The 112,291-nt window shown below is 33.6% G+C and overlaps 11 protein-coding genes, 3 long non-coding RNA genes, 1 other non-coding gene and 1 pseudogene across 20 annotated transcripts; 7 read left to right on the forward strand and 9 right to left on the reverse strand.

The window, feature by feature from the left end:
* The first annotated feature begins 670 nt into the window (after positions 1–670).
* LOC112031711 (uncharacterized) lies at positions 671–1,567 on the forward strand. Its single transcript, XR_010631990.1, has 2 exons — positions 671–1,162; positions 1,268–1,567. It is a non-coding gene; the product is annotated as an uncharacterized LOC112031711 (long non-coding RNA).
* A 1,524-nt stretch (positions 1,568–3,091) lies between these two features.
* Positions 3,092–3,911, forward strand: LOC112031717 (small ribosomal subunit protein bTHXc). The gene is made up of 3 exons (XM_024064425.2): positions 3,092–3,321; positions 3,404–3,468; positions 3,584–3,911. The coding sequence occupies exons 1-3, from the start codon at positions 3,147–3,149 to the stop codon at positions 3,716–3,718; spliced, it is 375 nt and encodes a 124-aa protein (XP_023920193.1). The 5' UTR covers positions 3,092–3,146; the 3' UTR covers positions 3,719–3,911.
* A 2,835-nt stretch (positions 3,912–6,746) lies between these two features.
* Positions 6,747–8,103, reverse strand: LOC112031696 (uncharacterized). The gene has a single exon (XM_024064407.2). It carries the CDS (start codon positions 8,101–8,103, stop codon positions 6,826–6,828), a length of 1,278 nt encoding a protein of 425 aa, XP_023920175.2. The 3' UTR covers positions 6,747–6,825.
* A 13,637-nt stretch (positions 8,104–21,740) lies between these two features.
* LOC112006852 (glucan endo-1,3-beta-glucosidase, basic isoform) lies at positions 21,741–23,702 on the forward strand. Its single transcript, XM_024039157.2, has 2 exons — positions 21,741–21,989; positions 22,582–23,702. Exons 1-2 carry the CDS (start codon positions 21,884–21,886, stop codon positions 23,529–23,531), a joined length of 1,056 nt encoding a protein of 351 aa, XP_023894925.1. The 5' UTR covers positions 21,741–21,883; the 3' UTR covers positions 23,532–23,702.
* Positions 23,703–25,780: 2,078 nt separating this feature from the next.
* LOC112006835 (glucan endo-1,3-beta-glucosidase, basic isoform-like) lies at positions 25,781–28,737 on the forward strand (annotated as a pseudogene).
* A 496-nt stretch (positions 28,738–29,233) lies between these two features.
* On the reverse strand, positions 29,234–32,587 carry LOC112006850 (protein IQ-DOMAIN 12). Its single transcript, XM_065781147.1, has 5 exons — positions 32,476–32,587; positions 32,082–32,366; positions 30,970–31,194; positions 30,400–30,531; positions 29,234–30,236 (listed from the first exon to the last, which is right to left on the reverse strand). The coding sequence occupies exons 1-5, from the start codon at positions 32,530–32,532 to the stop codon at positions 29,718–29,720; spliced, it is 1,218 nt and encodes a 405-aa protein (XP_065637219.1). The 5' UTR covers positions 32,533–32,587; the 3' UTR covers positions 29,234–29,717.
* A 6,259-nt stretch (positions 32,588–38,846) lies between these two features.
* On the reverse strand, positions 38,847–44,586 carry LOC112006851 (probable inactive purple acid phosphatase 16). The gene is made up of 5 exons (XM_024039156.2): positions 44,202–44,586; positions 42,016–42,240; positions 40,850–41,126; positions 40,316–40,484; positions 38,847–39,272 (listed from the first exon to the last, which is right to left on the reverse strand). Exons 1-5 carry the CDS (start codon positions 44,503–44,505, stop codon positions 39,039–39,041), a joined length of 1,209 nt encoding a protein of 402 aa, XP_023894924.2. The 5' UTR covers positions 44,506–44,586; the 3' UTR covers positions 38,847–39,038.
* Positions 44,587–51,901: 7,315 nt separating this feature from the next.
* LOC112011739 (SNF2 domain-containing protein CLASSY 4) lies at positions 51,902–58,866 on the forward strand. Its single transcript, XM_065781194.1, has 3 exons — positions 51,902–53,467; positions 56,664–56,822; positions 56,995–58,866. Exons 1-3 carry the CDS (start codon positions 51,902–51,904, stop codon positions 58,864–58,866), a joined length of 3,597 nt encoding a protein of 1,198 aa, XP_065637266.1.
* Positions 58,867–61,424: 2,558 nt separating this feature from the next.
* Positions 61,425–61,497, reverse strand: TRNAE-CUC (transfer RNA glutamic acid (anticodon CUC)). Its single transcript has one exon. It is a non-coding gene; the product is annotated as a tRNA-Glu (tRNA).
* Positions 61,498–61,567: 70 nt separating this feature from the next.
* On the forward strand, positions 61,568–63,963 carry LOC112003626 (large ribosomal subunit protein eL43z). The gene is made up of 5 exons (XM_024035835.2): positions 61,568–61,691; positions 62,604–62,643; positions 63,321–63,409; positions 63,509–63,591; positions 63,684–63,963. Exons 1-5 carry the CDS (start codon positions 61,689–61,691, stop codon positions 63,745–63,747), a joined length of 279 nt encoding a protein of 92 aa, XP_023891603.1. The 5' UTR covers positions 61,568–61,688; the 3' UTR covers positions 63,748–63,963.
* A 3,696-nt stretch (positions 63,964–67,659) lies between these two features.
* LOC112003625 (uncharacterized) lies at positions 67,660–73,786 on the reverse strand. The gene is made up of 3 exons (XM_024035834.2): positions 72,407–73,786; positions 69,652–69,910; positions 67,660–68,360 (listed from the first exon to the last, which is right to left on the reverse strand). The coding sequence occupies exons 1-3, from the start codon at positions 73,528–73,530 to the stop codon at positions 68,181–68,183; spliced, it is 1,563 nt and encodes a 520-aa protein (XP_023891602.2). The 5' UTR covers positions 73,531–73,786; the 3' UTR covers positions 67,660–68,180.
* A 10,130-nt stretch (positions 73,787–83,916) lies between these two features.
* LOC136070760 (uncharacterized) lies at positions 83,917–84,965 on the reverse strand. Its single transcript, XR_010631991.1, has 2 exons — positions 84,838–84,965; positions 83,917–84,475 (listed from the first exon to the last, which is right to left on the reverse strand). It is a non-coding gene; the product is annotated as an uncharacterized LOC136070760 (long non-coding RNA).
* A 2,067-nt stretch (positions 84,966–87,032) lies between these two features.
* On the reverse strand, positions 87,033–91,895 carry LOC112000671 (casein kinase II subunit beta-1). 3 transcript variants are annotated; one of them, XM_024032829.2, is made up of 5 exons: positions 91,340–91,895; positions 88,495–88,713; positions 88,086–88,180; positions 87,824–87,989; positions 87,033–87,461 (listed from the first exon to the last, which is right to left on the reverse strand). In XM_024032829.2, exons 1-5 carry the CDS (start codon positions 91,581–91,583, stop codon positions 87,331–87,333), a joined length of 855 nt encoding a protein of 284 aa, XP_023888597.1. In that variant the 5' UTR covers positions 91,584–91,895; the 3' UTR covers positions 87,033–87,330. The 3 variants fall into 3 exon arrangements, with proteins under 3 accessions (XP_023888597.1, XP_023888596.1, XP_023888595.1); XM_024032828.2 differs by having other exon boundaries at positions 87,827–87,989; positions 88,086–88,195; positions 91,340–91,893; XM_024032827.2 differs by having other exon boundaries at positions 88,086–88,195; positions 91,340–91,893.
* Positions 91,896–94,488: 2,593 nt separating this feature from the next.
* On the reverse strand, positions 94,489–98,582 carry LOC112022361 (uncharacterized). The gene is made up of 3 exons (XM_024054939.2): positions 98,331–98,582; positions 96,642–97,168; positions 94,489–95,098 (listed from the first exon to the last, which is right to left on the reverse strand). Exons 1-3 carry the CDS (start codon positions 98,578–98,580, stop codon positions 94,838–94,840), a joined length of 1,038 nt encoding a protein of 345 aa, XP_023910707.2. The 5' UTR covers positions 98,581–98,582; the 3' UTR covers positions 94,489–94,837.
* A 3,412-nt stretch (positions 98,583–101,994) lies between these two features.
* LOC112022365 (MLO-like protein 13) lies at positions 101,995–107,946 on the forward strand. Of its 3 annotated transcripts, XM_024054951.2 has the most exons (14): positions 101,998–102,311; positions 103,154–103,211; positions 103,401–103,615; positions 104,052–104,168; positions 104,395–104,449; positions 104,545–104,642; positions 106,095–106,169; positions 106,254–106,342; positions 106,430–106,479; positions 106,561–106,601; positions 106,696–106,983; positions 107,125–107,192; positions 107,288–107,348; positions 107,475–107,946. In XM_024054951.2, exons 1-14 carry the CDS (start codon positions 102,192–102,194, stop codon positions 107,712–107,714), a joined length of 1,575 nt encoding a protein of 524 aa, XP_023910719.2. In that variant the 5' UTR covers positions 101,998–102,191; the 3' UTR covers positions 107,715–107,946. The 3 variants fall into 3 exon arrangements, with proteins under 3 accessions (XP_065637221.1, XP_065637220.1, XP_023910719.2); XM_065781149.1 differs by lacking the exon at positions 107,125–107,192 and having other exon boundaries at positions 101,995–102,311; positions 107,475–107,563; XM_065781148.1 differs by lacking the exon at positions 106,254–106,342 and having other exon boundaries at positions 101,997–102,311; positions 106,410–106,479.
* On the reverse strand, positions 104,652–109,225 carry LOC112022366 (uncharacterized). 2 transcript variants are annotated; one of them, XR_010631992.1, is made up of 3 exons: positions 109,026–109,225; positions 106,865–107,018; positions 104,652–105,084 (listed from the first exon to the last, which is right to left on the reverse strand). It is a non-coding gene; the product is annotated as an uncharacterized LOC112022366 (long non-coding RNA). The 2 variants fall into 2 exon arrangements; XR_002883878.2 differs by lacking the exons at positions 104,652–105,084; positions 106,865–107,018 and adding an exon at positions 108,639–108,843.
* Between the last annotated feature and the right edge of the window lie 3,066 nt (positions 109,226–112,291).

The following is a 112,291-nucleotide window of genomic DNA, read 5'->3' on the forward strand; positions in this document are numbered from 1 at the left end:
TGGCGCGCGAGGATCGACGGCGTGAATCTGGCGGCGAGGTTCGACAGTGGCGTGGGTCGGCAGCGTGGGCTTGGGCTGGCAGCGGTGAGAGAGTTGAGAGAGAGAGGGAGAGAGAGCTGAGAATGAGATGATCAGAGCTGAGAGAGAGAGGGTTAATATTTTAATCAGGTAAGGATTAAAATATATATATATATATATATATATTTTTTTTTTTTAGCTCTCATGAACAGTGCACATCTATTTATAGATGTGCACTGTAGCAAGGAGTAAAATTTTTAGATTTAACTCCACTACTGCAGCAAGACTTTTGTATTTATGGAGCTAAATTTTAGCATTATAACATTATATCTTCACTGCTGTAAATGCTCTTACTTGACGAGTATCAGATGCTGATGGCAAACCAACGAACCCTGTAACTTTTGTTGGCTGTGCTACTGATATGATATATGGCTTGTCCACGGGCTAGGCTAGCTGTTTGAGCCTATGTTGGCCCTTGGACCCTATTATACATGTATCACAAAAAAAAGGAGGAAAAATCTCTAGTGGCAAAGTGATGGCATAGAGGCCCAAAGGTCTTAAGACATTTTGTAAAGGGCCCTATAGGCCAGAAAATTGTAGATTTAGACCGTCACTTGGAGTGGGCCCGAAATTTTTTTTTTTTGGAACAGAATATATAGACGTATATTGAATATCGAAAAAACAAAGAAACAAAACCCTAAAAATATAAAAACCCTTTCCTATTTCCCTCGTCCTCTCAGTCACACACAACACACACAAATTCCAAAACCCTAAAAACCATATCAACTTCATCTCGCCGTTTCTATCGGAAAAAAAAAAAATGAGTCAACCAGCCCCACCCCACAGGCCTGTCAGCGGGAGTCCATATCATATCTATCATCGCTCACAAGGATGTCAAAAGATAATTGTGTATCCACAGGGCTCTAATTTGCGTGACGTCAGGGTCTCCGTGAATTGGAACACAGGAATCGTTACTGTGAATGGTAACATTGATTCGGCGATTTCGCACTTCCCTATGGAAATATCTCTTCCGGCAGGCTGTTATGACCAAAGTTCCCTCGGATTCAATGTTTTTGGCAGTGAACAAATTGTGATTGACTTTCCCTTTGTTGGAGGCGGTTCGTGGGTGACTCTTAGGCCACTGGTATATTTTTTTTATATTTCCTTCTTTATCTATCTATCTATATCCATTTTTTTGTAATATTTTAGTTGATTACTAATCACTATTATATTATAATTTAATTCTCAGGAGCAATCTTCTCAGGAGCAATCTTCTCAGGCGCAATCTTAGTAGAGAATACCGCTGCCGTTTTGGGTCATGACATCATGGAGCAGAAACAAAAAGAAACAACTAATCTATATATTTTTGTCCTTTTCTTTTTAGGTAAAAAAAAAAAATATTAAGAACACTTAGATTTTATTTTTTCTTGTTTCTTAATGTAACGTAGTGGTGCTTTGACGGCGGTTTTAAAATGTCTGCTTGTGTCATGAATTAAGAATGCTGAATGAATGAATCTTGATTATCAGAAGAAGAATGCTATTCCATTCATTTTGTTCTCCCCATGCGATTAGGCTTGGACCAAAAAAGTCTCTAATTTGATTTTGTTCAATCAAATTTATTAAGAGTGTGCGTGATTTTACTTTTGTTTTTATTATGTGAGAAATGAAAATGTGCTAGTAAGGAAATTCTGAGATTTTTTTTTTCTAGGAATTGAGACATAATTTCAATATACTTTTTTGCTCTCCAATGACAAGAATGTATGGCACTTAAACAATATAATAAATAAATGTTTGAATGAATTTTTTTATGATTGATAACACGTCAATTTGTAAAATTTGTAGTATTCATAGCATTGCTCCGCAAGAAAAGTGTTGTGAATAGTAAATTGAAAATAATGATTGAAAAAAAAGGAACAATGAAATGGGTGAAGATGTAAGTGGTGAGATAAAACTAATAAGAATGGTAAATTTGGTGAAAAGGTGATATGATTTGATATGTGGAGAAGATTTATTTTCCTACTTTCTTTATGTTAAGGGTCTGTACAGTGGGAGTCTTTTTTTTGTTAGGGTAAAGTGCCAAAGAATAGTTCATAATATACCAACTTCAAGGATCTTTTTCAAGGAGCCAAGGGGAGGCACCCCTCGACCCCCTGCTCCACCCCTGAGTCCAACAACAGTAGATCAAGAGGGAGAGACTCCAGTTTCGCTTTTGTTTGTAAAATTCTGTTAAGAGAAAAGACAATATGATTTGTGGATGTTGAGTACTTTTAATGTGGTTGTTCAACAATTAAAATGTTTTTGCTAATGTGTTAAAGGTCCTTTCTACACATATCTCGCTTTGCTTATCGAACTATTGCTACTTGTTGTGGCCAATAAGGCAGTTGCTTTGAACCAGCTATGTTGAATATGCTTAACAAGCTCCGGTTTCAGAATTTTAACTGAAATCATGTTTTAAAAACATAATTTAAAAAATGAGTGTGTATAGAGTGTGGAATAATGAGTGCACAATAAGATTTTCCGTTATATATACATTCCTAAACAAAGGAGTCGGCTTGAAGAAAGTTGGAAGTGGGTTTGTTGTAACATGACAAGAACATTAAGTTTCTCTGCATGGCAAAGCAAAGAATGTTGTTAGCAAGAGCAAGCTAGTCAAGAAGGTTGATTTGCTGAGGGTAGAGTGAGTTTCTAACTTTCTTGGAACTTAAGTATTATCACTGTCTTCTTAGTCTTAAAGTAGAGTAAGTTTCTAACTTTATTGGAACTAATGTTATCCACTTTGCTTATAGCATGGCTGACATAAACAACCTCAAGGAGATGATAGTTTTGGCAATTCACACTGGAAAAATCTACTTTGTTGTTGAAATGTTTAGGCCGAAAGAAAATGGATTTGACAACAGTAGTGCAAAATCTAAGACTCTAGACATTAATTCTAGAAGCCCACACGATAAAACCAGACATATGTCCAACTTTTTTTGAAGTCTTACCGTAAACCATATCATATGCCATTGAATCAGCCCAAATATAATGGGCCCAGACAAGTCCAAAGACCACAATATCCTCGTTGATTAAAACCTTATCCAACCATTTCTCACTCTCTCTCTCTCTCTCAAAAACTCAAGCTCAAAACCATGGCGTCTATGGTACTCATAGCTCCTTCTCCACCTACTACCTCTTCCCAATCACTCACTCTCTCTTCTCGCTTTTCCTTCTCCAAGTCCCAAACCTTAGCCAACTCTCTCTCCTCCTCCGCCTCCACTATTTCTCTCTCACTCTCTGCAGTTACTTCACCCACAGTTCCTTCAGGTAACCCATTTACCAATCTTTACGTGTTTGTGTTTGTGTTTGTGGGTTTTTCTCTAATGTTTTGATTTTTCTACTTTTTCAGTGTACTGTGGCAGAGGCGATAGGAAAACCGCTAGAGGAAAACGTTTCAACCACTCCTTTGGCAATGTAAGGCTAATAATTCTTTAATTATTATCTTTTTTTTTTTTTTTTAAGTAAGAAAATAGTTATTTTTTAATTTTGTTTTGTTTTTTGTTTTTGTTTTGGTGGAAATATAAAATAGGCTCGGCCAAGGGACAAGAACAAAGGGAGAGGGCCACCGAAGGTACCGGTTACTCCGGCTCCGCCTAGGAAAGATAAGTTCGAGGATGATACAATTGTCAAGATTGAAATTGATGAATCTCTGTCTTCTAACTAATAGTGCAAAGTATTTTTAATTTTTAATTTTTTTCCTATTTTTTTAATGTTAATTTTGAACCTCGGAAAGCTTTATTTTGTTGTTGTGATTATTTCACCGTTGTGGCTGTATGATTTTTACAATTTGCTTTCTACTTATGGCAGTGCTCATATATAACATTAGAGGGCCACGTATTGAGTTTCTTTCTTTTTAATTTTTTTTTTATTGTTTGTGTATCTTATAAAAACTATGCTCATAATCTTCTGTGACTCAATTTGCTGTGTTTTGGGACTTTGAAGCAACAAGACTCATGAATATTTTACAATGATGATGTTGTAGATCATATTAATGCCTTCTTTGTGGGATGCCCAGATGGGCCAGGTCTAGTTTACTAATCAAGGCTTCAAGAATTGTTAATACGTGCAAGCAAGTTTTGTCGGCTTCCTTGCTTCCAATAGTTAGGACCCCAAGGCCCAATCATGTTACGTCTTCCCCAATTTCATTATGTTCTGATGGAATTGTTCAATTCTACGAAGAGGTTTATGTAAAAGCACAAAAACAAAAGAGAACTGCCTTAAATACTCGTGATCAAGGCAGTGCTCACATGTAACTTAAAGTGCTCCTATATATGCTAATTATTTTAGTTACTAGTTGGTATTTTTGGCAATTACAATGCTGGAAATTTCTGCATTACCCTTGAAAAAAAAATGCTCTCTTTACTTCTAAAACGGAGACAATTCACTCCCGAGTGTGTATTTAACCTACCAACCCACAAAACTAACCTGTTTTCCTTGGTAGGTGGGATGGGTTGGGTTGTAATTTTATTTTTAGTCTCGGGTTGGATATGGGTTGATTTCTACACATGTGATGAGTTGGTTGGGTTGAAAAAACCCTCAAACCCAACCCAACCCGACTTATGCACACTCCTACCTCTAAATAAAGATATAATATTATATAAGATCTTTAAGGTAAATATGGTGGATGACATAAAATTATATATATATCTTTGGATGCATGAAAAATTCAATCTTTAGCACCAAATAGATTATCTCTATTTTTTTTTGAAATAGAAAAGTAAAACTAAATCTTCATTATAAAAGAAACTCTCTTCATTTGCTTTGAAATGACTCCTGACTCCCCTCTTTCTTATACGTTTCTTTTAAAAATACCCCATTTTCTTATATATTTCTTGAAAAATGATAGCTAATGAAAGAAGTCTAGCGTTTCTAGAAAAATATAATATTTGTGCCTTTTTTGTAGATCAGCAAATCGTGGTTAGTAAGCCTGAGAACCCTCATACGTCAAAGAAGTTATTAAGAAAAGAAAAATAAAAAGAGTAACTTGTAAATTTCGTGTGCAACAAAAGTGTACTCAACCTGAAGTTATATTTACAAAGAGAAAAGATTAAAAGGCCCCCATAGTCCGATATTCCATATATTATTATTGCCTGAATCCTTCAGATATAAATGTTCCATATATGTTTGAATCGAGGAATAAAAAGCCTTACATGCCTTCATCTCAGCTTGAATGCTGGTGAAGACTGTGTGTGTGGTGCTGCTCTGGTTCTATGGTTTATGCATAGGAATCAACTCTATTTGGAATGAAACGTGTATTCCTCGCCTGATATAAATACAACTTGGTTTGGTTTGCTTGTGAAGTTAGCTTCAATTATATAACATTGTATTCTCGGTTCTCTCTGGAGTTTTGGATATATTTATCTAGAATAGTTCATACATTTGATTGGCTAGAATGTTTAGTCTGGTATTTCCAACTATCTTGAAAACGAAATGTAGTAAAGGAAATGTTTCTCATCACCGGCTTTCACAATTTTTTATGGGGAGTTTTAGCTGTTTTAATTCCATCTTCTAGTTTTTCCTTTGTTCTTCTACTGCTTATCGGCAGCACCGGTACCAATCCATATATGCTTAATGCTTTAGACCTTGATTCTCCTCTCTTTATTTGTGGCTTCTTCTTAACAAAGAGCTTCCTAATCTTCTTACTTGTCGGAAAGGGGAAAAAAGTTAGGCAATTGAGGACTAGGGGCTTATAGGGGGCACCTCTTCTTGTTGGATGTTACCGATGAAAATGCCTTCCATGGCTGCATGCATTCATTGGTTCTTCATTTTCTTCTTGGTTAAGCCAAAAACGAGCAAATCCTATGAATTCCACTCTTATTGTTTCAATTCCATTGGTCTGTTTGCATTCTGATATTTGGGGACCATTTTGTGTTCCCATTTAAGTCAAATAAAAAACTACTACGAATTTCCTTTCCATATATTTCATACATATAGTAAAACATTTTACACTACGTCGATATCAGAGATAACAAAAGAGAAGGACGAAGAGGCCCCTCTCTTCACTGACTAAGAAAGGAAGACGCAGATTCTAGAGTACCATAAATCTTTGTATTTGTCTTCTTGCCTGTTTGTTTCAGCGTTTTCAACCCAAAAAGCTCGTTTTGAAGAAAGCTGAACCACAAAGCCCGTCCAAATGTGTTTTGGGTTTGTGAAGAGAATGCACAAAGTGAAAAAGGAGCTCATCATCTTCTCCCTTGTATATTTGGGAGGATCTCACCTAGGATAAAATCTATACCTTTGTGGGGGCAGTGATATAGATGATGAAATTCATGATCCATGGGCAGCCATTAAGCAGTTTGGACCCACCAGTGATTCTGGAACTGATGGTCAAACTAAGTTTACTACAGAAGGTAGTTTTATGGAAAGTGAGTTTGGCTTTGGGAATCGGAAGGTGAAAATTAGCAACCACAAGTTGACTAGGAAAAGCCTTACAGGAGATTGCCAGGATTTGGTTCAGGGAGATGCAGAGGTTTAGATTCAGATGGAAATTGAAAAGGCTTTAGAATTATGATTTGTGGAAGAAAGTTTTGACATTATTCTACATTAGCCATCAATATCACATAGTCAGAAGACTCGGAATAGGGAATGTTTATTTACCATTGTTATGCTGTATGATATTTACTGTCAAATAATTATTGAAAAAAAACCACGACCAAAAAAAAAAAAAGTTGAAAAAGAAAAAAAACAAACAAAGATACAAGGATATACCCATAACTCGTGTACCAGAGTTAATTCAAGCAATATCCAATCAACAAGATCTTCCTTGAAGAACTAATATATGTGTTGGCAAAGGATACAGTGCTCTAAGATTAGTCTTCCCATGACACTTCCTTCTTCAATTCTCAAATTGCTAGTTTGCTTGTTCCATAGGTGTATACCATAAGTCTCTCCACTGAGCTGAAGCAGCTTGTCTTGTACCCATATAGAATCACCTTGGTTTGCTGGCTTCTGAAAAAGTCTGTTTATCCTAATCCAATCAACAGGATAGAAGGCCATAGGTGGCAAGACTGTGAAGTTATAGCCAGGTTTCTTTCTTATTCTCTCAACCACTCTGGAAACCAGATAGGGACCATTGTGTCCCCACTTATTTCCATCAAAAGACGAGGCAAATTCCTCGATGAACTTGAGCAGAAGTGGATGATTCGCATCAAAGATTAAAACTGCATTGTTCAACCTGGTCCAGTTCTTAGATTTCATATCCATACTTTGTGCACCAATCAAGTTCTTCAACCCCCTAAAAGGCTTTAGAACAATAAAATCTGTATCCAAGTAAACCCCACCATACTTGTACAATACTGCAAGCCTCACCAAATTGGATAAATTCTGAGCTATTGGAATCTCACCAGGGTCCTTGTTCCCACTTTTCATCTCCTTAAACCAAGCCTCAGCTGGGGTATTCTTGAATAGAAACGCCAAGTCCGGTGTCACTGCGTTAACTTTGAACCCTCTGTCTACTAGAGGTTTCAGGATCCTGTACCCTCTTCTAGAATCCAAACTTCTTGATAAAATCATTAAACATCCAGTAGGGTGTGCCTTGAAAAGGCTCTCCAAGGAGAAGAATCCTCTTCTTCCAAAAGACCTTGCTGGTGCAATCCAAGTCATGAAGAAATGTTCCTCACAGCCACTTTTAAAGAATTCTCTAACCCGACTATGAAATTGGTGTGTCAAGTTGTTTGTCATGAAAACCTTAGACTTCGGCATCTTTTCCTGGAACCAGGCAATTCTTTGTTCTACTTTGACATTAAAAGGAGGAACTAGAGATTTCCAATTTTCATCTTCAACTTCATCAATCTCTTCTTGCATGGAACGCAATTGCAGTTGCATGTTACCAACGCTTGATCTTAGTTGTCCTTGAGCTCTCTCATGTGCCTCCAAGAACTTAGGAATTTCATTGTTACCAGACTCAAAAGAATCATATATGATATTGTCTGTATAGATGATATAGATCATGGCAACGCCAAATAGTGTGAGGGTAAAAAGGAGAGGAAATCTAGCACGGCTAAGTACCTGGTAATGAAACATCTTAACCTTGATGAATTTTCTCACCATCATCAGAGTTTCAAGCTAAAACAAATAATGGACAAAAGCTTGGCTTATGAGGAAATTTATTGACATTTTTTTTTATAAAAAAGAAAAAAAAGAAAACATATACAACATCTCATAGGAGACTTCTAAGATAACTTTTATTTTATTTTATTTGGAAGGTGACTTTTAAGGTACTTAGTTTTCTAATTCAAATCTCTAGAATCACTCTTCCTCCACTTCCAGTTCTCCACTGCGTATGGAGAACTTGGCACTATTTGATTCTCATCAGGTTGTTTCAGTATGTCTGATAAAACAACAACAAATGCAATTATTTAATGGCTTATATTTATTCATAAATGTAAGAGCAATACTAAAGACAAAACAGCGGAACCTTAATATAATCTTAATGGTGAAATTGATTTTATTTCTAGTGAAGTTGAGAGGATCCTGTTCTGCCGATCAAGGTGTGCTTACAGTAACTGGAACTTGGATTATGATGTTTTCGGTTGTATTCCCAGGGCCTAGCCTCCTCGTTTTGTGGCTTGTGTTGAGGAAAGACTCTTGTATCTTTGAGTCTTTGTTTGTGTGTTTATAACATGTCTTATTTTCCGGGGAAAAGTGAAAGTAAGGTCAGTCAACTTGGCATTCAAATCAGCTTGTGCAAAAAATTCTGTTTATTTTAGCATAAGAACCTATTTTTCTATTTTATATACTTGCATTTCAAAATATCACATTAGATTATCTATAATTAAACTACATTAAATTAAAATATCAATTTTTCTTGATTTTTTTATAATTGTTTTTCTTTCTTCGCATACAACAACCATCCACCCTCTTCCTTCATCCTCGGGATACATAGAGGAAAAAAAATTAAATGCAAAGTGAAAAATGTTAGTGTAAATTTACATAGTTACTATAGCAACTTTATATATTTACATAGTTTTAGCTTAACTGATGTGGATGATTTTGAGCTTTAAATGTGTAAAATTGATACATTTTTCTATTTTGCATTTTCTAATGCATATACTCTTATAGCATATTTGGAAGTTTTGAGAGGGAGGAGAGTACAGAGTTGTTTAGGGATAACAATGGGGCGAAGTGAGGTTAGATCATGGGTACCCTATTCCCTTTTTAGGGTAGGCAAAACATGTGTGGGGAAGGGGCGTGATAGGTTGGGTATGATGTATTTTGTCATCTCTAATAAGGTGACTTCAACATTAATGAGTTAGAGATGAAACAAAGATAGGTGGGGCAATCATGAATTATGATAAAATAGTGCCAAGTTCTCCAAATTTGCATTATGGAGCACTTATCACCCAAATAAATAAATAAAAATAGTATATATGTTACTAAATAAGTTAATAAAATAAAAATTAAATTAATAAAAATCACATTCCAAAAATTCTTATTTGTAAGTAATTTTAGTTTTCACGTTTTATATTTCAAATAATTGCAGACCCATGTGATGCGTGGGAATATATAATTATTTGTAATATAATATAATCCATAATTTATTTCTCTAAAATTTATTAATTATAATTTTCTCCTAAAAACTTGAACTATTTCTAAAATTATTTTCCAACTCTCTATCTCTACAAATATATCATTCTATTATTTTAGATTTTTTTAAAATTATTATTATTATTATTATTTTTTAGATATGATATTTGTAACTCAATAATCGAGGGACATGCCAGCACAACATTAGATTTCCTAGTTTTCTTCCCATGATGAGATTGTATCATATTTTAATTCTTCTAAATTTCCAGGTGCAATCTTTGTACAAGATGCTAAATCCTTAATTCCTAAAAGTGATGTCTAGTTAGTTGCCAACAGAAAAGAGTAAGACCACAAAAAAAAAAAAAAAAAAAAAAAAAAGGTAAAGTGAAGTTTTGCAGGTTAGAATCATCATGTGCAAAAACATATTTACAATAAGGCAAATAAATAAAATACATTTTAAACAAACCCTACTTCAGCAAAATGATCAAATTTATTAGACCCCCACTTATATCAATTTCCATCAAAGACCAAATTGTCACATAGTAATATGCCATTGACTCCACCCATGTCCACTACAAAAATTTATCAATGTGTCCATATACAATCACCCACTTGCTATTACATTTATTTTTATCAATGTTTTGAATTCCCACAAAAAATCAAAATAGTGCGTATACGAATTATAAGTAAGTGAGTCACCTATATTGCCATGACGTGGTCAAACTCTATCGGAGAATATGGCTATTAGCATTCCAGGTTATGAACTTTAAATGGCTATGGGAAATGATCAGATTGTATCAGTTGCTATGCCTCAAAAATAGCAGTTGCTTTGCCTTCACTGGAACACATCATATTGTGTTTAATAATGAAAGAAATAGTAAAATCCAAAAGAAATAGTATTGTTAAGTTTTGTCTAAAACTCATGTACATAGTATTCTAGATATTCAAGAGGAGAAAATTCTAAAAAGAAAATTAGGGTGTTGAAAAATGGCATAATTCAAAATTAAATCTAAAACTAAAACCCAATTGATGAAGCTGAGAAATTCACCGTGAGTCACACGATGCCTTCGCGCTCGAACGTAAACCTACACAATAGAAAGAAGAAAACCTATCAAAGGGCACCGGTGTGGTGCTGGCCAAATACCCTTCGAAGGTTAAGTCAGAAAGTATTCTCACAACTCTAGAGTGCTAGAGAGGGTAGATAATGCGTACCTTTATTGGTGAGAGTATTGGGGCTTTTATAGTAGTCGAAAGTTTTTCCTCTTAGACTTGGCATCCAAGTTTTTTCCTTGTAGAAATCATCTTTTTTAGAGTCCGAAACGTGGTGGACAGATCTTCTCCTTATAGGGAAGATCTTCACCAATACATGAAAATTCTAGAATCCAAGTTGCGCAAGGACTCTGTTTAGGGTTTTACGAGAATGGGCCAAAGTGTTCCCACTAAGGGGTCCAACAGGCCCATGGTTAACCAGCCCATCTTCCTTCCCTCTGTCCACATCAGGTCCGTCCACGTAAGGCCTTGTGTAAATAACGGGCTCGTCTCTTCTTTAGTTCGCGGACTATAGCTAGCCCGTACATTCACTCTAGGCATCCTAGCGCGTATTTTCTCCCTTTCACCAACTATGGTTCATGTACCCATATTTAAAAATCAAGAACCAATTAGTTTTTCCATCCATGCAACAATTAACTTAAATCTAGATACTAATGGAATTTAAAAAGAATTCAGTTCTTTGAATTTCCTCACTCCTAAAATACCAAACAATTTCTCATAAGCTAAACAATCCCCAAAGTTATTCATCAACCAAACAGGCCAACTAATGTCCCAAACACAAAAATCCTAGCCACAAACACAACAGTTTTTTTTTTTTCTTTTTTTTTTTTTTGAGGAACACACAATAGTCTACTTAAGCTGATTTACTTTGAAGAATTAGAGCTTGCTTTAAAAAATTAAGATAAAAAAAAAATTTAAACTGTTACATCCCAAGTTTCATACAATTTTTATTTATTTATTTAAGATTCAAATTCTACTCTCTTTTTTCTTCTATTTTACTACAATTTTTGGGATACTAAACAGTAAATTAAAACAACAAATTATTAGTATAAGGAAATGAAAATCTAATGTAGCTGATGTGTATTGAACCATAAAAAGCAAATTATCAAGCACCACCTAAGAAAAGCAACAAATTTATTCCCTTTTCCTTGAAAAGGTTCTAAGAAAAGAATGGTTACCAATTTATTTGTATGACCTTCAATAGAATAAAAAGCTTCCAGTGATTGTGAGGCTTCATTGTTGACATCTGTTGGAGAATTGACAAACAAAACAGAGATAAAAATGAAATTTAGTTTGGCATATAAGATGATAGGAAAAAGAGAACAATAGCAATTTCTCTTTAATGAAAATGAATAACACTCTTATGTGGCTTTTGGTACAGGGTAATATTTTAAGATTTTCAGGATTGTTGAAAGATTCTCATATTTGGTTGCAAATCACATGAGAGAGCTAGATGCTAGGGGTATCTGGATTCCCCCTCAACACCCTTTTTGTAAGAATGTGGATTCCCTTTAGAACATGTAGGTATCCAAATTCCCAAACTTAAATGAAATTGTATTTTTTATAAATTGACAATTTTAACCATTTTTTCCTTATCATTTAAGCAATAGAGATAAAATATAATACAAATCATCAATATCTTTTCTTTTATCTTTATCTCTTCCCACCAAAACAACATAAATAAGATAGATAGCGATTTTTTTTTTTTTTTTGAAGGGAACCTTCCATTGTTGCTAGGTATTCCCTTTTATTGTTGTGTGTGTGTTGCTCAACAAATTATTAAGGGATCCATTTTCATGGAAATTTGTTAATGCATCTATTCGTATCTTAGATCTCGGTTTTGTTTAGTTGCTAGAAATATAGATCTGATTGGGGGCTTCATTTGGTTTTTTTTTTGTTTTTTATTTTTAGATTAATGGCTTTGTTTGGTTGAACTTCAGAATTTTTGAATTTGCTGTTGTCAAACGCAAGTAAGAACTTCAAAAAATGCTTCATTTAACATATGACAATTTAAAAAAAAAAAGTTTTTTAGATACAAGTTTCGCATGATTATGGTGATACAATACTCTAGATTTTTTTTTTGATGAGAATACTCTAGATACTTTGTTTGTCATTATTTATTTGGATGAAGATTTAAAATAAAAAGGACTTGATATTGGATTTACAAATCTAAGGATAGTATGGGAAAAATAAATAATTCATTTAAGATTCCTATGAATAAATTAAATATTATAATTTCACATTCCTAGAAATCCTATTAAATTCTCAATTACACCAAACATAGGAATAGTTACATTCCTAGGCATCCAGATTGCAATGCATCACATTTCCAGTAATCTGGATACTAAGAGTAATGTGGATTCTCCTGTACCAAACGTCACCTTACTATAAAACAAAGACCAAAACGAAAATATCACATTGAAGTTAATTATCAAACATTATAGCAAGCATATTGAGAGTAACATTCCTATAGTCTAGAGAAGGGGAACCATAAAGAAATTTATAACAAATATGATCAAATGCCTAACTCAAATCAAATTTGAAAAGAAAAAAAAATTTTAATAGTTATGAGACCATGAAAACTCAATCTCGTTCATCATGATATCCCAAAATTGAACTACATTTTTTTTTCTAGTAATGAGATGGAAATAAAAAAATAATAAGAATAATACAAATAACAAAACTCATTTTGAGTTTATACCCTTTGGACTTGGGCTACTAATGTTCTTCTCTCATCTGCTTCAGTTTCGTCTACAAGCTCTAGACGGACTTGAGCCATGACCAAAAGAACAAAAAAAAAAAAAAGACTCAAAGAAACAATTCCATTGAAGGCCATACCGATAAAATTGTGGAGAGAAAACAATTGAAAATTCATAGAAAAAGAAAAAGAAAAAAGAAAAAGAAAAAGAGAGAGGTGAGGAGGTTGCAATCTATCGGTGATTATTAGAATTCCATTTAATAAAGACATCTGAAGAGTTTAGGTTAAGAGAGAGACACACGATAGAGTTGAAGATAGAGTAATACCTGAATTTAAGAAAAGACTCAATAAATGTCAATTGATAAATCAAAAAATAAAAAAGAAAGAAAGAAAATAAATGATGACATGACGTTGATATAGCTTAATTGGAGCGTAAAAACAATAAATGTTATGTTTTATTTTTTTTGGTTGAGAAGAGTTAAGAAATTGTATTGATAAAGTGGAAATAGTAAATACAAGTAAAGGCCAAGTCACATCAACTCAGGCTGGGGGGACCAACAACAGCCCAGCTAGATTACTATGATGAACCTAAGAAAGAAAATGAAAGACATAGCAGATTAAAAATATAGAGGAGGCTAAAGGCTATTCCTGAAGGCAATTGTTGTGTCGCTATAACCCACCTTGCTCCTTCAGAGCATTGAGGGCAAAGGAGCTAAAAATTATAGCTTTTAGCAACTTAAAAAGTAACTTTATTCATTTTAACAACTCACTTTACAAAACACTCAACATCAAAATATCTATATTTTTAGCAACTCATTTAAAATAATATAAAACACATTAAAATAATGATAAACACCTACTGCAAAATCCAAACCAACAACAACAACCACTTCCACCGCCTCCACTGCCACCCCACCAACCACTGCCATAAACCTGCAACCCATTGCTAGCCATCACCATCACCACCATTGGGAAAAAAAAAAAAAATCACACCACAAAATCCATCACAACAACACTCATAACCGGCCACAAAACCCATTACCACCACACCCACAATCGGCACAAAACCCATCACCACCACAAAAGAGGAAAAAAAAAAACACCACCACCATAACCTGCAACCCACTACCAGCCACTACCATTACCACCACCCAAAAAAAAAAAAAAAAAAAAAAAAAAAAAAAAAAAAAAACCACACCTCACAATTGGCCGCAAAACCCACCACAACCAAAGCCAACAAAACCCATCGCCATCACACCCACAAGTGGCCACAATACCCATCACAACAACACCACAACTGGCCACAAAACCCATTATCACCCCACCCACAACCAGCACAAAACCTATCACCACCACAAAAGTGAGAACAAAAATTGAAAGAAAGGAAAAAAATAAAAGAAAAGAGAGACATATCTTCGGCCATACCTTAAGAAATTAAAAAAAAAAAAAATGCAGAGGAGGTTGGCTGAGATATGGAGAAGAAGAAAGAGAAGGTTGGAGAGGAAAAAGAGAGAGAGAGAGAGAGAGAGAAACGGGTTGGTCAGAGAAGAAAGAGAAAGAGAAAAAAAAAAAAAGAGAGAAAAAAAGTATTTTTTTTTAAAGAGGAGAGGAGGGAGAAAGATATTAAAGTTTTGAGCTACAGTGAGCTGTTATCTTTGACTGCACACTGTAACTGCGTTGGTATTTTTTTTAGATATAGTAACTTATGGCACCTTTGTTGTAGTTTGCATTTTGGTGTTTTAGTTGCTAAAATAGCATTATAGCCATTATACCTTCTTTACTGTGATTGCTCTCATGAATTACTCGTGGGTGGTGTAGACACTCGATTTTGTACCCATGATTTAATTAAGGAGAATGACTGGAATGACCATCCATGTACCCCAAAGACCATGATTGCATTACATGCGTTAATTTGTTCTTGCATTACATGCACCAATTTGTTTCTGCATTACATGCATCAATTCATTCATTGCATATTATAAAGACGATCTTGAGATTCTAATGGTCGCAACGGTGTTTCCAGTTTTCAAATCGGACCAAATGGTCGAAAGATATTGCATGATCAAGTTTGCACAGTCAGCATGCATAGTGTCTAGATAGAGTCGACCACACATGATTAATTTAAATTAAATTTGAGTGGTTAACAATTAAAATTAATTAAATAATTTTGTGATTGGTTGATAATTAGTGTTTAAAATAGGATTGCATGCATAGGAATAAAATGGATGATCGGATAACAATAAAATTGGGGATAATCTGAACTTTATCAAGATTTATATTAGGGTATTTATCTACAAGATAATTATTCCTGAAAAAGCCTAAATTATCCAGAAAAGATCAAAAAATCCTAAAAAGAGAGTCCGAAATGTACCCAAACATAGAAGAATGTTTGGCGTCCAAAGCACCATTTGGCACTTTTGGAGTGCCAACGGCACTTTAAAAGGGCCAAATGGCCTCTTTTGGGCTTTGGCCCAACTCCCTTTGAGTGATGATAAGGCACACATTTTCGACCTTTTCGCGGAAGGATGCATCCGGATTTGCATCTAATCATCCGTGCCTATTTTTTAGAGTCTTTTGGCCTCTATAAATAGAGATTGAATCTCATAATTCAGCATTTTTTTTTTTTACGCTTTGAGAGGCATACGTTTTGAGACTCTCAAATTGCTAATATTTGTTGATCCTCTTTGATATTTTCTATTGAAATTAGGGTTTTTAGGTTTCAAAGATAATTGAATAAGTTTCTTTGACCCTAAAACATCCTCTCAAGAACAAGGAGTGCTCATGCAAGAGGTTGTTTTCAATCACCCTATTCTTTTTTATGCTTCTTGTTTATGATGATGCACGTTTTTTTTTTTTTTTTATTTATTCATAACATGATTTATTAATTGTTGTTTTTTTCAAAGCATGAACTTGAATTTCTTATATACAATTGTTACAATCTTTTTCTTAATTTCAATTATTTGCATATAACCAATTCTTTTTCTTAAAATCAAAAACAGATCTGCATCTTTCTTAGATGTAGATCTGAATTTTTCTTAATCAAAAAACAAATCTGCATCTTTCTTAGATGTAGATCTAAATTCTTCTTAAAATAAAAACAGATCTGAATTTTTCTTAATAAAAAAAAAAACAGATCTGCATCTTTTTAGATGCAGATCTAATTTTTCTCTAATAAAAAAACTTATTTTTATTTTTTTTTAGATACAAATCTAATTTTTTAAAACATATGCAGATTTTGAAACAAAGAAAAAGATTATGCATGATTGTGTTTGTGGTTGTTTGTCTTGTTCATATAGCATAACTTTATGTCATGAGTGGACTTCTCTTCAAAAAATCTTTTCCATGTTTTTTTGAACATAAAAAAAGCAGATCTGATTTTTAACAAATCAAAAACCCTTTTTTTTTTTATCACAAAATAGATCTGATACTTTTTCAAATCAAAAGACTTTATTTTATGTCATGAAAACAAATATGATTTTTTTAACAAACCAAAATCAATTTTTTTAATCACTAAAAAAGATCTGACTTTTTTAAAACAAAGAAGAGGATTCATTCATAAATAAATTTACATGATTTAATTTTTTCACATATCCCGCANAAAGATCTAGTTAAAGGCAATTAAATCTTAATAAATAAAAGTATATGTAGTAAAAAAAAAAAAAAAAAATTTAATCATGTTGTCTTTATGTTTTTATACATATTATTCTTTCATTTCGATAGATGAAGTGTTCAATTTTAGACATAAAGTCTACTTTTTTCCAACATATTATTTTAAATATTAAATTTATAATATGGAATAATCTCTTAGAAATGCCTAAGAAATATACAGTTCCAATCTCATATATCTATATTAGTAAAAAAAATTCAATCAATTGTTCGAAGCTACTCCAACAATAAGAAAAATTATAAATATAATAATCTCTTTTTAAGAGAACGAAAATTTTGAATAATATATTTGAAACTCAAACGGTTTAGTTGTACAGGAAAAACAAATTAGGAAAATATAACACACAATAACATAATTTATCAAAATATAAACCGCCTAAAAAATGAATAATATCAATCAAATAAATCCAAGTAATAAAATGATGATATATTTTTTGAGATAAGTAAATGAAAAATAATTTTAGAAATTGTTTAAGTTTTTGGGAGAACAAATTATTTTCCACAAAATTTATAGAACAAATTATATATTATACCATAATTAAAATAAAATTATCTATTCTCACGCATCGCATGGGTTTGCGACTAGTTTGGTATAATACCACATTTATATTGTATTCAAAAAATTATACATGAATTAGAGTTCTGACACCATCATAGTTTTACATATTAAGACCAAGGCGTTTGTTTCATAATTTGTTTGAAAAATTCAGTGGCATCCTGCAGAGTCTATCAACTTAAGTCCATTGTAGCTTTCCCTCTCCCTTGTGTGTGTGTGTGTTTGTTTCTCAAAAAAAAAAAAAAAAAGTCCATTATAGAAAACTTTTCTTGTATTACAGCTTTATCCACTAGAAATCCTAAAAAAATACCCCGATAATAAAAATATAAAATAAAGGTTTGAAATATGTTTTTCCAACAAAACCAATTGCATATATACGAAATACTACTCACCATCAAGATTTAGTATAGGTGATAGGTACCCCACAACATCCGAGTATCAATTGCCAATCAAAAATCAATATCAATATTATATATATAAAAGCAGAGACCTCATGCGGGAGAACATGACTATGAGATTCTGCCATGTGGCACTCTATTAGAGTGATTTGCTTTTAACTTTTGTCTCTTTCTTTTACTCCTTTTTTTTTACCCCAAATTTGCTTTAATCAATTACAATTATTCAATATGTCCCTCTAATATTTCCAATAAACTCTCCTTCCTCATTTATTACTTCAACTCTCTATTAATTCTGTTCAAGTGTCCCACGTATTATATATTATCCATCCACTCACAAGACTTCTCATCTCCTTATTAAAACACAAAATGGTTAACAATTCTCCCTTTATTTACTTTCCCATTAAATCACATTAATTATTTTGGCCCTCCTTTAACTCTATTCTTTTGGGCTCTTCCTCTCCTTATCAAAACCTTCAATGCCTGCCCCTTTGGAATTAAAACCCATTCATTTTTTATTATTATTTATATATAGATTTCCAATTCTCTCTCCACCCCTAAAGAAGTCGCCAAAGTACAAGCAGAGTTGGAAAGTCCATTTGAGGTGAGTTTTACCTTTTCTGTTTTCCCCTCCATCTTCATTGGTTTGTTTGGTACAAATTACACTTTCTCCCATTATGCAGAAGATTAAATGTTTGATTTTAATGTTATAAAAAACTCTAATTGCTCGCTGCTGGACAAAGGAAAGTGTTGCGGTAATACAGAGGATGCAAGTGTAAAGCGTTTGTAGGTGGCTTTTTGTGTAATGGGTCTTTCAAAAATATATTATTATTGTTTGACAAGGGTCACAGCATGATATATAATTGTTCAATTCCTGATTCATTTGGAATATTAAAAAATGTGATAAAAATAACATAGATAGATAAAATAGGAAAGCAACTAGACCATGTTGATTTATTTTATAAAATGTCAATGTTTATGCATATTTCTTTTGTGCGTTTCTTTATATTCAATTATATAAACATTTTAAATGTTCTAAAAACTCTTTAAATTGATTAGAATGGAGAAGGTTAATATATGAAGCTCAAGAAGTATTGCCAAGATAATAGGGACGATCTTTAGCGTTAGGAAATCAGTCAATACTGCATTACTCTCGAGGTATGACTCAAAAAATGGTATATGCATATAACTCTTTTGGTGTTTTTTTTTTTTAATTTTTAATTTTATTTTTATTTTGTAGGAATTTTGATGTGAAGTAAGGAATAAGTTTTTCATGGCCATACTTCTTACTTGGATGTTTTCCAATGACTCTTTGTAATGTACACATTTTGATTACTTAAAATTTTTCTTACAAATGTTGAATTGGATTTGTAGTTAACTTTTTTGTTTAGGCTTGGTGCATCACAAAGAGGTTCCCTCTTCTCAACAATGTCCAACTCTCTATTCACAGTCATTGTAACCATTTTCCTTTTATGTAATAAAAGAAATGTTTGTCTTCAACTTGCTAAGTTGCTAGGTTCTTTTTCTATGATCACAGGTTTAAATGTTGTGCTTTGGGCGAAAGCCAAATACCTTGAAGAGGTAGGCAGTTCCAAAGCTACTAAATGAATCTTCAGAGAACAAGAGTAGTAAAGTTGATTTGGAAGAACCAAGATTTTCTTAAAATCAATCAATGTCCATGTAACTAAATTTCAATAAGCAATGAGTAAAAAGTATAAATTTTTTTGCTCAGAAGTGTTTCATTTTTTTTCCCTCTGACTTCTCCGTGAGATGGGAATTTGGCATATAGTTACAAATTTTCTAGGAAAATTAGCCCACTATGAGTTGCCATTTCCGTATTGCACATGTATGATATTCCAATTATGTGATTTTTTAGAAATTATGATGATATTCCAATCAGTACCTCAGCATAATAAAGCGATTCTTCATTATTCCTTGGAAACACAAAAAGAAATGTTGGTGTCAAACCAGATTTAGCATATGAGCATATGCATGATCTAGATATTTATATAATTTACATAACTTTTTTACAAAAGCATAGACTATATGATAAATTGCAAACTAAATCATGTTCAAATGTACACATCTAAATGTTGCTTTGACCATGGTGTCATTTCTCTTTCCTAGAACAATTCAAGTTAAAAAAAAATGGACATTTATAAACAGTTTTGTCTTGAATAAGTGTGCATTTTATAAAAGTAAAATGTTTATAAATGGAGTTTATAAAAGCAAACTGTTTATTATGCCGATTAACAATTATTAACCGCTTAGCTTACAAAATATATATTACATTATATCAATTATGAATAATGCTGGAAACATAAACTATTTTACAAAAAAATTACAAATTACTGATGTGATGAGTGATTATTGATAAAAGAAAAAATAATATTAGTGATGGGTCTAGATGAAAACCAATAAGAGATTAGCCACATCAACATTTTGTAAAAATGTTGTAAAATAGTTTGTGACTGTAGCATTACTCATTAATTATACTCCCTCCATCCCCTTTTTTTTTGTCCTCTATTCCATTTTGGGATGTCCCAAAATATTGTCCTGTTTCTAAAAATAAAATTCATTAATTTACTAATGTTCCTATTATAACCCTATTAATTTACTAATTCAATTTTTTAATAAATTTTTTTAAGGGTAGTTTTGGAAACTTATACATTTTTAAAAGATAGACAAGACAATAAATGATGTTCCCTTAAAAAGTTTGACTTTTCAAACAGGACAAAAAAATTGGGACGGAGGGAGTACTTCATTAGAAAAAAGACAAAACTTAGATACAATAATTTAGGTGTTGTTTCTTAAGTTCCCCTCTTAAGATTTAGTCATGTGGCTACTTAATTTAAAAATACGCTAGGTTTTCATGAGAAAAAATCCACATAGCAGAATCTTAAAAATGAAACCTAAGAAACAACACCTAAGTACTATGCCTAAGTTTTGCTCTTAAAAAATAATTATATAATTTTGAGTTTAAGATTAATACTTATAAGTTCCATGTACTTATTTCTTCTTTCACTTATCAATAAATAATAAATAAATAAAAACAAGATCAAAATTTTCCACGCATAGCACTGGTTTACAGCTAGTTGATTTTAAAAGTAAAAATCTCCCCATGTATATACGAAATACTTTCAAGAACGCACGTTTTATTCCACATCGCTAGCTTAATGGGAGTCCATCACAAAAGCAAACTGGCCCTCCCACGGAGTCTCTGCATTGACAACATACTCAAGCTAAGCATGTGAACTCTTGAAATCTTGACTGTTGAGCATTTGATTGTCAACTCAAGGTCAAACCACATGCATGGAAGTGAGAGAAAGACACCCCATGAAAATGGAATCAATCCGAGTATCAATTGTCGATCGGCACTTGATGACAGAAGTAAAGTGTCGATTACGAAGCTTTGACAACCGATTGACAGTTAGCTAGGCTTCTCTAAAATGACCGGGTTTCTACTATCGCAGGACACAACCAAATGTCGTTACTTAGGCCAACATGTGCACATGATGACCTCGTAGAAAGGCAACAGCTTAGGAATGAGATAGGTCATTTTAATAAATAAATAAAATACATTCTCACATTGCAATGTTGAGAAGCCTAACATTTTTCAGAGGGACAAAGTCCAACAAAAGAACAACCAGTTAGACTTGCTTTAAGTGACGCACTTGGTTGCCATAGATAATTTTTTTATAACTTGATTTCTATGGAGCGATTGACGGCTTAAATTGTGGTGGCATAACTACTAAAGCAATGGATTTCCATGGAGTGCTTGACCAGCTATAGTCACTCAAAAATCGCAATCTCAAGCACAAGCATCTCTGTCTCCATAAAAAGACCAGTTACAGTCACTCAAATAAAAAATCGCAATCTCAAGCACAAGCATCTGTCTCCATATATAAAAAGAGTGTTTGGTGGTATAGTTTCTCTTCTATGTGTTTTTTCTGGATGGCCAAGTCTTATTCAACCGGGAAAAGCCCTACAGCAATGTCCTTGATGCTATTGCTTGTGATGCTGATGGCTAGCCTAGACATAACAGGTCTCTCTCTCTCTCTCTCTGATGTTGTACATTATGCTCCAAAATCAAAACTAATCAAATAAAACCTCTATATGATCAATTTATAAGTTCTTATAAATAGTACATATTCCATATATCCTGAGAAGGATTTTGATTCTTCACATTCTACCATGTTTACACTCTTTTACAACATGCTCATATTCTTGCACACCAAATGTGAAACTACCAGTTACCACCGCACTTGTTGGGTGAGTTAGCACCTCTCGAAGCCCTAAGGCCAATTTGAATGGAGGGGGAGGGCTTGGGTTTGAGCTTTGGGCAGCAAGAGAAAAGTTATCTTAGGAGTTCGAGTACTTTTTTTGGGATGGCCTTAGGCCTTACAACTATAAGACCTTTATTTACTCTTCTTGGATACATCATGCATGCACAACCTCAAATCAATCATTTTTCAATTACCCTTCCATCCATATATATCGCATTTTCTTTATATAAATAAACTTAAAATTTCAAAACTATATGAATATCCAGGGAGTTCTTGAATGTAGATTTATTAAATATTTGGCAATCATATATGGTTAGTACATAATTTGACATGTTGTTCTATCTAAATCAGCTGGCAAGATAGGTGTTTGCTACGGAACAGTTGGCAACAACTTACCATCCCCAGGAGAAGTTATAGATATGTACAAACAATACAACATCGGAAGGATGCGACTCTATAACCAAAACCAACATGCTCTCCAAGCCCTTAGAGGCACCAAAATTGAGCTAATGCTTGGTGTCCCTAATGAAGAGCTTCAACGCATTGCTTCAAGTCAAGATTATGCAAACACATGGATCCAAAAAAATGTGCAAAACTATGGAGATGTCACATTCAGATACATTGCAGTTGGCAATGAAATAAAGCCTGACGGTCCTTATGCACAATTTCTTTTCCCTGCTATGCAAAACATTCGAACTGCAATATATAATGCTGGCCTTGGATATAAGAATATTAAAGTCTCCACTCCCATTTATCAACCTGCCCTTGCACGGTCCTACCCTCCATCAAAAGGCTCCTTCACGACTAAATACCGATCACTTCTTGATCCTATCATCGGCTTCTTAGTGAAGCATAAGTACCCACTACTCGTTAATATGTATCCATACTTCAGTTACATTGGCAACACTCAAAACATTCGTCCTGAGTATGCTCTTTTTACTTCTCCATCAGTCGTAGTGCAAGATGGCGAACATGGATATCAAAATATTTTTGATGCCATTTTGGATGCCTTTTACTCAGCATTAGAGAAGGCCAATGGAGGGTCTTTGAAGATCGTTGTGTCTGAGACTGGTTGGCCCACTAAAGGAGGACAGGCAACTAGTTTTGAATATGCAAAGACTTACAACTCAAATTTGATTAGGCATGTGAAGACAGGGACTCCAAAGAGGCCTAACGAGCCTATAGAAACTTACATTTTCGCCATGTTTAATGAGAATCAGAAGACTCCTCCTGGTATTGAGAACCACTGGGGGCTCTTTTATCCGGACAAACAGCCTAAATACCAAATTGAGTTTAATTAGAATGAGCAAGTCTAGCTGTTGCACTTATAAATAAGGAAAGATTTTATGTGTATTATTACTATAAATAAGACTTACTTGTAGTCCCTTTGCATGGCAGGGAACCAAGTTTATTGTATTTGTATCTATTCAAGATGTGAAAATAGTCTTAATAAAGTGCTGTTCTTGTCACAATATGATCATCTCTTTTGCATGTTTGCATATTTGGTACAATACCACATTCATTTTGCATTCAAAATTATAAATGAATGGGAGNTGTTTGGAATAGCTTTTTTTTGCCGGCTTATTTTATATTAGCTTATTTTTGTTATTATTTATGGATCCTCACTGTATTTTTGGTACTATTCATGAGTCTCACTGTACTATTTCAGCTAACTTTTACCTTTATCTACAGTGCTTTCAGCAAAAATTTTCAATTTCAGCAAAATGAGAGGATCAAATAGACCCGTAATATAATATAAAAATTGGTTAGAATTGTGAATTTTAGTGAATTGTTTCATCAATAGGGTATTAATTATGATATGTTTTAAAATATATTTTCTTATTTGTCAAGTTTTAGAGAGTTGTCAAATAAGTCTTCAAGTCTTTTTTTTTTTTTTTAAATATTCAGACTTAGTTTGATAAAAATTAAGAATTTTGTTTCTGTATTTTCTAGCGGATGATCCATACTCTTTCTTTGTGGATTTAAATATTCTTTTGAGATTTGAGGTTATTTTTTTCTTGAAGTAGACGTGTTTTGTTTTTTGTAGCTTCGCACTATGCACATAAATTTTTGAGAAATTTATTGTTGTAATCATAGATGCTTTTGTCAACCCTTCAAAATCTCTTATTGAAAACAAATTGCGACAGGCTTTCAGAATTTGCCACATCTCGTTTCTAGTTGAAGCCATTTAATCTTTGAGGTACATAAGTTGATAAATACCTTTTCCACCTTGTTATTGCTATATTCTTGGTGGTGTTTTTTAATTCTAAGCTTAGCAAGATTTCCTTGGTATACACTTGGAATGAATGGTAGCTTGTTTGGAAGACCTATTTTGAAATGTCTTTACATCTCCACTTATCCATCATTTTAAAGAAATATGTTCTTATGAACAAATCATGGGAAATTTCTCTCAAACATGATTTTCTACCATGGAATAGAAGCACCCTGATTCTCTATGGCATTTAAAAGTTTTCTGTAATGGATTTGGTTGATAGACTATGCATGACGCCATATAATTTTTCAAACAGAATAAGAAACAAAAGCCTTGGTCCTGATATGTAAAACTATGATGGTGTCAGAACTCCCGATTCATTTATAATTTTGAATGCATAAAAATACAAAAATTAATAAATTACAAAAATTTAATGATATATTATATTCAAAACTTTGCAAAGGCAACAGGATGGGATGATATAAAAGTTTTATTGTTATTCATATTGTCCTAACTCCTAATACCTTTATTGTTATTTGTTTAAGGATAAATTTTGGCTGCAAACTTGGTTGTAGTCAATAGTTACAACTAGCTTCTACTAAAAAAATTAACATGTTTACATATTTTAAAAATATAGTCGTTAGATTGCATGTTATTTATGCACACGCATCAAATTTTGTGTCAATCAATAATATTATACTACAAAAACTTAAAATTTAAATATTTGATTGATGATATAAGAAGAAAATATAATCTAATGATGAATTTGTAAAAATTCACATTTAATAAAAAGATATTAGGTGAAATTATAGTCTTTCACTACAACTAAATTTATAGCCAAATTTTATCATTTGTTTAAGAGTGTTACTGCACAACAAGTGAAAGTTTCTACTATTTGAAAAAATGGTATGAGAGTTTTTGCTATCGCACAAGCAGTATATATCAGAGCTACTATTATCGCATGACAAGACCAAATGTTGTTACCCAAGTCAACAAACATGTGCACATGATGACCTCTTAGATAGATCATTGTAATAAATAAATAAATAATTAACATTTTCTCAACGCAACGTAGAGAAGCCTAACATTCAAAAGAACAACCAATTAGACCAAGTGATGTACTTGGTTTAACTTAATTTTCATGGAGTGCTTGACGGGTTAAATTGTGGAGGCATAACCACCAAGCAATCAATTTCCATGGAGTGCTTGACTAGCTATAGTCACTGAAAAATCTCAATCTCAAGCACATGGCATCTCTCTCTATAAAATGAGTATTTGGCGGCATAATTTCTTTCATTCCAAGCTATTAGTCTTCGTTTCTCTTCTATGTTTTTCTCAATGGCCAAGACTTATTCAACTGGGAAAAGCCCTTCAGCAATTTCCTTAATGCTACTGTTTGTGATGCTGATGGCTAGCTAGACACAACAGGTCTCTCTCTCTCTCTCACTTCCTGAGTTCTAATACTTTGTACGTATTCCATGTAACCCGAGAATGCTTGAACAATTACAATAACTGTATATACATAATAAATTTCACAATTTTTGAAGTTAGTAGGTTGTGATTGATGTACAAGAAAATTAATGTCAATAATACTTCTATATGAAAGTGATATTGTACTAATCGTAACCAGGCACCTCAAATGTTGTGAAAGAAATTGTAAAATTCGTTATATAAGTAGCATTGTTGGAACAATTAACATGTGGGACGTAAGCTCACCTTAGGAAACCAAAAGACCAGTTATATGTACTCTTTATGCTTGTCTATTGTATGCCAAATATTGCCTTAGTAAAAATTATTTATTATCCAATTCTATAATCATGTTTTCAGTTTGTTTTAAAAGCATAATAAAACTATAATTTTGAGTATTTTACAAACTTAAAGAGAAAATATCTTTTAATCTTCTTAATATTTGTTTAGCATGATAATGACAGATATATAAATATATATATGGGTAATTTCATGTCTCTGCATTTATGAGTTTGGTAAAATTGATCAAATAAAAAGCTATAGGTATGAATGATAGTTTTACACTATGTTTGGAATGGAGGAAGACGGAGGGAGAGGAGATGAGAGTAGAGTAGAAAGTGTTTTTAATATACTATTTAATACATCCTAGTCATCTTCCATTCCCCTCTCCTCTACTCTCCCCTTCTCTCCATCTATCAAAACATAGGGTTAAACACTAAGAGTACCTGTAAATTTAAATTTGCGTATATGATGAAGTAAAATCTAACTAGCTTCACGACAGGTAACTTCTATTAGACTATGTATTTCTCTAAACCCATAATTGGACTTTAACGTGATGCTCTCTAAACAGTACACACCCACCTTTTTGTGTCAAATCTCAAATTTATCATTTGTCAATCACCATTCCATCCATATACATCAGATTTTCTTTGTATAAATAAACTTTAAATTTCAATACCATATGAATCAGACAAACTATAACTGTAGATTAAATACTTTGTGAGCATATGATGGGAATATGGATAAAATTTGACATGTTGTTCTATCAGAATCAGCTCCCAAGATAGGTGTTTACTATGGAATGCGTGGCAACAACTTAGCATCCCCAGGAGAAGTTATAAATATGTATAAACAATATAACATCGCAAGGATGAGACTCTATGATCCAAACCTAGATGCTCTCCAAGCCCTTACAGGCACCAATATTGAGCTCATGCTTGGTATCCCTGATAAAGAGCTTAAAAGAATTGCTTCAAGCCAGGACTACGCAAACACATGGATCTGAAACAATGTGCAAAACTATGGAGATGTCACATTCAGATATATTGCAGTTGGCAATGAAATAAAGCCTCACGGTCCATATGCACAATTTCCTTTCCCTGCCATGCAAAACATTCGAACTGCAGTTTATAATGCTAGCGTTGGAAAAAAGATTCAAGTCTCCGATCCCATTAATCAAGCTGCCTTTGCAGAGTCCTACCCTCGATCAAAAGGCTTCTTCACATCTGAATACCAATCACTTCTTGATCCTATCATTGGCTTCTTAGTGAAGTATAAGTACCCATTACTCGTTAACATGTATCCATATCTTAGTTACATTGGCAATACTCAATACGTTCATCTTGAGTATCCTCTTTTTACTTCTCCATCAGCTGAAGTGCATGATGGTGAACTTGGATACCAAAACATTTTTTATGCCATTTTGGATGCCTTTTACTCAGCATAAGAGAAGGCCAATGGGAGCTCTTTGAAGATCGTTGCGTCCGAGACTGGTTGGCCCTCTGAAGGAGGGCAGGCAACAACTTTTGAATATGCAGGCCTTTACAACAAAAATTTGATTAGGCATGTGAAGGGAGGGACTCCAAAGAGGCCTGATGGGCCTATAGAAACTTACATCGTTTCCACGTTTAATGAGAATAAGCGGACGACATGGCAAAACGGGCGGGTCGGGTCGGGTTCGGGTCTGGTCAATCGGGTCATTGGTCAAAACGGGTCATTTTAAGCAGGTCAAAACCGGGTTCGAGTCAATCGGGTTGCGGGCCGGGTCGGGTTGACCCGTATTTTTCACATGAATTTTTTTATTTTTTATTTTTATATAGAAAACAACGTGTATCTGTCATTTGAAAAGTTATACAACAAATTACTTAATGTAAAATGCATTATTTTGAATTCACCACATATATCAAGAATGAACTCAGTTAAACTTATTAATACTTATTCAACAATTTTAAAATTATACAAATCCTAACATTACAATCTAAAACAAAATAACACAAAGATAAGTAAAACAAATACACAAATTTTATTTCTATACAATATCAACATTCCAAATATAAAACAAAATTACAAATGACTTATTGGATAACTCATTTGATAAAGAATAAAAATATATAAGAAATTTACAATCTTGAAATTTAATTTTATAATCTATTATCAGTTGTGGTTGACACTCTATTTCAATTTGAGATATACTTTAAAATTTGATTGCTTACTTATTTATACGTGGTCTCTTTTATGAATATCATATTATTGTTAANGATGCCTTTAACTCAGCATAAGAGAAGGCCAATGGGAGCTCTTTGAAGATCGTTGTGTCCGAGACTGGTTGGCCCTCTGAAGGAGGGCAGGCAACAACTTTTGAATATGCAGGCCTTTACAACAAAAATTTGATTAGGCATGTGAAGGGAGGGACTCCAAAGAGGCCTGATGGGCCTATAGAAACTTACATCGCTTCCATGTTTAATGAGAATAAGCGGACTCCTGCTTACCAAAAAAATTGGGGGCTCTTTTATCTGAACAAAATGCCTAAATACCAATTTAAGTTTTAACAAGAATAGCAAATCTAGCTAGTGCACTTTGGAATAAGGACAGATTTTTATGTTTATTATCACTATAAGTAAGACTTACCTGAAGGCCCTTTACATGGCAGGGCATCAAATTTATGTATCTATCCAAGATGCTAAAATAGTCTTAATAAAGTATTGTTCTAATCACAATATGATAATCTCTTTTAGATGTTTGCATATTTGGTACAATAGCACATTCATTTTGTATTCAAAAGTATACATGAATCAGAGTTGACACCAACATAGTTTTACATATTAAGACCAAGGCCTTCGTTTCTCAATCTGTTTGAATAATTCTATGGCACGCTGCTTAGTCTGTCAACTCAAATTCATTGCAGTAAACTTTAAAATGGCCACAGAGAAATCAGGGTGCTTCTTGTCCATGGTAGAAAATCGTGTCTGGGAGAATTCCCATGATTTTTCATAAGAACACATGTCTTTAATGATAAATAAGTGGAGATGTAAAGACATTCCAAAATAAGTTCTTCAAAACAAGCAACCATTCATTGCAAATATATACCAAGGAACTCTCTACAAAACTTAAGAGTTAAAAAGAACACCACCAAGAAAATAGCAATAACAAGGGAAAACAATATGACAATAACAACAACAACAACAACATAAAAGAGAGAGAGATTAAATGGCTTCTACCAGAAACGACAAATTCTGAAAGCCTGTCAAAGTTCTTTCTTCAATAAGAGATTTGAAGGGTTGACAAAAGCGTAATTACAACAATAAATTTCTTCACAAGCTTCACATAATCTTAACTTGAAGTTTCTTTAGCGTCTTTTTAGAACCAGTGAATGAACCAGCAAAATTCCACCAAAAATAAGGACCTGCTATCACTGATTCAAACTTAGGCGTATTGTGTTATGTCCACTAAATTGAATATCTTCGGGAGCCCCCATTGACTGAATTTATTGCTTTATATTGAGGAGTAAAGCTGATGCATATTAAGGTCACTAATTGCTATTCATGCTTAAAGATATCTGCTGAGGAACACCTCTCTTTCTGATGGTACTAATGGGTTCACTATCAAAAGAAGACCAAAAGGATAGCCCATCCTTTTTTGCAAAAGTGTGATCAAAGCAACTGTCCAGGTATCCCATCCGTTGCTTTGGTGTGCTTAAAGACCTTGTTTTTGCCTTGACAGATTCTGTTGCACTCAGGTAAGTAGGAAAAATAGGAGAATTTGGCATCAAACTGTTATTACCAGCTGAATTCTGTTTTGCATGACAGAAAGATCTCCGTGGGAATGACCATTGTGAATCCAGTCCAAGAAAATCTGATTTTTGTTCATTTCTTGGTTTAAGTTGTGTTCTTCCATGCCTTTCACCCAGAATGAGGACTGTAGGTTTAAAAGTATCTAGTCCTTCCCTATTCCAAGCCTCCTTTTCCATCCATTGTTCTAGCCGGCAGCTATTTCTTCCAAATTCCTTGTTGTCATCTGATTCTTCCAGCATATGAGTATTTCTCCTCTCCTGAGAAACATAATTTGGTGCAAAACGTAGATATCAACAGAAGAAATTTAATGCCTCTTTCTTTTCTAGTTATCAGTGAAACAGGATAAAAGAAATGTGGAAGCAAGCAACATTTAGGAATGAAATGCTTCTCTCTTTTTCTAGTCATAACAGATTGAATTACCCTGTGTGAAAATGAATATTTCTTCATGCGCTCTCTTTTGATAATGGCCTCCTGCTTTCTTAACCATATGGCTTCCATGTCTTCCTTTGAAAGTATGCTGTGATCCCAGTTTCTTTCACTGCTGCCTTCAAGCTGTTGATAACAAAATCTTGAGTGAATCTAATAAGAAAACATCTACACATAGTTGATTTACAGCCTCATTAAATAATGACATGTTCACAGAAACTTCAAGATAAAGACATTCATACACGTTAATTCTTTAACAAGCAAACTGATTGGAGATCTTTGTCATAGTCATTTCTCTATACAGATGGTACCACCTACATCTAGGATTTTTTTTTTTTTTATAAAAAAAAATCTCTCTAAAGGTTGAAAGGCACTACGAACACAGGAAAAATATTGCTTTGAGATCCACTGAGTTCATTCATAAACAATAACATAAAAGGGCCACCAGCCTCTTGGTTTTTCAGAGCTCATTCTTCTTAAAAGGGGTTTTTGTTTTTTGACATTCTTAAAAGTTTCTTTGAGAACACTTTAAAGGCATTCATCAAAATTGAAATATCTCACTACCTTTAAGTCCTCTTCCAATTCCTTTTTTTCCCTGATAGAATGTTTCTTATCACAATCTTTACAGGTTTCATCTGGAGTAAGAATACTCCTTCCCTGGACCTCTGCCTGTCTTTTTGCATTGGGTGGCAAGCACTTTGATGTGACTGCTTGGCGTCTCACAGCACGTCCACGTGCTATGGCTTGAAGTCTTACTAATCCTTTCAATGCTCTGAATGCTTTCCTTGCCTGTTCCGCTCCCATTTGGAATTCAAATTAGGCACAAGAGGCAAACATTTTTATTTTTATTTTTTTTATGTACAAAGTCAACACATGTGAAATCCTGCTTTCAAGCTCAGCTATTACCTAGAAATTCAACTAATTGACATTAATACTAGGGGCCCATACTGTTTTGAACATTAACATCTATAGAGAAATTAGCCCGCCTTATCAGAATTTAGATAAAAATTTTGAAATTTCAGGAATATATAAGAATTTTGGATGCATAATTCTTTTTTTAAAATCAATTTGGCTAATATTTAGGATGACAAGAAAAACTAAAATGAGTGTCCTTTGTAATATGTGATGAAAAAAAAAAAACATTGTTTCTTACGGTTTGCTTGTTTGGTCTCTAATTTCGAACTCACATTTTTATATTTTAAATAACATACACTTTTTCACCCACACATATTTCAAAAAACTACAAAAATCTCATCTCAAACTACAAAAATCTCATCTCAAACTACTCTACCAAACACCCCCAAATCCTCAAATTGTTATTGCTGTTGAGATCCCAATGCATTGTAAAAGCCTCTCATTATCTTTAAGAAGCATGTGAACAGCTTGAAATATTTGGAGGTCTTTATAGCAGAGTGACTACCAATTGACACTAGATTTTCCCAAGCTATTTGCTCAAAATATCAGTTAAAATGATTCAAAGAAAAAGGCAGTTATCAACTGATTTGTAAAAAAAGTAAACAAGACCGATTTGAAGGAAAAAGAAATACACTAATAGACATTTAAGCTCTACTGAGATTGAAAACCTTTGCACTTGAGTACCAGAAACCATTCTAGAAGCCTAAACAAACAAAAATTACTTGTGGAGAAAGATAAAGCAAATGTTTAAAGGAGCTCACAAGATGTGCACGGTAAGCACTTTGAATTTTAATGGCAGCCAAGTTTCTATCTTGCTGTATGAAATGCTGGCAAGATTGAGATGCGCTTGTAAGTCGGACAACCTCAGCTGCAGCATGGGCAGCAGCCACTGCAGCCTCAGCTGCAGCTGCTGTTGCTATGGCAACAGTCAAAGCATGCTTTCTCTGCTCTTCCGTTGCTTCAATTAGTGTTCTCTGTGGTGCTGTGAGTGCAGGGTACTGCTTATATTTAACCTTTTCTAAAAGCCATCTCCGCTTCTTTGATTTCTGAAAATGTAAGGAATAGAAAAATTAGCAAAGAGGAGTACTAGAAATGACCATTTCATACAATGAAAGCAGAAGGATGTAAATCAACTTTTTCTAGTTTCATCTTCACCTCAGAAGTAAAGAGCCTCCTCACCCATCCAAACCAGCTCTTGTTCTTTTTAGCCATTGAAGATTTATATGATCATATTGACCAAATTCATCAACATCAGTCTATATTCTTCAAGTAGGAATTAATTCGTCATACAATTTCCCTAATTTTTTTTTGTTTTTTTTTTAAAATTTTATTTTATAAACATATAGGATAGTGGGAGTTAAAACCCGAATGTCTAGTTAAGAGGTGCGAACCAAATAAGCTAAAGCCTCTCATGGAAGTAATTTTCTTACTCTAAACTATGTTTTAAGGCCCTTATTTTTCTTTGTTTTTAGGATGAATTATAGTTAATACTCTTGAGGTTTGGACTAATGACAATCAAGTCTAAAACATTTTAAAATTGATCGATTTGGTCTCTAATCACTGTAACAAAGAGCAAAAAGATAATAACAATTTAAGGACTAAATTCATCAGTTTTGAAATGTCTTGACCTGGCTGGCCCAATCCTCGTAAAAATCCACTGTATTTTACATGCTCGTAAATATCCACGTATTTTACATGTTTTTTATTTTTATTTTTTATAATAAGGTGTTTTGTAAGATGGTTGGTGGGTGGGAAATACAGAGGTCAAAAAAGGTAAATTGACAAAAACAGACGTTTGAAGTGGTCAGGGGCAGTTGTGAAAGTGACAGTCGGTATAGCGCGAAAGGGAGGCAAAAGGGACCCTCATGAAATTGAAGACACTAACTCTTAAGTGACAAGCCTCATCAGTCATCTCAAAGTACCTACATTGCATAAACAAACCATAATAAGACCACCTAAGACCTCATACTTCACTTCAAACTCCATAGAGTAATAATGGGTTTCCCTTTTCCTACAATGTTCTTGCTTCCATTCTCACTCCCTCAACCATAGTATTACTTGAGTCACTTTGGTCTTGAAAAGCAACACTGACCAAAAGCTTGAGAAAATCCCACTTGGGATTTGTCATCAACAAGGTATAAAGTGAGTCAATTCTTGATTTTGAAGCTTTAGCATTTTTTCTTTCTTTCTTATCATTTGTGATCTTTTTCTGGTTGAATCAATGATTCTCTTTACTTGATAAAGCAAAAGGGAAGGTACTTGTATACTTTTTTAGATATGAGTAAGTGATTGTTTTAGATTTGCATTCATAATTATCAACTGAGAAATAAAAACATTTATGGTATTGAAATTGTTAAATGTTCGTACTTTCGAATTCATTCAGGCCAAAATGGTTTTGATGAACTGAAATTCTATCATAAACAGGGTCAATTATTTGTTTCCCAGTGTGTTTTCTCTAGAAAATTGATTAAACATCTTTATCATCTAGAAGTTTTTTTTTTCTTGGTTTGTTAAACTTATATTGAACTTAATGTGGTATGGTTGTTTTTGTTTTTCCTTCTCAGATATAGGGTCTACTTGAAGAATATAGACTGATGTTGNTAAAATGTAATTTGAAACCATAAATTCACCAAATCCAGACAAAAAAAAAAAAGGTAATCGTTCAGCAATTTCCCTAATTTTTTTGTTTTTTTTTTTTAAATTTTATTTTATAATTCAATAGTTGGAGTGGAGGAATTAAAACCCCGAATGTCTCAGTTAAGAGGTGCGAACCAAATAAGCTATAAGCCTCTCATGGAAGTAATTTTCTTACTCTAAACTATGTTTTAAGGCCCTTATTTTTCTTTGTTTTTAGGATGAATTATAGTTAATACTCTTGAGGTTTGGACTAATGACAATCAAGTCTAAAACATTTTAAAATTGATCGATTTGGTCTCTAATCACTGTAACAAAGAGCAAAAAGATAATAACAATTTAAGGACTAAATTCATCAGTTTTGAAATGTCTTGACCTGGCTGGCCCAATCCTCGTAAAAATCCACTGTATTTTACATGCTCGTAAATATCCACTGTATTTTACATGTTTTTTATTTTTATTTTTTATAATAAGGTGTTTTGTAAGATGGTTGGTGGGTGGGAAATACAGAGGTCAAAAAAGGTAAATTGACAAAAACAGACGTTTGAAGTGGTCAGGGGCAGTTGTGCTATATCAATTCACTATTAGGAATATATATATGTGTTGCATTTCCAAGTTTTGTTTAAAAGGTGAAAACATAGGATTTGATCGATTAATCTGAGCTTGAGAAATGATTTGGGTGAATTTTCATGAGTTCATACTACGTTTTGATAGGTCAAGTCATAATTAGAATTAGAAAATATGTTAAATTTTTAAGGTCGGTTTTTTATGAGTTTCTATGAAGAAACCAATACCAGAGAAAGAGGACAGGAATTTTAAAATTGTTGTTTAAAAGGTGAGAAAACATGGGATTTGATCCGTTAATACAAGTGATTGTTTGTGGGAATGAAAGGTTCCTCTATTATTTGACAGGAGACAATCTACCTGAAGTTTTTATGAATATCTTACCCAATAAATATATGGCTTCTTTCATGTGGAAAGTACAATTTCTTTGTGGACCAGTTTGTAGTGATTATTGATTAGCATAGCAATGGCCTGCTCAAGGCTTTATTTAAAGTTTATAACCTAAGAACATATTATGATACTGAGAAATGTACAAGTTATGGTTTTGCTCCTCTTTTCCTTGCTTTCCTTCCCTTTTTTTTTTCTTTTTTTTTTCTTTTTTTTTTTAAGTTTTGGCTAACCACTATGTTTAGAGTTTTTTGGGCACCTAGCTAATATGTAGTTTCATCATTCTACTCACACCAAGTAATTACAAGAACAAGTCCCTTGGGGATGGCCTCAAGAAGCTGGCTAAAGGTTTCAAACACATCCCTTCCTAATTTTAGTCCATTTCCATGTTAATTCAATAATCAAATTTAGGGTAAATTATATTTAAACTTTACACTTGTGGTTCAAATTAGTGGGAAAGGGGCATTCGATTTTATTTTTTCTCAAATTAAAAATCTTGTATTTTAAAATTGTATTAATTTAATCCTCTAATAAATCCTCCAAATCAAACCTTAAAACTTCAAAATATAAATGGATATGAACCATTTTTTTTTAGAAATAATTACAATATGCTGCTAACCCCGCAGCTCGAACCCTTTTTCCCCAATCTCCCAAACACTTTGTGCATGGAGAGGTGTCAATTCAGCTACAAAGTCTTTGCAAATTGATATGAACTTTGAAAGCTAAGGATTTGTTTTGAAACAAAAAAAACTATAAAGTTTAATTTTTAACAATTTCAAATTTAAACATTTAATTTAAAACTTTTGAAATTACTAAGTTTAATCAAAACGACCCCTAAGATATATATTTAAAATGTAATTTACCCAAAATTTTATTTTACAATAGGATTAGAAGCATATTAAGCTGATAATAAATAGCTCAGGCTCAACCTTAGTAAAACTTTGTTTATATTTGTCTAATGAAATCCAAATCAACCTTTTCTGTTCAGAAACAAACTTGTGAACATGAAACTTAGATTATTTTATAAGACGTAGATATACCATTAAAGATTTTTGTGTCTAAGTTTATAAATTAGATTAGAAGATATACAATATCTATAAATTTAACTTTTATATATATATATATATATATATATATATTAGATGAGTAATATAAAATTATAAATTATTTAGTTCATGGTTATATTTGTTAGTTGCTAAAATTGATTAATTTTATTTATAGGTTCATAAATGAAAAAACTAATTTAACATCTAAACTATAACTTAAATTAATATAGCTATGAAATTTTAATCATGATATTTTCTTTGTATGAAAAGAACATAAGTTTGTGTGTCGCCTTTGGATGATTTGAAATTGCCGAAATAAATTGTTCTTTCAGATAGGATGTGTTTTTTGGAAGTGGCATGGATCTTGGAGGATATTAAGCTGATTTGTGAACAATTTGTTAGTATATCCTTTGTTTTTTTTTTTTTAAGATGCACTTTACTTGTGTTGCTCTAGCTCTTGCTAGAGTTGCAAAAGAGAATGAGGAGACCATTTGGTTAGAAGAATGCTCATCTTTTCTCTTTCCCACTTTATAACATGATATTGAATGATAAAGTCTACTATCGTTTTCTCTAAAATAAAAAAATAAAAAAGAACATAAGTTTTAGGTTTTTTTTTTCTTGTGAGTAGAGAAGAACATAAGCAATTGTGAACAGGTTCAACTAAAATATAATTGTAGAAATTAATGTCATATTGTTGAAAACACTAAGAAGTGTTACCAATTGAAATACAGGGCCCTTGAATACATTCATATAAAATTAATGTCATGGAAATTCTTGCCCCTAATGTTGTGAACATTTTAGGAATTTGGCTTTAATTCCAGTGAGTTTGGGGGAATTTATTATAGTATTGCTCTTAGAAACTGTTTGTTGCATGACATTTCAAGGCACAAAGTTTCTTTAAAAATAGTCAAATTTAGCTATGGTTGTTAAATTTTTAGGTAGATTAGATTAAACATATGACATTATTCAAAGCCAGTGGCAAGATTGGTCCCCTTTTCTTTTATCATTAGCCATGTGAACTGCATTTGACTTGTCCAAGAGATTGGAACCTTAGCTCTTTGCCTTCACATTGTGGCCCAGCACAGTGAGACCCATATTGGCTTTTTGCTAGTTAATGTTTTGAGACGGAAAGTTATAAATGTTGAAATTCCTGTAATTAACATAACACTCTTTTTTTATGGATGGGCGTGGCTAGGAATTTGCTTAACAAATTTGGGCTGACATGAGTAGTCCCAACTGGAAGAGATAAAGTGCCTTTTGAGCTGTTTAATGGCCCAAGTAAATGACCTCTTCTTAATTTTTTTTTCTTTATTAATTCATTTTTATTGAAAGACAATAATGGTAGACTACACAATGGGGTAGCCTTCCAAGCCCTGCATTCTCATTAGTTTTTTTTTTTTTTTCCGGGCGTCCGATCTCTGAGGCTCTTAAACAACTGACTAATCTTTTAGTGAATATAGTCATCTTATCCCACACACATCGAATAATAACAAACAGAAATTACTTAAGTTAGCGTAAAATATTGGTTAAGAAACTTGAACTCAAGACCTTATTACCTTATTCGTCAAATAAGGGGTATGTTTTATTGATCAAAAGAACTACAGTGATGTAAAGAAAATTGGGGAAAATTTTTCTTAACTTATTTAAAATACCATCATAATTAGTGATTTGTAAAGAGCTGATTGGTCCAGTTGGTCAGAGCAAGAGAACTAGGAAGCAATCTTCTCAGTCATAGTTATAAAACCTGATTTAGAGATGAGATACCCAACATTTAAACTCTTTCTGATCTAATATCTACAATGATTTAAATCTTGCAATTTTTCTAGTTATTAATGTTGCATGTTTGTAGAATGTCAGTCATAAGATTCTGTAGTTATTGTTTTGTTCCTTTTTTTTAATTTTTTAATGATGTTACCTAACTTGCTGCATCATCCAACTGGTTCAAAAACAACTAGCCCATAGCTTCCCCTTTTTTTAAAGAAAACAATTTTATCCTTTTAGCTGTGTTTCAAAAATATTACTAACTCATAAAAGTTAGAATCAACTTTGCTTGATTCCACATAAAGAAGCATTTTGTGAACAATGTCAATTCTTTTCATCACTTGGATTTCAAATAAGTTGACCATCTAAGCATGAACAATATTAAAATCAAATTGCATATGCTTAGTTTGATTACACAAAACTAGAATAGCAACTTGTCATAACAAAGAGCCTCTTATGGATAACCAAAAGGGGAAAAGAAACATTTTCATAGTAATGTACCATCACTGTCGTTATAATTACACACACATCCCCCCCATTTGCCAACATTAATGCATTGCTTAACTTGATTTTGATATTCATTAGAAAATTGCAGTGTTATTATGATGCTTTCTTCTGGATTTTAATCAAGTATTCCTTCTTTTATTAATCTTATCTAAGTATAGAGAGCGGCAGAGCCATGAGAGCTTTGATTCGAGAGGCCGTGGTCGGTGCATTAAGATAATTTTACACAGAAACACTTATTACTGAAAGAAACAGAACCCAGGAAAAGTGCTTCAGTGAGTTTCTAGATATGGAAGGAGACCTGTTATGATGTGCCATGAAGCTGTTTTAACTTAAAAAAACTTTTTCATTTACCGATTATCGTAGGAGTTAGCCTAGTAGAGATGAGCCTAGGAAAAAATTCTTAATTATATAGATTGATCCATAATTTATTGTGGGAGTAGAATGAAGAAACTATAAAGCTAATAATTTGAAAAGCTTGAATAAATTTAAAACTTAGATGAGGAAATACATTCCCTGTACCTATTCATCATATATCTGGCTTAAAAAGCTCATCAATATTCCTAGAGTTAATAGATACTATGAAAGCTAATAATGTGTCATGTTAATAAAGAAAAGAAACAAAGGGAAAAAAAAAAAAGTGTGGCCTCATGTATTTAAAACATATCCAATCTGATTATAAAATGTACACGCACATATGTACATCATGTAACATGTTTGATCTTTTGTTTGTGGGGGGTGGTGGGGGGCGGAAGAGAAGAATATGCAATGCATATACTTGCACAGATATTATTGGTCCTCTTTTTCTTTTCACAAATGTGATTAATTATATATTCCTTGATGGTACCTACCCAAGGTAACTCTGCTGTGTACTACACCGTCCTCCATCCTTATCCAAGATTTAATAGAGAGAGGCTGCTGAGTGATTTCTATAATTCTAGCTCCTCTAGGCCAGTTTCCATAGCCACCATAACCAGTATGCCTAGCATAGCAGAGCCAGAGTTTCTTATAGGGGCAGCACCAGTCCAATCCATGGTTATGCCCAACAAATACTGCCTGCAACAATAAAAAGAGAGAGAACTCAAAATGATCCCATTCATATCCGTCAAACCCAAGCCATAGATTCATTTAGTTTCTGATATTCAAGAACCCTAAGCATACATGTTGCATATTAAATATGTGGTTCCAATTCCGAGCTTTTCTCAAGCCAAAACTGATCAGGATTTTTTCAACTTTCTTGCCAAAACATTAACATATTTGCTTATACTGCTTCCACATTTAAAAGAAAGATATAATTACAATTACCAAAACTCAGCTGACCATCCTAAACTGCATTTAGATGATTTAGGTGCAAGGGTGTGACTCAAATGTCATGGGTGCTTGAACTCATATTTTCAGGGAAATGTATTGTGATAGAAATGAAAAAAGATAATGGTACCATACAATCATGAAGAACCAATTTAAAGGGGAGGGGTAGAGCAACATGATAAATTAATCATGATGAATAACCAAAAGAAACATAACATGAAAAAATAAAATATAAAAAGAAGAAAAAGAAAAAGAAAAAGAAAAGAAAAGCTCCTTTTGACTGCAACGAATTTATAAAAGACACAAATACAAGGTACTCAAATTTCAACAGGTCAAAACAAGTTTTCATTCTTTTCTAATGTAATTCTTGTCAATTAAATGGAACAACAACAACAAAAAATGGTAATTTTGGGCCACAAAAGCCAAGTCATACAAATCAAGCCAGGCAAAGCCTGGCCAGCTTGTGTATCAAGAAATTCCCTATTTGACTTGGTAATAGTAATCAATCAATCCTGCTGAAAATGGGGTCATTCAAATTTCAAGGTCAAATCTAGACCCAGTCTGTCTAGGAGCACTGATGTGTATCATGTGTATGAAGGTATATGTACTTTTGTATGTACATATGTGCACATGTTTGTTCCTTTGTGTCGTTACCTAGAGAGCAGGCATCTAACATGAATATATGTATGTATGTGCAAATCTATATATTTACATAAGAATACGATCATGCATTGCTTATCTTTGAAATGAATATAATTATGTGTGTCGTACTTGCTTATCTGTGTGCTTACCTTGACAGAAGGCCTTTTAACAAGAAGATCCATGATACCCAATTCAGCTTCTTGAGAAGCAACACTTTCTTTGTTAATTAAGCCTACACAAGGCTGGTGTATTCCAAACCGTGGAGCAACCTTCTTATATGCTTGACTTGGAATATGCCAGAATATTAGCTCGGGCACGCTGTCAGGTAACACTAAATTAATTAAGAATATGAAGGAAACAGATTTATTTTTAAAAAAATGAATATTCTCCATATCTTATGGGTGAACTTCAAAGAAGAAAACCAAAACCTCAGCATTGTCAATTACAACTATTTGCCTCAATGGAATTAACCTTTCTTTCCTTTTCACTTTCTGTTTAATCAATCCACATCAGGAGCAATGTTCCAAAGCTTTCTGTTCATTTTATTCCTTTCTCTTGCAAACCATTTAAATCAATGAACTAGAGTCTGGCTATTTAAACCTTGTTTCCAATTAATTGTAGGCAATGCTAATAAGGTTCCACAAAAAGTAGTTAAAAAAAGAAGTATTTCTGTGTTCTAATACCTTGAGTTAGGGTTGATCTCTTCAGATTTTTTCTGGAACCATTCTGCTTGGGCATTTGAGATAACTTCTGGATAGGACCCGCCGCCAGAATCTAAAAAGTACAGGTATACCACAGGTGATTTTGGATCATCTGATGATGAGACTTGGAGAACATAGTTGGATATACTTGGCCAAAGATCTTTAGGACCATTGCTAGAATAAGATAGCACATCATGCTCAATGTCGTGTTTTATCAACTCAATACGCTGTGTGCCTCTGAAGCTGCATGCTTCTTCTCCTGCCAGACATAATGGCCCCATCAGAGAGAAGCTGATATAAAAATCTTTAAAGCATCCCCCCCCCCCCCCCCCCTCCAAAAGTATTTAAATCTCTCATAAGAAGAGAATCATATATTATGGTACTATTGAGAATTTGCATGTTAGGATGACATCATTTTCTATATTTTCAAATTTTGAAATAGTAATATATTATGGAAGATGAGAAAGGAAGAACGGAAGAGATTAACATGGTTTCATCACTAAGACCTACGTACACAACACCAAAAGCCAAATGGCTACATCTTCATCCTCTTGATTGAACACATTACAAGGGAACTCAGACTTATAATGGAATTTACAGAATTTAAAAATAGGTAAACAATCAGATTATTACATACATATTTTGAATGTGATCTTCACATTTTTATAATTGATTCCTCCAATCCCTTGATTTACTCCATGCAATCAATTCCTTGATTGTCAACAATTTGTGCAAAATGCCATTCTTGCCAACATATATTAAACTATTATAAGTTAGCAAAAATATATTGTTATGAACTTATGATTACTGATTAATTAGGTATCCCATCGCTAATGCTATCTTCAAATTATAAACATCATCTAAAAGGCTATCTTATGTTCATTTCAAAATATTGCGTGAGGGGGCTTTATTTTATGGTTCACTTGGTTCTGTAATTTCAGTATTCTTCATCATTGTTTTCATGAATATCTTTTTGACTCTGTATCAGCTTACAGTAGGCCAAGCTCCAATGAGGCAGCTGTCTGAAACAATGAGAGATCAATCATAATCCTGGGAAACACTGACAAACCCAAGGAGTGTTGCCTGTCACTAGTGATGACTGGTTTGTCACCAGCCTTTTTACTCCACATTTCATACAACATGCTAACCTGAATATGTCGAGTTGACTGCTGGGCAAACAAGTGGAGGAATTCCAGGGGCTGAAAACCACTCCATCGGCCATTCAAATGGTGCATCGTCATGGTTTCCAAACACACTGGCCCAAGGAATATTTCTGGATTTTGTTGGAGAGATTGCCTGATCCCAATACAAGCTGGCATTTGCTATTGGGATATTGTTGGCTGTAATGACATCTCCAAGGTATACAACAAAATCTGCTATCCAATCAGTTCGTTAGAGTATTAAACCAAAAAACAAACTATAAATAAATAAATCAAAATATTAATTATGCAAAAGGACTCTATATCAAGCTTTGCATGCTTAACTTTTTGAATTGAACAATCATTGGAGTAATTTATCAGGGTAGACCAAAACGTTAAGCAAAAATGTAACCTTTTAAGTCAGCTGAATATCAAACAATTCAAGATATAGGAATAGAGGTGAAATTTAAGTTTTTTCAACATAATGCACTAAGCCAGAAAATAATAATGGTCTTGTCACCTACAATGGGTGATAGTCACCAAGTAAGTGAGACTTATTGCCCAGCATGTTAGTACAGTATAGATAGGACATTAAGACATCATATGAAAATTTCTTTGTGTAGCATTCAGAACTAACCATTTTAACAGAAAATAAAACAACAAACCCAACAAGTTCGTCATGCCTTTGCAATGATCCCTATTTTTTTGGCACAATATCATAATCTATTCCATGGAGAGTACCCATAAAAAGGAAATAAAAACTGTGTATGTCAAAGTGGTACCAAGCATGCCTTAACACCAACAACACGTTGAAGTGTAGCAATTTGAATGTGTGGTCATGTAATTATGAAACAAATGCTATATCTATATGAAACCGTTGCCCCCACTAGTGGACATCAATTCATTGAATAGAATCAATAGACTACACTCAAAAGTCCTAATTATTCATTGTGGCAAGGTCGAACCCGCCAAATCTGCTCATAGCTCTTTGTAAGGAACTACACAACTGGTCAACTGCTGTTATTGTTGGATGAGAGCAATACGGTAAGCAAGATGTTAAGCTGCCCGTGATGTTCAATATATGAATATCTATATATGTGCAGCATAATAACCTAAATGTATAGACAATTTGTTTCTTGAAACTAAGCTAAATTGGGGTAATCTTAATATGAGTTAATCTAATTTGATCAACTTTGTCAACATTGAAATATTTAGAAGTCTAGACTGTACAACCAAGTCTTTGTCCCAAAATATTTAGGGTCAGTTATGGATTCTCAATAGACTAGTCAGCGTTGACCACATGAGATATCCATTTTTAATACTTCTAGTGTCCGAATTTTGGAAACAAAACTAAAATTCAATAGCATTTAAAACTAATAGATAGACCCTTCAAGGTGCAATTCTAAAACTTGTTTCCCCATTTATTCTGACATGACAAAAGAGACAACAAACATGTAGTAGTAAAAGGGTGTAAGGCCCATATCATTGCTATTTCGAGTCACATGTGCAAGACACTTCACAAATGACCCACATGAACAAGTTGCTAAGTTAGTAGCCCCAGATTACTAATCCCAAACTCCCTTCAAGAAATTGGACTTAATACATTACATAAAAAAAAGTGTGCATTCACAAGTACTAAAGTATTATCAAACTAACCATTAATATAAGTTATGGGAAAGGTTTTGCTGCATACTTGTACAGGAGTATGTAATAGCAAAAAGAAATGAACAAGTGTGTAAGGTCTACCTGATTATGTGCATTGTACAAAACCCCTGAACACATGTTCCTTTTATTTTGCAGCCACGTACGCCTGTATGTAACAATTGCAGTATTGCAACAAAACCTTTCTCATAAACTTGAATGCAGCAAAACCTTTCGCATGAACATGAGTTGACTTTTCTTCTGTGAGCTCTCAAAAGTCAAAACCATATTTCTAACGATGAATTTATATACACACTTCACTTTAAAATTTTGAAAAAAACGAAATACTTTTTTAAAATTTTATAAAAAATTCTTTTTGAAAAAGCATCATCCTTTGGACCTTTCCCCTTGGTATTAATATTTAGTAGGACAATAACAGTGACATGGCAACTGAAACAACATGGTACAACAACCACGTTATTATCACACAACACAACAAAGCTAGCTAAGCTAAGCTAGCACATGATTGAGTAAAAAAGAAGTGATAAAGTCACCTGTAGTAGTTTCGTTGTCCAGCACAGTGTTCATGACCTTTACTGAGTTCACGTCCTGGACTGGACCCCAGTCTGTCCACGCGTTCTCCCCAAAATGCAGGTCTGCAAAAACCGCTATCTTGAACGCTGCACCCGCCCGCATCTGAACATACCTCACACCGCATGGGGCCTTCGTTGTTGGTGGTGGAGGTGGAAGTAAGGCCAGCACTTGGTCATCTAATCCGACGGTCAGGATGAAGAGAGAGAAGCAGGTGAAGGATAAGATCGCTATTTGGGTCTGAGTTTGTGGCCTCTTCAACTCCATTGAAAGGAGAGAAGAGAAGAGAATTTGGGTGCAAATATATTGGTTTTTTTTTTTTTTTTTTTTGGGTATCAAGGAGGTGATACTTTGGGTGGGTGTGGTGGTGGTGGGAGTGAGTTTTGGTGGGAAATTGGAGGAAATGACGAAATTGTCCCTGGTCTGATTGAGATGGTTTTGGTTTCTTATGATGCCCCTGTTTTTTAGCATATTTTTTATTAGGCTCCCCCCAATGGATTTTGTCATTTGCAATTTGACTTGAAGGAACATAACTCAATTATTCTAGTCCGGGGCAGCCCAATATAATTTGGAGCCAAGCAAAAAGTTTATGCGGAATCTTTAATGTGTAAATATTAATTAAATAAAATTATTTAATGCTAATCAAATCAAGGTTAATTTAATTCTCAAAAAAAAAATTAAGGTTAATTTGATATACATAATTTGATGAATAATACCAATTAAACTAATATTAATTTCATAAAAAGAATTGAATATCATTGTTGAACTATTAATATTAATAAAAAGAAATAAAAATATATTAAAATTAAAAAAGATACTTTATTTTAGATATATGATGATACATAGTTAAGTAAAGTTGTATTCTAATTTTTATTTTTATATCTTGTTTTTAAGAGAGAGAGAAAGAGAGAGAGAGAGAGAGAGAGAGAGAGAGAGAGAGATTATTTGATATGTGGTTTTGTAGGATATCTGTTTACAAAAACTAAGGTCTCAAACTATTATGGGAGATTAATTTATAATTGATGATTTAACACATTTGCAGCATCTTTTTGAAACATTTTAGGATTTTAATTGGGTTAAGATTCTATTGGTCTTGTACTTTGAGAGTTCTAATAGAAATGAAAAAGAAAAATGTGCTAATTAAAAGCACTATAAAATTTTCAAAATATAATGTGACTTTGACTCTCATTGATGAACTTCATCAATTTAACTAATGAATGTTTATATCACTTTTTGTAATTAATAACATAGTAATTTGTAAACTAATAGTAAAATTTGTAGTATCCTTAACATTACTAATAATAATTAAAAGCTAGGAAGCACAAGTGCGTTTCGGAACTCGGGTGCGGGTGCGGGTGTGAGTACGGGTGCGAGACTCGGCAATCTTTGAAAAAGGTGAGTGCGGGTGTGGCGAGACTTGGCGATTAAAAAATTATTAAAAATATTTTCATTTATATTTTTAATATATTACTAAGCATACGTTTTCACATTATATATACATATATCAAATTTAAGAGCAATAATAGTACAAAGCAGTCAAACATTGTCACCAATCTACAATTAAAATTACAACCTGCAACTACAAAACCCTTTAAAGCTCACAAGAACCGAAAAACAAGCACACAAACACACCAAAAACAGCATAGAGAAGAGATAGTGTTTGGACGAAATCGGTTTTTAACAAGCACACAAACACAACAAACACAACACAGAGAAGAGAGAAATCATAGAAAACAAAGACTAAAAGGGAAGCAAAGAGAAGAGAGAGCACAACACACCTATAGCCGAACACACCACAGAGAGGGAGAGGCCGAAGGTGGAGAGCACAAAGAAGAGAGATAAGGGACGGAGTGAGAAAAAGTCTTTTGGACGAAGTGAGAGTCTAAGGGATTTAGGTTAAGTTCAAACAGTGCATTTCGCACCTTTTTTTTTTTTTTGAATTTCGGCCTGACTCGGCCATTTCGGCTTGAACCGGTCATTTCGAGTTTCGGCTGATACGGCCCGAGTCGACCCAATTCATGCCGCGTCGATGCGAGTTAGGGAGGCCACGTGGCAAGACGCGGCCCGACGCGACACGGACTTGCGCTCAGCGGCGTCCTTGCCGCGTCGCTACGTCTCGCCTAGTCCGACTTGTGTGCAGCTCCTTCGAAGCCGCGTCGGTGCATTCTAGATAAAAAGTACAACATGCCTTTAAAATATATATAATTTTATAAAAATTTGGACCTTTAACCATAAGAAGTAGGGCCTTTTCCCCTAAGGGAAATTTTTTATTTTTGGTGGGGCGTTAGGCTTGGGCCTAACTTGCCTAAGCATTGGCCAACCCTGATTCTAGTATTTTTCAACAAAAATGTTCAAGATATAAGGTGATAATTTTCGACATGACCTACAAATACATACAAAGTTAACAAGATAGGGTTGAGCCTTAGCATGTTCGTGTAATATTCAGGTCGATACGAAAAAGCAAACACATGAAATTTGTTTTCAGTTGTATAACCCCTTTAACTGAGCATCATTTTACCAATTAACCCTTTAAAACTTGAGCTATATAAACATATTTTTTCATCTAATTTCATCTTCTCTAGGCCACTTTTAAATTTATGGTTGTAATTATATTTTCGTTGTTGGAGATTTTGTTTAGAATTTAGTTGTAATGTATACATGTTATAAAACACAAGAATTGCTATTAACAAGTTATTTGTATTAGGTAAACATGTCAACTTGGCTTATTAATCAAATGGGTCTTGTCAAGTCATGTCAATCGTAACATGTCATGTTTATTAAACAAGCCATACGAGCCGTGTCGTGTTACTAGTTTAATAAACATGTTGTGTTAAGGTAGGGATCCTCTCACAATTAATAACATAAACATGGATTGTCACTCATTGCTTATCTAGTATTCAAATCCTCCCTCTCCCAACTATCAAATTATCCAAGAAAAAACAAAAACAAAACATAGAGTAATGCTAAAGACAAAATATTTTTCACAACAAATGTAACAACTATTATTGATTTTTATTTGGGTCTACCATTAACATCATTTTATTATTTAGTATTCCTAGCTTGACAATTTATCCATTGTGAAAATATTTTTTTTTGTATCCACTAAAAGAATTTTTTTTTTAGTCTATCATTTGCCATTGTAAAATATTTTTTTTTTATTGTTTTTAATCTTGAAAAAAATATTGAGTTTTTCGCATAGGGAACCATTAGACCAATCCCTAATGGTATTAAACAACCACATTAAAGTTTTAGTCTTATGGGACAAGTCATGAGTTCAATTCAAATTCAATCACTCTTCCCACTTATATGTATTTGATATTTACATGATTTCTTTACGGGTTGTATGTGTATCCACTAATTATCACTTTGAGGCAATGGGGTACCTATCGTCATACCGAAATCTACATTCAAATTAAAATTGAATCTACTCAAACACTAAAGTAGTAACAACAGTATAGCTTGTCTAAATTCTAATCCAATCCAACTCCAACTATTTAATTCCAACAAATCCTAATTGTTTTTGTTGGAGTTTTTATTTTGGTAGTTAAATGCTACCTTTCCTGGCATTATGATTTCTGGCTCTTTTATGATGGTTTTTTATTTCAAGAAGTAGCAACGTAAAATAGCAGTAACAAAAGCTAAACATTAAAACTGAACACTATAATCTAATGAGTGCTTCGCAAACCAACTTTGACAATATACAAAAATAGAGATGGGCATATCATATATTGATACACCACACTTTTCTCAAAAAAAAATATATATATATATATATATATTTTTTATACACTAATATCATAAATTAAAAATTATTAAGTACTTTTAGAATAGATACGAAAAGTGTTCCATATTAAATAAATAAATAAAAACTACATAAAAGTTAATTTTTTACATGACTTTTTTAAGTCTTTTATTTTACATGAACATGATTTTATTATGTAACTAGTTTTTATTTATGTGAAGTGCGAGGTTATTGTATAGTACAATATATGTTGTCTTTTCGACATATGCCCTCTATGCAAAAGAGAGGTGGAAACTGCTATCCATGCCATTTGGGAGTGTAGTGTGGCTCAGGATGTGTGGGCTGGTTGTGTGAGACGGTTGCAAAAATCGATGGGAGGTCAACTTGATGTGCTGCAACTAGTGGAGGAGTTACTGAGAAAGTTGACTACCGAGGAGCTCGAACTGTTTTTCGTCCAGGCCTGATTGATTTGGAGCCAACGGAACTATATCATCCATGGTGGGAATATGCAAGATCCGACTCGGCTGAATAAGAGAGCAATGGAATGTCTAGAGGAGTTTAGGGAAGCCCAACAACACTTGGCGGTTCAAACGTCCATTGCTAGTGATGACAATGGAATGTCTAGAGGAGTTTAGGGAAGCCCAACAACACTTGGCGGTTCAAACGTCCATTGCTAGTGATGCCCATTGGAGCCCACCGCCAGAAAATAGATTTAAGCTAAACTTTGATGCAGCCATTTTTGAGGATTTAAATGCGACGGGAATCGGTGTTGTTATTCGCAATGTGAAGGGCGAAGTGTTGGCTGCTTTGGCGGCGAGGGGTCCACCTGTGGCGGATCCTGAGGAGGCGGAAGTGCTGGCTTGCCGTAAAGCTTTGGAGTTTGCCGCTGATGCGGGCTTCGCAGAGCTGCTTATTGAGGGTGATAACGTCTCGGTCATGAGAAAAATTTCCAGCTCATAGCCAAATGGTTCACGTCTGGGGAACTTGTATGGGGATATTCACTGCTTATACACAGGTCTACGTGTTGTGTCTGCTGGGTGGGTAAGCCGGTTAGCCAATGGTGTGGCTCATTGTTTAGCCAAGTTTGCTAGAGGGTTGGGTGATGAGATTGTATGGTTGGAGGAGTCCCCTCCCCCCGCTATTGATGCTCTGTTTTTGGACTCAGTTAATGTTTAATGAAGTTTCATTCCATTTTCAAAAAAAAAATATATATGTTGTCTTTTAACGTTTAAGTAAAATGAATCTTTTTTTATTAGTCAACTTGAGAAAACACCTTCAACCCCAAACTTATTGCCATCAGCTCTGAGAGCATTTTCATCAGCTCTCTCATAAAAAATACTATTTTGACTAGGGGTGGCAAAATAAGCCCAAACCCATTTACCTACCCAAACCCACCCACTCTAATTAAGCCCAAACTTACCCAATTATTAATTGGGTTAAATGGACATCAACCCAGTTAGACCCAAAAATAATTGGGTTTTAATTAAAAACCCATTGAACCCCATTTAACCCAAAAATAATATACCCAACAAACTCAACCCAGCCCATCCCACCAAAAAAAAAAAAAAAGACCCAGCCCTCACCTCAAAGTCTAAGACGTTTCTGGGTTAGGTTTTATTTTCCCTCATTTTCCCTCAGTTTCTCGACCTCCAATCACGGCTTCAGCAGTTTCAAAGCTTCGGACACATCAAAACTCTTCAAAGCTTCAGCGGATTTCTGAGCTCTTTCCGAAATTGTTAACAGTGGTTCATGAAGGAATTTGTGTTGTTTTTCAATATATCGAAGTCTTCAGGCAGCTTGGAAAAGATTATGAAGAAGAAGTTTATTTAGGGAACTTTTTTTTTTGGTGGAAAATTTGAATGTTGAGAACGTAGAAAAACATATGAATGTGGAATATGCTCTTATTAAGGAATATAGAAGGAAACAATTGATACATTGTCTACTGGGGATTCGAAAGAACATTGTATCCTAAATTTGTTCTGCGTCATTAAAATGAGTAAAATGGGTCACAAATATTAACTTCATGGTTATTCTTTTGAATTAATAGGTAAATATTTTTCAATAAAATTTGCTAAACTTGTTTATTGGTTGATGCATTTATTAGTTATTTCTAATGTTTATTTTTGTTTTTAATTATAATTTATACGTGTACATTTTGTAGATTCAACCAATTTCAAACCGTTAGACAAAACATTTTGTCATACAAAAGCCATACAACAAAATTCACAAATTTTTTTTTTGATAGAAATTTTGCTATATCTGTTTGTTTTTTAATTTTTTTTTTTGAAGAATAAAAATTTAATACAAAAGGTTACCAACAAAATTGGGTGTTTTTTCTCAACCTACTTGGTTTCAAAATCTTGTGCAATATTATTTACCATTCTCTTTTTTTTAGATACAATGTACCATTCTATTTAAACAAACAATTAAAACAAGTTTACATTTTTACATACTTATCATATTTTGTGCATAACACGAGTTAAAATACTGAGAGTAAATTGAATTCATATATGTTTATTATAATTAATTTTACCATCAAATATCTTGAAGTAGTACTAAGGATTATAAAAATTTTATTATATAAACTTACAAAATAATGTGTTATCAATCACAAAAAATAATTTGATTCTCAAAAAAAAAATCACAAAAAATATTTTTTTTAAGGTGGTGCCAAGTATGAATTCAAAAAAATAAAATGTCATTAATCATAACCTTAAACTAGTTTTAAGCTTTTAATTCTAAAATTTGTAGTTTTAACATTTTCTTAATTAAGATATTTTCTTCATTTTAAAATTATTATTACCAAGGAATCATATAAAATAAAACCCAAAAAAATAAATAAATAATAACCAACGATTTGATGAAATGGGGAGACAATTCCTTGTCTCCAAGTAAAAAAGTTTTGGCCATCCAATCAATCAAGTTATTGATTTGATTCTTTCAATAAAACCCTTAATCCACCCAATGAAACTCACTCATGGTCATGGTGGCTTCCCATACTTTACTGTCAAATATTTATTCATTCATTCCATTCTTCCTTCAACCACTCTGCACCACTAAACTAGGACATCGCATCACTTCAAAGTTCAAACCACACCAAAGGGTGAGTTGACTTGACAAATACATATGTACTGAAGAACAAAAGAGAAGGTAGTCCCATTTGGGGCCAACATCCAAAACCCAAATTCATAAAATAAAATAAAAAATACAAAAACAAAACCCCCCCCACATCAAATCATAGTATCATACCACACCAAAGGGGGAGTGACAAATATATGTACTGGAAAATAAAAGTTCAATTGGGACCAAGAAATCTAAAACCCACATTCTCACAGGAATATAAAAAAAAAAAAAAAAAAAAAATCCCAATCCCACTACACACAAATACCAAACACATGAGATGAGATGCTCTCTCTCACACGGCCGCACCTATAATATTTTTGAGACATTATTACCAGGGAGACAAAAGGTCTTAAGGGGTAGTTTGGGAATTTGGGAGCAAAGAATGAAAGATTTTCATTGGACAGACAGACTCAAGTTGTCACCTTTTACCAAGTATGGCGTGAAGACAAAGAGTTTACAAGAATGAGAAAACACCCAAACTCTTCTCTTGTGCTTCTATTACCTCTTTTACTTACATGCACTCTTCGCGCCTTTTTCACTCTCTATGTCTCTGTCTCTGTTTCTCTGTCTCTGCAAATGCTTCATTGATTTCTATTGAATGTAACGCAGTCTCTCTCTCTCTGACGCATGCTTTTAAGTTTTCTCTGTATGTACGTGTTTAATTTCTTTCTTTATTGTTATTGTATGTGTGTCTTTTTGTGATTTCTGCTTCTTACTGATTCTTTTTTGTTTTGTTAAAGTTTGAATCTTTTTTGGGATTCTGATAGGTAAAGGTTTGAATTTTTTTGTGGAACAAGGATGGATTATAGTTTGCCAATAGCTAGCAGGACCAGACAGGGGCGAGCCCAGTTTTATGGAGACTGTATTGTAGAGAAGAAGGAGAAGATGAAGAAGGGGAGGAAGGAGAGTAATGGGGTTGACTTGGCTGGTTCTAGCAGACCCCATAGAGTTGATGGGGTTAAAGGGTATGAGAGATTAGGGTCTGAGAGTGAGTCTTTTGCTGTGTCTGATAGTAGTGTGGAGGAGATTAATGTGGATGATTGTAGTGAAGAAGGAGACGAATTGACGGATTTTGTGGGGAATGAGAGTTTGAAGTTGAAGAATAAGGGAAATTCAAATAAGGGTTTTGAGGGAATGGCCAATGTGGATGAAATAATGCTGGATGATAGTGAGGATGAGGTGGTTATTTTGGGTGAAGGAAGAGATTTAGTCGGGGAAGAGAGAGAGGAGGATGTTATTTGTATAGATGTTGATGAGGAGGATGATATGAGTGAGAAAGATGTGACTGAAAATGGTGAACTGAATTCTGATTGGAGGAGGGGTAATGATGAACCTGTTTCATTGAGAAAAGGAAAGGGTGAGACTAGTAGCTTGAACATAGATGAGAGGAAGAGTAGTGAGGATGGGGATGGTTGTGGTGATGCTGTGTTTGATGATTCATGTGATGCTGTTGATTTAGGAGCGTCTGACTCATCGTTAGAATCATCCTCTTGTGAAGAGGACAAAGATTATGAGGATGATCAGGATTATGAAGTGGAAAAGTTGGAAACTTGTGCTAGTTTGGAGCAATTGAGTTCGGATAGTGGGGGTGAAGAGGAGGAAAAAGGGGAAGATGCTGAGGAATTTGAGGTTGAGAAGAGAGGGAGTCATGGGAGGGGGAGGCCAAAAGGAGTTGATGTTGGGTTGAAGAGGAGGAAGTATGGATTGGAAATTTTGGTTGATGTAGAGAATGACGAAGATAATTGTGTGGCTCGAAGAACCCGTTCTTGTTTTGTATCAAAATTGGGAAAAAAGAAAATGAAGCTCGGAACTTTAAGTCACCCACTTTGTGTTGATGAGGAGGAAGTGGAGTCTTCATCCGGGCATGATGATAGCAATGATGGTGCTGATGATGTTGGCAGCGGTGGTGTGAAGGCTGGGTCTAATGATGAGAGTGAAGATTATTCTAGTGATGATGAGACTGGTCATGGTGGGAAGATAAAATCTGTGTCTGCTAGTGAGAAATTTAAAACTAACAGAGGCAACATAGATGCTTGTGAGAGGAATTTACATGGGAAGGATAAAGGGAAGTTGAAGATACCAATCAAGGGAAATCGCATCCGTTTGTCAAAAAATTGTAATGTTTTGACAATTCTTGCGGATTCCATTTTAGAGAAGGGAGATCGTTTGGAAGAATTGGTTTCTTTTAGAGATGAAAGTAATCCACCAGTTGCTGAGATATCTCTCCCATTGAAGTTCACTTTTGGAATTCAGGAGTCGAATCCACCAGAGAAATCAGAAGAAGAGAAAGAAATGGATAAACTTTGGGCTGATATGGAGTTAGCTCTTAGATCGAGTGAAATTGGTTATGTTGATGCTGCTGAGGTATGTTGGTTTCATGAAGCAGCACGCCTATATATATATATATATATGTTTGTTTCCTCTCATACATTGCTTGAAACCTGTTTACAAGGCACTATAGTAATTTCTGTTTCGCGCGACAATGTTATTAATAATTTATCTTGTGATTGATTATTGGGAGTCTTTATGATTCAGCAAATCTATGTTCTAACCAAGCATTCCATGAAAAAATCCTCTGTTTTGGTGAAATTGTGAATTTGAGTATTCTGTTTTGATTTTGGTCATGATTAACTTAGTCGCTAAGGATCCCCATAGTCAAGACTATAAGTTTGTAATGCTTACTGATTGTTGAGTTCATCTGGTTGCTTTTATGCATCCTGATATTTGATTTGATAGAAATTAAACTTGCATTTCAAGTTCTAATAACAAAAGGCCTAATATGTTTAATAAAAAATAATTTAAAATGCATTCATTCTTGGACACAGCTTTCAGCAGTTGATGGAATATTATATTTGGCTTGTAGAAATTAATTTCCATGATGTCTGCCACATAATAAGCATCCCAGTTTCCAATATAATAGGTCATATCTGAACTACACTAGAATACTCTCTTACTTAATTAAATGAGTTGGAGCAATATGGTTATAATATTTATCATGCCTTTTCCTGTTATTGTTAGCAATTGAAAGAAGGTGAATGCATTGAAATTCATGGATTGATGGACTGCAAATCGATCCATTAATTCTTATTATCTCTGGAGAATAGATTGCCCTCTATTTTTGCATTTTGCTTGTATTTTGGATACTTGAATTTGGACAATGGTACAGATTGAATCAAATGTTTTAAGTTATAAACATATTGTTTTTATTTACACACACACACACACACACACAGACACACACACACACACACACACACACACACACACACCGAGGTCAGTTACAAAGTTGTCTTTTTTTTTTTTTTGATGAAAAAAAAAGGGCATTATTAACTTTCTTTTAGGTATTGAGTTTTTCACCCCTGAAACTTTTAGGTATTTTTAACACAACTGCCACTTGGATCTCTGTGTGTGAGTGCACGTGCACGCGTGTATGATCTTTTCCTGAAATTGAGGGCATTATTAAAAATCGTGTTGAAAGGTACTCTGAAAGCTCATGGCTGCCACATCGTAATTCAAATATTGTAAAAGCTGAAATTTTGGAACTATAGGTTTTAACATTGGTTTTAAATTTTTTTTAACAGTGCTTCACACCTTCTTTTGTTATGATGTGTGTATGTGTGTATGTGTTTATTTTGAATGTTGCCATTAAAGTATTTTGTATGGAATTTTGGGAGAGAGAGAGAAGTCGGGGGTGGGGGGGAGGTTGCATGTAAAACTAAATTTACTTTTCTGTTGCTTTTTCAGTCCCCAGGTGGTTGTGATTGATACTTCTAAATACTTTAAAAAAAAAAAAAACATTTTCTTCCTAATGCAGGTAAGAAACATAGGGTGTCTTTTTTGTCCCCAAGGAGGAATGTAAAACTAACTTTAGTATGTCATATTAGTGAAGTAAGGTTCTTAATGCTTGTTCTTTCTTGAATTACTTCAGTATGAACTTCATGTTCTTGATCTTATGAGTATATATCTATGTCATTATCTTATTGTATGTGTGTTTATGTTTCTTATTTATTGCACTTTGTTCATTATTTCTTATTAAAAAAAAGGGATAAGAGATCCATTAATTCTTATTATCTCTGGAGAATAGATTGCCCTCTATTTTTGCATTTTGCTTGTATTTTGGATACTTGAATTTGGACAATGGTACAGATTGAATCAAATGTTTTAAGTTATAAACATATTGTTTTTATTTACACACACACACACACACACACAGACACACACACACACACACACACACACACACACACACCGAGGTCAGTTACAAAGTTGTCTTTTTTTTTTTTTTGATGAAAAAAAAAGGGCATTATTAACTTTCTTTTAGGTATTGAGTTTTTCACCCCTGAAACTTTTAGGTATTTTTAACACAACTGCCACTTGGATCTCTGTGTGTGAGTGCACGTGCACGCGTGTATGATCTTTTCCTGAAATTGAGGGCATTATTAAAAATCGTGTTGAAAGGTACTCTGAAAGCTCATGGCTGCCACATCGTAATTCAAATATTGTAAAAGCTGAAATTTTGGAACTATAGGTTTTAACATTGGTTTTAAATTTTTTTTAACAGTGCTTCACACCTTCTTTTGTTATGATGTGTGTATGTGTGTATGTGTTTATTTTGAATGTTGCCATTAAAGTATTTTGTATGGAATTTTGGGAGAGAGAGAGAAGTCGGGGGTGGGGGGGAGGTTGCATGTAAAACTAAATTTACTTTTCTGTTGCTTTTTCAGTCCCCAGGTGGTTGTGATTGATACTTCTAAATACTTTAAAAAAAAAAAAAACATTTTCTTCCTAATGCAGGTAAGAAACATAGGGTGTCTTTTTTGTCCCCAAGGAGGAATGTAAAACTAACTTTAGTATGTCATATTAGTGAAGTAAGGTTCTTAATGCTTGTTCTTTCTTGAATTACTTCAGTATGAACTTCATGTTCTTGATCTTATGAGTATATATCTATGTCATTATCTTATTGTATGTGTGTTTATGTTTCTTATTTATTGCACTTTGTTCATTATTTCTTATTAAAAAAAAGGGATAAGTTCTCCAATTAAATCCTCCAATTCCTTTCAATTTTTATTTAGATGGAAGACATGTGGCATTTAAAAAACAAATAAATGACATATGTCACATATCTGGCTAAAAATGGAGGGAATTGGAGGAATCAATTGGAGGGGATCCTAAAAAAAAAAAAAAAAAAAAACTGTACTATGTTCATTATTGGTAGCATTTATGGTTGCAGAATGTGTTCGTAAGTCAATACTAGATTATGTTATCAACCTGACTAACAAACAAACATAACACTAATGATATTTGTAGGTTTATTAAAATTCTCCAAACACCTTAAAAGCATTAGTGATTGGAAAAGTAGGTCAAACCATTCGTATTGTTGGTTATTTTGTTTAACAGCCCTTCCCAGCCTTTATTTGTACACATCATGACCATTTATATAGGCTCTATATTTTTCTTTTCTAATTTGACCAGTCTTTTTTCCCGTCATCTCCTCATTTAGCATCTTATATGAGCGCATTTGTTACTGGTGAAACTTTAATTGTTTAATGTTGATCAATAGGTTGAAGATGAAGATTCCCTTCTTCCAGAGGATGAAGTCGATAGAGCTACCCTTTGCCATCAAGGGTATCATCAGCTTATTCTTGATGAAGAAGTTGGACTTAGATGTGAATTTTGCCCACACGTGCAACTGGAAATCAAGTATATTGTACCAGATTTTGTGAGTCTTACAATTTTTTCTTATTCATGTTTATATGAGTGAAGAAGGTTTGTCTTAGTCCAGTGAGCTGAATGACTGGTAGTTTCTGTCAAACCAATATTTTCTTTAACAGAGAAGTTTTGCATCAAATATCTGTTTCTTTTCTCTTTAAACTTGGTTTTCCATATTGCAGAGTAGAAATCCTTTTAGAAAATCAGACAGGAGAGACTCAGGTGCAATGAACAACTCCATCATTGATGAGCTTAGTTCTCAAGACTGGTGTAGTGATTCCCTCTCTAACTGTGATCCCCAACTTCGAGCTGAAGGCACTGTGTGGGACATCATTCCTGGTATAAAAAATAGTTTGTATCCACATCAATGTGAAGGTTTTGAATTTATTTGGAAGAATATAGCTGGAGGAATTCATCTTCAGAAGTTGAAACATCAAACAACTTGTGCTGGTGGGAGTGGCTGCATTATATCACATGCTCCTGGGACAGGAAAAACCCGTTTAACCATTGTTTTTCTTCAGACATACATGAAATTACATCCCACATGCAGGCCTGTCATTGTTGCTCCTCGTAGCATGCTCCTTACATGGGAAGAGGAGTTCCAGAAATGGGATTTTGACATCCCATTTCACAATCTGAACAAGAATGAGTTGTCAGGCAAGGAAAAGCTGAGGCAAGATGGACACATGAACATAAGTGTAATCCGTATGGTAAAGTTGTATTCCTGGAAAAAGGATAGAAGCATCCTGGGGATCAGTTACACACTGTTTGAAAAGCTTGCTGGAGAAGTTAATAAAAAGGGTAAAGTAAGGACTGAACAAGATAATCATTTCAGGAAGATCCTTCTTGAGGTTCCTGGTATTGTAGTCCTTGATGAAGGGCATGTTGCTCGCAATCCTGATAGTCGGATCCTGCAGGTTTTGTCAAATATAAAAACGGATAAGCGCATCATCCTTTCGGGAACTCCTTTTCAAAATAATTTTTATGAGCTTTATAATACGCTATGCTTGGCAAGGCCAGTGTTTGAAGACAAAGAAGGTAAATGGTTATCTCTTACAAGTTCCATTACTAAAGTCACTGATGATAGACTGAAATATGAGAAACTGAAGAAGGTTAGAGATATGATTCAGCCATTTGTTCATGTACACAAAGGTTTCATACTACAAGAAAAACTTCCAGGGCTGAGGGACTCTTTGGTTATATTACAGCCATCCCAGCTGCAGAAGAGCCTCTTTGAGGAACTCCGTGATCATTTTGTAAGGTCCAACTTCAAATTTGATCATTATGAATCTTTGATTTCTCTCCACCCTTCACTGTTGCTTCAGTGTGTAGATGACAGTTTTCCTTCTGACAAGCATAAATTAGAAAAATCGAATCTTGAGGCTGGAGTCAAAGCAAAATTTTTAATTGAACTCATCCGGCTTTCCGAGGCTGTGAATGAAAAAGTTTTGGTTTTTAGTCAATTCCTTGAACCGTTAGCCTTTATAAAGGACCAGCTTAAGTATCATTTTAATTGGAATGAAGGAAAAGAGATGTTGTATATGGATGGAAAGCATAGCATGGAGCAGCGCCAATCCTCAATTAATGTTTTCAATGATCCAACTAGTGAAGCAAGGGTATTATTAGCATCAATAAAGGCAAGCCGTGAAGGGATAAATCTGGTTGGGGCTTCAAGGGTTGTTTTACTGGATGTGGTATGGAATCCGTCAGTTGAAAGGCAAGCTATATGTCGTGCATATAGGCTTGGGCAGAAAAAGGTAGTGTACATATACCATCTCATTGCGTCTGGTGCAAGGGAAGAAGCAAAGTATTATCGACAAACTGAGAAGGACTTGTTGTCTGAGTTAGTATTCTGTTCTTCTGGCAGGGGTTGTGATCAGCAGAAAATTGCCCGGACAGTCTCAGATGATAAAATTTTGGAAGAGATGGTTCAACATGATAAACTAAAGTATATGTTTGAAAAGATAGCATACCAACAGAAAGAGTCTAAACTGATTGAGACTTATAGCTGGTTGGAGAAAGAACCAGTAACAACCTCACCATCTCGTCCTTGAGGCTGAAATTATTTTGTGTTTTTTTGGTTCTAGAAGTCTGGTCGCATTATAAAGCTATCAAAAGTTTTTGTAAACAAGTGTATTCAGTGAAGTATGGAAAAATTAAAATGGATTGTTTCACACTAGTTTGCAACTAGTAATTTTGAGTTCTCTTCCTTGATTTTTATTAATTAGATTCCAGAATGTTTGAAGCATACCAATATTCCTCCTTTGTCTCCTGTGCCAACATTTACTCTTTTGCAGTGTAGAATAAATTTTTCCATCAGGTGAGAACTTTCTCAGGACATCAAGATCTAGTTAATTTAGTATTTACTACTTAGTCTCAACCTGAACTGGGGTGCGATTCTGGTTGATGTTTACGCTGCATATGCATTTCTAATTTTGAGGGGTGATTCTTGTGCACCTGGATCTGGTTAGTGGTGAACGAATATATAATGCAGGAGAAGAATGAGAGTAAGGTGAAGATGCAAAACTAAAAGCATTCACTAGATGAAAGACTGGCTTTCTCATGAGTCATGTATTTTTATTAACCCAAGTCCCAAAGCTCATTTCCTTCAGTTATTATCCATAGTATACCTGTTGATAATTGTTTTCTCTTGCTTTGCACTTCATGACGAGGGAATCATATATTTACCTCTCAAACTTCCTTAGAAAAAAAATGCAAGTTTTATTTATTTATTTATTCCTGGCTGAAGAAAAGGAGTCTCTTGGAGCTCATTTAAGTCATTTACTCCATAATAAAATCCGCACCAACCACTTACCGAAAATGAGGATCGACTTCTGTGCCTTTTGGTATTTTGTTCTGTAATGGCTTCCACTTTGTCTCTAGGTACAGTACAATTAAGATGACTCCAATTATTTGAGCTGCAAAAATTTTTGGGGAGTATAATAACCTGTATCAATATTACCTAAGTATATAGGGCAATTTTAAGTCAGACGAGATGACTACAAAATTTTGGGGTGTAAAAAAAATGATGCCTAACTTTTAATTATGGGGTACAAGTGATTGTGGCCACTGGATAATGTTGTCCTATTTTTCTTGATGTCATCATCACATGAAAATTTTTAGGAAATCTTTATGTGCAGTAAATTTTTGTTTGCCTCACAAGAAAAGCACATTTTTCTTTGCTTTTTAAATATAGCTGATTACAAATATAGGAACATTTAATACTAGTTAGCAGAAGATGGATTTGAACATTCAACAATTTTTGTTGGAAACACCAATAAGTTTCAAATGAGAAATCTCTTGACATATAAGAAATAAGAATAGTTGATCTCAAAGTATTTTCAATAAACTTCACCTAAGTGAACTATAGATTGTTGTTTGGTATACCAAATATTCTATTTAAGCTATATGATAATGCATGTTTAGGCCAGTGGCCATCATAAGCTGTTGCACAAAGGTTGAATGTGGGATTCATTTCACTTTCAATGGCAGCAGCAAGTTATTTTTTCTTCTTGTTGCTTTGCTCAGACCCAAAAAAAGAACAAAAAAGAAAAGAAAAGAAAAAGAAATAAGTTTCAAAAAAAAGGGGGGGGGGGTTTAAAATTCTTTTTTGATCTAAACTATTGAAAAAAAAAAAAAAAAAAAAAAAACTATTTACAAAGTTTAAGAGTGAAAAAAATTAAATAAAAAAATAGAACTTTTTAAAGGTTATGGATGAATAACAAACTTATAGTAAAGTTTAAGAACTAAAATAGTATTTCACCTAAAAAGAGGCAAAAAAAAAAAAAGAAGAAGAAGAAGAAGAAGAAGAAGAAGAAGAAGAAATTACATTGTCCAGACTTGAATCCAAACTATTGAAAAAAAAAAACTATTACAAAGTTTAAGGATAAAAAAATTAAAAAAAAAAACTATTTAAAGTTTATGGACAAAAAACAAACTTATAATAAAGTTTAAGAACCAAAATAGTATTTTGTTATCTAAAAAAGAGGTAAACCAGAGTTACAAAGGAAACTTTGAGCTCATATTGGTCATAGGTTGAGAATGGGAATTGAACTTTATAAGATCAAACCTCCTGTTGTTCCTCAATAGCTTAGTGGTAAAGCGGTCAACTATTAACTAACTGGTCGTAAGTTCGAATCCTATTTGGGGAGATTTGATTCATTCCAAATTAAATAATTCAAAAGGAAAGAGTTGCTTTGACCATTAAGAGTAGCTAACCCATTCCTTGTGTGTTTGTTTCTATTGCATTCTATTTCATCATATCACATTCTATTATGTAATATTGGGGAATCACTGTCAATACCTCGGTGTAGATTCGGGATAATCATTTGTTCTGCAGTTTGGGGCTATTTACAACTAATCAATTAAGACTAATCAGATATACTAGTAGTAGCAAGTGCATCTTTGATGTAGTCATCAATTCTCCCAAAAGCCCACAAATATTTAAAAATAAAAATAAAAAACTTTTTACGTTTATGGATGAAAAAAAAAATTATAGTAAAATTTAAGAACTAAAGTTGTATTTTATCCAAAAAGAGGCAAAAATGATGAAAACAAATTAAAGAACCAAAAGCAAAAAAAATTTTTTTCCAAAAAAGGCAAAAACAAATACTTCCGTTGCCGGGACTTGAACCCGGGTCTCTCGGGTGAGAGCCGAGTATCCTAACCAACTAGACTACAACGGATGATGTTTATTTAACTTCACGATGTATTAAATAAATAATATATAATTTCCTGTACCCGCTTTACAACTCTGGACCCGTTTGGGCACTTATAAAAGCGAATCGAAGAAACCCTAAGGGTTTCTCTCCAACTGCTCATTTTCACAATCAGATTCCGCCGCTGCTTCTCTCTCAACACTTCCAATCCAATCAACATGGTACCCTCTTTCTCTCTCTCTTAATAGATTTCAATTTTCTCGATCAGTATTGTATATTGAAGCCTAGGATATGTTTGTTTACTAGGAAAATGAGACTTTTCCGTTATTTTTTTCCTCTGTGTTTTCTTCGTATTACAAAAAAAGCAATTCATCAAAATTGGTGTCCCTATATTGTTTGAATTTATCGTGAACATGTGAGTTCATTTTTCAATATTGGGTTTACTAAGTTGGATCGTTCTAACTACATGACCAGTATGTGCATTGGTTTGGTCCTAAATTTGTTGGGTTTATTGAATATCTTAGTAATTCTAGATGGAAGTGTTGCAAATTTAAAGTGGTGCAAAGACCCCGATGCCATAGTTGATGTTAATGAGACAAAGGAAATATGGGTTTTGGTTGTTACTTACAATGAACCTTTGACTGCTTGTATGGTGTATTGAACATGTTGCATATCTTATTGATTTAGAGCTGTTCAATTTGTTGAGGAGTATGCTGTTCCCTGACTTGCATTATGTTAAATTCGCGGCTTGATTAATAATAATGACAGGAAATGGTTTTGCTGTCAAGGATTTTACACATCTAGTTGAATTTCTTTCTTAAACATTGACTAAGAGTGATAATAATACCACGAGTTTGTTTGTCATCGGCTTTTTACATCCTCATTTTCTCTACGAACAACCAGACTTCAGTTTTCAGTAAATAAAGTAATAAGTAATCAGCAAGAAGCTGCATCCAAATGCATACACATCTCTTCCTTGTACCTCTTGCTGTCAATAGATAGTCTGGCTGACCCATGATTCGCTAAATTTCCCAGACTGTTACCCTACTTTTGGATCTTTTTTTTAATTCAAATTGCATTTTCATATAGTTTTGGTTTTGGATCTAAGTTGATCCCTTTGTTTTTGGATGCAGACTAAGAGAACAAAGAAGGCGGGTATTGTTGGAAAATATGGTTAGTGCTTTGAATTTATATGTTTTTAATCTTATATGAATCTTGATTGATATTTTTTTCCCCATAAATGAGAGATAGCATTTTGATCTAGTGTTCTTGATTGGGTAGTGCCTCCACTTGCTCCTCAATAAGGATGAGCTGATAATTTATCTGATAGTGAATTAATGAGACTTGTCTTAATTATAATTTGTCTGAAGTTTTTATGTGGAATTTTTTGTTTTTACCTAAATGATAAATATGTAATTTTTGTTTTATTTGGAATTGTTATCATTTTGAATTTGTGTTATAACTATTTAAATATAGTCCATTTGTTATATAGTAAAGTTAGGGGCAATCAATCTAAAGCTATTACTTCATTGATAAATTAATGTGAATTCTGCACTTTGCTTTTGTTTTTATTTTTCTTTGTTTTTGTGTTCCTATGCTAAATTTCTGAATTTTCTGTCAAGTATTGAAATAAGAGAATATGGATAAGGAAAAAAAAAAACACTAACGAAATTCTTGTTTTTTTCCTCTTTTTGATTACCTTTGCCAGAAACCATTTATACCGTTCCAAGTTTACAGTTGCCTTTGCATGATTTTTTTTTTTTTTTTTTTTTTAAGTTCCAAGTTTACAGTTGCCTTTGCATGATTTTTTTTTTTTTTTTTTTTTAATTGCATGTTGCCTCTTTTTATAGGTACCCGTTATGGTGCCAGTCTGCGAAAGCAGATTAAGAAAATGGAAGTTAGCCAGCATAGCAAATATTTCTGTGAATTCTGTGGGAAGGTAAGGCGCTGTTCTTGTGTATTCTTTTTTCTTTGGGGGGTTAATGACAGCACTTCATTCAAATGTTATGTTTTCTAATTATTTACTTCCATGTGGCAGTTTGCAGTGAAGAGGAAGGCTGTTGGAATTTGGGGCTGCAAGGACTGTGGAAAGGTCAAAGCAGGCGGTGCCTACACCTTGAAGTAATAATTCTAACTTGAATTAGTCTTTTTTCCTCTTCATTTTTGAACCCTTACAAGTAAATGACTAATTGCTGTTTTTGTCATTTTGACAGCACTGCTAGTGCTGTGACCGTGAGGAGCACCATTCGGAGGCTTAGAGATCAAACTGAAAGTTGAGCAGCAATTAGCCTATTCTATCTTGTTTTTGAATGTCTGCACCTTTAGAAAGTTCTACTTTAAGAACGTTTGTAGTTTTTACTTTTTAACCCCTTCATCATTAATGCAATGGAAATTGTTGGAAGTATTTTTGTTAAACTGAGATTTACACTTCTCTGCTGTTGTCAAGTTGGTTTTTGGTAATATTAGAACAGTTAAATTGTGTTTTCACGGCTTCGAATGTGAGTTACAAGCTATAATTTGTTTCCAATGTTGATCTTGTCTTGCCGGAATCCAATTCTTTATCCATTGCCTTGAAGTGGGAATATCAGGATAACAAATGGAGGTGCATCCTTGTTCCTTTTTATTCAGCAGCAATAAGGGTTGTGTTCTGGAGTAATTTACTGTGTGAGCCTGTTAGGCTCATAGTTGTGCTATACCCAATTTGCCACTGATTGGGGTACCCTTTTTCCTTAGCAAGTGTGATAAAATGTGAAAGCACCTTGAGACAAATTACTTCTACAGGGTGAGCAGTTTATGAAGAATTTTTTGGGGTATGGAATGACCATTGTGCCCTAACTTGACTTGTGGCAATACCTACTTGTTGGTTACCAATGTCTGAGAATGAGGGACCCGATATCATGCCACAGATGAGAGAAAGCCTTTGTTGTTTAGACCACTCACCCACCGTAGGTGGTATCAGTTTATTGAGATTATGTTTGAATTTAGTCGTCGAAGTTTATTTTTTTATACTAAAATGATGGAGTTGAAACATGGTTCTCAAAATCATGGTACGGATTTTACGGTTGTCAAAAACTTCAAAGCTCAAACCCTTATCAGCCAAATCAATGAGAAATTATTCAGTCCTTATGGAAGACCACATCAGCAATGCCTAATGGTCCTCCACTCCAATTATATGATGCCATATGTCTCATTTAAATGAGTCATTATCCTAATCACACTCTATCGAATAAAATAATTATAAAACAAGATAAAAACATCTCAGTTCCAACATCAGTACTAGTCGACGACAATCCTCTGTCTTACTCTGGCACCGTTAGGACGGTGAGCTTTGTGGTGATGATGAATCCGAACACCGGCAACAGCATGCCATTAATTTTGCCCCCCAAACACCATGTCATTCTCCTAGTCCCCAAACGCTTGCAACCAGATCTGGAATAGGTTTTGCAAGGCTTTTTGGCTTGGATTTTCTCACCGTTAGGGGTTCTTTTGCTTGAAAACAAATACTCTAGAAGACTAGAATAGAGGAAAAATGCCGGGCATGGATTTTACAGAGCATTGTGGAGCCCAACGCCTGAATTTCTTTTAACTAAAATATATGAAAAAGCTAATAATGTGATCGTGTGGAATTTGTTGAAATAGGTATTTATCTAATTGGAATTAGTTTCATCAATGCTGCAGTCGAAGTTCTCAATGTTAATTCCGCATCCCAACGCAAAGAGCCAAAGATATTAAAGTGTGGTATTTCAATTTGGTGATAGAGGCACGAGATTACATATATTGAAGTTTAAACTTGACGTTTTTATTTTCAAATCAATATGTGTTTCTGTTTAATTTTAGGTATTTGTGGATAGAGGCATGAGATTGCTTAGATTGTTGGGCGGTTTTTCTGAATTATTTTTCCACAAAGATAATTTTTTTTTTTTTTTGAAGAATCCATAGAGATATTGTTAGCACCGAAGATGGAAACTGAAAAGATTTTTGTTTTCAATTTTCAATTTTAATTTTAGAGGGCATGATTAGAATAATGACTCATTTAAATTAGTCACATGACATTATATTACTGGAATGGAGGACCATTTGGCATTGTTGATGTGGTCCTCCATAAGTACCATATAATTTCTCCAAATCAAGCTTGTAACTTATAGCAGCCCTCTTAGAAACCCATTGTCATTGCGTAGACGATGAGTTGTCACTATCAAATTCGTTATCCATGTGTTGATAAATATTTTGGTACTTGGTTGATACTTAAAAATATTTTCAATATCATGTATCAATATCGTGTGTTGTATCATGTATCAGTGCATCCGTTACAAATTTCAAGAATACCTTCTTGCTCTCTCTGGGCCGGAACATCCCTCAATTCCCTCAGTCCTAAATTGCTGGGTCCTACCACCTCTAGGTGGTATAAAAATCAACGTCAACGCAACTATTTCTACCAGCAAGTAGCTTTCGCAGTTGTTGCTAGAGATCACCTTGGCGCTGTTGTAAAGGTTTGGGCTAGAATCTTGCCAACCCGCTCCTCTCTTCAAGCCGAGGCTGAGGCCCCCTTTGGGCAGTGCAGCTTGCCAAGCGTGAACGTTGGCATCATGTCATCTTTGAAGGGGTTTCAAAGACTTGTTTTGACGCACTCCTCTCCCCCATTTGCACCCCAAACTGGTCCATTTGCACCTAAGCTGATGTTTTCATTTCCTGCTCTTTCCTTTGGGTTAATAGGCTTTATAACTGATCCCAAAAAACAAAAAAAATAGGCTTTATAACTGATCCCAAAAAACAAAAAAAATAGGCTTTATAACTCTGCTGCCCACACAGCAATAGAGTTTGCTTTAAGTTCTAATTCCCTTTTCTTTTTCTTTTTTTCCTTTTTTTTTTTTCTTAATTCTGGAAATCTTCCGTTCACTTTGTTTGCAGCTTATAAGGAGGATTCCCCCCTTTGTTTCTTGTCTTTTGTTTAATGAATTGCATATTGTCCCAAAACAAAAGAAATAATAATAATAATAATAAAACACCTAATAAAATTTATAAAAAGATTATATATATATATATATTTCATTTCATTATAAATTCAAAATATATTCAACTAATGACTAATTTTATCATTATTTATGTAATAATATTTAACAAAGTTAACCCAACAAATCAAACTAATGCATATTTATAACATACATGTTCAAATTAATTAAACTCAAAAGTGATAATACATTACCTATGAGCCAAAATAATAATTTCTTTTCATCATATCTATCATCTTGCCTAATCAACTATATATAAATTAATGCTATCATCATGTTCATTATTTTGCAAAATTATTTATTCATTGAGTTTTTTTTTTTTTTTTCATCAACAATTATTATCTCTTTTAGTTCTTTTATTTATTTTTTTTTTTCTGAACATTCTAGCTTCTTTGACTTAAAAACAATAATAGCAAAAATAGAAAATAATCATGTTCTCATTTAATAACTTATTTATAATAGAGAGAAGAAATTTGCAAGTATGAATGTGAAGTATCAATTGTCAAGTGTGTAGTCCAAATTTTGTAGGGGAGAGGAAAATTTTGTTAAAATATTTTTTTTGCGTTAAGTATACCAATAATTCGGGTTAAAAACAAGTTTAGTAACTTGTTGGACTCAATACAAATTTTAACAAATATCTATTTTAAACAAACATGTTTATGTATCATACGATACGTAAAATTTTACTATACAATATAATTCATATGATGCACATCTATGTATCATATGATTCATGACCACTTCCGTTAAGAAACTTTTTTGTACATGATATGCTATCGAATATCGAATAATATTGACAACTACAAACCCGATAATGTATAACATACAAATTACATTAAGGATCTGTTTGAATACCACTTATTTTGCTAAAACTGAAAACTTATTACTTAAAATACTGCAGATAAAGATAAAAGTTAGCTGAAATAATACAATGAAACTCATGAATAATACTAAAAAAGTACAGTAAAATCCATGAAGATTAACAAAAATAAGCCCAATAGTGAAATAATTTTCATTTTTCATTGGTATTCAAACTGAGGCAAAATTAATGCAAATCTTTATTTTTCTATGGATAAATTCATAATTTGTGTAATTATTCAACATACAAAGTCACTACCAATTTATTTTTTGTTTTAAATATGAAAATATGTAGAATCTTATGATTTATAACCCAATCCTATGATCCACTATAGCATCCTGATCTTAGAAAGATCAGATCTTTTCTTCATTTAAAAAAAAAAAATAAAGTACTGTACACAACTTTGGCTGGGCTATTTTATCCGATCACCAGCTAATACATGATATTTACATTTACAAGACAATGCTAAATTTGTGATTGTGAAGGCAGCAAACCCAACGCTAAACGAAGGCACCTCAGTGCCAGTCTTCACTCAAACCTCAGAAATCCTATGTACAATTATTGAAGCCAGAAAAATGCAGGAACCAACTTGCTCCACAATCAGCCATTTATTCCAATGACTGAATGTGGTTCCAAGCAGGAACCCAGCATGCGCAGCGCTAAAATGGGAGAATTAACGGCAAAAGTAAAAAGAGTAATGGATACAATAAAAGTAAATCATTTTGGCATTTTGCAGCATTCTTGAAAACTTGTGCATCTTAAACTTTATCTCATGTGAAAACAGATGCAAGTGGGCATTTTGTAGTGAAAGCATGATGCTGATGATGAAAAGTCTTTCAGGATCAGACACATGGAATTGGCGTCCCATAGTTGTTGTTACTAAGACGCATTTGGTTTTGGACTGCCTTTACAGCTGCAACTCTTGCTGCATTTGCTGCTTTATTAGCTGCTGCAACAGCCTTCTTCACCCTTTCGTCCACCTTTCCCGCATTAAATGCCTTCTCAGCAGCTTTCTGTGCTTCCTGCTCATAACACACCTCAATTAGAAGTTGTTACTTGTTTCAATAATTAAGGTTGTCTATGTTTCAAACAGACTGACAAAAAATGCAACTGTATAACAAGCCTATTAAAGTTCTGTTTGCATTTTGGCTTTGAGCTGCTCTCCACAACCCCAGTGGACAGCTATCTGAAACTAATCATAAAACAAACCAAACACAATCTAGGTTCCATGTCCTTCAGAAAAGAACTAAACACCACAGATATGTCCCACCTTTGACTGCTTAATACACCTTGACTGGACAAAGAAAACACCTCAATTGTATGTTTTCCAGCCAATCAGCTATTGTGCAGAGGAAAGAGCTTTATCCTCTGCAAGCATGGTAATCTTAGCCATTAGTTTACCTTCCACATATAATTTATATCCTACATATCCTACATATACTATATACAGTTCAATTTCACTTGGGGAGGAGTAATTCATGCTCCCCTGCAGTACTCTCAAGCTCCACCATTTACTTCATTAAATAAAATGCAAAGTTGCCCTTACAATGAAAAAGCGTGTAATATTTCCAGCCCAGCAACCTTTTTTTTTGGGGGGGGGGGGGGAGGGGGGGGTCATCCAGGCAACTTTGTCTCTCTCACCCATTTGGAGCATCTTTGGTGGCAAAATGGTTAAACATCTAAAATTCTTTACTTTTTTTGGTTAACATTTAACATTTTGTCGGGAGGCATTTATTTTTGAAGGTTTCCATTCTGAACGCACTTAGGATATTCAGATTCTCATTCTAGAAATGCAGACAATGATATGGACTTTGGAACAAGTGAAACCTATGGAGAACAGGAGTGATTTTGATTTCAGAATGTCAGCAGCTTTTTTTCCCTCATAAGAATTAGGTGGTGGTTGAGGTTATAACTTATAGGTTTGCCCTAGGGGATGCGTTAGTTTCTTAACAATGGTCATACCTAGTGCACATGGCACTTGCTTTTGTGGGCTGTGGGAGAGATTATAACACTGGTGGGAGGCAATGGCCAACAGCAGCTGCTTAAAAAAAATTTCAGGTTCTCCAATATGAGAGAGAGAGAGAGAGAGATTTTTCCCTCAGGCATAGAAGTGAGGACAAAAATGGCCGATGATCAGGTTTTGGGGATTCTAATCATAAAATTAAAGGACAAGTTTTTATCAATATTTTTGTCAAGTTAGGAGTAGAGGTAAGTGTAAATAGTGATAAGCTTTACTGATTCTGGATTTCATTTTATTTAGTGGTTTTTCTTTGCACAGGAATATCATTTCATAAGGTAAAAAACCACATATACCTTGACTGCATTGAGAACTTTGGTATGGCTGACAGCATAGGGAGATTCGGGATGGGTTAGTTGCACGCAAGGAACGTCAAGAACCCCATTTTGCCAATGACCAGATTGTGTCTCCCCGTTCCTGAAGGTGTACATACCAAGTCCCTGCCTCCTTCCCTCATGCCAGGCTCCCTCATACCGATGCCCATTTCCAAACTGATAGACTCCAAAACCATGCATTTTGTCTGCAAAATATTCCCCAGCATATGTGTCCCCATTCCTGCATTAATATAGGAAGCACATTAGCATGAATGCCCCATCATAAAAAATTGCAATTAGTATCTGGCCATGTGTTTATATAACACAATGATCAGAACAGTATTCTTTATACAATTGAAACTGCCACAGGTAAGTAAACTGCTATCTCAGATCAGGAATGACGCCAGTTAAAAGAAAGCCTTGATGTAATGCAACTAAGAGATGATTGTGATTTGTGACTAATCCATTGATTAACTGTCACAAGATGTTGGCTAGCTATTCCTCAAGATAAGTCAGTAGCCCCTTTGCATGGCAAATTCTTAGATATTCAAAGCAAATGAACATGAAATCACATACTGAAGTAGAACTTAAAATCAGACTAGCTATTGCTTTCTAATGAAGAAAATATCTGCATCTTCTACATATGATATTGGCATTAACATTATTCAAATGAAGTTTAACAATTTTCATGCATCAGGCATCAGGCAAGATCTTAATAGTATCCACATGTTTTTTAGCTCATGCAAATATGAATTATCCAAATCATAAGCCTACACAAATCCAATAGTTAGTTTTAATTGCTTAATCATCAATATAATGAATATATTCTACTTAATTTACACTATTTTGTACTTGATTTTTTGTATTCTTTAGCTATCCGTCAATATATTGTAATATGATGTTAATCAGCTTATCCAAGATTTATTTTGCAAAACATGAACCTATATAAATTTGAGATTTAAATGTTTGACTCACATTTTTTAAAAACAGCTCATTCTTAAATTACCCAGAAAGTCAGGATTAAAGCATCCACAGTTTCCTATTGTCAATTCAAATCAAATATAACACATCCATGTCAATTCAAATCAAATATAACACATCCATGTATACAGCATATAAGTATGTCCAGTTTTGCTTGTCTACAGTTCTTTACGTGTTTGACACTGAAACAGAATTTCCTGCAGTAAGCTTGTTATAAAATTCCTTGGGAATATGGACATAAGGTGGAAGTCCCATTTGGCCTATTGCTAATTACAAGAATGGTAATGGAAACTATTTTGGGCATATGGAAGTTAGGTGCCAGAATGGTGGTGAATAAGGCCTAATTCAATAACTTACATCAAAAAGATATTTATATAGTGTTTAAGCAGGATCATCCATAGGTTAATAAGGTTGGGGGGAAGGGGGTTATGAGGAAACTATAATTAGTCCAGCCCAACCATACAAGGATTCTGATACAGGTGCTGGTATAAAAAACTACCAAGTTTTCTGACTTGGCATCTTCAAAACAAAATCAACAAAGAGTGACAACAGATGAAATATGGTCCCAAGAATTCTGTAATTGTTTGTGACACAGCAAATGCTTGCTAAGAAATGTGCATCAGGCAGCCAAGTAGAAATATATCATGATGGTTAGACTTGGAAACATTTTCAATTATTTGTTGAACAATAATTACTTTTATAAAGTATAGGATGCCATATAAATAATTGAGCAGCAATTCAATGCCAATTACAATGTAGTCTATGACCATAAATACATCTGTTGGGTAGTTACAGTGTAAAACCCTAAGAGTTTCCCTTCAGCATGTGAAAACATATTGCATATTTAGTTAAGTAGACAAAATAACACTCATTGAAACAATGGAATTTCAAATGACCAGCTGAAACTTAAAACAATCACCATATTCACTGCTAAGCAGGAAATGTAAAGAGGATATAGATATTGTTTAGACCTTTAAAGAATATATGTGAACAGCAATGAAAGTTACAAATGGCAACCATAGGAATGCTTAAAACCTGAAAATTTTTAGATGTGATGTTCTAACACATGCTGGAGGTAGCTTGAATAGTGACAGTCCAATAATTTTCAAAAATGAAACACAAACAGGGAAAATAACAAATTTATGTGCAGGATCCATTAGATCACACAATCAAAAGCTAACAAAACTTGGGTATTCAATTTAAGAACTCAGGAATGAAACAAACAAACTTAGTTGACCAAATTTCTAATCTATATGATGCACTAAACCAGCTACCCCCTAATTCTGTAGCCCTGAAAAAAACAGTGTTGCCATACTTTCTGTATAAAAAAGGTAAAAAACACCTAGATTATTACACGAAGTTTTAAATGGAAGGGAATGTGTAGATTAGGATTCATCCAATTCATTACCAGTGTTAGTTTCACCTATATTTGCACGCAATGCAAACAGATTTATAAATGGAAGGCATAAGTAAGAACTTGATCAAGGTAGATATAGGTATCATAGACCGAAATCAGCTAGGAGCATAGAATCAAACTCCAGAACAAGATTCTATATTTGAACAACCCTAAAAATCAGAGAAAACACAATTTACCCCTCGGTGAGGAAAACATTATCCGCTAGTAACCTACTAAAATCCTTGTAAACAAATATTCTGCAGTTTGGATAAGCTAAAATTCAAGCATCAGCAATGTACCAAATACAACAACAAAAGAATCCAATGCAATCCATTAATGGAAACCACAAAAAAAACTTACCTGAAATGGTAATGACCAAGCCCGTGTTTAACACCCCACTTGAATTCCCCAACATAGTGGCTCCCATCCTGACAAGTATAGACTCCAGACCCATGACACTGCCCATTAGACCATTCTCCAGCATAAACATCACCAGTGTAGAACCTATACACCCCAATCCCATGCCTCAATCCCTGCCTATACTGCCCGCGATACCGGCTTCCTTTTGCCCACGTCTCAACTCCATATCCATCATACTTCTCATCAATCCAATCCCCCTCATACCTCCCACTCATATGATAGTAATAAACCCCACTTCCAGAACACTTTCCCTTATGGAATTCACCCTCATAAACATCCCCATTCCTGTAAACTTGCTCCCAAGACCCCGAATTCGGCTTTTTTACCGATTTGGGCTTCGACCCAATTGACCAAATAACAGGATGAGATGGCTTTGAGGCATAAGAAGATGAACAAAGCCTAATTGGGAATGACCGGGCAAAGAATAATCGAATCGAAGGAAGGCGAGGAAGGGCAAGATTGAGAGAAATCAAAAGGGCAGCTAAGAAAGCTAGCAAAGCAAGGAAATCAAGGATAAAACAGCGGCGTGGACTGGAGACGAAGTAGTAAAGGGAAGGTAAGGAAAGGAGGATAACAAAGTGATAATGAGCTCGGAAAACCTTCAAAGCCAGTAACTTTTGGGAAAGGGAGATTAGATAAGCAGCAGTAAAACATGAAAAAGATTGCGATGAAGATTGTATGCCCAAGGTTTTGTGATTGTAATGGTTGACAGAGGATAGTGATGGAGAGTGGGAAAGTGTGGAAGGTGATTGGATCATAATAGGCCTCTTGTGGGGTGTGGAATGAAGGGTTTTGCCTTTTGAGGAATTGTTGGAAATGGGTTCATGCTGAAACTGGCTTTGGTTTTGGTTTTGGTTTTGGTGGGGTTGGAATTGGTTGGGAAAGAAGTGGCTGGTGCTTTGATGTGGATTTGATTGGATATGGCTATGGCTTTGGCTTTGGCTTTGGATTTGGAACTGTTTTTGACGAATTGGAGGAGACAAAACTGGTGAAATTTGGTTCAAATCGGAAGAGATGCCTTTGCTTTCTTTTCCGATTTGAATTTCAGGTTTCTTCTGATGCATTTACATACACAAATCAAAATTCTATCTGTGCGTGCGTGTGTGTATATATAAGAGAGAGACAGAGTGTAATTTAGTGGATTTTGTTTCCTTAATTTTCTGAGCGAGTGAGGTTCCTGGGAGTAATTATAGTATATGAAAATCTGCGTGTAATTTACAGTTGGTTCTGGTTTTTCATGTCTGGCTTTTGCAAAGATAAAATAGATAAAACCCAAATCAGATGGGAGAGAGAGAGAGCTCACAATGTTTGGAGAATGAGCCTCTGCGGATAAAGAAATAGGTGTTCTTCTTATGATTAGACCCTGCCTTTTATCTAATTCACGGATATGCCACTCATGTTTGTATTTTAATTTTAACTGTAAAGTTTTGGTCTTGAAAGTTTATGTATCATTCAACTTAGGGATTAGCCAGTCTTCTTCTTACGCAAGAAGCTCAAAGACAGGCGATGTAATATAAAGCTACCAACTTTAGCTTCATTGTCAACAGCCAAGAGTGTTTAGGTGTCTTATCTTAAGGTGCAATAGTGCAACTTTATCCTCCCTTAAGAAACCACCATATTGTTTATGGGATTAACTAATCGATACCTTAAAAAAAAGCCTGTTAAAACGACAATGATAATGTTAAGAATACAATTTTTTTTCCATAATTTGATAAGATAATAAGTTATAATTGAAACGTCACTTTTATATGAGTTCATTAATGACATTACTTTTATTACTATATACATTTTTTTTTTAAAGAAAGCTTTTATTACTATAATATTAATTTCAATAGATTATGTTAATAGTAATAAATAATTTTGTATTTTTAGATTTTCCATCTTTTTATTGGGTAGTCAAGAGAGAGAGAGAGAGAGACCAAAAGGTAGATACAGTGTACATTGTTACATACTCTATTGATTTATTGAAGAGATTGAATTGATGTATATTCTGTCACTAGCTAGATCTTATCACTTAAACTAAGTAGTAACTAAAGTAACAATCATAATAAAAAACAAGATAGAGCAACTAAGGCACATCCATCTTTGATTCTAATAAATATATTTTTTAATAATGTACATCCATCTTTCATTATAAGAATATCACATGAACCATATCGAAAAATGGTATAATCATTAAACTACTCACTTTTTTTGTCAGCAAGTATTTAATTGGGTTAAGATCATGCCTTTTACTTGGCCTTTATGGTACTTTGCCCTGCTTTCTTGTATCTTATGTTGCTGATAGCTTTCTTAGTCAAACCTTAAAAATGAGTTTAATACTATCCCATGTTAAAAGTTTCCTGCCATTTATAATATTTTAATTTTAATTTTAAAAAATCCAAGGCCATCTGTCAATCAATAAGAGAGGAAAAAAAAAAAAAAAACTAGGGACACAACTTGTGTCACAATTTTAAAGTGATTAATTGTGAATGATAGAACAAAAATGATAGGTCTATATGAAAATAATTATTTACCACTCACAATAGACTACTTTCTTATGTCTTGACAAATTAATAATGGTCATATAAAAAATGAATCAATAAACTTTAAATAGAAAATAAATATTTGAACAAGTTGTAACAAGATCATTATCATAAAACAAAATAAACTTCGGAATATAGCACGTCTAGAGGATTTCTTAGTATAAACTAAACTTTCAGTTAATATATTGTTGGATTCTATTATAATATTTTCTGCATAGAAAATAATAGTAAAGAATTATATGAAATTGTCAATAGTTCATTTGAGTGGAAGTATTTTGAAGGGAGGAATTTGAATTAAATGGATTACATAAAAAATAAAAATACGAAAAGTACTCATTTTTCAAATGCGATTTGTCTATGGGTATAATTTTTTTTTTTAATTCTTTTCAAATGCAATTTTTTTAGTACACATTTTTCAAATGAAATTTGAAATTTTATTTCAAATGCATAAGTTTTTTTTAGTTTATTGAAATTTGACAGCTCTTGTAAAATTAAAATATATATATATATAATTCAATAATTGAGATATGAAAAATTTAAACCCTAAACATTTTCATTATAAATAACAAAAAAAAAAAGTCAGTTGAAGTATAACACTATAGATTAAATCTTTTTTTATATGAGCACTCTAGATTAAATCTTATTAAATAATATATTATTTTAAATTCATGACATAAGAGTTCTTATTAAAAGTTAGAACTCAAATTAATTAGAATACTAGTGATATTTAGCAAACACTTAAAAATATTTTTTTTTTTTAAAAATAACATTTTTAAAAATATGTTTTTTTAAAAAACGTTTTACACGAAACAAACACAGCCTTAAGTGAGAAAAAAGGCAGCTAGGAATTTTTGTAAATTGAGTTAGGTTCAAGGGTGGTAGCTAAAAGTTAGGTTGAGTTGACCTTGGAGGGTGGTCGCTTCTCCTCTTCTCAAATATCAACTTCACTTGCGGGAAACGACAGAAGACCGTTTCAAAAGCTGTAGCTCCCGTTAACGGTTAACTGTTCCGTTAGTCTATGTGGCATCGAATCAACAGCTAGAACCTAGAAGAGAAGGGTAAACTACCGCACAAATATTTACGGAAACGCCACTCTACTTTTATCTTTTCCATGAAGAAAATGAAAGAATTGGGTCACGCATACAAAATCTAAAAAGCATCCTATTTCATGCCTTAAATTTATTTCAATATTACAAGTACAAGACACTCATTTATTTAGCCAAAAAAAAAAAAAAGTTACAAGACACTCGTCTATAATTTTTGTACAAGATACTCAGAAGGTATTTTTGGATTCGTATTAGCTTATGTAAATTTTTTTGTCTATTTTATAGCATAATAACCTATTTTTCTATTTTACATATATATTTTTAAATATTTCATATTAGATTATCTATTTTACAGTACATTTTATTAAAATATTAATTTTTCTTTTTTTTAATTGTTTCTCTTTACTCCCATACAATAACTACTATTCATTTTTTTTTCTTTATTTTTGGGATAAGTAAAAGAATAATAAAAAAAGCAAATATAAAATAAAAAGTGTTAGCGTAAATTTATACTACTACTGTAGTAAACGTGTAAATTTACGTAATTATATATTCATTAATGTGGGTTATTTTTAGGAAAATATATAAATTTTACCCTTTTTTTCTATTATATACTTACTATGTGAGTGCTCTAATGTTTTTTTTTTTTTTTTTTTTTTTTTAATTTAAGAAAGATGTGAATGCTCTAGGAACTCCTTTTTTTTTTTTTTTGGAACAAAATTCTACATGTTTGATATTTGCCATTTCCTGGTATAGACTATCAAGTGGATTAAATGGCATACAGTGAATGTAATTATGTAAAGGGATATTAATAATATTAAAAGTAAGTTTCAAAAAAAAAAAATTTATTAAAAGTTAAAACGATAAAAGCCATAACTAAGATGCATGCATAATGATAGAGTTGAAGCTAGGGTCATTGTATTAGTCAAAATTGTCGACCAGTAGATAAAATTCAAACCAATAAATGGTTAATGCATTAAGGTGAGATGTCTTATTCCAGTCAGCAATGAACAAATTGGGCTAATAACTTAAAATAGATGGAGCTAGCTAGCTTCTGTACTGAGTCAGCCGAAAGGACTATGACTATGTATGTCTATCTATATCATCGACCTTTAATTGTGGGATATCCTTTGAATTATAATCTTTTCTATTTCGCTTTGAAATTGACCAGATATATATATATATATATATTTTTTTTTTTCTGAGAAAAGACCAGATAGTTAATTCATAATGAAGATTTACATTTTATAATAATGGTGATCTCGTTTAAAATTTAAGTTGCTATCAATAATTTTAACAATTTTAAAGGATTAGATTAAAAATAACGCGATATCCTATATATTTTAGATTCGTAAAAAATTACATTTCAACCATTTATCTTTTGTCTTTTTCAAAACTAAATAGTAATTATGGCCTTTTTTCTCTTCGGTGTAGTTTGATAATTTGATTGTGTAGTAGTACTCTTTTTTTTTTTTTTTTTTTTTTTTTTTCTTTTTTTGGGGGGATGAATGTAAGATTATAACTAGAGAAATGGAGAACAATCGTTAATGATACAAAAATAAAAACAACAAAAAAAAGAGTAGAAAACAAACTAAGAAACAACAAGAAGAAAAAAGAAGCATACAACAAATTAAGGGCCACAACCTTCTCTCAAGGCAGCCACTAGACTTGAGGGAACAAAGAAAGGATAAAAGGGAGAAAAAAAATAGCCATCAACCTTCAAGGATAAAGTTCTTTGGCCACATGTAATGGCGTGTATGTGTGTTCAAATTTGCTCTTTGTTGTTTGTCACACATTAGTTACAAGTGAGTTTTGCTTTGGGTTTATAAGTCATTGTCTATCTTGAAATTTAAAAAAAAAAAAAAAAAAAATCTTGAGAATGTAGGCGCTACTATAGAGTTGGGCTTATTTATATCTAGTTTCACCTTTTAATTTTTAGAGTTTTTATTGTTGAATCAAAACTTTTTTTTTCTCCAAATTATTTCCAATAACATACTCTATTGGCCTGCCTGTGAATCTAAAGCAATGAGCAATATGCAATTTCTAAAGCAAGAGTCTTGATGCCTTCTATTATTGCCTCAAGTTGTAGCTAGGAGACTTATCTATCTTCACAATTGCATGAATATAGGTTTTAGAGACTGAGCTTCTTTTCAATACATGTCAAAGTTAGGCTTTGTCTTTTCTTTATTTATTTATTATTTTTTAAAAAGGTTTAAAGCTTCATCTTAAACTATCCTAGGAAAAGGAGGATTGGCTACTTTTTTTTTTTGGTAGACAGGATTGGCTACTTTTATATTTTCTCATGCTGTCCAACTGTTGGTGTATAGGATAGGAGTAGTAACTGTTGTGCCAAAAGAGTACTCAATAATATTTCGAGAAAAGTAATGTTACTTATTGGAGATTTTATATAAAAGAAGTATCATGATCCTCATCCTCAATATCTATTATTATGTCTCCATGTCAAGCTACCTAACACGTATGCAAATGTCATTCAAATGAAAAAGATTATGCTGAATTCAACTTTCTCCATACACCCAAAGAATTCTAAACTATTATTTATCCTTTCTTTTGGTGGAGTGATAAGAACTTTTCGTTTTAAAAATTCGAGTATGCAACACCCTTTCCAAGATAAACAACTTATTATTAGTATTTTGTTTTGTTTTTCGCTGAACCATTAATTGAAGCTACAAGTGCAATTATTAGGGGAGAAGATACTAATAAGAAAAATTAAAATTAAAGTGCAATTATTAGCTCCCCTAATAATAGATTTAAAAAGAAAAAAAAAAAAAAAAACACAGAGAGAAAGAAGACTCTAATTTATTCCACTAGTGTTGAATCTGCGCTAACAAAACATTTAATATTTGGTAATACATCTTCCATTTAACCAATAATTTAGAGATTATATGAGTTGGATTAGTAGTGTTAAGGTGTGGGTGACTGAATTGTCCTTCCGACATAATGAAATTGACACTCTTGTAAGAGTTTTGCAACGTCTCTAGCCTCTCTGATTATATGACCCATTGAGGAGGATAACTCCACATCTTGATGCTCCATTCAAAACTCTCACCACAGCTTCACAATCTCCTTCCACATCTGTATTTGTACTGTGCACAGCCCAATCTCCATAATACAAAAAATAGCCACCTAATTTAGAGCATAAAGTTATGTTCAGATGATATTCAACTTACAATAATGATTAAATAATTAAATTCACATTTTTTAATGCTTTAACTTTTTAAGATAAATGATAATTGGGTTGGGTGATCTTAAGGTAATTGTTAATAAATTATTCTAGGAAAATTTTGATATCACTTTTATAAGAAATAGAAAAATTGTTAAAATATTATTTTTTTTTTTCCATAAAATTTTTCCTAAAATGGTTTATTAACAAATGGTGGAAGAATAGAAAATTGAGAGAATAGCAAAGGTGGAGGATAGAATATGGGAAGATAGAAAATAGAGTTTGTATAAATTTACTCTCATGCCCTATTAGATAAAAAATTTGCACATTATATTTTATTAAAAAAATTAATATAAATAGACACTTCATTAAAAAAAAAAAAAGAAAAAAAGAGAGCACAAGAACACAAAACAAATGAGGAAAAAATGATGAACATTAAAAAAAAAAAAAAAAAATCAAATGAAGAAAATTTGAACATTAGAGGAGGATTTTTTTGTCCAAAATTATGTATTTTTTGTTCTCTTTTTCTCTTTATTTTGGAGAGGTCAATTTTTGATGGGCTGGAGGAAAAATAGTTGGCTCCACCATTTTTCCTTTTCCTCTCTCTCCCCTCCAAGCCAAATGCTACTCCCATCCATTTTCTCCACTATATTTTCTATCATTTCTAAAATCCACTCAACCAAAAATAACATTTCTTATAATAATTTATCATTTTGTTGGAAGTCATTATTGCCCTTGTTTTTTTTTTCGTTTTCATTTCTTCTTTCTTGAAGAAAAAGGATCAGGGTTTCAACGAGCTTCACCAAGATACCAACATGAAAGCATAATTGGTTCAGTACACCTATATTCTAGCTGAGTGACTTTCTATATAGCCACGCTATAAGTTAATAAGTGGTAGTTGGTAGTTGGTATCAGGCTTGAACAGTCCGGTAGACACCAATACGTACCCCTTCCTTTTCTGTGTGTGCGTTTTTGTTTTTTGGCCAAGTATTTTATTGATTGTGAGAAAAGTTGAAAGGGTGAAGCCTCCACATCTATGAAAGAAAATGCAATTGAATAGTCTTACTTTGTTCTTATCCCGCTTTGCCTCTCCTTTTCATTGCCTTACTTACATTACATAATCCACACCCTTGTCCTTATCTTTTCCCGCCCTCCAATGTACCCTAATCTCAGTAGGACACACTTCAACACCATCTTTCTAGGTTCATGTGATCATGTCCTACTAGTTTTGCACTTTTGCTGCTATCAATTACTAAATGGAAAATAAAAACAAAGAACGCCCTGTCTTTGTTGCTGAGTCTTCCTTTTCAAGATTTTGGATTGTGCATAAGATAAGGAAGGACGGGGAAAAGAATAATAATGAAAAACATGCATGTATGAGAATGCGATAGAATTGGGATCTTGCTATTTGATACTATAGAATCAAACCCACTTTCTAGTTGATTTCATTTTCAAAGGGATCATATAAGGAAATCCAAATTCAAACTTTGTGGGAAAAGGTTCAAGAGTTATGTATGGCTAAGATTATATATGATCAACAGATCAAGTCAACTTATCCTTTCCTACACTACTGAGGCATACATATGTTGATGTCACTTAGTGAATTTGTGCAATCATTCAACCAAGGTAATCAAGCTTGGGAACCCATGTAGGATTAGCAAGAGGAATTCGCGGATCCGATCGTTGAATCAGATCAAGAATTGAAAGATTTTACTTTCCTTTAGAAATTATAATTAAAAATCATTAATAATGATAATATATGTTAAATAATCTTAAGAAAGATAGTAAATGTGACTCAAGTTACTTATAAAAGGTACTGACTACTTTATAACATATTACCAATATATGAATAAATGACAAACTTCAAATTTCAAACTTACATGTTTCAAGTTCCAACGCCAAAAATATATATGAAGTTCCAAATTAAAAAATTAACATTGACTACAAAAAGAAAACCATCCCAATTCCAAAGTTACGAAGAACTTGCAATTGGTTCAATTGTATTAAAATAATGAGAAGTGTCAAACCCTTCAAAACCTATTACAACTTGATCAATAGGGCTAGACAGCTCTAATCTCACCATAGAGAGACATAATTACAAATAATTATAACAACTTTAATGGGTGTAGATTTTGTTATTTAGAAATTATGAACAATTCACACTGACCCAAATTGATTCTATGGGGTAGGATCTACATGAGATCACAATCCTAGATGATGATCCTACAATCTTACTCCATAAAATCCTTAATTACTATCCTATCTCATAAAAGATTCTACATAGATCTAAATTGTTTTTATGGAATAGGATTGTAAGATCTTATAATTCTAAGAACTAGGGTCGGGATTCTAACAACCATGCATAAAACTTTGATGGATATCGATAATGGTTCATGTATGAAAACCATTTAGAAGTCAACCAGATAAAAACCACAAATTTTTTCTTTTTCTTTTTAATTTACTCTCTTAGTTGCAATCTTAGGATTTGTAGTTATATATGCATGTTAATTAGACCATTAAAGGTTCTCAACAAAAATAAAATAAAATAAAATAAAAAAGACCATAGAAGAAAAGCATATATTAGTGCAACCCAAACTTCTGAATTAACCCAAGAGCCTCAGTTAAGTAGGACTAGAATGAACAACCAGAAAGCTCAGCATGACCATAGAAGAAAAGCATATATTAGTGCAACCCAAACTTCTGAATTAACCCCAAAAGAGCCTCAGTTAAGTAGGACCAGAATGAACAACCAGAAAACTCAACATGATACTAGGCATAGATTACTATAATTTAAAAAAGATTTGGCAGAAAGGAAATAAAGGAGAAAGAGACGTGAGATAATTACATCACAAAAAGTGACAAAAGGGCATCTCTTTATAATATGTAGCTGCCCCTTTTTCCATGATCAAACTATCTAATGGGCCCAACTTCTACGCAATAACCCAGCATTCCGACCAGAAAGAAGATCACTGGCTCTCCCAATTGTTGATCAATAATCACCCATCAATCAAAGGCCTTATCAGGATAGCCCACCACTTATACATACTGGGCCGGGTAAAGGTCCCTGGACAAGACTTGGGGGCAAAAAAATATATCTCTCCCAAAATTACCTGTCCGAGCCTACCTACCCATCAGAAGATTTAGGTCCAAATGATAGAGAACAATCCTAACTTCCTAACCCAGATTAAATTTCCAGCATAATGTATAATATCTCATTCCTGATGTGTACCACTAAGCCATAATAAGCGTAATATCATGTTAATACGCATAGTACACTATATATATATATAAATAAAAAATATTGGGTTTCTTTTTTGTTGGATAAGAAAGATGCATAGATTATAAAAAATTGTATATATATTTGGTATATAAAGTGAGTACAGCATTGCCAACAATGCTCGAAGGAGGAGATTCCTCCGTCCGAATCATACAAGAATGAAAATCATTAGCTTCCAAACTTTGGGGTAATTGACTTGCAAAAAAAAAAGAGAGTTTTCAAAGTGTAAGCTAGTCTAGCTACAAATGTTGATTCAGTCAATCAGGTGGCTAAGACCATAAATAAGAGGATGAAATTTTCTTACCAAAAAAATAATGATGAAATGTACAAAAAAAAAAATATCAGTCTAATTATGAAGATTTGACCGATATGTTGCAACAGGAAGATTAATAGAAAATAATATTAAAAACGACGCATAAAAAAGTAGTATCCCTAGTGACACCTAGTTACTTCTTTAATATTCTAGAAGATATATCTTGTACTTGTTGCATGCAACAAGTCTCCCTCACATGTGAACTCCACTAGTGTGTGTGGGGGGCTCACGTATTGTGAGAGAGCTTGTTGGGTATTGAGTACATGATATCCTTTCACTTAATAATCTCTCCAAGGTTAGGATGTTAGTTTGGTCCTAACCACAACCTGTTTTTTTAATGGAAAGATGACCTCCAATATATGTACTTATTTCTTCAACATTGCAAGGATATAGGTTGAGAAAGAAATGCAATTCAAGTAATGCTAGACAATTAGTTTATGAGACAAAAATTTAACAATTGATGAAGTAGAAAGTTGTTATCGACAAGTTAAAAAGTATTGTCAATGGTGAGCTCATTCAAGAGACAGTAAAACTTGCCAACTCAACTATTTGTGAAAAATATTATGTACAATGCTAAAGGGGCAAAACGCAAAACCCATCTTAGCCCCCCTTAATTTACATTTATTATTACTATTTTATGCTACATGAACCTATATTTGTTTGGAGGAAGAAGAGACCCCTTTAATTTGCTTTTATTGCTAATATTATTTTGCTACATTAACCCTATATTTGTCTGAAGGAAGATGAAAGAAGAGATGGTGATTAAAATATGTACTAAATTTTAGTATGCTCTAGCCACCTTTCGCTCTTCTCCCTCCATTCTAAAAATACTCAAAAGGTTTTTGAGAGAGAGAGAGAGAGAGAGAGAGAGAGAGAGAGGCAGAATTCTTGAAATGCAGACATAGTTACAAAAATGGGGGAAGGGATTCGAACACTAATTCGTCTAACAAAGGAGAGTAGGCTTTACAACTGAACTACAGGACTCTTGGTGACAAGTAGAATATTTAGAGAGTAGAACTACATTAAGCATAAGAAAACCATATCTCTATTCACATGAATATAACGCTATACTTCAACAAGTGCATACATCCAACTGCGGAGTTCAGCATTAAATTTTAAATTATCAACTTCAACTGTAAGAAAATTAATGAAAAAGTACAAAATGATGAATCTGAGCATACGATGGAATTCTAACTTATAACTGCCAACAATCACACACTGCCAAGCTAATGCCAGAATAGAAAAGCAACAACGGAACAATCCACTACAAGGCCATTTCATTACCTACACTACCAAAAATGAAATAGTTCTAGAGAAGATTACTGATAAACATCTAAAATTGAAACTAAATTCTTGCTTGTAATGGTTGCACATGGCTTTACAGTATTTTTCCAGAACACATAAAGTAGGGGAAGGTAAATATCATATTTTAAGGAAACTTTGCAAATTCCACTGAATTCTTAAAAGCTTCCACACAAAAGCTAAGCAGTAGACTTGCATGAACTCTCAGCCCAATGAGAGTTTTGAATTCCAGCATCATGGCTTGTGAATCTTGAATCCAAACACTCGTTGAACATAGCTCTGTGCCGCCTTCTGTGGCTTGAGGTGCCCGTATGTCATCAAGAAGAGGTGGGGGAATGTGGTTCCGAAATAGGCCCCATCAATGTCTAGATAGAGTTAAAGAAACTTAGGAAATATTTAAAACCCCAGGGCACATAGTGTTCGGCCATTAAAAATGAATTGGACACCCAAATATGTATTAATGTTGTTTTCATGACAAAAACAAAAACAACAGCAACAATGATGATGATGATGATCACACTTATTCTAGTGTTTATTTATTTATTTATTTTATAACACAGGGAACCTTTATAAAGAAGAGCCTTTTGGACTAGCCTCTAGCCATTAAAACTTACAGGCAACTGATAAAGTGGGAAAAGAGGGAGGGGAGCCTATTCATGAGACACATATTGCAACCAGTGGATATATGCAGTAAGCAATGAAATATTTCAACAATATAAAAGGATACTACCTTGATACTTGGATCGAGGGTAGTAGATATCTTCACATCTGGGGCAGTATATTTTTACCGTGCTTGACCGAGGAATGTCTGATTGACCAACTGGGAGGCAGGGTTGCCCACAGCAGTAAACTCTTGGACATGATACTAGGCATAGATTACTATAATTTAAAAAAGATTTGGCAGAAAGGAAATAAAGGAGAAAGAGACGTGAGATAATTACATCACAAAAAGTGACAAAAGGGCATCTCTTTATAATATGTAGCTGCCCCTTTTTCCATGATCAACTATCTAATGGGCCCAACTTCTACGCAATAACCCAGCATTCCGACCAGAAAGAAGATCACTGGCTCTCCCAATTGTTGATCAATAATCACCCATCAATCAAAGGCCTTATCAGGATAGCCCACCACTTATACATACTGGGCCGGGTAAAGGTCCCTGGACAAGACTTGGGGGCAAAAAATATATCTCTCCCAAAATTACCTGTCTGAGCCTACCTACCCATCAGAAGATTTAGGTCCAAATGATAGAGAACAATCCTAACTTCCTAACCCAGATTAAATTTCCAGCATAATGTATAATATCTCATTCCTGATGTGTACCACTAAGCCATAATAAGCGTAATATCATGTTAATACGCATAGTACACTATATATATATATAAATAAAAAATATTGGGTTTCTTTTTTGTTGGATAAGAAAGATGCATAGATTATAAAAAATTGTATATATATTTGGTATATAAAGTGAGTACAGCATTGCCAACAATGCTCGAAGGAGGAGATTCCTCCGTCCGAATCATACAAGAATGAAAATCATTAGCTTCCAAACTTTGGGGTAATTGACTTGCAAAAAAAAAAGAGAGTTTTCAAAGTGTAAGCTAGTCTAGCTACAAATGTTGATTCAGTCAATCAGGTGGCTAAGACCATAAATAAGAGGATGAAATTTTCTTACCAAAAAAATAATGATGAAATGTACAAAAAAAAAAATATCAGTCTAATTATGAAGATTTGACCGATATGTTGCAACAGGAAGATTAATAGAAAATAATATTAAAAACGACGCATAAAAAAGTAGTATCCCTAGTGACACCTAGTTACTTCTTTAATATTCTAGAAGATATATCTTGTACTTGTTGCATGCAACAAGTCTCCCTCACATGTGAACTCCACTAGTGTGTGTGGGGGGCTCACGTATTGTGAGAGAGCTTGTTGGGTATTGAGTACATGATATCCTTTCACTTAATAATCTCTCCAAGGTTAGGATGTTAGTTTGGTCCTAACCACAACCTGTTTTTTTAATGGAAAGATGACCTCCAATATATGTACTTATTTCTTCAACATTGCAAGGATATAGGTTGAGAAAGAAATGCAATTCAAGTAATGCTAGACGATTAGTTTATGAGACAAAAATTTAACAATTGATGAAGTGGAAAGTTGTTATCGACAGGTTAAAAAGTATTGTCAATGGTGAGCTCATTCAAGAGTCAGTAAAACTTGCCAACTCAACTATTTGTGAAAAGTATTATGTACAATGCTAAAGGGGCAAAACGCAAAACCCATCTTGGCCCCCCTTAATTTACATTTATTATTACTATTTTATGCTACATGAACCTATATTTGTTTGGAGGAAGATGAGACCCCTTTAATTTGCTTTTATTGCTAATATTATTTTGCTACATTAACCCTATATTTGTCTGAAGGAAGATGAAAGAAGTGATGGTGATTAAAATATGTACTAAATTTTAGTATGCTCTAGCCACCTTTCGCTCTTCTCCCTCCATTCTAAAAATATTCAAAAGGTTTTTGAGCGAGAGAGAGAGAGAGAGAGAGAGAGAGAGAGGCAGAATTCTTGACATGCAGACATAGTTACAAAAATGGGGGAAGGGATTCGAACACTAATTCGTCTAACAAAGGAGAGTAGGCTTTACAACTGAACTACAGGACTCTTGGTGACAAGTAGAATATTTAGAGAGTAGAACTACATTAAGCATAAGAAAACCATATCTCTATTCACATGAATATAACGCTATACTTCAACAAGTGCATACATCCAACTGCGGAGTTCAGCATTAAATTTTAAATTATCAACTTCAACTGTAAGAAAATTAATGAGAAAGTACAAAATGATGAATCTGAGCATACGATGGAATTCTAACTTATAACTGCCAACAATCACACACTGCCAAGCTAATGCCAGAATAGAAAAGCAACACCGGAACAATCCACTACAAGGCCATTTCATTACCTACACTACCAAAAATGAAATAGTTCTAGAGAAGATTACTGATAAACATCTAAAATTGAAACTAAATTCTTGCTTGTAATGGTTGCACATGGCTTTACAGTATTTTTCCAGAACACATAAAGTAGGGGAAGGTAAATGTCATATTTTAAGGAAACTTTGCAAATTCCACTGAATTCTTAAAAGCTTCCACACAAAAGCTAAGCAGTAGACTTGCATGAACTCTCAGCCCAATGAGAGTTTTGAATTCCAGCATCATGGCTTGTGAATCTTGAATCCAAACACTCGTTGAACATAGCTCTGTGCTGCCTTCTGTGGCTTGAGGTGCCCGTATGTCATCAAGAAGAGGTGGGGGAATGTGGTTCCGAAATAGGCCCCATCAATGTCTAGATAGAGTTAAAGAAACTTAGGAAATATTTAAAACCCCAGGGCACATAGTGTTCGGCCATTAAAAATGAATTGGACACCCAAATATGTATTAATGTTGTTTTCATGACAAAAACAAAAACAACAGCAACAATGATGATGATGATGATCACACTTATTCTAGTGTTTATTTATTTATTTATTTTATAACACAGGGAACCTTTATAAAGAAGAGCCTTTTGGACTAGCCTCTAGCCATTAAAACTTACAGGCAACTGATAAAGTGGGAAAAGAGGGAGGGGAGCCTATTCATGAGACACATATTGCAACCAGTGGATATATGCAGTAAGCAATGAAATATTTCAACAATATAAAAGGATACTACCTTGATACTTGGATCGAGGGTAGTAGATATCTTCACATCTGGGGCAGTATATTTTTACCGTGCTTGACCGAGGAATGTCTGATTGACCAACTGGGAGGCAGGGTTGCCCACAGCAGTAAACTCTTGGGCATCTCCCAAAATCATAGTTCTTGTACTTTTCCAACTGTAGAAGTTCCAAAATTGAGATTCTAGCCAGACCCAAATTTGATGAATATGAAAGCATGAAAATGTCACAGACAATCAAGAGTTACAATCTCACCATAGCAGCCATTCCTTTGCTTGTCAATATATATCGGGCATGAATCAAACCATAAAGCATCTCCGCTGCTGATTCAACTAGCTCATTCTGTTCCTCTGTAAACATATCACCTACCAATTTCAACCATGGCAAAGTGCCCATCATACAAAACTGACTATCAAATGAGTGAAGACTAAAACCACTCCACCATTTAGTTTAAAATATCAGGTTCAAAGAACAATTGTCCGGACATCAGATACCACCCAAAAAAGAGAGAAAGAAGAGCTATCATAAAACAATACAGCAATATCATGACTAACTCAAACATAGTACAAGCATTAACTTTAACAACTTCAACATGAATGAAATAATCATCACTATGTATTAACGCATAAGAACAACAATTTCTGAAGACAAGATGTAAGCTTACCATGAGAAGATTCAACATCCAAAATCAAATCAAGTGCATAATCATAATAAGGAACTTGACTACTTAACCCACAAAGGTTAAAATCATCTTGAATATAATCATCATCCACCTCACAAAAGAATTCATTTCCTCGCAGATTGCAAAACCATGAGATCCAAGATGTGTCATCTCCATCAGAGCCACTAACGTCTGATTCTTCACTGTCTGTTTCAGATTCCTCTGCAGTCAATGTAGATAACATGTAAATCAGAGAATTGATGAGAATGGTTGCGAACAATCAATAGTTTGCTATGAAAAAAAAAAAATTTGATATGAAAAACTTACAGGACCAGACCATGTAGAATACAATACAAGTATACATAGTGTGCGTGGGTGTGTGAAATATTTACTCAACAAAGACCAGGTACTCTCTTTCAGGAAGTAACTAACTAGGGAGAATGCAGTGTAATTGCACAAAAACCGATAAGAGTTGCAAAAACCTAATCAAGAATAAACTGTTGTAATTGAATGATCTACATATTATATAGAAAAGAATGCATATTGCACGCACAACACAGTCTAACCTGTAAAATGGCTCATTCTCAAAATATTAAAAACTGCACTTAAAAGTTAAAACAAGAATGGGAAGTTGTAGTTACATAAATTATGTAGAAGTTCCTTTAGATCACTGAGGCAGAGGCCAAAGATTACAAAACAATTAGTTACCATCCTATTCATACATCTATACTTATATAAAAATTTAAACTATAAAACATAATATGAAAGCCCCATTGTAAGCCATTAAAAATAGCAATGCCATCTTAGTAGCATATCTAATTCCTTTCTTGTTTCCAAGAGTCTTGCAACTCAATTGGAACCTCCTAGTGTTTTCAATTGAGACATCTACAATTAAAATCCCTACCCTCCCGTTATAACAATCGAATTTATTAAAATTACTTTCTTGTCAAATATAGCCACGAACTTTAGCAAGGTTCTTTATATAATGTTTGGCTATTTAGTAAATTCCATTCCTTGAAATGCAGTGCCCTTTTCTCATGATACCAGCATAAAATGGGAAATGTTTACCAGATATCTTCATCCCCTTTAAAAATTTACATCAAATGGCTAGAAACCTCTGGATGAAGTTTACTTTTTGTACACACAGAGAGTATGGGCGTCAACAGGAGGGGGCACCAATGCAAGTACACAGACCTGTGTTGATATCTTACAACAAAAACATAGTCCTTTTATCAATGCATCCTTCTCCAATCAAAGACATGCCAATTTCATAACCTATATATGCCCCATGTTTGTGTCCATGCAATCAAAATACACAAAAGGACATAAAAAGAAGTAAAGGGGGTGTTTTTTTTTAGGGGGGGGGCGCACCCATGGATAAAGCACACCTCCTTGAGCAGAATTTCTATATGAATGATAAACCCATTTTATAATTTCGGTCTTTATATGATCTGAAAATAATCCAGCTGGTTGACATTGTTAATGCTGGCAGAAAGCAGGTAGTTATTCCTCTTCATCTCTATGCATTGAGATCAAAATTTAAGTTATCCAACAAGTGACAATTGCATCTCCACTAGGAAAGTGGGAGACTGTCAATCATATTATAGTCAAAAGGACCAGCATACATAGAGTTCCGTCATAGTTTTCCTTTAATAATTAATACCATAAAAATGACTGACAGAATATCTAGTGGCCTTTGTAGGTATTACTGTCTCCTCCTTTAAAGTTTGGACAGACACCATTGTCTTTGATTTTATAGAAACTAAAACCAAAGTGTACAATAAGACCATGTGTGCTCTTCATAAGCCATAGCTCCTGTTGATTCAAGAGAAGTACCAATTTATACTTTTCAGTTCTTTTTGATAAGTAATGTTTATATTAAAAAGAAAAATAGGGGCACAACCCTAATACACAGGACATATACAAGATATACACCGATAACTTATCATGTAAAAGTTTAAATTTCTAGTTCTATCCCCTCTTCTTGGTCAAATGATGTTGCGGTTCATGTTCTATGAATAGAATGTCAGAAACTCAAAAGCCTAACCTTCGCTTCCCCAAAAAGTTATTTCATGAGCTTGACTTGAATAGCGAGTTGCTGATAAAAATAAGGAAGTATGAAGTATCCATTCCAAAATATACCATTTGAGGCTATACACTGACTTTCTCTCATACGGGTCTGGCCTATTATGATCTCCAGCTTTGTTTAACAGTCCAGTTTGTATCACTGATTTCTAAAGCCAACGGATTAACTTTACCAGACATCATAGCTGAAATATCCTTTCGTTTTCAGTAATAGGAAAGGGAAATCAACAATAATGGATTGAAATGTCTTTGACTATCGGCAGCATAATCTAAAGAAAACACGCAAAAATCTCTTCGACAACATACAATCACAAGTATTCACTTGAAATTTTCATAAAAGATACCATACTTAAAAATAAAACATAGAGAGACTTAGAGCTCCAACTATAATTAACCTCCTTTGCTTCATTGTGACGACAATTACCCTCTAATTTGAAGGAATATTCTTTTCTTCTTAAGCAGTCTTACTAGTTTTTATTTATTTATTTACAAATCTAAGCTCAGAAAGCAAATCACATAAAGATTGTAAAAAAACAACTGAAACCCATTTTTCCTTACTATAAGAAATCACATTTAAAAGACCCAAAACTTTAAATTTAAAAACAATTCCAAAACTTACCAATCTAAGCACAAAAAAAGCTCAACACACTCATAATTCGAAGTATAAAAGACAATTATTATTTAAAAAAAAAAAGAATCAAAGTTTCAGATTTCTCAGATTCTATTACAAAAGAGAGAGACAGAGAGTGTGTGTGTTATATACCATCGGAGCAATTGTTGTTGTTGCTGTTGGGGAGAGAGTCTCTGTGATCGGGTGGAGGTTTAGGCATGAACACGGACTTATCCTTGCCGTTGATCAACGAAGGTCTGGAGGTGGACGGCGAGGATCGCTCGAGCTGCTTATCGAGTGCCTCGTTGATCCGTTGCTTCCGATCGAGCTGGGGCCCGACTCCGACTCCGACTCCGACCTCCGACCTCGAACCTCCGACCCCTCTCTCCCTATACATCTTTGCCCCCACCCTTCCTTTCTCTCCGATCAACCCCTCTCTCTCTCTCTCTATCTTTCACTGTGTTCCGCGCTCAAAACGGCATCGTTTCGATTGATATCTCATATACGAAAATAGGGAAACCCTAGGGTTTGTGGAAATTAGGGGATTTTGTATTTACAGAATCAGAGAGAGAGAGAGAGAGAGAGAGATGGTTTCTTTATTTTTGTGATGAGAAGGAGGTCTCAGCTGGGAAGAGAGAGAAATGAGAGCAGTTCGGAGCGTGGTAGCCGATAAATCGGCGCGGAGAACACCTTGCCTTTTATAGCAGGGATCTTATGTTTTTTTAGTACAGAGCTTGTTTTAGATTTTGTTTATTCAGCTATTGGACACGTGGCACTTGATTGGCTCTTTCTTTCTTGCCCCCATCATATCAAAAAAAATCATAGCTTATTAACGGTCAAAACTAGTCACAACATTTTTTTTTTTTTTGCCCCCATAGTTTGTTTGGTTGGTAAATTGTAAACCATGTGATTCTTTAAAAAAAAAGTGATTCTTTAAATAAACAAAAAAAAAAAATTGATATAAAGGACAGTGTTACGGTAAGTTGTTATTGGTTATAATGTAACCTATCACTGAAATTACTTTTTTTGTTTACAATAATGATAACGGCCCATAACAGTTAATAACTTATCACTTATAATTTATTGTAAAATATTATGAACATAACATTTTTCGTTATATAAATTGATAAATTATGATTAATATGTTAATATTATTTTTGTATGGTTTTTACATTTTTTTAGATAGCATTATTGGTAAAGTTTGTTTATTGTTCTTGATCGAAAAATTTATGGTTTAAAAAATGCCTACACAAAAAAATAAATCCACTAATGTTTTGAACTGATGATAAAGAAAATCATTTTTTAAGTAGACGACATAAATTTGAAATTCTATTTGTACTCTTAAAAAATTGTTTTTATTATTATATATTAATTAATCCGTATTTGTCATTTTAATAATTATAAAACATTATGTTTTTATTTATTTATTTTGAGAATCACATTATATATTAATTGTTAAACTGTTAAAACAGAGTTGTTGATCTTATTGGGTCCAATAAGAAGGTGTTGTGCACGTGTCAGTTTCACCGTATGTATGATGAGAATGGTTGCATGTGAAAGTTTTATAACGTCTTGCGATGGAGACTCTTGGTGAGTTGGTGGAGATTTTTTTTTCCTTAGGTCCTTCGTGATTAACGTTTGTTATGTTTATATTGACAAAAAAAAAAAAAAAAAAAACTGGGGTGCAATAATTAATAATTAAAGAAGTAAGTGGGGACCCAAAAAAACCAGAATAGCTGGGAAATTTGTACTAAACATTCTCTTGGAGAGGGGTCCAGTTTTCTGATAATTGTGGAATCACCAAACCTTCACGTGCAAAGTATGTTTTGATAGTGCTTCAGCTTTGATTACTCCTACAAATTCAATAAACCGTGCAAACTGCATTATTCAGAAGAAGAAAAAAAAAAAAACCATGATATAAATGTTGCACATTTTTCTACAGAACGAAACACAGCTCCACCCCATTTGCCTATAAAGCAAAGATTGGTGTGTTAGTTGTATGCTGCTGTACAGTACTTTCTGCAACATGCGTCCACAAATTATCTAACACCATTGAAAATGTACGTGCATTCTGACTGGAGCTTCAGCCTGTAATGAATTGCCACAAATTCCTTAGTTTTATTGTGTTATCTTTATATGCCTAGTGTAATTTTTGTTGCGGAGGGTCATAACATATCTCAACATCATGAAATCAAGACTAACTGAAGTTACTATTAACTGTAAATCATTTTAATTTTGATAAGGCAGGACTCGGGGAGATTATCTTGACAATCTCATTATATCATCTTAACTTTTCCTAAAAAGTAGTATTGGTCATGCAAAATACGAATCATTTTTACATTTATTATACCCAATAACCTTTTGTCTATTAAATGTTATGCGATATGCTCCTCACTTTTTAGGTAGGTCAAAACATTAGATCGCCCAATTGTCCATGAATTAGGATAATAACAAGCAACAAATCAATAAATCAATAAGAGAATTATACCCAATAACCATCTGTTTTATTTAATGTTATGTGATATGCTCCCTCCCCTTTTTTAGGTAGGTCAAAACATTGGATCCCCAATTATTCTAGATTAGGATGTGGCCAAATGAGAATGACAAGCATCAAATCAATAAATCAATAAGAGAAAATTGAGGTGAGGGAAATACATTCCACAAGTATAAAAGGCACCACTAGAAAGAAGAGGTACGGCCTTTCCAACCCAAAAGTTACTATATTATTTCCCAAAAATTCCAAACCTAACTAATTCTATTATTGAAGTGTCACTAGTCTTCAGGGAGAAACCAATTTTACAACAACTGATGTTGGTGTTTGTGTAGACAAAAGCTAAAGATACATTCCGACTTTTGTGGTCTTCCTAGTTAAAAGAATCCCAACTCCTATATCATTCAATAATTTTTAATTAAACGTGTTGCATCGACACCATTAAATTACACTATCTTCTTATATATAATTATGATATTAATATGATCAAAGTTTAATAAAAGTTTAATATCAAATTTCAAATTTGAGGTGTTAACAGTTAACACGCTCAAAGAGAACATATATTTCAATTACTCACTTTGGGTGTATCTTGATCTTGATCTCTTTTTCTCTCTCCCTCTCTGTATGTATTCTCTATAATAACCTAGTATAACTTGATCTTGATCTCTTTCTCTAATGACTTCTTATCGCATAACTTTTAATGCAACCTGTTCACTGTTCTGGATTCCTATTTGGACTATTTGAATAATTTCCCAGCCATCTAGGGTCCTTTCAAATTGTTCACTTTCTACCAACTTGTTCTGCTAGAATATTAAGTGCGGAATCTGAATTGATTTTATTCCGATTTAAGCGCTTAGTGGAAGTCTAAACAAGCAGCTAGTCACATATCATTTACACACAAAAAAAGACATGTAATTACACATGCAAATCTCAGCCAAAGACTTATGGCATGTTTGGATGAAGGAAAGAAGGAGCGGGAGTGGAGGGGAATAGAGTAAAATTGGCTAAAAATAAGCTAATTTTGTGCAAAATCTACTCTACTTTACTTTACTCTACTCTCCCTCCCTCTCTCTCAATCCAAACAGACCATTAGTTAGAAAACAAAGATTAAATGAGAAGCTATGGCGAACGACATAAAGTTAATGCAGCTTCCATCCTCCTCAGTCCTCAGCGAAATACTTTTCCTCAGCATCATGGCTGGCTTCTCTTTGCCAGTGATCATCCAGGGTCTCATCGTTATCTACTTTTGAATAATCTAAATGTTCATGATCTTCCCCTAACAGAAACTTCTGCTGCATGATATAAGTGAATTGATCCATCTGATCTTGCATCTCCACGGCAGATAAAGTTTCTCTCTCATTGTGTTGTTCTTCAGTGGAGTGGGCACCATTGATTGCATCATCACGATGATCCGAGCCCATCTATAAGTGACAAGGCAAAATCTCAAAATGTCAGTCAGAATCAAACTGCTGGTTATGTTTACAGATCAAAATTTGGCAAGTTTAATGAGGTACAGCAAGACAATTTAAATTATAAATAATCTATACACAGAACGTCTAGGACCCACCAAGTAGTACTAGTGTCATAATTCTTTACTTCTGATGGCCTGAGTAATTTTCTTTGTTAACATCCTCGTTATATATGACAAGAAGGGCCAATCAAGGCATGGAGGGGTTCACTAAGGAATGAGTAATTTATTCACATTTCTTTTGGTTAGTTAAATAATTGAATCTCATGGACTGGAATTGAAATAGAACCAACCAATTTGACTCAATTTAATAAACATATATTACTGGATAAGCTTTTATCCAACTCAGATCCTGTTCTGACCTGTTGCCAACTCAGATCTTATCTTAACTAGTATCTCCACAATTAATGAAATGCTACAGACTGTATTTCACTCTTACAATACATTACAAAGGAAACTTCCTACTCAACTTCCTACAGACTGTATTGCTGGTTATGTTTACAGATAAAAAAAAAAAAAAAAAAAAAAAGATAGACGTAACTACTAAAAATCATAATTATGCTTCGGGTTGCATGAATCCATAAATTTGTTACTCATTTGGAAAGTACAAGTAGAGACTATTTGACTAGTTCTCTCTCTTTAATAATGTCATGGAAATAGCCAATCTAACATTGCAATAGTAAATTTAAACAAACTTAAGGGTATATATTACAAAGAAAATCTGATAGCTCTATAAGCCTGAGGCCCTGTATGTTGAATAGACACGAACTGGTGTTATCAGAATTAGTCTATGATGGAGCAATAGAAAAACAAAGTCAACTATTTGCTACGTTTCTCTATTCTAGACAATGAAGGAATGAAGGAAGACCAGTAATTGTTATAGCTAAGAACCCATAGTGTGCCCCATTTTTCCCAACAACATTCCGATTTTAAGTAACTGTGAGTAAAACAAAATCCTCAAAAACAACATTACCTTAAATCTATACCCTTTCAGAAATCAACGGTATAAGCGAGCAACTTAGACAGCAAGAAAATAAGATTTCATAATTAATTGAAAAAAAATAGTAAGAAGACAATGAATAATTATATAACAATTCAAAATTCAAAATTAAAAGATCATGCTAATGTTAAAATACTGAAGACAGAATGCGGACTATTCTATGCAGAAGTTTCCTATATATCAAAACATTAAATTTACTGGGCTTCCAAGATAAGATGCTTTTGTATTTCATTTTCTGAGCATCTGAAAAAAATCTACACCATGTACATTGCATTTTCCATTTATAAATATGCAAGGGAGAAAGTTCAAATTGTGCCACTATAATAATTTTAATATCAATTGTCTGACTGCATGTTTTAGGAAAGGCTTAGCTGGTTAAGTAAAATAGTGGAAAATCCAAAATCAACCCTCCAGATATTTAGTGAACAACTTTAGATAAACAAAATAGAAGTCATTCACTGACATGGATAAAAATAAAAATAAACCCAGAAAATACCTCTGCAGAATTTGCAGCTCCATCAGCCTTCTTGGCTTCTTCTTCTTCTTCATCCTCCTCCTCCTCTTCCTCTTCCTCTTCCTCCTCCTCCTCTTCTTCTTCTTCTTCCTGGTTTCTATCATTACCAATCCAGTCCCTCTCAGCCACACCTAACCTCTGTTGCTCCCTTCTAATCTTTGCAACCAAAAATGCTTCCTCTGATCTCCTCATCAACGTCTCCGACCACCGCTCCCCCGGTCTTGCCATGCTCCTGCCTGTTGGATCCTGATATTTGCCTACATACTCATGATGCAAATATGGTTCTCTTTCCCTCATTGCATCCTCTGAGAAATATTGCCCATCGTGTATCAGTTTATCCAAGTAGGCTCGTCTCCGGTTCTTCACTGTCACTGACCTCAACTTCAACTCCTCTGATGTTGGACTCATTACACTTCTGAGGTGCTTTAAGTGCCAATTGATCTCATAATCTTCTTTAAGTGCATCAAATTCTTGAAGCTCATTGGATGTCAGTTGTGATCCATATCTTTCTGAGTCAATACATCAATGAAAAGGGAATCAGTGAAATTGGAATCTATTTATTTATTTACCTATTTGAAAACTAATTATAAAAAAAAAAAAAAAAATTCATCACAAAGAGAGGCCTCGAGTCAGGTACATAGGCAGTGTAAGAAAACTCCACCCAAAATTAGAAGTTCCACATTCAATAAATAAAGAAAGTCTAAGAAAAAGGAGATAAGAAAACAGCCACTCAAATTGAGGGTAATGCTATTCTTAGCTTCCTTAGGATAGATTTATAATCGTATGACCTTTAAACTATGTAAAACATAAACTTCCTAATTAAATTTTTTTTTTCTCTGCGTTCACAGAGTCCAAGCATAAGTGCCAAGAGCCTTGTAGGCTAGAAAGCACAGACAGGAACATGGAATGGATATGGTAAGGGTACCAAACAGTGACACGAGCAATTCCTAAAAATTCATAACATGACACAGTGGGTATGACATTGGTATGACACAGATATGACACCAGTACGACACCCCAAACAAAGTGTTTGAGCACTTTGTTCTCCATTATGAGGAAAACTAGGGTTCAAATCCCCCCTATACCCACTTATTGAAACAAATGAATTATAAAAATAAAAAATGCATATAGAAATTACTCTTAGATTTTTATTCATTTTTTAAATACCTTTGCAGTGAATTGAAACCTCAAATAACAAAAATCTCTACTCTATCAACATGTCAATCATCAACACCACAGATAGAATCCGAGTTCCTATTATCTCAGTCATAGAGCCCTAAGTAATAGGCTTAGCTGAGCTAGATTTTTCTTCTTCTTTATAATAAATTTATTTACATAAACTACACTGACATAGAGCATAGAAGTAAGAGATTTTCTCCCCCCTTTCTCTTCCTACTTTCCTCAGCAACCAAACAGAATATAGTGATTGTAAAAGAGAGAAAAGTCTATGCAGCGTTTAGTCGCTGAGAATAAAATGAATTAAAAAAAAAAAAAAAAATCAACCAAGATTTTCAACTTTAGAACTAAGAAAACACACCAAAAAAAAAAACAGAAAAGTAGGGTTTAAGAATTGACAGGAAATTCAAACTAATTAAGGTAAATCATTCGTATATCGAATGCTAAAACAGTTTCCGAGAAACCAAACAGAAAACTAGAGAGAGAGAGAGATACCTAAGAAGAGGGCGACGTCGCGGGAGAGAAGGTCTAGGAGGGCGGCCTTACGGTGAGAAGGATGATTGGAAATGGCATTGGATTGAGGGAAGTAGAGATTCTCAACGCCCGATAGTCTCACTGTTATGCTCTCCATCCCTTCTCTGCTCACCATCTCTCTCTTCCTTTTCCTGGTGACCAAAAATGAAGAAAATCTCCAATTGAACGAGTCGGTGCGTTTTGGGACTCTTCTATGGGCCCAAATGGCCATATCCCACTATTTTAGATATAATTCTATTTGCAAAACATTTAGAAATTTATTACATTTTTAAAATTCAAGTCGGTAAAACTTGAGTTTGTCGTACAAATCAAGTTCTTTGAAAAATAGACTTCAAGTTTATCGTGCTATTTTTTTATAGAACTCGAATTTTTAAAATTTGAGTTACATAAAAAAAATTGTGGATATTTTTCATGGAACTCGAGTTTGTAAAATTTGAGTTACATATATATATTTTGTCAAAAAGTAGTAGATCCTTAATTATTTCGTAAACAGTAGTAAATCTATATATATTTTGCCAAATAGTGGTACTTGGCCATTTTGACCCTCTTCTATTCGGACGTTAGAAGAGATAAAGGAAAAATTTTATTGCATGCTAGATTTCACAATTTTAATTAAAATTGTATTTTAAGGTTCGGCTTTTAATTTTTAGCTTTTATGAATAATTTTTTAAAATATTTTTTATACTTTAACAATTTTTTTACCAAAAAGTTAAATAAGTTATTCCCAAACTAACACTAAAAACATTTTTTTTACAAGATAAAGGACCAAGAAAATAATCTGCCCCAGTGTGAAGTTTTTCACAGTTCTTCTATCATCTTCATGACCTCTTAAAGTTCCTAATTGAGATGAGTCATGGCTGCCTTATCTTCCTGAGTCGTGTATGGGCAATATAGTGGCCTAATTTTGGGTTTGACCCAAGCTTGGATCCTCGAGTTCACTTGGCCAAACTCTTACTCTTGGAATGTTGTACCTTACATAAGGAATTTGAGCCCACAAATGTCTTTAGGCCAAGTCAAGCTTCATTATCCTCCCTATTTTTAAGGGTTTTTGAGAATTTCATGTAATTACTAGAATCTATTGACTAGAAAGCCCAGTGGCAATGTGTATATAATGAGTATGTAATAAGGAGTGTATGACTATCTTTACCGAAGAAAAATTATTGCACAAGACAGTCTAATGAGACATATGTCTCATGTGTGGGTCCTAAATTGTGCTTTGGGGTTATTATTATTATTATTCTCCATAAATTTACACTTTTTTGCATATAAAATATAATTTCAACTTATGTGGTAGATTATATAATGATTGTTCTTTATTATTAGACCAAAAAATCAATTAATTTTTTGGTGTAAATTACATTTAAACTTTGAACCTCTTTACTCAAAAAAAAAAAAAATAATAATAATAAATAAAATTGAACATCAAATCTCTTATTTAATGACAATTAAGAGACATTACCAATTGTCTTGGTTTTATAAGAATTTAGTCTATAAATTATTAATTATTGTATTTGACCCATCTAAGGTCTGGGTTTAAATAAAATTGTTAAAATATTATTTAAAATAAGTGTTTTTTAGCACGTGCAGAGTACATGAGATATGATCCTTTTTAACAATTTAATTTTAACCAATCTTTAGGAGGTTAAAATATATCTATTGAAAAAAAAAATTAGGGCTAAGTTGTGATATAGTAGCCAAACCATAGAAAGGCAGATTGAAATTTATTTATCTTATTAGGAAATTGAGGGGTTAAATTTGTCTACATCACAAAGTCTATTATCGAAACCTAATGATTTTAATTTAATCCAAACTTTAGGGTTCAAATTTAACGAATAAAAATTTATAGACTAAATTGTGATAGGGTCAAACTATAAGGAATTATATATATATATATACAGACACTATGAACCGACTCAAAAAAAAAATATATATATATATATATATATATATATAAATGTTAGTTGTTTGCATGCACGGAACCATGGTTGGATTTGGGGGCAATGGCCTCCAATTTTTTAAAAATATTATTATTATATATATGGGTGCTAATTTTAGCAATTTTGTTTTATAAAATTATATTTTTGCCCCCTTAAAAATATTATTGATAAAAGAGTATTGTTATAGTCACAAATTTTTCTATGATATTTTTACAAACTGTTAAAGTGGATTAAAGTAGCAAAATTCTTATTGATTTGTATTTGGACCCTTCATTTACATTATCAGTAATTTGTAAAAAACTTTGTAGTTCAAACATTTTCCTCATTTTAAAGACCATTAAAAAATTTATAAGTCTAAAATCTAAAAAAAGAAATATACAAACCCAAAAATTAGTACAACAACAAAAATTACCAATAGTAAAACTAAAAAAAAAAAAAATTAAGCTTATTCAACCAATTTTACTTAAAACAAACAATCTGACCTTTTAAAAAAATTTAAACAACTAGCAGCTAGGTAACTAAGTAGCAGTAAAGTCGGAAACCGAAGTCACTGCACACAACCAACAGCAAAGCCGCCTCCTCTAACTCTAAGTTTTGGCCCTATCTTGTTTGTTTGTTTATTTTTGTTAGCTAGAAAGCTAGTCAGGGATTATTTATTTTTGTTATCAATGTTCTAGTCATACGTATTATCTTAAAGAGGAAATACAATCAGAATTCAAATCAAGCTAAGCTACTGTCGTTTATGCAGAGAGTACTCTAAGCAGTCTGTCTTCAATGCAGTCTGCAGATCAGGTTCTTCCTCTTCTTTTCTTTTTATTCTTTGAGATATGAAATCATCATGCATTCTTTAAACACAAGAAGCTGACCGTTTGAGATTTGTTGACAAATAAATTTTCACTTGGAAGTCCCACGATTACCTTGTTGCTTTCTTTTTCTTTTTTTCTTTATTGTTTTTTCGTGTTTATTTTTGAAATTTTCCTGGCAGTTTTCTTTCTATGTTGTGTTGTTTCATGGTGCATGCGGATTTAGCTACTGAAAAGCCATTCTAAAGGTGGTGAATTCATTACTCTGTATACTGTATGGATTGATTTAAGAGGAATATTATGTTCACAATACTTTCACTACAAAGTGTTCTATTGTTTTTTTTTTTTTTTTTAATGGGAAAGTGTCTTATTGTTATTAGTTGTTAAGGGTGGCAAAAAAGTGACTTATGTTGTGAATTCAAATCAGAACTAATAATAACTTACCATCTATGATTTGTTATAAAAATATTGTGGACGTGCCACTTCTCTTGATTTAATGGACTTGCCCGCATTACTACCGTTTCCTAACCTTGGTACTTTGTAAGCCACCAAGCGTAATTTGCTTCAACAATGCTCCGATTAATGTCACATTTGTCACCCTAGTTTGCCTGTGTTTTCACTGGCGATAGAATCGGTCACTAAGTACGTATTTCCCAAAGCTGGGATTGGATAGTTTTAGAGTTTTAGATCAACAGTACAGTTCCTTATACTATAAAGTTCTTGGGGATAGATTCGTCAGTACTGTTAGATACTTAGATGAAGGTCTCAAGTAAATGTTTCCAGAAAAGTCGTTATTCTACGCAAGTTCTACAACTGACTCTTCTCTACTAGTTGGAGGGATTAGAAGTTAAGAACTAATTAAAGCAAGAACCTCATATATTGCAACTTTTACTCTTTTCCAAATGCATGCATGGTAGATTATTCTGTGCGTTACTTAAAATGTTAACTTTAAAGTACTCTGGATTTGTCACATATTCTATTCTTTGCCCCCTTACAGCTTCATCTGTGATCTGTCTCATTCATATATATATATATATACAAAGTTCACCACAATATCACGTTGTCAACTGCATTACCAAGATATGGAAGCGGAAATCAACAGCTCCTTAGAGTATACACCGACATGGATAGTTGCCAGTGTCTGCTTCGTCATTGTTCTAATATCTTTATGTGCTGCGCGTGGCATTCATCACCTTGGAAAGGTATTCAAACTCATCTGTCACCACCTAGAAAAGTGACATCATTATTATAATGCATATAGTAAATTAAGGAGTACCTCTTTAATTAATTTTCTGGTCTTCTCTATATTCATGGTTTGATCTTTCTCTGGCTTTTGGCTGGAAAATACTAGGCCAAATTTCTCTCTCATTTCTAGGCTGCTGCATTCTAGTCTTGAACCTTATCAAATTCTGCTAGTGTTGTTGGTTGCATTCTAACCCAAGAAAGTTATTTTAGAGTTAGCTTTTGATTCGTACTATTGAAGTTAGAAATTTAACTGCTTCACTGATCCAGTTTTGACTTTACAATGACAGCCCTCATTGAGATTTTTGTCAAAAATGTCTTATTCTTAGTTCTAAACGAAATAAGCATAAGATCTGAGATAGACTTTTTGACAGAATCTAGAATTTTTTTTATTTTATTGGTCTGGTATATATTAAGCACTGCTCCTCTTGAATGATAACTTTACTGGAAAAATTGCTGTGTTTGTTCCAAAAAACAAGTTCTCAAAAACTGTTCTTTTTTAAAACACAACTGCACTGGTCCTTTTAACATTTTTGCTCTGATTATGGGAAACTAGAACTTTTTTTTTTTTTTTTTTTTTAAGAGATAATTACAACAAGCTGCTAATCTCGTAACTCAAACCATTTCTTTCTTAAGACCCCAAACACTTTATACATGGAGAGATGTCAATTCAGCTACAAGGCGCTTGATAACTAGAACTTTATTTTATAAAATGATTTTGTAATGAATCTTTTTTTATTTATTTATGCATAGTGGGGTCTTTTAAGTATTTTGCTGCTTGTTGCATTGGTTTGCATTTCAGTTGTTGCAGTATAACCGTCAAGATGAACTAAATGAAGCGTTAGAAAAATTAAAGGAAGGTTTGCTCCTCTCCCTCTCCCTCTCTCTCTCTCTCTCTCTCTTTATTAAGAGAGATTAAAGCCAAGTTTACAATTCTAGTCATCTTTCATATATGATTCATTTTGCCTTGCAAATTCAGCATGCCTAAATTTTTTACATTATTTGCAAAGTCTAAGCAATGTGCTACGTACTGATTTTTGTTGTTTCAGAACTGATGCTTTTAGGGTTCATTTCCCTTCTATTAACGGCCTTCCAAGGTTTCATAAGTCGCATGTGCATACCAACTCATCTTTCATATACCATGCTTCCATGCAAGAGGGGCACTGTTTCCTCCAATGGTTCCGAACATTACTATAATCTTGCTACAAACAATCGACGACGGCTTTTGTCTGAAGATACTAATTTAGGGCACTGCCTACATGAGGTATATCATAGTCCTGTAATTTTAACTGATTTTTATACATTAGCCTTTATTATTATTATCACTTCTTAGACTTATTGTATTGAATTGCTGCTCTATATATAAATGACCATGAACAAGCAATGAAAATGTGAAACATACATACAGATATATGATAATAAAGAATATGTACCCCTTCGCTGCAAATATACATGATTACAGATGTAGTCAAACAATGGGGGTCTGGGAAAATTTCGGATTACTCGACGTAGCCATTAGAGAATACAGTAAAGATACATGGATAGGTAGCTAACTAATAAAAGGGAAAAGATTACTTATAGATGGAAAAGGCACGGGATCTTTCACCCCAAACAAACATTTGTATATGCTATCTATTGAAGCTGATATTCAATTGATATATTGTTACATAACTAGTTCTCTCTCTCTCTCTCTCTCACAGGGGAAGGTTCCATTGATATCATTGGAAGCATTACATCAGCTACACATTTTCATCTTTGTATTGGCAATTTTCCATGTGATCTTCTGTGTCTCTACGATGGTCCTTGGAGGAGTCAGGGTATTATATTGATGTCTTTATATATATATATATATATATATATGTTTTTAGTTAGATTTTCAGTTAAGAAGTTTTTACACCTTAAATGCCTTTATATATATATATATATATATATATATATATGTTTTTAGTTAGATTTTCAGTTAAGAAGTTTTTACACCTTATATGTGGAAATTGGATAAATAAGCGTTTCATAATTTATATATTTTTTCTTCTACATATGTAGATACGCCAATGGAAGGTCTGGGAGGATTCAATTAAGGAAGAAATTTCAAGAGGGGGTAACATAAACCAGAATTTTTAAAATGCCCTGAATTGTCTTTGATGTTTTTGGTTTGTTTAAGATGCCTATATGAATTCTGAATATTTTGTGCAGATTCAACGAAGAGAAACGCTCCTGCTTATGCTAACAATAAGTTCTTGAAACAACATACACAAGGATTTTGGAGAAAGGCAGAAGTTGTAAGTTGGCTGGTGAGTTTGAACTTGTCTGTGCAATAATGAAATTCTCAAATTATCAATCTTTAGGTAACTGTAATTGTTTTTCCTTTCATTAAATGGAAGAACTCGAAGCTTATCTCATACACTTCAATATCCCTAAATTAGTCATAAATAACTTCATTTATACAAAAAGTTACAGTTTTTTTTTATTTAAATTTTTTATAAAGAAGAGGAGGTATTATTAATATTTATAGAAGCGTCTGTCAAAATTAGCAGATCATGGGGAATTCCTTATGGGTTCCCACTTTCATCAGGTCCCATACAAAACATTCATACACAAAAGATGGGCAACTGTCAAATTCTTCCATGCTGCTTGAGTGTTCTCTTCCCCCTCTTTGTCAGTCTATCTACACATCTGTTAGCTTTATGGTATATGTGACATGGATGGACGGTCTAGTTGCGAGCAAATAGATTCCTGAAGTCACAAACCAAAACATAAATGTGTGGTGCCAAAACACAATGGATTGTTTTTCTTCGTCGTTACAATTACATTTCTATTACACAATTTAAATTTTACTTATTTTATTTGCATGACTGATTTTTAATTTTATACCTTATGATGCTTACAATATTGAACAATATCTCTTCCTACATGTCTTAAGTTAATAAAGTTATTTCCTTATTGAAAATAAGCTTGAAGAAAGAGCCATCACTGCATTATGTGTCTTATTTGCAACAATGATTTGGTTACACATTTGTTTTTCCTAAATTTTTTTAAATTTCTACGTGAACTCTAATTTGAAAGAAATGGAGTCTATGGGACTTGGATGCTCCAAGTCAATAAGTCAAGCCAATTGGTACCTTTCACATGCACACTAAGGCAGGCAACAAGCAACGAGCTGATGCAGACACAATGAGCAATGTTGTAAAGAGTATTACAGATAAATTTTCTCTACATGCATGGCAAAAAAGACATTAAAATAGAGAAAGAAAAGAAAGGTCAATCATTTCTATGCAAGATTTACTAGCTCAATCATGAACCATCAGCAGTACCAAATCATTTGCAATTTGCCATATTGCGCAGATCCAGAAAATGGTTTTATATTCTTTAAACTAACTTTACTGAGATCCCTTTAAGAATGTAAGTAACTACTTTGTGCATTAAGGGGATGTCTCATTTGCATTTAAACCACAATGCACCATTTGGACAGTGTTGTGAATAATGCAGAACAACTCAACTAGATTTTGTGCATGTCTTTGGAAACAATAGTGCAATTTAAATTATTTAATCGTTCATAATAAATCCATCATATTGCAAATAGTAGTGTATTGTTTCTGTTTGAGTTTAAAGTACTGCTCTATGCTTGAAATTTTGTGTATATAAAAAGGTTGAAAGCATTTTTTATTATGGAAGTTAGAATGTTATCCTAGTATGAAGGCTTACATCCAATGTGGTGACACCCAGAGTTTTATATTTATTGGCAGATATCATTCTTCAAACAGTTTTATGGCTCTGTTAACAGGTCCGATTACACTGAATTGCGAAAAGGATTCATCAAGGTTAGGTTTGCATCATTTCTAGGTACCATATAATACAGATCTAGATTGTTTCATATGCCATTTACCCTAGTTTTCTCCTTGCAGGAGCACCAACCTCGAAATCCTAAATTTGATTTTCACAAATACATAGTGCGGACACTTGAAAATGATTTCAAAAAAATTGTTAGCATAAGGTGAAACTGAAAGAAAGGTTAACTTTAATTATTGAATTATTTTACAAAATTCAATTTGACTTTTTAGATAAATGTTGTCAACTGTAGCTGGTACCTATGGGTGTTTGTTGTGGTTTTCTTGCTACTGAATGTGGCAGGTAATTTCCAAATCTTGATTGATTCACCTCATTTCATAATTGGAATTTCATATCTTACTTGTGCGTGAAATGAACATGCAGGGTGGCACTCGTATTTTTGGTTGTCATTTTTGCCAGTGATTGTAAGTGGCTTTGGTTGATTCCAAGTGAAAATTAATTGTCTTTGTTTATGGAATGACATAATTGGACTTATTCTTGAGTTGGTTGGAGTGACAGCTGCTACTTTTCGTGGGTGCTAAGTTAGAACACATAATCACTAGTTTGGCTCAGGATGCGGTTGAGAGCAAGATAAATAATCGTGAAGCACAACAGGTTACAGAGATGACCAGAGACAATAGTGCAGTGCATAATGTTGTGGAAAAAAACGCCGAAGACCATGAATTACCTCGAGTGAAGCCTTCAGATAAACACTTTTGGTTTAGTAGCCCTGACATTGTTCTGGACTTACTTCAATTCATTTTGTTTCAGAATTCATTTGAGATTGCATTCTTCGTCTGGATCTTGGTGAGGATATATATATATATATATCAGATAGACAGCTAAATAGTACATATTTATATATCAGTTAGTTAGCTAAATGGTAAATAATCAATTTCAAAAGCATATTTGCAACTGCATTCTTACGTAATCAAATATACTATGCAGTGCATATATGGATTCAATTCATGCATCATGGAGAAACCAGGCTTCATTATCACAAGACTTGTTATGGGGTAATACTTGGGGGAGAGAATATGGAACATATTATCTTAGCTAGCCTGTGTGTGTCCCATCATTCACATGCTCACGTAATATTTTCCTTATGCAGTGTGATTGTTCAAGTGCTATGCAGTTACTGCACCATACCTTTGTATGCTCTTGTGACCCAGGTTAGATAATATACAGAATCACAGATATGCTTTTTTGTTGGAATAATATATAAGCTTCACCTAACACCTGAACTTATCACTCATTTCTAAGTACTTCCCTGTCTAACATTTGCTGACTGCTTGAAGATGGGTAGCTCATACAAAGGTGCTATATTTAAAGAGTTTGTGTCAGAATTCAGAAAGAAGGGAAAATTCGGAAGACCAATGGGCCAAACTGAAGAAAGACAGATACAAATGCAAAAAATGGCTAAAGAATCACACCAAAATGATCCAATTTCAGAACAAGCAATTGTTGTGATTGAAGAAACTAGTACATCAATAACTGAGCTTACTTCTGTAGCACAACTGCCTTTTACATCATCTTAACTTTCTCTGATGATATCAAGGACATTAGATTGTTTCTTCTCTTCCTTGAAAAATGATGTATCTTTTCAACAATAAAAGAAATTAGGTTTGCTTTGATATCATTTACATGACCCAAGGAAAGCGCTAGTCACACTAATACCAAAAAGGACCAATCAAGTTGCAACTTGAACTCCTTGTAATCAATCATAACCTAAGATTCACTTATTAAACATCTGATGTGAGATTCCCCTCTTGGCTTTGTCTCATTGTCTATTTCTTAATTATTCGATTCCATCTAATAGAACTACAGTAAATAATGCAGGAAATCAGCATCACACCAAAAAAAGAAAAAAGAAAAAATGAAACATCTATAACGTTCTATATGGTTTTATAAGTTCCAGTTGCTAAAACGATCTGACGAGAAATACAACAGCAAGCGAAATAAAAGGTTCAAAGTTCAAACAGCCAGTACTGTTTCAGCTGACTCTCTAAGGTTTAACCCAACATTCATACAATATACTGTTTAACATGCATCATCAATACCATACACAGAATTAATTAAGCTGCAAAACCATCTACCCGGTAAAGTAAACCCTGAAATGGATCCCAGTTGAAAGCTGTGATCAGCTACAGGCACAAGCAGAACAGATACAGTTTTAGCCTAAAAAGTTAAAGGGGTCATACTTTTGTTATATAAAGCATCAAAGCTGCACCATTTGTGTAATTTTTATTTTATGCACAACATATTGCAAAATTAAAAATCCATATGAAACAAAACATCATAGAGCTTAAGGTTTAGGAGACTGTGATGTAATTACCGTCAAACTAACTGAACAAGCATAACTTATTCTCACATTCACAGATGGCAGATGGTAACTAAGAATTTACATAAGAAACTGACATGCTTAGAAGTCTCTAGCATTTCTTATATGATATAACCAATCATTGTTTTTTTTTTTTGCTCCTATTTTGGGACTAAGGCATTGTTGTTGTTATTGTTGTTGCGTGTACAGTTTTTGTACTTACAAAGATAAACCCTGTGGCTCCAAAAAAATAGAGTTACAAGGAGATAATGTTGTATATAATTTCCACTGTAGTCAGGTGCAGGATTCCATACTTTGCACCTGCTAATGTCCTTATTAACCAACCACTGCACAAAAGTTCAGCCAACATATAATTTAATTACCAGTAAAAAGACAGCCTTCTTTTTTATTACAGTTTTATCCATCAACTGAATGACAGGAAGAGGAAAATATGTTCTGTTTTCATATTTTATTTTCTTAGAGCAATGATCACAGAAAAATAATCATATTAGGAATTCAGAGCACAAACCTGTAGATATAAAGGAAAGCTTCAGGGCCAAAACCTCATACTTGTTACCACAATGGCATAGTTGAAAATTGTGTAGGGAAAAGGCGAAACCCTAAAGAGAGCAGCCACTTTGAATTGATGGAACCAGGTTCCTTCTCCAGCAAGCTAATCATTTCAGCTTTATTGGGCCATCTCTTTAACCATTGCTGCACAAGTAAGAAGAAAAGATGGACGGATATGTAAAAACAAGGCTAAAATTCAATTTATTATAACACATTCATCATACACACGCAAGTCACGTGACCACATGGGAGTGTGTGACTATTGTTACTCAGAAAAAAATGGTCTCATGAAATAGTCTAATGGGACATCTCTCTCACATGTGTAGGTCTCATTCTGTGCTTCACTGATATTATTACATTTTTATCTTCATAAATTTACACTTTTTATTAATAGATAAAATCTAATTTCAACTTATGTTGTAGATTACATGATGATTGTTCTTTATTCAAAAATGAAGATACCAATTAGTTTTCTGTGTAAGTTGCTTTTTAACTCCAGGTCTCTTATTCCTTAACAATTAAGAGACTTTACCAATTGACTTGGTTTTACATGAATTTAGTTTTTAAATAATTTATTATTGTATTTGACCCATCTAAGGTTTGGCTTAAAGTAAAATAGTTAAAATTTTATTTAAATAAGCATTTTTTTAGCACATGAAGAGTACATGAGATATGATCCTATAACAATTTAATTAATTTTAATCCAAACTTTAGGAGGTTAAAATATTACTATTGAAAATTTTGTATGGCTAACTTGTGATATAATAGTCCAACCACAGAAGGGCAAAGTGAAATATCTTATTAGGAAATTGAGGTAGTAAATTTGTTTACAAATTACCAAGCCTATTAACAAAACCTTAGTGATTTTAATTTCATCCAAGCTACTCTCTCTCTCTCTCTCTCTCTCTCTCTCTCTCTCTCTCTCTCTCCACTTACAAGGTCAGTGGCACTTGGGAGTGACACAAATTGCACATAGAAATGATCAACCAGTTGTATCCTGGGAAGCCAAATTGGCTGAGAGACAAATTAAATGGCCAGAGTAACTTCTACTCTCAAGTTTTCACAATTGGCCTATACAAAAAAAGTGGCTTCTTTAAATTGCAAAATCAAGTGGATTCATCCATTTCTAACACATGTATTAACAAAAGGAAGCAATTTGCAAAATAGATCAGTCCATAGCACATAAAACAGAGGCATTCAGCTTTCCACACAATAAAGAAACACATTACATAGACATAAAAGTCTATTGCCAAATGCTGGATGGACCAGAGCCACTCAATGAATTGTTTGCATGTTATGGAGATAAAACAGACTAGAAGAATTAATGCATAAATGAAAAATTGAAAATATTACTTATTTGTCACATGGGGAGGGAAAACACGCGAAGCAAAGGCTCTTCGAAATATATCTGCAAACTCTGCACTTAGGCCACCTATACCAAGTGATTGAAGATTAAACTCCTTCTGCCTGAAGATGTTGCTACTGGCTGCCTCACGCTGATTGACTATCTGCAAGTCAAAATATAAGTTACTGGATTTAATGTTTGACATCAAATTGATCAGCCTATAATTACTCTGAGCAACTGTGATCTGTATAAATGCTTATCAGGCTACACTGATCATGCTCTGTTCAACAGAGGAAGAGGTAAATAATTAAGGGGAGATGCAAGTGTAAAAGATATTTTGACTGATTTGTCATGGCAGCACCTTCTTTAGCACGCATTAAGCATAAAAGAAATATCAGGTACAGAATCCACCAATCTAATAGCATTGATTTGTTAATTATGCAAACAAACAAATGATTGAAGAATTTTTCATGAACATCAAACAAAATACCTGAAGTTAGTTTTGTCAATGGCATTATGTATATAGAAAGTTTTTCGTATTATTATATTAAACTCTAGGATAGCAAACCATCTTTTTTTATATAATGTAGGGAACTTTTCTAAAGAAAAGCCCTTTGGATTTGCCTCTAGGTAGCAAAACCTAAAGAACAAATGACCCACCTGCCAGAACAGTTGCCAGGTAATCCAAGGGAGTTCACCACTGACAGGCAAAGCATTTCATGCTCATGCCCAAGAGCTAGGATAGCAAACTTATCACAAATTCAATATAATTAAACCTAACCAGTATAGGATAGCTAAGCAGAATAAGTGGAGAAAGAAGCCAATGGGAACTAGCTCAAATGCATCTCCTCCTAGAAAGAACAAGGTGGAGGGCGAGGTAATGAGTTCAAGACCCACTAGTGCATGTGTATTTACCAATAAGAAAAAATTCAAAACAAGAACAAAATATGTGTGCATATAAAGACTAGTACACAATCAAATACAGAAATATACCTTTATTCCACTCGCATTTGATGTTTCAAAGACAATGTATGTATCTCTTGATATCATCCCTCTTTCAATAGTACTAGATTTTTCTTGCCCCTCTGTGGCAGCTTGATTGACTGTGAAAATATAGTTATTTCCATGAAACTCAAATGACACTCTTTGCCCTGCTGCCATTACCTGCGTACAACAAGAACAATAATCCAAAGCTTGAAGTGATATCATCCAAAAAGATTTAGGAAGAAAATAAGGCAGGCAAAACCTATAAATACACTGGGAACATTAATACACGTCTCATATGTTTCCCGTTAGGGAAAAAAAAGGTGGGGCAAGAAATTGTTCGAAAAGCTATTTTGTTTGGATTTGGAGGAAAATTCCTTTAACCCATTACCTAGCAGCTAAAATGACCATCTACATATACTTTTCATCACATGACCTACTTATTAGTCACGTGCCTTGTTTAGATGGATTAATGAGTCATGTGATTTAGTACACATAATGGTCATTTGAATTGCCATGTAATGGGTTGAGAACTTTGTCCTAATAAGATTCCATTATCTCCCACTATTGTCTCAGCAACCAAATGATAATGGCATACAGGGCCCAAAGCAAATATAAGGGTGAGAAACTCACTCTCTTTGACTGTTCCATAAAGCCAGCATAATACCTCGTCAGCAAATGCTAGGCAGACTCCTCCCTGCCAGCCAATTTTGTGAGAACCCAAAGAAAAAGGTAAGAAACACTAAAAATTAGTTCATCAAGACATGTAAAGACTTGCTGAACATCAGTGGTAATCATCATGCATGTATTTGCAGCAAAAGAGTTTTTACCTGCCAATAGTTCTTCATTTTCACTCGCTGTGTTATGTCTTTGGTTCTAAGTCTCTCTGTTCGGAC

Source organism: Quercus suber, unplaced genomic scaffold (genome assembly GCF_002906115.3).
Source record: "Quercus suber isolate HL8 unplaced genomic scaffold, Cork oak 2.0 scaffold_258, whole genome shotgun sequence".
Lineage (NCBI taxonomy): Eukaryota > Viridiplantae > Streptophyta > Magnoliopsida > Fagales > Fagaceae > Quercus > Quercus suber.

Bases quoted from the DNA above. Each gene is read 5' to 3' on its own strand.
- LOC112031717 (XM_024064425.2), top strand. From the start codon at position 3,147: ATGGCGTCTATGGTACTCATAGCTCCTTCTCCACCTACTACCTCTTCC. The intron at 3,322-3,403 runs GTAACCCATTTA...CTACTTTTTCAG, and splicing joins TTCACCCACAGTTCCTTCAG to TGTACTGTGGCAGAGGCGAT. The intron at 3,469-3,583 runs GTAAGGCTAATA...AATATAAAATAG, and splicing joins TCAACCACTCCTTTGGCAAT to GCTCGGCCAAGGGACAAGAA.
- LOC112031696 (XM_024064407.2), bottom strand. From the start codon at position 8,103: ATGGTGAGAAAATTCATCAAGGTTAAGATGTTTCATTACCAGGTACTT.
- LOC112006852 (XM_024039157.2), top strand. From the start codon at position 21,884: ATGTGTTTTTTCTGGATGGCCAAGTCTTATTCAACCGGGAAAAGCCCT. The intron at 21,990-22,581 runs GTCTCTCTCTCT...TATCTAAATCAG, and splicing joins GGCTAGCCTAGACATAACAG to CTGGCAAGATAGGTGTTTGC.
- LOC112006850 (XM_065781147.1), bottom strand. From the start codon at position 32,532: ATGGCTAAAAAGAACAAGAGCTGGTTTGGATGGGTGAGGAGGCTCTTT. The intron at 30,532-30,969 runs GTAGTGAGATAT...TGTTATCAACAG, and splicing joins AATTGGAAGAGGACTTAAAG to CTTGAAGGCAGCAGTGAAAG. The intron at 30,237-30,399 runs GTAATTCAATCT...TATGTTTCTCAG, and splicing joins AATATTCATTTTCACACAGG to GAGAGGAGAAATACTCATAT.
- LOC112006851 (XM_024039156.2), bottom strand. From the start codon at position 44,505: ATGGAGTTGAAGAGGCCACAAACTCAGACCCAAATAGCGATCTTATCC. The intron at 40,485-40,849 runs GTATTAGAACAC...GTTACCTGACAG, and splicing joins GAGATCAACCCTAACTCAAG to CGTGCCCGAGCTAATATTCT. The intron at 39,273-40,315 runs GTAAGCACACAG...TTATTGTTGCAG, and splicing joins TTAAAAGGCCTTCTGTCAAG to GCAGTATTTGTTGGGCATAA.
- LOC112011739 (XM_065781194.1), top strand. From the start codon at position 51,902: ATGGATTATAGTTTGCCAATAGCTAGCAGGACCAGACAGGGGCGAGCC. The intron at 53,468-56,663 runs GTATGTTGGTTT...GTTGATCAATAG, and splicing joins GTTATGTTGATGCTGCTGAG to GTTGAAGATGAAGATTCCCT. The intron at 56,823-56,994 runs GTGAGTCTTACA...TCCATATTGCAG, and splicing joins AGTATATTGTACCAGATTTT to AGTAGAAATCCTTTTAGAAA.
- LOC112003626 (XM_024035835.2), top strand. The intron at 62,644-63,320 runs GTTAGTGCTTTG...CTCTTTTTATAG, and splicing joins GGGTATTGTTGGAAAATATG to GTACCCGTTATGGTGCCAGT. The intron at 63,592-63,683 runs GTAATAATTCTA...TCATTTTGACAG, and splicing joins GGCGGTGCCTACACCTTGAA to CACTGCTAGTGCTGTGACCG.
- LOC112003625 (XM_024035834.2), bottom strand. From the start codon at position 73,530: ATGCATCAGAAGAAACCTGAAATTCAAATCGGAAAAGAAAGCAAAGGC. The intron at 69,911-72,406 runs GTAAGTTTTTTT...ATATTAATGCAG, and splicing joins CTTGGTCATTACCATTTCAG to GAATGGGGACACATATGCTG. The intron at 68,361-69,651 runs GTATATGTGGTT...TGTTATGAGCAG, and splicing joins AAGTTCTCAATGCAGTCAAG to GAAGCACAGAAAGCTGCTGA.
- LOC112000671 (XM_024032827.2), bottom strand. From the start codon at position 91,583: ATGTATAGGGAGAGAGGGGTCGGAGGTTCGAGGTCGGAGGTCGGAGTC. The intron at 88,714-91,339 runs GTATATAACACA...CATTGACTGCAG, and splicing joins CAACAACAATTGCTCCGATG to AGGAATCTGAAACAGACAGT. The intron at 87,462-87,823 runs GTATCCTTTTAT...AACTCTATCTAG, and splicing joins TCGATCCAAGTATCAAGGTA to ACATTGATGGGGCCTATTTC.
- LOC112022361 (XM_024054939.2), bottom strand. From the start codon at position 98,580: ATGGCCATTTGGGCCCATAGAAGAGTCCCAAAACGCACCGACTCGTTC. The intron at 97,169-98,330 runs GTATCTCTCTCT...GTATTGACTCAG, and splicing joins CGACGTCGCCCTCTTCTTAG to AAAGATATGGATCACAACTG. The intron at 95,099-96,641 runs GTATTTTCTGGG...TGTCACTTATAG, and splicing joins GAGCTGCAAATTCTGCAGAG to ATGGGCTCGGATCATCGTGA.
- LOC112022365 (XM_024054951.2), top strand. From the start codon at position 102,192: ATGGAAGCGGAAATCAACAGCTCCTTAGAGTATACACCGACATGGATA. The intron at 106,480-106,560 runs GTAATTTCCAAA...ATGAACATGCAG, and splicing joins CTTGCTACTGAATGTGGCAG to GGTGGCACTCGTATTTTTGG. The intron at 106,984-107,124 runs GTGAGGATATAT...TATACTATGCAG, and splicing joins CATTCTTCGTCTGGATCTTG to TGCATATATGGATTCAATTC.